This window comes from Prunus avium, chromosome 3, assembly GCF_965620075.1.
Source record: "Prunus avium chromosome 3, drPruAviu1.hap1.1, whole genome shotgun sequence".
Classification (NCBI taxonomy): Eukaryota; Viridiplantae; Streptophyta; class Magnoliopsida; order Rosales; family Rosaceae; genus Prunus; species Prunus avium.
The window spans coordinates 33,232,685-33,356,094 of NC_142286.1; the positions used below are offsets into that span (position 1 = coordinate 33,232,685).

The window sequence follows — 123,410 nt, forward strand, 5'->3', positions numbered from 1 at the left end:
ACATAGTCTTGGAAGAAAAAATCTTTTGCCCAAATTGGAAACTAAGCCAAGAGCCATTCTAGGAAATTCATGTTCTAAAGCTTAGCAGCTTAATAATTAATTACTAATTATAGGATGGTTGACCTACATTCAACATCTTAATTGGCCAAATAAATATTAACGGTGATGAGTTCCAATGGGAGTATAAATTGGGCTGAAGGCAATGGAGTTTCATCATACTCCAAAGAAAAAGGAAATAACAAAGTCTCAAGATGGGTTTGAAACTGAAAAATGTATTGCCAATGTTTGTGTTCTTGTTGTTAGCATCCACAGCTAAAGCTCAATCTGCTGCCTTAGATGTGACAAGTGCAAAATATGGTGGAAAGCCAGACTCTGATATTACCCAGGTAAAAAAAACATTTAATATTCATATTCGGTTCTGATTAGAATTTGTTTCTACAATTGTTTGCCAAACTAAATGATTAACAGTTTTAAATTTGCGTAATGTTAATTAGGCTTTAGAGAAGGCTTGGATAGATGCAGAATTTGAGGTTCCACTTCCTCACCAATTCCAAAATTTTGGACGTAACTTCAAAAGATAGCAAAAATTTCCACGTCAATCTTTTGAAGTGTGAGAAGGTTGAAATCAATGGATTTGCCATCTCAGCACCTAAGGAAAGTATTAACACTGATGGAATTCACATCGGACATTCAACTGGGATCAACATCACTACACAACCATCGGAATTGGGGATGATTGTATTTCGATCGGTGACGGTACCAAGGACATCACTGTGACCAACGTTACTTGTGGGCCAGGCCACAGCATAGCCATCAGGAGCCTTGGAAGGTACCTAGAGGAAGCACCCGTGTCCGGCATCAACATTAAGAACTGCACCTTGATTGATACAACGAATGGTGTGAGGATCAAAACATGGCCTGCTTCCCCAAAAGATGGCACTGCCTCGGATATTCACTTTGAGGATATTACCATGGTTAATATTGGTAACCCTATCCTCATTGACCAAGAGTACTGCCCATGGAACGAATGCAAAAAAGGGGTATCAATCTATAACAATTTATTAACATCATATATGTGTTCCTTGTTAATCAAGTCATCATTTACTTAATCTTTGAAAGGATTTAAATTAATCAATTAATGAATTGTTTTGTGTAGGTTCCTTCCAAAGTTAAGATCAGCAATGTTAGCTTCAAGAACATCAAGGGCACATGTACCGACCCAGTTGTTGTGTAGCTTGTATCAGAGCCGGTCCATTGATTTTGGAGGCCCTGTGCAAATATGGATGTTGAGGCCCTACATATACAAGTAGGAGAAAAAAATCCATATAGAAACAAAATTTTCCGACACGGGAAGAACACCTTCGGAAAGAGCTCAACATGCTTCCACCAAAAAAAATCAAAGGACGCACCAGAAAACAAACATAGTCTGATAAAAGCGAAGGCATCATTAAACAAGACACTGATTCTACTTTGGGCTTGGCTCTTGAGAGAAAGAACACAGAGGTTTTTGAAACTCCCAAATTCTAATATGAGAGAGAGAGAGAGAGAGAGAGAGAGAGAGAGAGAGAGAGAGAGGTGGAGACAGAGAACAGAGATGCACAGAACACAACACGACTTTGTGTTTTGTGTTTGCGCAGGGAAAAATAATAATATTTATGGAATAAAAAAATATATAATATAATGATGGGCTTTTAAAAACATTTGGGGGCCCCTAAATTTTGGGGCCCTGTGCGATCGCACAGCCCGCACATGCTATGGGCCGACTCTGGCTTGTATGCAGCCAAGGCCTGCCATGTGAGAATGTGGAATTGAGTGACATTGATCTCAAGTACACTGGAAACAAAGGCCCTATTACCTCTGTGTGTTCTAATGTCAAGCTGACAATTAATCGCGTGGCACAGCCTCTTGCTTGCGCTACCGGCGTTGCTGCTGCTTGATCTAGCAAGCACAAACCATGCTGCTGATGTTTCTTCAGAGATACATTGGTTGTATGCTCTTCAATTTTGTGCTAATTGTACTTGGTGTTTTCATCTAAGAGTGGGAAAATATCTTAGTACATTCTTAAAAGTGATGAATAAATTAGTAGGAATTAGATGAAAATAATCAGCAAGCGCCCCTTCCTTTCTTAATTGGAATGGTGGGTGGTGGACTATACATACGCATGCAACGGTATAGATGTTGTCTTATGTATATATATAGAGATAAATGTACTATTGTTTTTCGCTGTTGTTAATCATGGGAAAGAGAAAGAAGAAGGATTATTAATTCAAGTCATGTGTTGAGTTTAAATACACATTAAAAAAAACTTAAAAATTTGCTTTGAACATTTGTTATCTACTGTCATTTGCATTTTTTATGCGTGCCATATTAATCATTCTTTCTTCTTTGTAGATGTTGATTAGGACAAAACAATGTGCCAATCCCTTTGCACCCGACAAAATAATGTGTTGAGTCTAAAGTTGTTCGTTGTACTTTGTCTCTTCTCTTGTGTTGCTTCCTGTAGACTTCTCTATTTCTAGCGTCATTCGTTATTGGAGGTGGATAGAGCTGGTGTGCTTTGTGGGTTCCCTCTTTCTTTCTGGAGCTTTGGTGTGTTCTCTGTCAAATGCTCTCACTATCTTGTGGCTGTGCAAAGGACTATGATATCATAGCAGGACTCTTTTGACTGTTGGGTTGTGTTGAAGTGTTTTCGTCAGAGGTCTTGTGTCATTGTTGTTTTGCTTTGCTTTTGTATTGGTCTAACGTGACTGTATCGGACTCTCTTGTTAGTCCATGACATGTGTGATACTCTTTCCTACCCTGGGGTTTGTTCCCTAGAAAGAGTTTAACGAGGCCAATGAATCGTGTCGTTCTATGTACGCTATTTCGGTTCTATGAATAAAATCCATTTCTATAAATAATAAAAACTATAGGGCGGCATAACAAAACTTAATTATACTTTATACAACCAGACAATTTTTCAAATTTTTATCAACTTTCTCACATAAACATGTCTACAACTTTCACAAATATATCAATGAATCTCACCATACTTGGAGAAAAAAGAGATGAGTTAGGAAAAAAAACAGACAAACTAACAGCTAAATAATACAGTAGAAGTTGCACGAAAACATTGCTTGCAACTAATTGATGCCTCCTTCAAACAAAAAACAAAAAAACAAAAAAGCTTCTAGATGCCTTGGACAAAAGTAGCTATGAATTTGGTTTGATATGTTAGTGGTGGTAAGCTTTCCAACCGGACTTTATATAAATTGGGTTGATACGAAAATGGAGTACATAAAACTTAACTTAATAATCCTCAACATCACATTTACTTGATCCACCAAACAAGGCTCCTTCTATTCCATTATTCAAAATCTCAACCTTGACATAATCACAATCAACCCTCAATAGCCTTCTCTCCTAATGCAGTCCTCCACCAACCCAACAACACCCTGCATCGCCACGCCAAAAGCCACAATTCCTCCCCTCAAATCCTCAGCCTTGGCAGCCCCCACGTGATCCTTGACAAACACCGAAGATGCGACAAGGCTTGCATGAACTGACTCATTCTTGGGGCCTGCAGTTTCGTTGAAAACAACGTTTGTCATGGTGAGAAACTCCTTCTGATAGAAAACAGAGATTTGCATGGCATCGAAGTAGATGCTCTTGTCCTTGTAATGGTTTTTAGCAAGTAAAGTGATGGACCAATTTGCAGTTACAGAAGAGGAGTAGACTATGAAGGGAGAGACCGAGAGAGAGTTTATATGGAATTCAATGTCATGATGCGAGGACAAGTTTAGAACTATTACTAGAGCCAATACAAAACCCGCGATTCCGAGGGTTGCCACAAGCCATGCCATCAAGTTAAACAACTTGGTGCACCCGTGGCAAAGCTGGCGGAGGTCCGCGTGTTGGTGGCCGCCTTCATGGTTGCTATGGTTTTCTTGATGGAGGAAACAGCTTGACTTACTTGGAGGGGAAGCATGAGGAAAAGTTCAAAACCCTTCTGAAAAACAAAAAAAAACTTTATATATTGGAAACTTAGAAAATTAATTATTTGGGTATGGAGAAAGACTATTATACCCTCATTATATTGGTGAAGATCTGAGTCGAGATATGAGGATATGATAATAATCTTTTTGGGTGCAAGAATGGGTAGTTTTCTAACTTAAGAGAAAAGCAAAAGAGAAGTCATTTTTGTGATATATGAAGTTTGTAATAATCTAGTGAAAATAAGAGAAATATGATTTATGGCTCTACTAGTTAAGAAGAAAAAAATTAAATATATATATTCTTTAATCATTTTAATTTCTTCTGGATATAAAAAGATTTTTCAATAGTTTGATTAGTTGGGGAGGTAATTCTCATGTCACGACTGCTTTGTTACAAATTATGGTCAAGAATTGATTAGTGTGTTCGGAAACAATTTTTTTTTTAATCTTTGCATCAAATTGGATTATAAGTGATCCATGTGTTAAATCTTTTCTTTCTAATCTGACATATCCTTGGAAGCAAAAATCTTTTCCCCAAACTGGAAACTGAGCCAAGCGTTATTGTGTGGTGTCTTGGGGTAGACGGCAACATTAGAAAACAGCCTAAGAACCGTTCCCTGGCTCGTAGGTAATTCATGGCTGAGCTGCTTAATTAATATTACTAATTATAGGATTAAATCGTTGACGGTGTTTAGCTTCTTAATGGCCTCTCGTATAATTTGACTGTGTTTAGCTTTCCGATCAAAGTATAAATTGGCCTGAAACAAAATGTAATTTCATCAACTTCCAAAAAAAAAGAAAAAAAAAACATAAAGTGAAAAAAAGAAAAAAGAGAAAAAGAGTGAAGATGGGTTTGAAACTGAAAAATGTCTTGCCAGTATTTGTGTTCTTGTTGTTAGCATCCACAGCTAAAGCCCAAACAGTCTTTGATGTGACAAGTGCGAAATATGGTGGAAAGCCAAACTCTGATATTACCCAGGTAACAAACATTAATTTCCATATTCAGTTCTGATTAGAATTTATTTCTATAATTGTTTGCTAAACTAAATCATTTACTAGGTCTTAATTTTGGTTTAATGTTTCAAATTAGGCTTTGAGCAAGGCTTGGACAGATGCATGTGCTTCAACATCACCAAGTAAACTTGTTGTTCCAAAAGGAACATTCAAGTTTTTAGGAACAACTTTTAAAGGTCCTTGCAAGGCTCCTATTGCGTTTCAGCTCCAAGGAACATTGCAGGCTCCAGCAGATGGCAACCAACTCCCAAAGAAGGATACTTGGATTAGTTTCGACCACATTGATCGGCTCACCATATCAGGTGGTGGAACTTTTGATGGCCAAGGAGCAATTTCTTGGAAACAAAATGATTGCCACAAAAACAAAAATTGCAAATCTATTGCCATTGTAAGATAATCTGATCCTACCCTGATTCGAATCTTGGTCATTGATCAATTCTTAACTTGATGCGTGATCCAAATTCACAGTATGACAATATCAACATTTGTCTAGAGAAAAAAAAATTACTCATATGCGTTCGATTGTTTTCTCAATATATATGTGCAGAATTTGAGGTTCAACTTCATCACCAATTCCAGAATTGAGTACGTAACTACAAAAGATAGCAAAAATTTCCATGTCAATGTTTTGGGGTGCACCAATGTTGCATTCCACCATTTCACCGTCTCAGCACCTAAAGAGAGCATTAACACAGATGGAATCCACATTGGGCGTTCAACTGGGATCAGCATCATTGACTCAACCATCAAAACTGGGGATGATTGTATCTCAATTGGCGACGGTACCAAAAATCTCAACGTGACCAACGTTACTTGCGGACCAGGCCACGGAATAAGCATCGGGAGCCTTGGAAGGTACCCGAAGGAAGAACCCGTGTCCGGGATCACAATCAAGAACTGCACCTTGACTGATACACAGAATGGTGTGAGAATCAAAACATGGCCTGCTTCCCCAGCAGCTGGTACTGCCTCAGATATTCACTTCGAGGATATTATCATGGTTAATGTTGGTAACCCTATCCTCATTGACCAAGAGTACTGCCCATGGAACCAGTGCACACTAAAGGTATATATAATAATTTGTTAACATCATATGTTCCTTGTTAGTTAAGTCATCTACCTAATCTTTAATTAATACTAATGGTAATATTAATTGTTCTATGCAGGTTCCATCCAAAGTTAAGATCAGCAATGTTAGCTTCAAAAACATCAGGGGCACATCTACCACTCCACTTGCTGTCAAGCTTGTATGCAGCAAAGGCCTACCATGTGAGAAAGTAGAACTGAGTGACATTGATTTAAAGTACACTGGAAACCAAGGCCCTCTTACCTCTAAATGTACTAATGTCAAGCCCACGATTACTCGCGTGACAAAGCCTCTTTCTTGTGCAACCTCTGCTTGATCTAACAAGTACAAACCATGCTGATGTTTCTCCAAAGGTGGAAAATATCAGTACGTTTTTGTTGTGAATAAATTACCCATGAGCCTTGCTCAAGTGACATGATATAGGTGGGGTGAGGGGGTAAAGGTTTTATGTTCTAACCTCCTTGTAATTATTTTTTGTTCTGTTTTTCTTTTTTTCATAAATCCATGTTTCCCTAGTTTCGTGCCTATGTGCCTACTTAGGTTATTGGAGTAAATAACTATACATAGTAAGTTTAAACAGTTGAAAATTCATGTACTATATGGCATGTCATCTTCTTCTTCGTTTTTTCTCCAGGAAACTATGGTTGTTTAAAACTAGGGTAATGAAGATAAATTTGAGATCTATCAAATCGAAGTTCATAATCTGATTGCATTTTCATGTTCGTCCAGTGGGATTTCTAGTTTCTAAATTTTGAAATAGGCAAGCATGCGCACTTTTTACCCTCTTTTTCAAAGGAGGAATAAGTAGCAAGTTTCTAAGAAAAATAGAACACCTTTTCTTGCGAGAGAAGAAATAAAGCTTAACCTTTTTTTGTTTTCGTTTTGAGAAAATGAAAACGAAAAAAGAATTTCAGTAGTTATAGTTGGTATAACCAAACCACTGGTTATTTCTATCTGAAATCACTGGTTGTTTTGTTAGCTCCCAAAAGTCTTCCAGAAATTTCTTTCCCTCAAGTGATATTAGAAAGATAAAAAATGCAAACATGTTTTTCATCGCCAAGACTCACATCGTTGATGTCTTTACCGAACTGGGCCCTTACCCTTTGCATGTTTCCTTATTCAAAAGGGTGTTTTTTTTCCTTGTTGCTCTTACCCTTTTCATAATGTCATAGCATTCCTGATTCAAAAAAGGAAAAGAAAAGCCTCTCCCTTATAAGTATCAGGAGTTTATTTCTCTCCAATCACCACCTCACATGAACCCGATAGTCCACAGTTACAGACAATTGCTCATAGCAATTCAGATAGGCATCTACTTCGCATTCTCAAGGAACCACAATCTCCTCTCGCCATAAGCTAATGGGTATGTGTGCCTAAACTGTATTCTTTTTTCGTTTTCACCAATATGTCAATCTCAAAGTTTTATGTGAAATTTGACATGAAAGTTAATTGTTCAAGATGTTTTTTTGGGTTAAAGTTACTGTCGTAGTTTGGTTTGAATCGATGATTTCTTTTAAAAAAAAAATTTCCAACTCTGCCAATTTTCAATGAAATCTCCTGCACCTTTCTATTTGTACAGTTTAATTTTACTCTCCGTTACTAACTATTATCATGTTTCTTTTTTCTGGTTATGCAGCTGGCTGGATATTTGTGTTCTTCTTGTTAGTTTCTATAGCTAAAGTCCAATCCAGTGTCTTCGATGTGACAAGTGCAGCATATGGAGGAAAGCCAAACTCTGACATTACCCAGGCTTTGGCCAATGCTTGGAGAGATGCTTGTGCATCAACATGGCCAGCTAAAGTTGTTATTCCACAGGGCACATACTATACGAGAGGAGCAATTTTGCAAGGTCCTTGCAAGGCTCCTATTGATGTTCAAGTTCAAGGCAACCTCAAGGCCCCACTGGACAGCAAATATCTCACAAAGCAGGATAGTTGGGTTGGTTTTCAATACGTTGACAGGCTCACCTTATACGGCGGTGGAACTTTTGACGGCCAAAACAATTGCTACAAAAACAAATACTGCAAAACTACTCAAGCTGTTGTAAGTTCATTAGATCAATCCTTGCTGTTATTTATTTCTTGGATATTAAGTTATAATCTATGAATACATGTTGCTAAATTCTAATGTTGCTGTCTGTTTGGCTAATGCAGAATCTGAGGCTCGATTTTGTCTCCAATTCCATGATCCGGGACATAACTTCACTTGACAGCAAAAACTTCCACATCAATGTTTTGGGATGTCGCAATGTCACATTCCAATATGTCACCATCACAGCGCCTGAAGACAGCATCAACACGGATGGAATTCATATTGGGCGCTCATTCGGGATCACCATCGATCACACAACCATCGGCACAGGGGATGATTGCATTTCTCTAGGTGACGGAAGCCAGCAAATCATCGTGACCAACGTTACTTGTGGACCGGGCCACGGCATAAGCATCGGAAGTCTAGGAAAATACCAAAGCGAAGACCCTGTGGCCGGAGTACTAGTCAAGAACTGCACCCTGACTAACACACAAAATGGTCTGAGAATCAAAACATGGCCTGGCTCCCCTGGATTCGGCATTGCCACACACATTCACTTTCAAGATATTGCCATGGTCAATGTTGGAAACCCTATCTTCATTGACCAACAGTATTGCCCATATAGCCAGTGTGCACAGAAGGCTCCATCTACAGTCCAGATCAGTAGCGTCACCTTCGCCAACATTAAGGGCACTTCTGCCACACCAGTTGCTGTACAGCTTATGTGCAGTAGAAAATTACCATGCCAGAATGTATGGTTGGAAGATATTGATATCAATTACAATGGAGACAAAGGGCCGCTTACCTCTCAATGTGCTTATGTGAAGCCCCAGTTTACTCGGGTGGCAAATCCTCTTGCTTGTGCTACCAATCCTTTTAGTCTTAGAAGTAGAACAAGTCATCTTCTCTCTAGATAGATTGATTTTGTTTCCTTTTTTTTTTTTTTTTGGTGGAATTGTATAGTTCAAAAAGTTTGTTGGCTCTTATTATTAGGTTTGCCCTTTTAGGTTTATAAATTGTTGTTCAAATTTAAAATCTTATTTTTATGCTTTTTTTTTTTCTTCAAGTTCAGATTGAGGCTGATTTATTTTATGTATGTATGTGATAAAAATCCATGCCCTGCTAAAAACATTCATCATCAGCGCTCATCTCTCCAATCTCTAAAATTGGTTCTTATCCTCTTTTCATTTTGGTCTAAAAAGCTATCTCCATTAAGTTGAAGTCTGATTTCTTTGATTAGCTTCTCCAAATTTATTGTTTTGATAAGAAGAGAAACATTACTAGCCAAACTTAAGTCTGAATTCCATATTTCACGGTTTGAAATAGGTAGGTTTACTGGTGTTTGGTCATAGTACAAGTTATAGGAAATATTTTTGCTCACCACTTTAACCCAAGGTGTATGCTCACCCCCATTCTTAATACTTGACATGTGTCCATAGACATAATCATAGTTAATCTTTACTTTAATTTATGTAACCATGGTTATGCTCACATTTCAAGTGTTAAGAAGGATTGTGAGCATACACATTGGGTTAAAGTGGTGAGCAAAAATGCTCCCCAAGTTATATACCTAGTGTTTGATGTTTCAAGTTTACAAGCAAACAAGATCTTGAAAAGAGAAATAACACTATCTTTTATTCGCTAATGATGCTTTGCTTGCTTGGTAGAACCCAAAACATGTGTTAATAATTTTTATTTATTTTTTCATATTTCCTTGTGTCTACAATCTATGTTTTGTTTGATTTCATGATTGTTGTTGCTATTGGCTTGCATAATTAAAAAGTATCTTTCTTTCTTATTACTAGTTCATTTGTTCTCCTCTAACTTTATAAATTTGTGCTCCCATTAAGGATTTAAATTGAAATAATTTTTTTCTTTAAAACTAAAATATGTAATTCACATGTCACTCTCTAGAAGTGACATCCGAAACTCTCGTGTCATTGTCAGCCAATAACATGTATAATCTCTCTTTCTTGTTCTATTTTTCAATTTAAAGACACACAAACTTTCAATTAGTTCGAGTAATATGATTACAATTCTACATTATTTTTGTTGTTTTGTTAGCACTGTGGTTGATATGTTAATTCATAAATAAATAAATAAATTCATAGCAGGTTTTTTCGTTGTTCCGATGATTGTTAATGGATGCCCAAATCACAAGGACGGTGGAGTAGAGCTTGCATACCTTTAAAACAAAAGTTAAAACACCACAATGATCTTGTTATCAAAATAATTGAATAATTTTGTTATTAAAATAATAAGGCATTAAAAAGTGGACCGGCTTGAAACTACAAGCTTTCTCGCAAGAAATCTATTTAGTTGCGGGAACCCTAAACCTTAGCTTCCCACCAAATAGATTTCTTGCGAGAGAAGAAATAATGCTTACCCTTTTTTTGTTTTTCTGGAAGGAAAATATTCAAATTAAAGGTGGTTTTTTTGGGTTGTTGCTCTTATCTTACCCTTTTCATAATGTCATAGCATTCCTGATTCAAAAAAGGTAAGATAAGAGAAACAAACAAAAAAGAATCTCTTATAAGTAGCAGCAGTTTTTTTCTCTCAAATTACCACCTCACACGAACCCAACAGTCCACAGTTACAGAGCAATTCAGATAGGCATCTACTTGGCATTCTCAAGGAAGCACAATCTCGTCTCGCTCTAAGCTAATGGGTATGTCTGCCTAGCCTTATATTCTTTTTTCTTTTTCACCAATATGTCAATGCAAAGAATGTTGGCGAGTTCTTATTAAAGAAGAATATACATATGAGCATATCTGAATATATCTGAGAATTCCCATACACTTTGTTTGACAAAGAAATCGAAGTTTTATGTCAAAGTTTTCAACAAGATGAATGAGTAGGCACAGCACACACATGACACAGATTTTCTGAAAGGTGGTATAATGTTTTTTTTTTCTTTTCTGGTTTATGCAGCTGGAGATTGGATATTTGTGTTCTTATTGTTAGCTTCTATAGCTAAAGTCCAATCCAGTGTCTTCGATGTGACAAGTGCAGCATATGGAGGAAAGCCAAACTCTGACATTACCCAGGCTTTGGCCAATGCTTGGAGAGATGCTTGTGCATCAACATGGCCAACTAAAGTTGTTATTCCAAAGGGGACATATTATTTGAGAGGAGCAATTTTGCAAGGTCCTTGCAAGGCTCCTATTGAGGTTCAAGTCCAAGGCAACCTCAAGGCTCCACTGGACAGCAAATATCTCACAAAGCAGGATACTTGGGTTGGTTTTCAATACGTGGACAGGTTCACCTTATATGGCGGTGGAACTTTTGATGGCCAAAACAATTGCTACAAAAACAAATACTGCAAAGCTACTGATGCTGTTGTAAGTTCTTTCGATCAATCCTTGCTGTTATTTATATCTTTGATACCATTGCAGTTTATAAATACATGTTGATAAATTCTAATGCTTGTTCTGTTTGCCTAATGCAGAATCTGAGGTTTGATTTCGTCACGAATGCCATGATTCGTGACATAACTTCGCTTGACAGCAAACACTTCCACATCAATGTTTTTGGATGTCGCAATGTCACATTCCAATATGTCACCATCACAGCGCCTGAAGACAGTGCAAACACGGATGGAATTCATATCGGGCGCTCTTATGGTATCACCGTCGACCACACAACCATCGGCACAGGGGATGATTGCATCTCTCTTGGTGACGGAAGCCAGCGAATCATCGTGACCAACGTTACTTGTGGACCGGGCCATGGCATAAGCATTGGAAGTCTAGGAAAATACCAAAGCGAAGACCCTGTGGCCGGAGTCATAGTCAAGAACTGCACCCTGACTAACACACAAAATGGTTTGAGAATCAAAACATGGCCTGGTTCCCCTGCATTTGGCACTGCCACACATATTCACTTTCAAGATATTGCCATGGTCAATGTTGGAAACCCTATCTTCATTGACCAACAGTATTGCCCATATAGCCAGTGTGCACAGAAGGCTCCATCTACAGTCCAGATCAGCGGCGTCACCTTCGCCAACATTAAGGGCACTTCTGCCACACCAGTTGCTGTACAGCTTATGTGCAGTAGAAAATTACCATGCCAGAATGTAGGGTTGGAAGATATTGATATCACTTACAGTGGAGACAAAGGGCCTCTTACCTCTCAATGTGCTTATGTGAAGCCTCAGTTTACTCGAGTGGCCAATCCTCTTGCTTGTGCTACCAATCCTTTTAGTCTGAGAAGTAGAAGAAACCGTGCTAATGTTCTCTCTAGATAGATTGCTTGTGTTTTTTTGTTTTTGTTTTGGGAATTGTATTGTTCAAAAAGTTATGCTCTTAATTATTATTAGGTTTTGCCCTTTTAGGTACATAATGGAAAGTGTTCTAAGTTCAAATTGAGATTGATCTTTATTTTATGCATTGCAATAAGTTCCATCTTCTTCATGACGACCCTCGTTATTAACCCAGACTCATGCCTCAATCTAAACCATCCTAATGCCAATTAAAAATATTACATTAACAATCTCCCCTTTTAGCACAAAAACCTCATTGAAAAGAAAAACAAGTCAAGTCAACTGATAAAGCAAACTTCAGACTCAATATCCAATGAAGCTTCGTTGAAAAACTTCAAACGGAAAGCTCATAAACACTAATATAGCAACGAACCACGTGTGGTATGAAGGACAAAGTATAAGTTAAAAACATAAGGTCAAAGTACCATGAAAAAGTCAACGGGTTGTAGCCGAGTTGAAAAGGACCTTGCCTTGTAGACTAGTTGTCTTAGTTTCGAACCCTCATGATACCCTATTTGTGTGTGTGAGAAAACAGAAAAACATACACACATTATTCTCCCCCATTTTTTGTCATGAAATGCTTAAAGGATTATGTTTGAAGTTTTAAAAAGTAAATACATTTTTTAAGTTTTAAAGAAATTTTAAAAAAAATTATGTCAGATTATTTGTAATGGTTTTTCTTTAATTTTTTTATTTATTAAAAAAAACAGTATTATGGGGACTTTGGATATGTGGTGGATCAAATTTTAGGGCCTATTGAGAAGCCCTTGTACACATAGGAAAACTCTTAATTAATTGGAAGGCAAGTCTTTTGTCTTGGGTCGGTGGACTTTCTAGTTCCAATGGGCCAACGGTGAGATATGTTTTCCCAAGGGAATGAGGAGTGCCGATCTAGAACTACGTGGCAATTACCTATTGGATGTTTTGGTTGTTCTTTTGGCCTTTTTCCTTTTGTTTTGTTCATGTTTCGTTTCCAAAAAGACAGCATCGTCTCCCTCTTATAAATACGCGTGGAGGCCGTTTCTTTCTCTCAAAGTCACCACCTTATTGCATGAACAACCCAACAGTCCAAAACAAACACACAAACAGAGCACTTCATCACAAAACCACAGCGACTCTTCTTAGCATTCTCAAAGTAAGGCCTCTCTCTCTCTCTCTCTCTCTCTCTCTAAGGTTCTGTCTTTGTGTTTCTTCTTAATTTCATTTTCCCTGTTAATGTTCTTGTTTGTGTTCATATGGTTATATGAAAGCTATGTGAACTTTTACCAGAGACTTTTTTTCTTTTTTCTTTTTTAATTATAGCTGTGTGAGAAGGTGAAAAGTTTAATTCTTTGTTCTAATTTTTTCTTATAATTATTTATCTACTTTGTAGGGAATGTGCATTGTTCTTGTAAAAACCTGAAAAGGCAGAGGAATAAACAAGTACGATGTCAATTCAAGGAGGCCTGGATTAATTAGTATATATAAGTAAATTTCTGGTGCATTGAAGGCCAAGATGAATTTTTTTTTTCTGGTATATTAGTATATATAAACAAAATTCTAGACACAATTATGAGAAATTAATTTATGGGTACCTTTGTTCATCTGCATTGGTTTTTTTCTTTTCTTGCTCTATTTCAATGCACTCTAAATAAGGAATTCATTGATTTTTCTTTTTTCCCAACTCTGCCAATTTTATCGAAATCTCTCGATTAGTTTCTATTTCTAGCAAGCGCCATAGAGGTTATGTTATTCTCTGGTACTGATTGTGTATAGGCATGTAGTGGAACTTTTTAATGATTGTCTTATTTGGAATTTGTAATGCAGGTTACTGAACATTGGTGATTGACTGTGAAAGTTGAAGAACATCTTTTGCTAGGAAAGAAATTCGAATGGGCCAGTCTAAGTCTCTTCTTTTCCTGTTGATCTTCTTAACTCTGTCAAGGTCTTGTATGTCATGGTTTTGGTCTTCTTCTTCTGGCCAGGCCGGCCATAACCCTGCACAAAATCTGCAAATATCTGGTGATGTTGCTGCTGAATTCTCCATGGATGCTCTCAATGATGAAAGGGGGATTGAGCGGCTCAACAACGCTAGAAGAAAACTGGTTGGCACTAAATCTTGTTGGCATGATGCTTACCAAGGAATATTTGCAGCATGTTCTGAGATTGCCGCCGACGACAATGACAAGAGGAAGAGATTTGCTTGGGATCTTAGCAATTGCTTTCAAAAGGACTCTGGCAGACCCCCTTTTCCTAGATGCCCTGCAGGCTCTCCCATGAAAGCTTGCCTTGAAAAATTGGACAACAATGCAATTCATGCATATCGCGAATTCTATCTGGAAACCAACTCCATTTGCCATCAGTTACAGTTGAGTATAATTGTTTTCTCTTTAACCCAATAAGTGTTAAAACATGAAGAGTATTAATCTTAACTTGAATTGTGGTTGTGTGTTTTCTTTTCTTTTTGCAGGTCTGATATATTCCGGCGTCAAACAGAGAAGTTGGTGAATGAATTGGTAAAGTCATCTGATTATGCAGAGGAGAAATTAGAAACCATAGCAGAGAAATCAGAGAAATTGCTGGAGGGCTCAAAATATATACACGAGTCTCTGAATTCAATCGACGAACAAACACAACAAGTGGCTCAGACTTCCAAGAATGTGAATGATCAAATTGGTGGCATAATAAAGCAGTCAGAGGTGATGTTTGAGCAATCTGAGAAAATTGCAGCCTCTCAGTTACAATTGCAGATGGGGCAGGACAAAATGAAGGAAAAATTGGAAGAGGGGATGGCAATGGTTCATGAGTCTTATCATGTTCTAGGTAAAGGAATACACAGCTTACAGGATGAGACTGTTGAAATAGAGAAGAAGATAGGCATAGTTGGAGAAGCCATGTCTACAAAGATGAGCAAGCTGCAAAGCAAGGCTGATGATATTGGGAATGTAGCAGAGATTTCCTTGGAAAAGCAAAAGGAACTTCTTCATGGGCAATCTGAAGCTCTTGATGGCCTTGAGTCACTAACTAAGTTTCAATCCCAAGCTCTAGAAGAGAGCAGGTAAGACACATTGCAATTGCCATGTTAGTAAAAAGAATTTCAAAACATCTATCAAGCTGTATGTTATTAACATTCTGTTTTAAAAATGCAGGGTTATTTTGCAACAGTTTGCTACATTTGGCCGTGAACAACAAGAAGAGCTTCTTCAGCGACAGGACCAGATTCAAAAAGCACACGACCACCTAGTCGAAAATTCAAAATCCATATTGTCAGCTCAGGTAACTATTTCTTTATGCTGCATTCTAACTAATTCAGTCTTGTAATAACTTTATGATCCTCATAAAAACACTCCCTTTTATATGTGTACAGGAAGCTTTTGAGCAGAAGCAGGCAACCATGTTTGTTGCTTTGGACAGGCTATTCGCCTTGCACAATGCCTTGTTGCTCGAATCGCGGTCAATGAAAGCTTTCTTTGTTTATGCCATGTCAATGTTTGTCCTCTACATGTCCACCAGCACAAAGCAAACTTCCACTGTGAGATGTGAGCTATACATTGGTCTATCGATTATATTCCTGCTTGAACTTGCAGTCCTGAGATTTACAACATATGGAATAGAGCAACAGACTCAGTGGGTCAATATATTGAGAAACTTCTTTGCGCTGTATGCTGCAGTTCGAATAATAGTTGCTTATATCAGATACAAGTAAGTGAAAAAGAACTCAGTAAAGATTGAAATTACTTTTTTCTTTCTTTCTGTTTTTGCTTTTATGATTCGCATTTAACATGTATGTGTTTGAAATTTTCAGGGACTATGGAAGGCTGAACCACGATATGCTACAAGTTCTAACAGAGGAGGTTATGAGCTTACGAAAAAACGCAGAGTTGGAATGGGAATCAGATGATGAATCCGATTGGTCTACATTTGTTGACAAAGATGTACCGGATGGCATTGAGAACTTGAAGGATCCCAACCATCTGCAAGAAGAAGTTGGAGATAATTTATATGCAATCACTTCGTGTACAGGAAGATATAATCTCCGCAGTCGCTCTCCTCGATCAACTGTCTGTGTTTGATGTAATTGCTTTACCATTTACTTGCTAAGAGCTTAGAGAACATTATACTCCTAGATTTTACTTGCCAAGTTAGATCATTCAGGACTGATATATTTGTCCTAATCCTTTGTAATTGTATATGTAAATCATCATCCATCATCAATAATATCTAAAATTTCTGCAAGATTTTTAAAGTGGTTACAAAAATTATGTGATCCAACTAATCTATTGAGAAAGTTGCCAAGGATCTGAAAATCATGGAAGCACGGTATAGCCAGCCAACAATCTTTTAGCTCAGTATGCAAAACATAAGCAGAAATCTGAGTTCACACACAACTACATGTATAGTTGGGCAAAGCACTGATATTGTCCCCAACTCAACCACCTATTAAGTCTAGTAAATGTGGGTTTTGATCATAAAATGCGTGATATTAGTAGTGGTATCATTCATTATATATTGTATTTCATTTAGTCAAGTTTCCGATGTGGGACTTATGTTCTTCAACAATTGACACCAGAATCTTCCACCACTTTTAGTTATTAAAGTATTGGTTTTTAAATTTGATTTGGCTGCTCATATGGAGGATTTGAAGTGGAATTATATCACATACTGATTCTGACATACAGTAACAATGATTAAATCAGAGCCAAAACGAACTAATAGAAGTGTCGGCAGGTGCTTGTACAATTCAGAAACCTTTTGTGGACAAAAATGTCAACAAGGCAACAACATCATAATCTTTGATGCCACCGGGAAAAGCAAAATTTTGATTACAAGCAAAAGGAAAAAACTGGCTTGCCTTATTGTATTTTCCATCAAGTGCAAGTAGCTTAATTAGTCACTGTCGAGACTCAATTATTTCCATCATTCCTTGATAATCTACTTTATTCTCATGTCGTTTTCAGTGTGCATAAAAAGTGTGAACAAGCTGTGAGATGATTGGAGCTCTTAGCACCTCGAAATCGTGTTCATTAAGCAAAAGATAAGATAAATTTAAAGGGCATTGGAAAGTACTTTAGTTGCATTGCATGTTAATTTTTCTTGTTCTTTTTCTATTTGGTGATTATTAACAATCGTATCTTTCTTTGATAGTTACTTGCAGCATTAGCTTTGGTTCCTCTACATGCTTTCTCTCTTTAAACATGTGGATCGATTGACAAAACAAAAATGTCATGCCTATGTAATCGTTGTAATTGTTTTAAGCATCGAATGGTCATTGGCCGATACCAAAAGTATCACTCCAACTAGACATTGTTGTGTTCGACAAGATTTTCAAGTTAGTGATCACCTACCTAGACCTATACCAAGCATATATACTTCAACCAGATTTCACCATCACCACTACAAGATTTTCGTGATGATGTATGATGGTCCTAATGATGATCCTGCACGTATTTCGTGTGTACCGGTGGCTTTAAAAAATCTCGCGAATTGACTTGTATTATAGGTGTGTTTTGGGTGTATTGACTGCATCTTTTGGTGTAACTAGTTATTCCTTACCTCGAGACCAAATTATACTTCAACCAGATTTCACCATCAACACTACAAGATTTTCGTGATGATGTATGATGGTCCTAATGATGATCCTGCACGTATTTCGTGAGTACCGGTGGCTTTAAAAAATCTCGCGAATTGACTTGTATTACAGGTGTGTTTTGGGTGTATTGACTGCATCTTTTGGTGTAACTAGTTATTCCTTACCTTGGGACCAAATTGGTTATTGGTCAGTAAAAATTGTAACAAGCGTACCGGATGCTATTCTTGTAATAGACTTGCCCCTGGTAAAGTTATTACACGGAAGTGCTAGTGTGGGACAATCTACTTTGACTCGTTTTTATAGTTTACACACTTTTGTATAACCTCTTCTTATTGCCATATTTATGTTAATGCACTTCTCAATGATACATAAGCAAGGTATTTCTGGTCTTTATATATACCATCTGTAATCAGTACGAACAATAATATTTCATTACTACAAATATGAATACTACAAATATGGATGTCGTATTGTAATGTGATATACCAATTAACTTATATAATAATACGTGAATTAATAACGTGTGGCAGTGAGTATGTTGCCATAAATGTTAAGTAGCAAAATCTGAAACATTAGTAAAATGAATTACTGTTTAAATATGTAGTTCATATATTAAAATTTCCACAACAAATATATCTGAGAAGAAGACATCATCAGGCCATCATATATATAAATACACACATACACATTAAAATAAAATAAGAGTGGCTGCATGTTTTTGTGGCTGTGAATAAAATGGAATGATCAGAGAAAGGAAAATAAAAAAAATCTTAAAACAAATGATTTAAGTTATACTAAATTGTAGGGATGGCAGTGACCGCCAATGCACTACTAGTACACATAAGTTCCCACTTCCCATCAAGACTAGCAAATTACGTACAGAAGTTGGGAGCAGTTGACTCTATCCTTGTTTCCCACTTAATTTTATGGACAAAAACCAAGCCACATTCTTACTCTCTTTTCCGCTCATATTTGGTAACTTCAACCCAATTTTATATGCTCCCCTCATCATTTCTAAATCCTCCTCATAACCTTGTATTTATTTCATTCAACTCTTGAAAATATATACATAGTAAGCTTCAATTGAGAGAAACCCTTGTAAGGCCCAATCCGTATTGTATTTCACTAATCCAAACCGTTTATTTTGTATATATTTATTTAAAAATCATCTCTACAAAAAAATCACTTGAATCCGATATCATTTGACCACTCAATTGAATTATTGAAATTGTAGTACTTTCTTGAAGCATCACCGTATTCATTGATTTTGTAGGACACAATTGAATGTCGAAACGGTTTTTCGATTTGTCAAATTTTTTGTAAGGATGATCTATGAATATAGACTTAAAAAATAGATTGTTTGGATCGTTGAAAGAAAATTTGTAGGGATCCCTCAATAGAAAAGGAAAAAAAAAAAAAGGTTTTGTGGATAGCAGTAGGCAGGTATGGGTTCATGAAGGTAAACGATGGAATCTATTCCCATATGTTGGACCAAAAATTGATGGGTTGGCCGAAGGATCATGTTGCTTTTCCGCCTAGTTGTTTGGTTTGTCTTGTATGTAAAGCATTGATCCCTTTTTTTCTTTTTTTATAATAAGTATTCCTCCTTTTTCTTTTGTGTCCATATATGCAAAATTTTCCATAACTTATTTTGCTCTTTCTTTTTCTTGGCAATTTTCTGTTTCCTATTTCAATTTATTTTGAGAAGATGCTACACAATATACACCTTGCAAATTTACCAAATAAGTAGTGTTGAGAATTGAAGGGTTTAATTTGATCTCAAACTCCACCTCCATAACCAGAATTCTAATACCATGTGATGTTAGCCAACCACTTAACAGAAGGAGAGAGAAAAAAAAACCTTGGACTTTTACCAAAATGAGTGAACAGAATGTTTGTTTATATGCCAAAAGTTTTCCTTTCCTCCTCCACACTAAGCAATTACCAGTACAAGCGTACTGCAGACCACAAAGTGCCTTTATCTCTTTCTTTAATTTATTAAATAAAATATTCAAACAATCTTAGTTGGAATACGTATGTCAGAATTTCTTTAATCCTAAGTGATCGTTAGTGGGGAGACGCAACAAATTGTCTTAATTTTGATGTTAGATCACTTCGTTATTGTAACGGCCCTTTGTGGCTAGTGACTTTTTTTGCTGAATTATGAATGCAATTCCAGAATTTCTAGACAACAAAAAAAGATAAAATAATGGAAAGAAATTAAATCTGAATTCATACATGATATATATAACATATATAGTATTACTTCACCAACATATCATTGATAAAATTATGGGAAACATTTTTACACGGATCACCATCTAAAAGTTGGCTCTCTTTTGCCATCCATGCAAATTAGTACACTGCTGCAAAAACAAGATCTGCTACAATTGTTATAATTAACTTAAATTGATTTTCTTCTTCTTCTTTTTTATTTTTTCACATCAAGATGGCATAGCGCATGCTGTCACTTACCATGAGGTGATTCATCTCTGTTATCTGGGCAAATTCACCAGATGCCCAGACCCCATCAGCACCATGAACATGAGGTTGAGAAAAGCAAGAGAGAGCAGAAAATGGCACAAGCACAACACTGTACAACACCGAAAACCCCTTAATCCAACGTACCCGCGATGAAGATCTTCTATCCATTTGATGTTGATGACCATGTCCTGCAAAAATTGGCAGTTCTGCTAGGTTCCCACCTCCAATCACCATGCTCTCATCTGCTACTCTGGGGCTCTTCCTTATGTTCTGGAGATTTTGCCTCATTGTTGCCAGCCCACGCCACATCTTTCGAATCACCACCGGAGTTCTTGCTCTGCTAGAATCTGAGAATTAATGAATGAATGAATTTGGTTGTGAATTTGGGTGTGAAGTGAAGGAAAGGGTTCTTGGAGGCCAAACTTTTTCTATGTGGCTTTTTATAATGGCATGCTGGTGGTGGAGTTGCTAGTGGTAGTGTTTATCACAAAGGTTTATGTAGTGAGTGAGTGCCTTTTATAAGGTTCTTCATTCACATTCACATATATTTATTTATTTATTCATTTATTTACCTATATTTATAATATATATTTGTTGGGTAATGTAATATCAAGGCCAACATTCCAACAAACCTGCCTAATAAAATTTTAAATTAAAGCCTTCATGTTGGGCTGATTTAGCACACATATTTTTTAGCACATACAAAAGGAGGAATTATTTTTCATTTTTTAGTTTTTAATTTTAACCTAGCTTTACAGTTCATTTGGTACAAAATAAAAGGGTCCCATAAATGTGTAACAAGCTTGAGACACAAAAGTGAGTTACAGATCGTATCAAATCAGATCATGGGTACCAATCATTTTATGATGAGAGAATTTCAACCATTTGATAACAACTCAACTTCAACCCTATATTCCTTTGGATGCAAAACACATATTTATCACGATGAATGATGCATAATTAAGGAAGTCTCCTAGCTATCAGTTGGGTCCCCAGACTTGGACTATGTAGGAGAGAATCAAATACTATAGCATATATTTTTGGTGTTTCAAAGACTCTAATATCATGTCAATCACTCAACATGTTGTGATCTCAACTGTTCAATCAATGTACATAAAAGACTTATCCGATGCCGATAATAATTTATACGTCATCCGCCGTTAATTATAAACAAATACTTATGTTAATTATAGTAGATTATGAATCTCAACGACACATTTAGACAAGAATTAATCATCTTGCCCTTTAGATCGTGGGCATGACCATTAGTGTCAACCATGCCTCCATTTTGTCGTTTAGCTAAGCTACTGCCCACAGTTTGATTTATATACCTTCGTGAAAGAAACAAAAGCAGACGTTGTTTTTCCACATATTCTTTTTATAGTAAATTGAGTTTAAACCCATAAAATTCATTTTAAATCACATACAACTCTTTCTTTTAGTTTTCTATTTAAAATACCCAAAAATTTCAAATAATACCCGATGACTAGGATCCAACTAAGCAAGTTACCTAATATAACTTAAAATCTGATTTATTGTATTTTTCGGATTCCAAAACTATCCCTATTTATGACTTAATGTGTTATGGGGGGTGTAACTAATGACACACGTTGAATTTGGAAAGATTACCAAATGGTTGTAATGGATATAGGAATTAATTTAGAAACTTATTTGAAATTAAATATTAAATTCAACATTAACGTATTAGTAATCTATTTTTGAATTAACGTTGTTTTTTATGAATTACTACTAGTGATCTATTTAACTTATTAGTAATTTACATTCAATATTAAATTTAGGAATTAATGTTGTTTTCCTTTTATGAATTATACGACTAGTAATCTATTTTATTATACTTTTATGAATAATAGTGTAAATTTTAATTATGTTGAAAAATAATTTGATAATCTATTTATTATTTGTTTTGTGAAAAATATTTTTTTAAATGAACCTATTTTTTCTCTAAATATTGTACCTATTTTTTTCTCTAATAATGTACCTAGTATAATGAACCTATTTTTTTCTCTAAATTTTGTATCTATTTTTTTTCTCTAAATAATGTACCTATTTTTTTTTTCTCTAATAATGTATACCTAGTAAAACAATTTACCTAATATAATGAACTTATTTTTTTCTTCTAAATAAGGTACCTATTTTTAATTTATACAAAAATGTGCATAAATTTCAATTATACAATGCACCTATTTTCTATAAATTATTGTGTACCTATTTTTAATTTTTGAAAAATGTACTGAAATTTCAATTACAAAGTAACTGACCTCTTGTTTTTTTTTTTGGTAAATAATGTACCTATATATATATATATATATATTTTTTTTTCATATGTACATTATTGGATATGTAATTTACATATATATATTTTTGGTTTGTAATTTTAGGGGGTGATATGTTAGAGGGTATAGCAACCAAAAGAAATGGGATGATTGATATGCTATTAATAGGGAGTTTTAATTACAATTATGGCAGGTAATGAAATGCATGGAATAAATTATAAATTAAATATGAAGTTTGATGGCAATGATGTAAAAACATAGGAATACTATGACCTCTTATATCCTACTGGTTATTTAAGTTTGAAATTGGGTTTTACACATAGATTTATAGGATGATGGGTATATGTCTAGGAAATAGAAATTGTAGGGACCTATATTGGACAAGCCCTTCTTTTTATCTTAGGAGCTAGCATCCTCTAGGAAAAGAACAAAATTATTAATCCACTAGTGGTTGTCTGAAAAAGTGATTAATTAGGTTTCATGAACCTCCATATACTCAAATTAGTTTCACAACCAACAAATGAAAAAAGTAAATGCCTTGTTGTTTGGTAAATTTAGGCGTGGAAAATGATTGACCGGTACATAGGAAAACAAGGGAGAAAATGTAACACCGGTATTATAGTAATCTTCTCAAATAGCACTACGATAGAAAATCGACCGTATAGACATAATAATAACGATGCTTTATTTATGTCACATCCAGAATTTTTTAAGACTTTGCTATCCTTAAAACAGGACAATATAAACAGTAATAACAGCCCCATAATGGTGCTAATTCAGAACATTTCCCTACTTGTAATACTCTATGTTTTTTTCTCAAATGAATTTCCCATTGTATATATTATCTTCAATCTCTATTTAACTTGTAGGAACACACTAGAATCATTAGTGTTATCTCCAATTATTCTAAAGTATATAATTAAAAATACCTACTCGTAATGGAGTTTGGAGCTGATCAGGGATATCAGTACATGAAGGTCAAAGTCAATGCTCATCCAGTTCATGTCAAGTGCCATTAAAGAAAAGGTATGGAATATTGCCTACTAATTCCTACATACATATCTAAGAACTTGGTCTCCTAATAGATAGCTATCGATCTTTCATCAAATCCTTTTCAAGTTTTGGTGTTGGGTTAAACGCGCAAAGTAGGTCTAGAACAAGTCTTTACTCATAGTTCCACTTTTGACCTACGTTTGTCAAACTTTGGAGAAAAAATCTTCCCAATATTGTACTTTTTTTTTTTGTTTTTTGTTTTTGCATTTAAATATAATGTGGATTAATCCAATTAATTATTCTTGGTGGTCGGCAGGTACTCAAATAACGCACTTTGCATCCACATTCAACAAACTATATGTTTATGAGATTATAGTTGGTTCTTGGTAGTGAGGATTTAACCCCACAACTAAAATCAAAATTTTAACATATCCCGACCCTTTTTGCCTTCTTATTTTATCTATATATCTAAGTGATATATATATATATATATATATAGTGAGTATTCATTCAAAGATCATCTCTATAAAAAATTACTTGAATCCGATATCATTTGACCACTCAATTGAATTATTGAAATTTTAGTACTTTCTTGAAGCACCGTGTTCATTGATTTTGTAGGACACAATTAGATGTCGAAATGGTTTCCAATTTGTCTAATTTTTTGCAAGAATGATCTATGAATGTAGTCTTAAAAAATATATGGTTTGGATCGTTGAAAAAAAATACATAGGGGACCCTAAAGGGTATTTGAGAGATCCCTCAATATATATATATATATATATATAATGAAGCTTTACTTGTCTGCTTTACTTTTGTTTTTAACATGCTAGTTTGTTGCTTTTTTAGAATTAGTCCTTTAAATATGATGTTGACATCTTTAATTATAATATTGAAGTTTATCTTTGATAAATAAAAATACAAATAAAAAGTTGTCTAGAAATACATAAATATATTAGTGGGCAACCCATCTAATGGCTAATGAGTCAAGCTATGCCGTCTTTTAATTAATAATGGTTAGGACCCAAGCACATCCAGTATATACAAATTCAAACCCATGAATTGAAGAGAATCCCTTTTTTTTTTCTTTTCTTAAAAAAGAAAAAAGAAAAAAGAAGAGAATCAAGCCAGAAAAACAAAAAATTCAAACCCTTTGAAATATCTAGTCACTCTGCGGGATGTTTGATTAAGAAAAAAGTATATTGATTATGCTTTTAAGAAAATGAAGGCCACTCCTTGTTTGTTTGCGTTCAAAAGCAATTATAATTGTGGTCACTTGTTGTTTGTTTTTTAACACATGCTTTGGGCATACCATTAAGAGAGAAAAATCAAAACCATGTAGAGTATAGAACATGTCTCTTTCAACAGCTCTTGGTGTGTTTTTTTTATTAGTCTTCAAGTCAATGTTGTTCAATCACTAAGTGAAGAACCAACAAGAGAGTTTTTATGTGTATGTTCAAATGAGTATGTTCGGGATGAGTAGTTTTTATGTGTGTCAGCCACACCGTTACGTGATGTTATCACGCTACTTATAGTATAACATATGTATCTATTCATTGTTTTTATCTCTTAAATTCATGACATATATCGATCTTGTTGTTGACCTATATTATAACACGATACTTCACAAATCACTCTCTTTAGACAACATTAAAAGGCAGTTTTATGGCCCTAATAGGAAAGGGTCATTATCATTAAACAATTCAAACCATGAAACTATCTATAGACGTACTCTCGAAACTAGGGTCAAATATTACAAATTTGTTATTACAACCTCTTTTCTTCCTGGCCAAATTTTTAGTAATTGATGCTTACATCGATTTTTTACCCCTCTTAATTGTATACTTATGTTGAACGTTCAAAATCACATATGTCATAATTATAAATGCAATCTATTGTTTTTATCTCAAAAATCACATGTATCTGACGAAGATCAAAAGGGGAGATAGTAGATATGAAACAACATTTATTCTATTAATTCATGAACACATAACCGAAACAACAACAAAAAGGGACATTAGCCCATTAATCTAAAAATCTACTTTAGAGTCTTCCCTTGTTCAACCGCAGCCGATTCTTCCTCCTCTAGAGAAAAAGGCTCGTTGAGATCAGGAATGATATCAAATACAACTCGATTAGTATTGATTACATCAACATTAGCCGTCTGATGGTGACGGCGGCCATGATCATGAACCATCGACGGTTCAGCTTGGTCTTGACTCTTCCCATGCTTCATATTCTGATTGGAACATTCATAGATGAGTGTAGCCATCTCAAGCAGAATTTCAGACACTTCAATCTCAGCAGGGCTAAAGTGATGAAGCACATTGCTGCCATTGCCAAGAAGAAGAAGAGGAGATTTATTATTACTTTTATTATTGTAAGGGATGATTGGCCTGCCCAGCTTCATAATGCTTTCTTGAATTAATTTAATTAGCCAAAGCCCTGCTGCGCAAATAAAATTATGTTCATGGTTTTAATTTGATATGCTACTATATATACACCAATTTGGTGGTGATTTGTTTCTGTTTCTAATACAAAACCAAGTAGGAAATTGCCTTTGACCAGGCAAATTATTTTACTTTCCTTATTACAGTAGGAACAATAACTTTTTTTTTCTGTTTTTTTTTCTTTTCATGTTTCCTTCTTGTGTGTGATATGGGTTTGGGGTCATAACCAAAATGGGAATCTTAAAACAAGGAGTAATTGCAAAGGAAAAAAAAGAAAGATAATTAGCTAATTTGATATATTTATTTATTTTTGGGTTAAAAAAAAAGTAATTAATTTCTTTCTTTTTTGAGCACTTTACATTACACCATGTTTGACAACAAGCCTACTTTTTGGTTTTTTTTAATATACAGACAACTAGTCTACTTTTCTAATTAAAATGTTATTTATTGAAGGAAAATACTTTTTCATGTCACTAGCTAATGAGTAAGAAATAATTAATAGTTAAGCATGACATAATTTTAGGGGAAGGTGAACCAACATCAAAACTAAGAAGGTGTCCAAAACTGGCCTCTCACTAAATAATATGAGAAATATTTTTGCTCACCACTTTAACCAAGGTGTATTGTATGAAGGATGAACACAGTACACAAGGTCATTTTCAAGTTTTTTTTCTTCTTTTTTTTAAAGCTTTATTAAAAATGCTATTTAGTAGGAATTAAAACAATAAATCATGAAAATTTCAAAAAATATATAACAAAAAAATTACATACTATACGGTGGTCTCCTTAACCTAAACCTTGTCTCTCTAACATTATTCTCATAGAAAATAACAAACTTGCAAATAGAATCTAAAACAACTTTGGAAATCCAATATTATTTCTTTTTTTTGGTATCAGAAATCCAATATTAATTAGGAAGAGGATAAAAGTAGAAGTGCATTCGAAAAAAAAAAAAAGGAAATAAAATCTGAAACAACTTAGAAAATCCAATATGGATTAGGAAGAGTAGAAGCAAATCCGCATTTAAAAAGGTGTGAAAATACCATAGAAAAGCAAAGTTTCAAAATATAAACAAAAATATTGAATAGTATTGTGTAAAGTCCAAGGTCGGCAACCATGAAAACAAAGTTTAAATAAATTTTCTTGTTTTCAACTAAAAAGAAATTAAATTAACTTGTTTTTAACTATTTAAAAAAAAAAGACTAAAAAGAACATAAAGACCAAAGTAGATGAACAAGAAAGAGGCAAAAGGCTGGCAGCTTGGCCCTATTCCAACGTTCACTGTCCAAAATCCAAACTACCTTTTGACGCTTCCACATCCTTCTAGAGAATGAAAAGCACGCGTCAACCAAGTGTCTAAATTTCCTTCCCCTTCTTTCCTCTTCAACCTCAAAATTAGGGCTTCCTCAATTTAGCCCTATTTTTTCTCCAATTATACTCTCCCCGAATCAAAGCAATTTCATATTCGATTCCAGTCGTGAACTCAAATTTGAGAAACCCCCAAAGCGCAACTTCGAATTTGGGGAAAAAGCTCGAGGATTTCTTGAATTTGGGGGAAGGTTCAGAGCTTCAGGAGAGGGTTGGCTACTTGGGCTGCTTTTTCTTTTCGCAAAGATCTCATCTTTCATTCGATCATGGATACCCAATTCCCCAAATCCCTAATTTCCTTCTTTACCCTAATCCTCTTCGCGTTCTTCATCGTCATCTGCTCCTTCCCCACCGTTCGATCTGAACTCCAAACCGAATCCACCATCATCCGATTGCCCTCCGAGTCCGAACCCGCCGACGCCTGTGCCGGGTCAATCCGGTCACCATCTTTATGCCCCGTCAATTGCTTCCGACCCGACCCGGTCTGCGGCGTCGACGGCGTGACATACTGGTGTGGCTGCCAAGATGCCCAATGCGCTGGGGTCAAGGTGGCGAAATTAGGGTTTTGTGAGGTGGGTAGTGGGGGCTCTGCCCCCCATTCTGCCCAAGCGCTGCTTTTGGTTCACATAGTTTGGCTGATCGTCCTCGGCTTTTCGGTATTGTTCGGCCTTTTCTGAGAGTTTTCAATTTCTGGTTCCCATTTGGTTCATTGTTTGGTTGGTTCTTGGAGGCGAGCTTCCAAAGATTGCAGCTTTAGAAGAGCCTTTTTATGGTGGAATTTCAGCTAATATGAAGAGGGGTTTATGGCGGATACTGGGTACATTGTGGAAGATATATCAAATTCATTGCTTGCTGCACAGTTCTCATCAAATTCATCAGTTGCACACAATTTTTTTGGCGCAGCATTTTGGCTAATTGTGGTGCTTGATTTGATGAGGGTGAATTCTTTTTTTTTTTTTTTTTTTTCTTCTTTAGCTAGAAAAAAAGATACATTTGGGTTATTGGGTTTTGTTACAAATTGGTGTAGGATTGATTGTAGGTTTGTTAATTGTTTTTCTTTTTGGCTTTTGAAGTTTTTGTAGGTGCCAACATGTATCCTAGAGATTGTATTCATATTTGTTTTCTCTGTAGAATTCTTTCTGTAAACATGAAAAACATAAACAGCATTCTGATTTCAGGTATTAATTTCAATACATTTTGTTTTGTCCAGTGGATTTGATTTGAACCCCTAAATATTGTAAGACATCGCATACGGTAGGCTTTACATTCATTATAACTTCAAGCATTTCCATTGATTTTTCCAGAAAGATTTGAGCTAAGAAGCTTTGGAGGACAGAGGGGAAGCATGTTCTCTGTTTTTCCTTTTTATTTTTTCAGTTGATAAAAATGAATGAATTAACCCAATATGTGGTGGCAATGTCGTAGCTGGAGCTGTTGCACCCACCCCACCAAGGAATTGGAGTAGCTGTATTGTAGCCTTTCAGAATTTCAATGATTAGTGATCATATAATTTATGCTCACCAGCCTTATGTGAAATGCTCACCAGCCTCATCTTCACATACAAGTGAATATAAATACGTATATTTTAAGCTGGTTATGGAGTTGATTCAATTTTAAGCTGGTTGGACATCAAGTAAAAAAAAAGAGCTTAAACATGCATTGATATCTTCTAGGTGAGAAACATGCTTCGCCAAACAGTTGCGATGGAAGTTATTTTTTGGGTTTATTGGTTGGAAAAATCTGAAGATTGCTTGATTGGTCTGCTCTGTTACTTTTTGGGTTTGTTTCTTTTTTTCCTGGGCAATTAAGGTTGTAGGGCTGGTGTATTGGGCTTCTCTCTATTAAAAGTTGTGGAAGTGGACCACAAATTAAGTATGGTTCCTTTCTTTCTTCTCTTTTTTTCTTTCTTTTTTATTAATAGAGAAAGACTTTAGATGTAATGAGTTTGAATTTGTGAGCACTCTTTAAAGTAGGCCTAAAGGCCAAAACTCCACCAGATTAAACCAACTCCTGGCCAGATACATTGTTAACTTTATAACTGTATGTTTTAATAGAGAGAGAGAGAGAGAGAGAGAAAAGGCATTTGCTTGTTTTTAATTCTATACTACACCAATAGCCAAAGTAGTGGTAAACATGCTCTGTTTGGTTGTCATAGAAGACTTTCTTGTTCCTGGGTCAGCATCAGTAGGGTCATGGATCCATTGGCATGGCTCTATATTCAATAAATTTGCATTCTTTTTTGCAGTAAATCATGACTTTGCGTTTGAAATTGAATGGTGGGGATTGCCAGGACCATCACTTTTTCTTCCCAAAGATAAACCCAACTTTTCTCCAAGTGCATTATTCAATTTTGGATCCTTTATGCCACTATTTCCTTGTAGTTGCCGTCTCTTTGAATACTTAATCCATCCCATCAAATACATCTAAAAACGAAGTATAATAATCTTCTACTTTCTTTACTCTTATATGACCCTATCTCTTCCTTTAGAACACAGCTCATCTTAAACCATGGACTCAGATTCTGAACTGCAGATGAGGAGGAGGAGGAGGAGGAGGAGCAACCAAAGAGAAGATCAACCAGTACTTGGCATGGAGAATTTACCCTATGAAATCGTCGTCGACATAATTTCAAGGCTGCCCTTTTCATCTCTTGTGCAATTCAGGTATGTATGCCGAGCGTGGCGCAATTTAGCTCAAGACCAACATAATCTTGAATCTCTTGATCATTTTCGTAACTCCAACACGGCTGATGAGAACAGTTATCTATGCCTAATCTTCCACTGTGATTATCCCATCAGAAACCATCTTTGTTTTGTAGACTACCCTTTTCATCATTGTGGCAAAGAGGCAAAAATAGTGAGAAAAATCCACACCCCTTTCTCTGGTTTAATGCCTGAGTTTGATGTGGTAGGCTCATGTAATGGTTTGCTATGCTTGTCTGATTCTTTATACAATGATGCACTTTACATATACAATCCATTCACTAGGGATTATAGAGAGCTGCCCAAGTCAATTCAATTTCCCAATCAAGAAGTGATTTATGGATTTGGGTTCCATCCAGTTACTAAGGAATATAAGGTGGTTAAGATAGTTTATTATAGGAATGCACATAGAGGCTCATGGCATCGATTTCGAGTCTATCGTCCACAATCAGAAGTTCAAGTTCTCACTCTGGGAAGCTCCAATTGGAGAAGTATAGGCAAAACATCTCACTACCTTCATCACTGGCCTGCACAGGTCTTGGTCAATGGAAGGCTTCACTGGGTTACTTGGAGAAGAAGGTACCACCCAGGACGAAAGCTCATCTCTTTTGACTTGGGAGATGAGCAATTCAGGGAGGTCCCAAAACCTGAGGCTGATGGCTTAAACAGGTGGGATTATCATCTGCTGGTCGTAAGAGGCTGCCTTGCTGCAGTTTTCTATTGCAGCTTTGGGAAATTGGAGATGTGGGTTATGAAGGAGTATGGTGTGAAGGAAGCTTGGGTCAAAGAGCTGAACATAGCAAGCCATGTGCCAAAGGCATTGAAACAAGATGTCGATAGATCATGGAAGATTTCAAAGATTGCTATCAGAGGAAGATATGTGAGGGTTTTGTGTGTTTTGGGGAGTGGCCAGATCTTGTTGGAGTACAAAAGCAGAGCTCTGGTTCTCTATGACCCAAACGGTGGAAATTTTCAAGATCTTGTGTTTCAGGGGATGCCAAAATGGTTTCAAACAGTTGTTCATCTGGGCAGACTTAACCAAATTCATACCCTTGTTAATATGTGAAGGGTTCAAATCATGACTTCTAGTTTGTGCTTCTTTCCCTGTAAGTCTGCTGATTGAAACAGATCATCTTTGTTATTGTTGCAGTATTTGTATATCGATTTGATTCAGGAAATTGAAATGTTTCCTCAAGTTTATTTCTTAAAATTCTTCAAAAATGAAAACCATCTTTGATCAATCAAAACTTATCAAACAGCCTTTCTAAAAAATGAAATGAAATCAACATCAGATTCATATTGCTTACAGCTACAGCCCTGCCATACATTAATAATTGTACCATCTTTGAATTACTTTTGCACTTTTTTTCTTTGGTGAAAAAGATCACTTTGCATTTTCTTTCTGTCTTTTTTTAAGATCATTGGGCCCATACGTCTCTTTCAAGAAGTTACATACGTCTAGAGGCCTTACAATTTTATCATACCACTCCTTTTGTCATGAGGTTACAGAGGGATCCCAAATAGCAAACCTTTGGTATTGGTAGTTTGATACAGTAATGAGGAAAGGATTCTTGACCCAATTGTGGCGAGAAAATGCACATTCGTCCACTGTTCAACAAAATTAAGTATTTCCTTTATTTCTTTTTTTAATGAAACTTTGAGTACAAATTATACATGCAGATCAGAGAACATTGCTTTTGGTCAAATTGGCTAGCATGCTTGATTGAGGAGCTAATCTCTTTCAAAATCGAGGGCGGAAGCTTGCGTTGTGTGACCTACACTGAGGAGCTAATCTCGCACATTACTTCTCAAACGCTCCAGGATGTACCCTTCACCTGTTAGGTACTGGACCAAGCCTTCAAAAACAAACATATATGATCAAACATGCTGAAACAGAGCAAACGCTTATTGATTAACGAATTGTAGTGTGGCTCTGTAGCTGATTTTGCAAAAGAAACTATATATTTCAGTAGGCAGATAAATTGTTACCATTGGTATAATCTCGACAATCGTGATGGCCAACCCTCAAATTAGTGTCCCAGACTCTGTTGAATTCAAGTGCCGTATCTATGGCACTTGCTTTGGGAGACCCAACAAACCAGCATTTGCTTCTGGGGAGTTTTGACAACTTCCTCATAAGAACAACTCCTAACATTTAGAAAGAACAAATACCATATGAACACCAAGAAACAAAATAACAACTGTATATATTCAAAAATTTGTAGGGTCACCTGGTATTGCTTTTCCAGATAGAACTGCAAGGGCTGCAAATATGTTTTCAGGATCTTTTGGTTGAAAATCAAAAACCAAGGCCTGCAAAAAGAGACTCAATGGAATTGGAGTTCAAACTTTCGTATTGAAGGAAACAGAATGGCACATATGGCAAATTGAAGGAAACATATATCTGATACAATTGTTCAATTTGCAAGAAAACAGTGATCATGATTGGATTTTTTTTTTTAATTATTATTTTTTTATAGTAGTGGGCTAAGAATTTAAGAAAAACCAATGTTAGAAGATAAAATTTAAGAAACTAAGAAAACCCATGTTAGGATAAATGGATAGAAAAGCCTTAGCCCCGTTTGGTGAGTTGAATTATGTAGTTGGATAGGATTCATAATCCTAGTCAAATGTTTGGCTGCCCAAAAACAACACGGATTGAATTATATCTAATCCTACTAAAGTCAAATATAGTAGGATTATGAATCGTACCAAAATGTTGGGATTAAGTTGGATTGGAGTATGTCTAATCCGACTAAGCCATGGAATAGAACATTTCAATTAATCTAACCCCATAATCATGTGTAGTATCAAACACATCATTGAATTAGTATTATCATTTCAAATCCAATGTAATCCAATGCAATCCAATTCTACCTATAATCCAATTCAATCCAATCCCAGTCACCAACAAAGCAAAACACAAATAAATATGGTAAATTAAAGCCAACCAAGGAAAATTGGGCAAGAAAACCCAAAAGAATTAGTGAACTAGCTAGCTACCTTATCTAGAGAATTGGAGGGACAAGAAGAACCTGAGAATGAGGTGGAGGTGAGGAGGGTTTAACAATAACCATGAAATGCTGCAAATCCCAGAGATTGAGAGAGTAAGCAGAAGAGGCAAGAAGCTGGGCAGGCCCTTTTGTGGCTCTTAGAGGCACTGCTGCTACATACACCTCATCTCTTCCTTTGGTTACTGTAGGTTTCATGAGCAGTGAAGCCATGGATGCTTTGGAAAAGCACCTGAGCCAACCGTTAGTGGCTTAGAGCGGTTGGAAGACGAAGCTACAAGTGGACAACAAAAATATGGAAAAATTAAAAATAAAAATAAAATCTGTCCACTGGGGCTTGGTCTTGGTGGAAGTCTATTTTTAGATCAATAATGTCCAAGAATTTTATATAAAGGACAAATGTTGTGAAGGCCATGCCCAAGAAAAAAAAGTTGGAAGAGTCCTTCACGTTGTTTAGATTGCTTTTCCTTTTCTGGGCCATCTAGCTTTATAATATATATTGGAAGCATTTCTATAGTTAATGATATTGAAATTGAACTGTTGAACTTGATGTGTGTATAGAACGGTTGATAAAATGTGTCGTATTTTTTTTTATTTACACTGACTACTCCATTTCCATGTGCTTTGCATGATCACTTTCACATTTGAACTACATGTCACATTAGTCTTTTTGTATTTGGGCATAATTATAGGCCAGTAATTTTAACACTTGTTTTTTAACATCTGTGCAGTCCTTATGCGAGTACGAAAATATTATAAAAAAGTCACTTTTGGTCCCTGTAGTTTGGCACTTCAACCACTTTTGGCCATGTAATTTCAATTCCGTCAATTTTGACCCTGTAATTTTATATTTGTAGCAATTGAAGGACAAGTTAGTATTCCTGTCAATTTCTTTGACGATACAAGAGGCAATTTCATCAACTCAAAATCCTTGAGTATAAAAGCTCGTCTGAAACTCCCCTAATTTCAATATTAGGGCTTGAAATTGGTCATTTGGGTTTAGGGTTCTTCAAAAATTGGGATTAGTGGTTGAATTTCGAGCCCTAATATGAAATGGAGAGAATTTCAAACAAGCTTTTACACTCAAGAGTTTTGGGTTGACGAAATTGCCCATTGTATCGTTAAAGAAATTGACAAGAATACTAACATGTCCTTGAATTGCTACAAATACGAAATTACAATGGCAAAATTGACGAAATTGAAACTACAATGTCAAAAGTGGTTGAAGTGCCAAACTACAGGGACCAAAAGTGACTTTTGGCCAATATTATTTTTTTTGTTGAAAAGAGGAGGCCATGCCCAAAAGAAAACACTAAACTACTTCCCGAGGCCTACAAAGACCGCGCAGGTCATCAACAACAGAGGACCGAATACTATCGGGAGGCACTTGAAAGGTACAGAGACCCAAATCAAGGCAAGAGCCCAAGTTAGCAAGTCTATCAGCCACCATATTACATTCACGATAAACATGATAAATAGAGCAGCCCCAACATTTTTTGATGTAGTCCTGGTAGCCCCATAACAAGGTAGTAGGAGGGTGGAGGGCATCCAATATTCAATTTAGAGTGCATATAGTTAAAAGATAAGTGCTAAAATCATTATTTTAAGTTCTTTGAGAGATGAACTTGTATGCGCAATGAGACTAGTTTTTTTTCCTCGATACAAAATAAGATTGATTTAAGACTCAGATGAATGATGGATATGGATTTTTTTTTTTTTTTAGGTAGTGTACTTCATGGGCTGTCAGAAGTTATATTTTTTTAATAACTAATGTTTACATGTACACTATCTCATTCTCCATGTACCAGAATTCACAAAAAATAAAAAATTAATTCAAAAAGTTTAATCACTTCTCAGCGTGATGTGCTACCACATGATCATACACCTTTAAATTTGCTGGAAAGGAAAAGGAGATAAGGAAAAATATTAGAAAGAATATACAAAAAAATTGTTCGAGTAGAAATTGGACGTGACACAATTATCATCAACCAAGTAAAGATCTTATTACTCAAATGCAACACATTGATCCCCATGATGATCTTCTATCAAACATACATACATGCACCACAATAGAATTCTTCAGGTTCTAATTAGCTTTTAACTTGGAAACTCAACCAAACCCCAATGCATATATGAAAATCTAAGATCTAACATGCATGTCTACCATATATATGGCAAGCTAGCATGGGTACATTTGAGTGGAAACTACATCGCTGACATGGTGTATCCGTACCAATCAATAATTTCTCGTTCCATACACCTTGTTTTCCCTTATCACTCCTTATTTAAGTTCTTAGACCACTAAATTATAAAGACATCGATCACTTCACATGCAAGCAACCCCCACATACCCACTAATTAATACAACTTAAATTCACTGGGACACATTGAACTGTCATATATAAGCTTTTTACTCAGCCTACTCCACTGGCTCTTCCTTGACAACTTTCTCCTCGGCAGCATCAGCAGCTGGCTTCTCTTCCTCAACAGCTTTAGGCTTCTCTTCTTCCTTAACCACTACCTCTTCTTTAGGATCTTCAGCCGCTGGTTCCGATACCGGCTCCGGAGCAATTGGTTCTGCAGAAGGAGCCTCAACAGAGTCATCAATATTCAATTTCTCCTTAGTCTCCTCCACAAGTTCTGGCTCAGCACTCTTCTCTACTGTTGGTTCTTCCGCTTCTTCTTTGGCCACAACATCTTCCTTGGCCCCCTCCACCACCTTCACCTCCTTTGTCTCAACCTCAACTGGGGTGGTTTCATCAGCTGCAACCTCAGCCTCAGGAACTTCACCAGAAGCCACAACAGTCTCTGCCTCCTTTGGCTCCTCTGCAACAGCCTCTGCCTCAGCTGGTGCTACTTCTGTCACTACTTCTTGAACCTTAATTGGTTCCTCATGAGTTGTGTCCTCTACAGGGAGGGCTGTCTTTGCTGATACAACCTGCAAGATTATAATATATTTACAGTACTCTTTAACTTTGATTAACACTTAATTAAAGGGTCAAATCTCAATTAGTTATTACATTTGCAAGAGAGCTTGAATTGATCATAAGCACAAATCTATGTAAACTCTAAAATTGAAAGGTGAATTAATACCTGAGCAGTGGCCATGGGAATTGAAGAAGTGAATGGAAGAAATTGAAGTAAAAAAACAAGAAGACTGATCAAAGGTAGGCAAACTTAAGAGTAAGAAATGAAAAGAACAGAAGTCAATGGTTGCAATGAAAAAAAATGATCAATTGGGATTGGTTTATATAGAGGCCTAGAGGCCTTCTCTCACTGCCTTAGGTCGATGCATGAGAGAGAGGGACCCATGGGGTGGTGGAACTTGGGGAATCTTGGGATTTGACACCTCATCTCTCTCCCTCTCTCTCTCTCTCTACATTCAAGGGATTGGTAATAATGTTACACAAAAAGTTTTTGGATCGATCTTGGGTTTAAACAAAATGTCTAAATTAATTAATGGCTAGTTGAAAATTTGTAATCTTTGGATTGGAGGGGTATCAAATAATGGAGGAGGCCATATTATTTTTCCATGCAAGCCATCATTCTTCTTTTGGTTGTGTGTGCTCCTGTGCTTTGTGCAGTCCGGCTTGCAGGGTTACATTACCATTCTGTCCACTCATATGCATCTTCAAATCCTAATTAAGTAACTACTAATTACTTAATTACAACTGGTTTTGCCTCTCATCATTGCCCTTTTTCTGTTCCTATATCAATTTCTACCATGGATAGATGTTACTATTCGATCTACTTCAGAGTATAGGGGTAGGGTAAATATTATTTGGCATTTTGCTTCCTATTTCAATTAAATTCTTGCAAGAAAATGAACCCTTTTTTCCCTTCAATTATTGACTATATACACCCTTCCATTGCATGCCAAGACATTGTAGTTATTGTTAGGCATATTTACTTCTTTTTTTCATTAGTCTTAAGTCTCTTCTCTAAAATTTAAAAATGACAGTGTCGAAGATACAGCATAAGTATACACTAAGAATCAATCATCGAACTACCAAAGCAACCTCAACTTTCTTTTTATAACATGACAATATCGAGAGAAATAAAAGATTAAACAAGCATAACTATATACATCAGAGATCAATCATCGAATTACCAAAGCAACCTACCCTCTCTTCCCACATAGCAATTAGAGGGAACCTAGCTCCCGATTGAATGCCTCCCTCCCTCCCAAAACGTAAAATTTAACAAGCAGACAAATTGTGAAGAATCGTGCTTATTGCTTAACATCAACGTCCAAGTCACTAAAAGGTAAACGTTAGGCCGGCGTTAGATTATGGACCCTAACAACCAATGGCCACAATTTGCTTCTCAGAAATGAGTAAAATTCTGACGTGGATCACATCCTGGTATGTTCCATCACCTTGTGCCTCCTCTTTACCAAGCGTGACCCGAAGCTAGCTAGTGGACCCCAATTATTAGGCGACAAATTTTGAACTCTCAAGACCAATTGTGACCCAACTTTCCCTAGCCTCCTTGGCTGAATTGGAACACAGTCATACATGATGCTCCTATACGTAATCAGCTCAATTTATCTTGCAACATTTAGGTGCCTCCACTATTTAACGAACTAACATTCAATTTAGTATTAATTATCCTAATCTTAACATGCTAAGATCCCTAATAAGATACATCGAGAGTTTTACACACACGTGAATAACTAACGTTAACATTCACGTGTACAAGTGAAGTTTTCATTCATTGTATATGGAGGTTATAAATGTGATTTCTATTCATCCATGTTTTTCACTAATATTCATGACATTCTTATTGTCATTTGACTCAAAAACCAAGTTGGACACTAAAAATATTCTTTCGAGTTAAAAATCCAAGAACAAATCTACCCCGTGATCCATGCAATTTAAACTCCGTACGCTGGCAGGCGATCATGGCTTTGGGATTTGCTTTGTAAACATTTGCAACCATGATTGAAAATCCTACCGTTTAACAAAGTTCTACGTGCCGTTTCATTCAGACTTTCATGAGTTTAAGATCCTTGTTAGGGGCAAAGAGCCCTACAGAAAAAAGGGTACCCTCCTCCCTCCTCCCTCCTCCCTTCTCCAACTCTTCCAAGCTGTCATATATGGACGGATGACTTTTTAACCTTTAGGTAGGTTTTTCAGTTTGGGCGGTGGGGTGGCCCACCAAAGTGGAGCCCGCAGAAAATTCCACGTACCTCTACTGTATCCTTGTGCCAATGAGGTCACAACACGTGGCAAAAACTTTGCCGACCACGTGGTGGGATGTAGCTCTCTGTCAGCATTGGACATGATTTGGTAATACTTTAGGGTTCAAACCCAATTGGGGGGTCCATGTGATAAATCATGAATAATGAATATGTGACAGGTTGAGGGTCATGAAAAGCTTTCGATTTGGATCTGAATGCTTACTTTTGTTCATTTATAAATAACAGCAGTGATTTTGAAGTAGGCAATTTTATTCTTTGCACTGCACTGCAATCCAAATTGCTTTGGATCCACCAGCCTCTGCAACTTGTGGACAAATCTAGAGAAAAATGGGGTGTTTTTTTAATGAAGGAAAAAGAAATTACACGAACATAGACTCATGGGGTACACAGGCCCGAAGAGTTCAAGGTAAAAGGAGAAAAATGGGGTTGTTCTACATGTTTCTGTCACTTGGTATTTATATATATATATATATATATATATATATATATATATATATATATATATTATGTTCTCATCATCAAAAGAAATAAAAAATAGAGTTGGTCTTGTGCACTGGTGTCAAGAATTTAAGCCAATTCTCATGTCAGCGAAATATGATCGTAGAAAAGGAACAGGAAAACCAACAAGTCAAGATAATTAATCCCACAAGAAAGTTAGGTTTGTTTGGTTCATTCTCAACTAGGATATGTTCATGGAGTTACCATGGAGATGGAGCTACCCCGAATTTTTACTGTAAAGGAGATGAGGAATATTACCATCACTTTTGGATTGATGCATAGTCTATTTTTTATTTATAATGTTTTATATAGTAAGACTTTATATAATTAAGATCATCTTATTTCTACACAATACACTATTGATTGAAATCATTCAGATTCTAGGTTCTCTTTTAAGGATTATTCATACCCAAAAAAAAGAAAAATTATTTAGTTATTTGATTATCCACAATTTCGTTTTAATTTTGTTTAATGAACTGTGTTCTTTTTCACTGTTTATATGACCAAATGACTTCGGATCACATATAACTTTTTTTTACAATAAGGACATACTTAAAATATAAAATTGAATCTGTTATTCATATTCTTAGGGACTGTCCAGGACTATGATGATATGGAATTCTCTTTTAAATTTACACGCTTCTCCTCATTTCTTCCTCTTTGAGCTAAAACCTTGGCTCTTAGGCAATCTGCTCTCTAAGGTTAAAGATCTTGATGGTATTGGATGGAATGTTATTTTTGCCATTACATGTTGGCATATCTGGAATTGGCGTAACAAGAAGATTTTTAATGTTGAAGTGGATATGCCTTTTAATCCCGGGAAAACCATTTTTACTGTGGTTGTTGAGTGGGTTAAAGCCGCTACTGGCTTTTGCTAGAAACCTGACATAATACATGTTTTTTTGGCTTTGGGAACCTTCTACAATTGGCTAACTTAAGCTGAATGTGGATGGTTCTAGAAGGGTTGCCACTAATATTATTGGAGCAGGAGGTGTTATTGGGGACTCCTCGGGTGACTGGATTGCCGGTTTTGCAGTGAATTTGGGCCAAGGTCATATCCTGGAGGCTGAGGTTTGGGGTCTATATTTTGGTCTAAAGCTTGCTATTGAGAAAGGGAAAAGAATTGTGTTGCGGATTGTTTGGCAAATTGGAGTTATAATCTGGACCTGGAAATTTGCTTCTTTTATGAGACTCCTATCTGGGTTAGCTCTCTGTTGGTGGATGACTTGCTTGGTCTTGCTAGGCCTCAACTCATACGTGGTGTTTAATTATTGTTTTTCCGGTTTCCCCCTTATTTCACCAATATATATATATATATATACAGAAATTCTCTTATGCGGACATCCGGATGTTATTATCGTGCGGACGTAGTGTATTTTGTACTACCCCTCTCTGTTTTCCTGCCTGTTTACAATAGAATCCGCACGATAATAACGTGCGGACATCCGGATAAGAGAATAACTGTATATATATAACTTTTTTCATATATCACATAAAAACAAAAGTTACAAAAATTTGTTCTATTTATAGGTCAGTGTGTGTGCCAACTAAGAAGTATGAAGTCAGATTGCTCAATTTTGATCATTATGGTTATTACAAAACTTTGCTAAATTCCTTTTTTTGTCACCAAAATAAAAAAGAAGAAGAAGAGGAAAGAAAAGATTCAAATACCGTTGTGCATTTTTCAGGGTAGAGCAAGGGCCTCACTTTGGGGGCTATAGCTCCAGGAAAGAGACTACGAGGCCCATAAACAGAAAGATTGGGTTTACTACAAGCAGGAGCTCTATGTCAGCCACAATTACTTGGAGGAAGTCAGGTGGGTCTGCTTCCAACTTTCCAAGAAGTCTTGGCCCAGTGGACCCCTTGAAGAGCGCCTTTATTTTCTTCTTTGTTTTTGTTTCTTCTGGAAAATGCCTTTTTTTTTTTTTTTTGGGGTCAAATTCTTCTGGAAAATGCTAGGAAGGTCCTTTTGGGCGGAATTAGTTGCTTGAATGCAATTCTTATGTTCATTCCCGTAGATGAGGATGACAAACTCTCTCACTCTCATGTTTGGAAATGTTGGGAAATAGTAACCAGGAAATTAACTTTATTTCCATTTCAAAATATTTTTGGCTTTGCAATAATACCTTTACAAGAAATTGAAATATTAAGAATTTTTATGAACAAAAATAGTATTGTTAATTTATAATGGAGTTTATTTGGTACTAACTGTGTAAAAAATGTTTTCCCCATCCATAGGAAAAGCAAACTCAAGTAGTTGTAGACTTACAGAGGCATAAGGAGGTGCACCTCCTCTCGTCGAAGAAAGCTTTGGAGGTGTCGAAAATTTGTCCCTCTGCTCAATCTGCTAGTGCTCTCCAACAGTTCGACAAAAAGCCTCAACAAACCTCTTCTTTTGCTGGCTTGGAGGAGGCACAAAAAAAAAAACAAGGAAACCTAAGATGTTGCAATAAAAGATCATCACCGCATATAATGTAATTTTGAAGTCTTTATAAAAACTGAATATTGTATTGATAAAGCTTCCAAAGTAAGTTCAAAAACCAAAACTAAAACAGAAATTTATTTGAAATTGTTTTCACTTTTGTTACTCCCATCTTCCCCTCTCAGTCTCTCTCTCTCAATCTCATCCTCATTCTCATTTCCTCTATACTCTAGCATAAAAATGAAAACTAAAAACTAAAACTGAAATGATTATCAAACGGACCCTAAGGGTATTTGGTTGTCTAATTTTGTTGTTGTTGAGCTTTTAGCCTTTTAAATATTGCCCCTCCCCTTAAAAAATTCATGGATCTACCACTGTAGCCAAGTGGTTACATTGTCAAGAATGTGCTTGCCAAATATGGAGGTAGCATTTTGTACTCATTCTTGAACTTCTAAATCTTGAATCAAACGAGCTCCCGTATCCCTCATCCTTATCTAGATTGCTCAATACCTTAACTTGTTATCCTAACTTTTGCTTTCCAACACAAGTGGCAATCAAGATGCTCTCTATATCATTGCATCAAAGAAGTGACACCTTTACAAAATCCAATGTGAGATTTCCATCACATAAATTGGAAATAGAAGTTAAAAGAACCTTCTTAGTACAAATAAAGTTAATCCCTAAGCAATTACATGAAATCAAGTTAATCCCTCTTCATACATAACTTATTTGTGTACAAATAAGTTATGTTCAACTCTACCCAACACCTTGCAAACCTTTACTAATATTTCTCTTAGAAAGAACCCTTTTAGCAATATTATTTTATTAACACACGGATTAACAACCTTTTTTTGACCTAAAAGAGAAAATTAAAAGAGGAGACAGATTCATGGGTGGGGCCTACATATCTTTGAGTGGTATGTGGGACCACAATCATTCTAACCTCTCATGCAATGCAAGGAAGGGGATAATGTGCAGGAATATACATAGGCCATTCAGTTATTAACATTCCCCAAAAATCTCTCTAAACTTCTGACAGTCTCTCGATGACTCATAAAAGCCTCAAAGTCCCCTTCTTCCCCCCTCCTTGAATCGTGTAATGCGTGAATGTGTGAGCGCCTTAGTGACCTACACGTTCTCTCTCAGACGTCTCTCTCTCTTAGTCTTTCTTAACCATCTCTCTCCCACTAATATTTCGGATCACCACAGGACCTTTTCTCACTCAGTTTGACAAATCATTCTCAAATCCACCTCATCCCTCTCTTCCTTTTGAGAAATTCAACATTCAACAACAACCCACCACAAAAAGCTAGGAGACAAAAAATTCCAGTTTTTCCCTTTTGCCTTTTTCTCTCTGCTCTTTTTTGCTTTCAGGGCCTTGTTTGTTTCTGCCTCTTATTTTCTTGTGTTATCTGAAACACAGACGATTATTGCCTTTCTTGGGTTTGTTTCATTCCACAAATTCTTTCACTTTCTATCATTTTGTGTCAATTCTTTCACTGGGTTTCTTTTATTTTCTCTCCAAATTCATAAAGGAAGAGGCTTTCGTTCTGTTTTGGCTACAATGGGTTTGTCCAGTTCTTGTGCAATTGGTCGTAGCTAGTTGGGTTTCCTTGTAACTGTGGATGAGTTGATGTTCTTTTGGCTGCTGGAGCTATCTCAAGTTCCAAGGACATGGGGGGAGGAAACAAGAGTGATCAAGAAACAGAGAAAGAAAATCAAGATGATACTGATAACGAGGCAGTAGAGGGAATTGGCAGACAGATGAGTGAGGCTTCTGTCTCTGCAGCTGAAGAGGAGGAAGATGAAGAGGGAAGCAACAAGATTCAGTTGGGTCCTCAATGCACTCTTAAAGAACAGATTGAGAAGGATAAGGTGTGTTTCTGCTCAAACTCAGGGTGTAAAAGATTGTATCTTTTTCTCTTATTTAATTTCTTTTTGGCTGTTGACTTTTTTGTTGTTTCCACTCTGGTGGTTGACTTTTGTTGCATCAGGATGATGAGAGTTTGAGGAGGTGGAAGGAACAGCTTCTTGGGGCTGTGGATTTTGAGAGTGTTGGAGGTATCAGATTTCATTTCATCATCTCAGCTTTGCAATTTTACTGGAATTGCATTTCAGAATCTTTATTTATGTCAGCAGCTCTCTTTGACTTAAATCTTTCACTGTTGATGATTGCCAATGATCAAAGTGGTTAAATAATTGAAAATAATTAAAGTGTGTAACTTCCCTCTAACCCCATTCCCTTGCACTTTTATTTGATGCCCTGTCCTTTTCTTTCTTAATAATGATTCCTTTGACCCTTATCTTAAGAATCTTTGCATCCTAATATTTATCATTAGTTGAGTACAATTTCCTTGTTATGTCTGTTTTCACGTGAGAATTGGCACATGTTTTATTTATTTATTTTGATTTACAATTCCACCACTTATATATGTATAAAATGGCTAAGGACCAGCTTGGAGACGTTGCTCTTTTGGGCTATATGCCTATATGTGCTTATCTCTTAGTTCTATGAATCTCTTTGATGTAGGGTCCATAAATTTGTATCATTTCCCTTTTAATGAAAACTGTTATCGTGAACCATGATCATAACATGAATCCAACTTTCTCAAAAACCTGTCATTCGTATTGCTGTCTGTGAACACTTAAGAGATGATCTCTTCCACTTTTTCTTCTGCAGAGGGCTTGCTTGCAGCATAAGACCTATATTTATGACTTCATACTAAAACAACCATACTTGTTCAACTTTGACAACTAGTGATTCTTCACCTATCTGTCATTTTACTACAACATTTTCAGAACTCGTTGCCTCCAATCTTGTAGACTTGTGCAATTTAGAGATGAAGTTGTCGATTATCAGTTTTCTTTTTATCTTTTTTTTTTTTCTTCCCTCTCATTTCGCAACCAACCTCACGGGTATAGTTGGCCATTTTAATGAGGTTATTTTGATCAGAGAATCCTACAAAAGCTGCATTCTTTACTAGTTCGATGGTAAGGGTGTATGTTTAGAAATAAGAATTTGGCTTTCTGCATTCCAACTCTCTGTTTCTAATGTTTTACACTCCATGCAGACTATAAATTTCTTAAAACTATGCTTATCCATCTCTTTCCTTTTTTGTTTTAAATGGTTTCTTTTTATTTCTTGCACATAGTAATTCTTTCCCTTCTTTTACAACAGAAACTCTTGAACCTGAAGTGAAGTTCATTCAACTGTCAATCCTCTCTCCTGATAGACCTGACATTGTTCTTGATATTCCGGAAGATGGGAAACCCAAGGGCTTATGGTTTACGCTGAAAGAAGGCAGTCCACACAACCTGAAATTCTCCTTCCAAGTTACCAATAACATCGTATCCGGCCTCAAGTACACCAACACTGTGTGGAAAACTGGTGTCAAGGGTAAGTAAGCTATTTCCATCCTAATTGTCCTTGAAAAATGAATCATGATGCACTCGAATTGTTCCGTTCACAAGGATTTTAATTTCAGTTGACAGCACAAAAGAGATGATTGGAACTTTCAGTCCTCAGCCAGAGCCTTACACACATTTGATGCCAGAAGAGACCACGCCTTCTGGCATATTTGCCAGAGGATCATATTCTGCAAGATCAAAGGTAAGCCCAGTTGAAGTAAATACATAATCTTACGAAGATTTCAGTGTTTAAGATTTCCTAATTTACATAATCTTTCTATAATTAACTGAATGAAGTAATACAGTTACCACTATAGAATCTCATTCTGTTCTATCTCCATCTCTGTCTCTGCAGTTTCTGGACGATGATAACAAGTGCTACTTGGAAATCAATTACACCTTCGACATTCGAAAGGAATGGGCTAAATAAACAGACAATTTCTCAATGAGCGCCAGCATATCTTTTTCATTCGGCTTATGTTCTTGCACCACGATTAGCTTAAGATTTTTCCAGTTAATGAGTATCCAAACATTACTTACTTCCCTGGTTATGCTAAGTTTGTTAGTTAATTTTCATAACATTGGATTGCAAAGAAAGAGAGTCTGTTGAGGGGATTTTTTGTTTACTGCCTGTAATAAAAGGTGAGCTTAGATTTTGTTCTTGATTCACTGCATTTGTCTGAAGGAGTCTTCATTTCTTTGATTTCTTTAGCTGCTAAAGCCAAAGAAATATGATAGGCTATTTGAAAATTATTAAACAGTTTAGTCAATTATGCTAATCATAATTGACAGCTTGAAGACAGCATAGTTTGCAATATTGGGTTGGTGACAAGTGCTTCAAATTCACACTCAAACGTGAGTTGTTGAATTCAAGGAACCCTGATGCAAGATGCCCCACTTTCAAGTTTCATATAGAGCTGAGCATTGATTTTTCTAGTATGAACACAGAAGGGTACAAACACATGCCCTTTTCAAATTGAAGGTGCATGAGATTTCAAAGATATACCCACAACTGAAAGGAACAAATAGAATCATTAACTCAGCTTGATTTGGCCATCCTAGCTGCTTTCTGCACCTGACAACAACCCACCATCCTCCCACCTCTTCTCCACTCATCTCTTGTTATGAATGCTTGTCCACATTCATATTTTTGGACTTGGCCTTTGTATGCCTACTAGAATGGACATGGGTTAACTTTTGTTAAGAACAAAGGCAAAGAGAGCTTGATGCTTAATTTAGTTGAAATATGCAAATGGATCTAGGTTACTTAATTCAATTTGGCCAAATATTTAGCATGTTATGTGGGCAGTCTATTAACGCCAGACAATACATATTTACAGTGAGTTTGACGTAGTTAGCCCATTATAAGGTCGTAGTTTTATTACGGGCCTATGTATTAGTAACCAGCTTAGGGAGAGAGACTTAATGGGTGTATAATGCTTGATTAGCTACTTAACACAACACTAATGTGGGATTAGGATCCAACAACAAAATCATTCATACAAAACTGCATGACATAGACTTATGCTAATGGATGGATCCACTTGTAACCTTTGTTAAGTTTAATTTATATAACAGTGGTTAATTAATTAAACGAGGATCATGTGCCAAAACACTAGCCAACTAATTGGTTAGATGAATCAGAAAAATTGGCATCACACCTTCCCCACGTAGATGACAAATCCCACCTCTCTTGATTATGTGATTAATCAAAACACTAAACTTGATTTGACCGCAAATACCAATGACTTTCACATGCCATTTTTTTCAAAGTCTTCAGAATTAATTTACCAAAGTTTATAGAGGTCTACATCTAGAAAATAAAAAATATCCGTCTAGCTGTGAATGAAATATAAAAAATTAATTATTTAGTTAAGAGTTGATTAGTGCTCTACCCCAATGTTAGAAAAATTATTATAAGAATAGAGTAACGTTTAGTTTTCTCTTGTTCAATGATGCTGTCCTTAATTTACAGCATAATTAGTAATAATTTTGAATAATTATTCATAATAATTATAATTATGGGATAATTAAAATAAATAACAATTATTTTTTGAATGGTTTTAGTTGGCATGTGATCCCCAAAATAAATGGGCATATAAAATTTCATAGTGTGGTGGGGTGTCTGTCTGTATGTCGGTGTGAGTAAAACACGAAGAAACGGTGTCGTATGTCTCGAACGACGGGTCGCTAACATTAACGGCGGGCGTATTTTCTCGTGAGCGACTACGCATGTTTGCCGAATCATTGGGTACAGTTGGCACGGGGACAACCAGACAGCCAATGCCCGTTGGCCCAAATCTCATGGTGGGCCCCACTATGCCGTTCTCAATTGTGCAATTCTCCCCACGAGATTTTGATTTTCCAATTTTCCATATATTTTTATTTCATTTTTCTTTCCTTTTGTGTAATGGAAAATCTGAACTTGTTTTTTTTTTTTTGTCATAAAATAATTACCGGTGGAGCTAACGGGGTCTAACAAAGTGATAAATGACATTGACTTGCAAATCGATGATTTCAAATTCGAACTCTCATAACACATTGATAGTGTGTGTAAGAAAATTCATTTTCCTTTATAATGTAGACTATCACTTATATGTAAATATAATAATAATAATAATAATAACTACGGGTGGAAGTTTCCGAGAATTGTTTTCTCAATCATCAAACATAGCCCATTATTTAGTTTCTCCCAAAAAAAAAAAAAAAAAAAAAAAAAAAAAAGAACACCTAGCCCAACTTCCCATGAAAAGGTGAAGAAGTTACAATCTCTTTTTCACTTTGACCAAGTATCCTATCAACAACAAACCAAAAGTTTGAATCAAGTTCATTCAATGCACAAAAAGAGGCATATCATAACCATTAATCTAAGAAGATGGCCAAAAGGAATGAAAAAGGCATAACCAATCTTCCCAAGAGAAGAGAGGGAAAATGTATGCATTACCAAATACTTGGATGTCAATGGAAGTATAGGCAGTCCTTCTAGATGTTTAACCGTTTACTTTCCTTGGAGTTTGTTGATACAGTAAAAGTTAGTTCATACAGTAAAGTTAGCCACAAGAAGTGAACTTCAACTCCCAGCAAGCAAAATAGAAAAAAAAAACTCAATTACAGAATAATTTTTTTGAGAGACAATTACAGAATATAAAGCAACAGTTTCAAACTAGCATGAGAAGATAATTTGATGAGAAAATGAGGGACAAAATCTTAATGATGAGGTAGAGTGAAAGTTAGAGTCTCCAACCCAATGCATTAAAAAACTGAATTGATGGAGGTGATTTAGAAAGCACACCACCCTCCTACATGATGATGCATACACTCTTTTCTTTTGTAACTGAAAAGTCATTCCAATAAAAGGATTTGTTTATTTCAAGAAGCATCCTCAGTTTGCAAACAGCCTTCTAGTACACCCACTTCCTTCTTTATATCTCTTCACCACCAGGCACCAGCTGGTTCCATCCCCACTGCCATTCTTTTGTTTTTATCTTACCAACAAGAACCCATCTTTACTTTATAAAGTCTCACCACATTTCAGACTTTATTGCATTCTCAATCTCAACCTCAACCTCCTATTCTCTCTCTGAGTTCCTCTTTTGGTGAGAGGTCAGTGTTTTTAGTTTTAGTAGTCTCTCTCTGCTCAGCCTGCACCTTATTTTCATAAGGATTTTGTGTACAACTTTTGACTGCTTCTTTGAGCTTGGGAAAGTTTTTTGCTTTACTTCATATTCCATGATATTAAGTGTAATTTTATGCTATGTGAGACATTACTTAGCTGATCTAGATCTGATTTGTTGATGTAAATTGTTTGACTGTGGACTCTTTCTCTTGTTCTTCTAGAGATTTGTTGACTTGGGCTTACTCAGAAACCTCTAGTGAGGGTGAAAAGCTCAAGGTACACAAACATGTTCTAGTGGAAAAGATGAAGTGCTCACAGAAACTGCAATTTTGATCTGGTTTTTTGCCATTTGTAATTTTATATTCTGAGTTCAGAAACAGGGAATTGGGTCAAATTCTAAGTTATATATCAACCTGCATTTCTTACTTTTCGTGTTTCCTGTATTGCAGTGCCATGTACTGTTGCCCCTGTTCTTTTAGTGCAGTCCATTAGATCTTTTATTAAACAGCCCCTACCACTATAAAGGGTATTTTTCCATTTTTTTTAATTTGTTGATCAAGATCTGGGTTTTCTTAACGGAGAGGCTCATTGTGTTTTTGAGATTTTCTTGATCTTACAAAGATTTTGCCAACTGGGTTTTGTGGGAACATAGTTCTAGTGCACTGGGAAAGGTGAAAAGTGGGATCTTGGAATTAATTGGAAAAACTTATACTCTGTACTCACTGACTCTGTGATTAACTGGCAATTTCTTTTGGTATTAGTGTTTAATTGGCATTTTACCATTGTGCATGTCTTGTCAAACTGAGATTTAGTTCATACTTAAAAAAAATTTCTTGCAGGAATTTGGAGAGTCTGTCACCATACAAAAATTACTATTAAGTTTTTGGACAAAATGGAACTTCCTGTGGTTTTCATGCTACTGCTTCTGTGTTCTTCAGCAGCATATGCGAAAACTTCTAAATCTCCCATCTTAAGCCCTACTCCAGCCCCAGCACCAGCACCGGAATACGTGAACCTCACAGCTTTACTCACTGTGGCTGGCCCATTCCACACCTTCCTTAACTACCTTGAGTCCACCAAAGTGCTTGAGACCTTTCAAGACCAAGCCAACAAGACTGAGGAAGGCATAACTATCTTTGTACCAACAGATAGTGCCTTCTCATCTCTTAAGAAGCCTTCTCTTTCCAATCTCACAGCTGACCAGCTCAAGTCACTCATCCTATTCCACGCCTTGCCGCATTACTATTCTTTATCTGACTTCAAAAACCTCAGCCAATCAAGCCCCATACCTACATTTGCTGGTGGACAATACACTTTGAACTTCACTGATGTTTCAGGCACCGTGCACCTTAGCTCAGGATGGACAGACACAAAAGTGAGCAGCAGTGTGCTTTCCACTGATCCTGTTGCAATTTACCAAGTTAACAAGGTTCTTCTTCCTGAGGCAATCTTTGGCACTGACATACCTCCAACCCCAGCTCCTGCACCGGCTCCCGAAACTGCACCAGCTGCAGATGCTCCAACAGCTGATGGACTTAATGGCTTATCATCTCCAGGATCTTCACCAGGAAAATCCTCTTCTTACAGGATTATCAGCTGGGGTATTTGGGGTCACTTTGTTTTGGCAGTCTCAGCTGTGCTGGTCTTGTTCTTGTGAGACAGACTTCACCATTGAAATCCCTTTAAGTTATGTTAAAAGGGCTTATATTCGCTTATTTTGTTCAATTGCTTTGATTTTGAAACCATTTTTTGTGGACATATGTGGGTACTGAATCTTTACGTGTATGAGAATTTGAGTTCTGTTGTCTAAATGAGTAAATGGCAATTTGTTTGACCTATTGTTTATACAGCAAAATGTTTTTACTGTAATGTTAACTTAATTCTTGTGTTGCCTTCCCCTATACAATATATGTGAAAATAAACTCGACTCATACTAAGAAATTGCCTCCAAGTCTTTTGCTTATCAGTTGGATCCCATATGGTGAGGAGCTCCTGGAAATTTAAAACCTTGCTGAAACTGCATATATGAAGATTGTGAATTCTACTAAGCAACTCACTTCTAATTGCTTTAACAATTGCTTTAGTCAACTGTCTACATCAGCTAATATGTGTAAATTAAGTTGTTTACAAGCTACCATTTCGTAATTTTATTTTTCTTTTTTGATAGGAAACTTGCACAAAGTTCCTACCTTTTCTTTTTATAGGTCCAACTTTCATATCTCCTCTTATTTGTTTGGAAATGTTAAATAATTATTGTAAACAATTGTTAAGCTCAAGTCAGACTGAAAATCAATGGGCCTATAATGTTCAGTCATCCTCTCAATCATATTGCCCTAGCTAGATAATTATTGGAATATGTCATGATCATAGAAAACTAACATTACAATAAATATAGAAAACTAGTTGTTTTCGACTATATCAAAACCGTACCATCATTGAGATCGAGCCTGAAGGTGAATTAAGATGGAGATCCGAGATCTCAATCTCACATGCGAGCTACATTAAGTTCATAAGTAACTTTTTTCTTTCTTGGGATTAAGTGTCCAAACAAGTAAGATTTACTTTTTTTTACAAGTGATAGTCTAAACTATCATGTTTACTAAAAAAAAAGGTCTAAACTATTCTGAAGTACTTCATGAGAGAGAGGGGGATCATGCTCAGGTGTAAGCAAGGGCGGAACCACAATATTAGCCTAGTCAGTGGCGGTGTACAGATGATCTTATTTATTTATTTTTATATTACTCTATTTACTTAAGTTTACAATGTAAATAAGGAAGTACCCCCCATTTGGATTCAAATAAAAATACTAGAAAATCAAATTCCAACCAAATCAAATTATGAAGAATCGATTTTAGTGCAAAATACAATTTAGGCTAAAAATGATGGCTCATTAAGTCAATATATACTTCATACTAAAATCCATTAAAATCAAGTTTTCTTATTTGATGTGTGAGGAATAAAAGACACCAAAAATTATCTTGAGAAAAATGATTAATCCGAAAACCCATTTTTTATACTTGTCAATATTTTTACATAAAACAATTTTTCATGTATGATATGAATGCATGAAGGAACCTAAGGTTAATCTAGGTAAAAAGTCTTAAATGTTCAATCCACTATGGTGTTAAACCCTATTTGGTTTATGTTAAAACTTATTGAAAATTAGTCTATGGAGCTATGAACTAGCATGGTTTATATGTTAAAGTTTACTATTATTTCTAAAAAGACTATAGAAATTGTAAGTACAAAAAAAAAATGATAATTAAATTTTAAGCTAATAACTTTAGCTAGCCCACCCGTTGAAAAATTCATGGTTCCGCCCTTGGGTGTAAGGATTTGGATACATTATCCTAGCCAACTAATCTAACCTTTATATGCAAACAAAACAAAAAAGAAAAAAAAAGGATAGTTTCCTTAACATGGTTATTTTTTATTTATAAAAAGTAGAAACACAAAAAAAAGTTTATTAGGAAAGAAAAAGTGGGCAACCTTTTTCTCTTTCTCCTGTTTAAGATTGACATTTTCCATTTTGTAGTTTCCCCATTTTGGAATTGATGCCAAACAGACGTTCCCACGGGAATTGAATGGAGGAGGGTGTGTCTGTGTTCAATATTATTAGACATTCACATTCATAGACATATATTATGGACAAGCCATAGGCCACCTTGGACTCTCCTCCTCTGCTTTTGCATTTGCCTGATTGCCTTCCCTGGCTCTTCGCGCGTCCTATCGCCTACACGTTTTTCTCTCCTTCTCTCACTCTTTTCTTCTTTCTTTCATCCAACACAAACATAACTGTCTCTCTCTCTCTCTCTCTCTCTCTCCTTTCTCTTGCTGAAGAAAATCCAAGCTTGCACAAAAAGAATGAGAAAGTCCTTCAATTTCAGCTTTGTTTTCTGAGATTCCATAAGGTACTCTCGTACATTTCTCTACCTGAATACTCATTTCTCGACGTGGGTTTTGATTATTTTATGTGTTTATCAACATTACCATTTGATTCGATCACTGGGTCAATCCTGAAAGAAAAAAAAACGCGTTTTTTGATTAACATGCACGTTGGTTTGCATCTATGATATGGTTCCTCAATTGGGTTTCTTTTTATTTTGACATATATGGATCTAGTTTGTGCTTCTGTTGTTGCAAGATTGTTAATTCCATGCTAACTTGTCGAACGTTATGGCTATTTGAAAATTGAGGTATGTGATTTTGTTTCTGGGAAATCGGTGTTAAGTTTTTTGCACTGGGACTTCGGCACAAACAAAAAAAGGGAAGATGTCTGGCTTTGAGGGAGTTATTGTTTCTGATACATGGCTGCAGAGCCAATTCACTCAAGTCGAGCTTCGGACCCTGAAATCAAGAGTAAGCTTTCTGATTTCCTATCAAGTGGCAATTTGTATTCTAGATTGCTAGGCTATGTATGTTCTTTGGAGAAATTATGTGATCAAGTGGCAATTTTGTGGTGACATGTGGAATTGGTTGCATTGTTTTAGTATCTTTCAATAAGGAATCAGTCCGGTCGCGTCATTGTGGGAGATTTGCCGCCTGTTTTTGCAAAACTGAAGGCTTTCACCGAAATGTTCACCGAAGATGAGGTTAAAGGTGTCTTATTGGAGTCGAACAAGGACAGTGGAGAAGAAATTGATTTTGAGTCCTATCTTCGGGTGAGTCTTTGAAGCATGAGGTTATGTCTTCCATTTCTCCTGTATTTCAATTATATTGTTCATAGTCGGTGGATGGAATATGCTTTAGCTAAAATTGAACAGAAATCAATCAGTGAGATCTTGTGAATGAGCAGACCTGACTGGCAGTTCAGTTTCCTTTTAACTATAGATCATGTTCTCATATTTGTTGGACTGGTACAAGAAATTAATGGGATTTGCTAAATGGCAGACATATTTGAATTTGCAAGCCCTTGCAACAGCAAAATCTGGTGGTTCGAAATCTTCATTTCTCAAGGCAACCACAACAACTGTTCACCACGCGATTAATGAATCTGAGAAGTCTTCTTATGTTGCCCACATTAACAGCTACCTGGCAGAAGATTCATTCTTGAAGAAGTTTCTTCCATTAGATCCATCTACAAATTCTTTATTTGATCTTGCAAAAGGTGGAGTACTACTTTGGTAGGGTAACTGGACCCGCTCAACAATTTCCTACTAAATAGTGTACACAGGCATTTTCAAGTTTGTTAATTATTTTAGTTGCTTCATGTAGTAAGCTTATCAATGTAGCTGTTCCTGGGACTATAGATGAGCGAGCTATCAATACTAAAACTTCCCTTAATCCATGGGAGAGGAATGAGAACCATACCCTTTGTCTTAATTCTGCAAAGGCTATTGGCTGCACTGTAGTTAACATTGGCACACAGGATTTGGTTGAAGCAAGAGTAAGTTGAGCACTGCCAGCTACCCATTGGAAATTTTCCAGTTTCCTAAACTTTTTCTTAACATTTCACCATTTGCTTAATTTGCAGCCCCATCTAGTACTTGGCTTGATTTCTCAAATAATTAAGGTATGCAGTATGAGTTTTTTTATCGTTTTTGTTTTTGGTATATTTTTTATCATAGAGTCCACAATAATTTGATATTTGGGTTATAAAGGCTTGAACTTATAACTTGTCTTTTCATGTGGTGGCATTATCAGATTCAACTGTTAGCTGATCTCAATCTGAAGAAAACTCCACAACTTGTGGAGTTGGTGGATGACAGCAAGGTCACAAAGTTTTATTTATATTCATTTATCCTTGATTTAACAAGGGTGGATAATCTGTATGTACACTTCGTTATGTTGGTAGATGAACATGTAAGCTAACTTCAGCTATTATGTTAGTGGACAGGATGTGGAGGAGCTCTTGGGTCTACCACCTGAGAAGGTTCTACTGAAATGGATGAATTTTCATTTGAAGAAAGCTGGCTACGAAAAACAAGTTACAAACTTCTCTTCTGATGTGAAGGTAAGAGCGAGCTGACCAGTTTAGTACTGATAAGCATTTTATGCATAAACCTAATAGCAATGGTGTCAAAATTGTATTTCCAGTCTCCTCTAAACTGACCACTAAATTATCAATTAGGAAGGAAAAGCTTTTATATGTATTATACATCATACTTATTTGAGTCACTGTGCAGCTAGAATTTGTTGCTGGCTTACAAATAAGTTATATTCTGCATAAGACTTGTATCCAACGTGATTTTTTTATTTTTGTTTTGAAGTACGCTGTTGATTTTTTTGTTATCCTCGTGATTATGTAATAAGATTAACACATTTTCAGGATGGAGAGGCTTATGCTTACCTGCTTAATGCTCTTGCACCAGAGCACTCAGGCCCTGCCGCCTTGGATAAGAAGGATCCTACAGAAAGAGCAAACCTTGTTCTTGAGCAAGCAGAGAAATTGGATTGCAAAAGATACCTCACTCCTAAAGACATTGTTGAGGGCTCACCAAATCTTAATCTTGCGTTTGTTGCACAAATTTTCCATCACAGGCAAGAAACAGGACTTCTCAAGTGCTTTAGGCTTGCAGATTTCGAAATTCATTCATATTTTTTTTTTCGCATCACCAATTTACCATATTGCATGTTTATATTCGTTTTGAATACAGTGCCTGTTGCTTTCTAGCGCAGATCAATTATATTGTGTTCTATTGTTTTTGCTTATTGATTCTCCTTCACTATTAGTTGTTGGTTCTGATGTTTCAGTTTGCAATGCTGCAGTAGTTCTAAACAGTGTGTAGTGCCTTTTTGTTCAGATTAATATACTGTGTTAATGGTGTGTGAATTTGTCTTGCAGAAATGGCTTGACTACTGACAGTAAAAAAATGTCCTTTGCTGAGATGATGACAGATGATGCCGAGACTTCTCGGGAAGAGAGATGCTTCCGACTGTGGATTAACAGTCTTGGAACTGCTACCTATGTCAATAATCTTTTTGAAGATGTCAGAAATGGGTGAGATTTTTAATTTCTCTTCCCTCTAACCCCTTAGAAGCACATACATGTTGTGACTGGTTGAGCCATGATTGATATATATCCCTTGTGGATGCAGATGGGTTCTTTTAGAAGTTCTTGACAAAATTTCTTCAGGAGCAGTCAACTGGAAAAAGGCAACAAAGCCTCCGATAAAAATGCCATTTAGAAAAGTTGAGAATTGCAACCAAGTTATTGAGATTGGGAAGGAATTAAATTTCTCCCTTGTGAATGTAGCAGGGAATGATATTGTACAAGGAAATAAGAAGCTCATACTGGGTAAGTTTGAAGAGTTTTCCTTTAAAATCTTGTGTTGGTAGTACTGCAATATTAATTTTTTTCATCCAAGAAAACCTTGAAAGTTATGGTACCTTCTTAGAACTATATGATTTCTAATTGACTTGGAAAAAATATAAGACAAATAGATTTGGATTTCTGACTGTTAAGTTTTATTAGTTGGAGTTTTTTTGTTTTTGTTTTTGTTTGATTTTGTTTTTGGTTGTGCTAAGACAAATTGAGGTCTCCACCCTTTTCCTCAATTCAAACTTCTATAATTTAAATACACAACCTCAGATATATATATCTAGGGTGGACAAGTGAATTTAAAGCTCTTTGTTTATATGACTCCATTTTAATGTAGATAACTCTTTAACTTCCCCTGTATCCCCAGCATATTTATGGCAGTTGATGAGGTTTAGTATGCTTCAACTCTTGAAAAACTTGAGATTACACTCCCAAGGTAAAGCGGGAAAAGAGATTACTGATGCTAACATTCTAAATTGGGCAAACAAAAAAGTTAAGAAGGCTGGTAGAACCTCCCAAATGGACAGTTTCAAGGTAATTCAATAAACAATGGCCTTTCTTACTGACAGCTTCAATCCGATGATTGGCAATTTAGTTTTTAAGGTTTTATTTATTTATTTATTGAACTTTCAAATTTTAGGATAGAAACCTTTCAAGTGGAGTTTTCTTCCTCGAGCTTCTTAGTGCTGTGGAGCCAAGGGTGGTTAATTGGAGTCTTGCCACAAAGGGGGAAACTGGTATGGCACTTTTTGTAGTTCATGAACAAGGTTGTTTTCTCTTATGTAATTACTTGGAGACTTGGAAATTCTTGTACATGCTAAAAACATCAATATATCAAGCTCGTAGGTTTTTGGCTTTCTTAGGGATCAACTGTTTGAGAAGGACATGTATCCTGTATAGAAAGTGGGAAACATTTCTCACTTTTTTCTTCATTCTTGTTACCATTTTTTTTATTTTTTTTAATTATAACTTCATTATCTTCAATATTGCAGAGGAAGATAAGAAGTTGAATGCAACATATATAATCAGTGTCGCCCGAAAGCTTGGTTGCTCCATTTTCTTGTTACCAGAGGACATTATTGAGGTATGGGATATTGTAGTGGACCAAAATATTTATAGCTTACTCATCTGTGTCTTCTTGACTGAAATATATGGAATCATCAAGTACTCTCTGTCCCTTTTGGCATCTGATGAGGTCACTAATTATTTGTCACTAAAAGAAGTATCTGGTTCTGAGGAATAGTCTAACTCCAAAATTATGGATATAGAGTATTGCAGCCTTCTGTTTCTAAATTAACATTTTCAAAGAGCGGGATCGAAGCCTTCACTATATTTCTACTCTCAGAAATCCATAATTTTTTTTGTGTTGTTCAAATGCTTGATATCTTTCTCATTTGTTTGTCTGTTTATGGTCAAACTATTTTAACGCAAAGAAGAACGCTAACTAATGTTATGAGTGGAGCAGATTATTCAGTTGAACTGGATTGATCCAAATTGTACTGCCATGTGCTTTGGTATGGCAGGTAAACCAGAAGATGATGCTTACTTTGACTGCAAGCATCATGTACTGGAGTCTGCAGCAACCAGAAGGTGAACCAGAATCAAGCCTTAACAGTCCTGATGGCTCCCCTACAGCTTCCGCTGATGGTGAAACCGGTTTGGCTAGTGCAGTGTCCAAGTTGTCTATGGATGGAGCTGCTTCAGATAATGCTACCTCTCCACAGATAGAGAATGAGAATCCCTCAAAGGTCGAAAATGAGCAATCTTCTCTAGAAAATGAAAAAAATGACACTTCTGATGGAAAATGACAGGATACACTTATTGGATTTTTTTTTCTTTTTCTAGAGAACTGGAATAAGAGGAACTTGATTTCTGTTATCAGTTCTCTTGCTTATGCAAAGGGAAAGTGCTCAATTTTAATTGGCTTGTAAACCACAGGAAGTAAAATTAAAAAAGGAAAGGGTCTGTAAATTTTTGTTAGACATTATTGTACCTAGGTATATTCTTTTAATGGGCATTGCATTATTTTTGCTGAATAATGCGAAGGGAGAAAAAGCATTGTTTCTTCATCTTTTTATACTGGTTTTGTCTATTTTCAACTTAAAGCTTAAATCTTGGTCCTGTTTTGTTTTTGCTTTTCTTTTTGGGGACTGAGTTGGTCTCTTTACGTTACAAGACAATGCATTTTCCCTTTTTGGCCTTAGATTTTAGCTGTGGGGTATAAGGCACATTGTTGTTTCATTATTTTCTACACTATCAATAGCACCAGCAGGCAAAAGTGTATGGAATTATATGCTATGAGGACAAAATGTTACAAAAAAGAAAAACACCCAACAAAGGCACTCTGAAGCATTCACTTCGGCACAAATCTATAAGTTTTTATTTTATAATGTGGAAAAGAAACAAAATTGGCTAACCTACATTCTCTTCTTGTTCACTTGCTATGGGGGCGGTAGGACAAGGGAATAAAGATGTTCTAGGACCATTGGGAGTATCATTAGTAAGACCATCAGATTTTTCTCGTTCTGCAACAACCATGAGCATCTCAAGGCGCTTGTCAAAAATTAGCGCACTCTCATCTCTCTTGTCAAGCTCAGCAGCTTCAGCTTCAAGCCATTTTTCTCGTAAGTCATCCAGAAGATTGCGCTGGTCTGTATTAACCTCAGCTCCCGGTGCACTTGGAACGGTGGTGCGAAATGATGAATCCCCAGATGGTGGAGGCAGTGTCAACAGCATTGCTCGGAATTCACAAGTTTCAGCAAATGTCTCAAAATTACAAGCTATTGCATCTAGACAGAATTCCCTTATCTTCAGAACTCCATACCTACACACACATGTCATCATCAAAACATTGTAAAATTCCAGAGTTCAAGGATAACAATAACTATAGCTATTGACCAGAATTTCAGAGAAAGCGAAATTGGGGGTAGGGTTTAAAGGAGCACTATACATGTCTGACAATATCAACCAATGGCACATTTCTGCAGGTGAGGCACTTTCCAGCTGTGGCAGTAGTACATCAGCTACAGCACGCTTAAGAGGAAATAATAGATATCTAGATGCGGCATCAAATATTTCCCCAGCCTGTTCAGTTAATGACAAGTATTACACCCACAAAAAAAAAAACAGAATCTTCTTTTTCCAGAAATAGAAATAACATTACAAGCTATTTGATTTCTTTGTCGGAAATGCTAGAAGCTACTAATAAATATATAAGCTACCTGATCAGGTTCTATATCCTTCAATCTGTCAGTGTACCTGAACCAACCAAAGAGTTGAAAAAAGTTTAATAACACAAATAATCAGAAGACCTAAAACATAGTTGATCACACAAAAGTGCAAGAAAAATGCAGACTAGGCACAAAATCTCTGGTTATTGTACTGACCAAACGAATACCATAAATGTTTATAAACAACCAAAATACCAAATTAAGGAAGTGAAAACATATCTTCTTCATAACAGTATTTCATCTTTCCCATTCTAATTTCTCTTTTTTATTAAAAAAATAGGAACACTTACATATACTCTATCATTTTCTCAAATGCTTCGGAGCTCAAATCATGTTCCTCAAGAATTGGAAGAGTATCAATGGGTAGATCATTTTTCCCTTCATGAAAGTCCTTCATACGGGATAATCTTGCTTTAAAATATTCTGACCTTGATGCTAAAACCACTTGATGGCATCGGAAATTCTTTTTATCAACTCTTACGCAAACATCCGCAAGATCATTTTCAAAATCACTGATTTGCATCATACCAACACAAGATGTTAAGTCGCTCACCCCATTGTCTAGGTCGGGTTCCAGGGTGGAATTGGCAAGGGAAATCTGAAGGATATTGTGCAAGCCAGCATGAAGCTGATCTTCTTCAGGAAGAGACAGGCCTTGTAAGATGAACCGCTTTTTAGAGCTGTCTATGTCTCTCAATGCTTTGTACTCGGCATATTTTTGGTGAATCAGTTCTTTCTCAAGAATACTTTGTAAAGATTCACATTTACATACTTTGCAGATCCTCACAATATCCTCCATATCATCTACAGCAACCTCTAGTCTGTCAGAATAAAAGAAGTGGATGAGACTGTATAGGGCAGGATATGACAACTTTTCCCTTGCAAATCTTACTTCTTTGCGTTGTTTCCAATCAGTCACAAACTTTGTTTTGAAAAATGGTGACCGAGCACTTAGGATGACTCTGTGAGCTTCGATGGGTCTACCTTGAACAAAAAATACCACATCTGGAGTGAAGTAGTTGGAATTGGTTCCGTCATTGGATTGAAGACCTACTCAGGAAAATCAAATGTTGAGTGTCACTTAACATACATATTGTTCTTGAAAGAAAACTATCCAGATGTTCTGAACGACAACGGCCCACAATAGGCACAAATTTTAGCTAAATCTACTACTAGCACGGGACTGACTTGAATTTTCTAGTGAAACAGCTAAACATAAGTATCGAACTTGATAGCATTAATCAACACATTTCAGAAAAGTTAGACCCAACGTCATCTTCATCCCTATATTTCCGAAAACAGACACAAACGGAAATTGTATTCTTGTGACTTCACTACCAAATCAGAACACATAGGACGTCATCACTCAGTATCTCTTGTTCAACTAGTTCGACCATATCAAGCTATATGCTAACTAGGTTTTACATAAGCCAATCCTCGCACTACATTGTTCAAGAAATGAACTAAGAAATATTCTTCTTCCTTATCCCTACACTAGAATTCTCATACCCATTAACATTCCAAAATCAACAACTCCCTCAGCTATAAAAACTTTTATCTTGAAAACTAACACCAATCGGTTACTTATTGCTAAATTTGAAACCGACCCATTTAGCCTCACACCCCAAAAACACCAACACACACCACCACTTCAAGCCATCCAATTCCAAAACCCAGAACAACAGAAACAAGTAAATACCTGAAATTTGGAACTGGGTATTATCAGCCTGCTCCAAATAGGCACTATTAGCCCCACATCCCAAGAAGGTCTCTCTCATGGCGGCCTGCAAGGGGCTCAAAGGCGGCGGCCTGGCCTCGAACGCCTTCAAGAGCTTCCTCACCTTCAAATTAAGCGCGGCGTAGTGGCAGCGATCGCCGTCGAAGGTGTGCTCCGAGCATATCGCGCCATTCTCGAGCAGCATGCGAGCCGCCTCGAGGTGCCCGGCGAGGCACGCGTAGTAGAGAGCCACCGAGTCCCACTGGTCACGTGCGTTCACGTTGACTCCGGACTCTAACAGGTAGCTGAGGCGGTCAACGTCGCCGGCACGTGAGGCCTCGAATACGTCGCCGTTTGGGACCTTTTTGAGGGGCAAGGAGGCGGCGAAGTCGGACGCATCGAGGTCGATCCCGTCCAGCTCCGGATCGATGGTCCAAGGTTGCCGCTTTCGGGTCATCGGGTCGGGTTTCGTGTCTGCGTCTTGTGGGTTTAGTGGGTTGGGGTTTTGGGTGCATAGTGAGAATTGTGACGATGAATGGGTTTCGAGAAAGTGGGCATTTTTCTCAGTGTAACGGTTTGGATTGAAAGTGAAGGGAAGGAGGGAGATTTGGGTTGTGCTTAATTTATAGTACAGTACAGCATAGTGGATATGGAAAATCAATAATATCCATGTTTTTTTTTTTTTCTTGCTGGTGAACTTTTAATTATCCAAAATGTAATAACCTTCATTCTCTATCACAAATTACCATTTCTGCATTTCCTTCAGAAGAAGGGCATAGTTTCTCTTTAGAGGCACCAAGGGCCTAAAAAACAGATTTTCAGTTTCTTTTTGCGAGTAGAACAGATTTCTAGAACAAATTGAATTTCATTGAGTGAAAGTTATAGACACAACATTTGAAGCAAAAATTACAGGGCACCAAAACGCAACAATGCCCGAATTTGCAGTGTATCTAACCACGTATATGAATAACAGTTAGAAATTTACATTGATCACCTACTACAACATCCTAATAGACAACAGACACTCTCTTTGCTTGGTTGTTTCTTTTACAGAAATACAGAGGAGAGAAGAGACACAACAAATTCAGTTTCTTCCCTAGGGGAGGAATGAAAAGCTCCCCCACTAGATCGTCCGGCATTTTTGCAGTTTCATCAGCTTGCAATGCTGCAAATGTTATTTGTCATCCAACTTTAGGGAATTTAGCCGTCTAAATCTCTGATCGAGTTCCTTCATCACTGCTGGTTCTTGCTTTTTCCTTTGCTTTGATATATTGTTGGTTGTCATTGAACCTATCTTATCAAATGCCACCTGCAAGAGTGTGACACCATATTAGAAGCAAAATCATTTCAACACCTCATCAATCCTTTTTTACATCAATTATAAATTTCCGATTCATCCATGCCGAAAGACTTCTCTGCTAATTTTACATACATGTTAGTCAAGTTTCCCTTTAATGCATGATTGATGGAGGACAAGGTTGAGACAAGAAAATAATAACTTTCTTTTTTTCCAAAAAAAAAAGCAAACTGCAAAGAAATGTGTTACCGTCAATAGCTCTTCAGGATCAAACAGGTGATGAGTAGTTCTCTGCAGAATACTAATTACATCACCGACATGGTGGGTTATAAGCAACTGCTCTTCCTTCATCTGCAATTGCAAACCACAAAATCAAACAAACTTCTCTGATATTACCATATAATATTTCAGCTGAACTTTAGATGATCGACAGTCAAGAGCAAGTAAATCTGCATGACTGATACAAACAATGCAAACGGCCAAAAATTTAAAGTTGTACCTTAAAGATTGCCAAAGCCACATGAAAAATAACTTTAGCCCCCTCGTAGAAAAGGATATCCCATACCCTTAGAGCAGTCTTTCAAGATAAAAAAAACAGGCAAAGAAAAAAAGGGAGAGCCCCATGAAAGTGTTAGTCACAAAAACAACCTCAACTTATTTCAGCATGTTTCTATTTTTGCGAGAGAGAGTATTGCTTTAACCTCTGAAGGCAAGCTTTTAGAAAAGAGGCAGAGAAACCACTCAGTGGCAACAAGGGAGACATCAAACTCCATTGCTTCCAAATGCATTGCTATCCTGCATTTTTCTTCCAATGTTAGAAGATACAAAAGAGGAAAGTAAAACATGAGACACTTCAGGCCAAGTATAAAGAAGGTACCTTGGGCACTTTTTATCAAGGAAATCCTTGAAAACTCTTTGTTCAACATGGCATCCTGATAAATTATTTGTATAGCAGTCATTAACCAACACATTTTCCAACAGGACTGCTAGCATCCAAAATGCATCTTCCTCTGTTTTCATCACAAGCAGTAGCAATGCTGCAACATAATTTAACCCCTGCAACAAGAAGGTCCAACCATTCCAGATAAGTAAGTAAACATCAGCATAAAGACAAAGGAAACCAACTTTGGCTCTTCAAAACATTTATTTCAGAAAAGTACACGAAATAAGATATTCTCTCTCAAGCAACAAAGATAGGTGGAGATCAACCCTCAAGCATTTTGTGATCGATAAATTTTTCCAGTCAATCCTACTGAAATTTTTTACCGGACAGCAGCAAAACTCATACTTGAGTGGGTCATAGAATAAGAGTTGGTGAGATAAGCTGTTTTGGTGGCTGAGGAAACAACAGAAATGCACTGTTGTAATTTGCAACAATAGCATTTGGGAAACCATTTGAATAGATTCAATTTTTGTTATTCACTCTGCTTAGAAAATTCTCTTTAGAAGAGAGGTGCGGCTACTAAATAGATTAAATGTAAACAACATAAAATATTACTAATTAACAATTGGATGTGAAAAGGAAAAGTAAACACAAAAAGGGTGCCATAAAGAGGAAGAAAACCGGAGGATTGAACTTAACCTGAATAAAATCATTTGTAAAACTCACAATTCTACTATGATAAAAATGCTTGAACAAGACATTTCTTTTGCATCAAACTATGATTACAAAAAGTAAAATTTTGAACATGCTGCAATTTCAAACAAGATTCATGTAAGGACCATGAAACAAACAACAGAAATATTTTTAATAATATCAGCTTGTAACATATAGAATGGTTTGCACTTTTATGCTCATGATAGTCAGATAACTTTAAGAATGGCTCATGTGTATTATGGCAGGTGCAGGAGAGCTACCTGACAGTAGCCAACATCAGAATCACGGAAAGAATACCCAACAAGGACACGTCGAAGAGCAGCATGACCCTCTGGGGTGTCCAACCATGGGTGACCCGGGAAGGTACGGGGCAGGTCCTGCACATACAATCAAGGAGTGAATTGCAGAAGTGGAGGGAATTTAATGGCAATACAGATACAACTTATAAGCTATAGCCCTTGGAAATGCTGAACATTAGAGAAAAAAGTAATGGAAGATTTTCCCAATGGAATTCTATAAGCAGACAGCCATATTATGCAAACTAGAAATTTCCAAATTATCATCATGAATCACAAGATCAGCCACAAATGATACCTAATCTTCAAGAATAGCTAATGTTTTCCTACATCCATCCAGCAAATTACTAAATCTCTCAAAAGGAAGTTGATGCTAAGAAAGATCATGCATATACAAAGTCAAATTCTTTGATTGAAAAAGGCAAGATCCAACATTTGCTACAACCACCAGTGCAATCTAAAAAGAGAGGCAAAGGAACTCACATGATCAATCTGCCTAGTGGCAGGGGTGACCTTGCCCTCAGTGGCCTTTATCAAATCGTTGTAATAGCTCTCAGGTACCGTGGACTTCTTCTTGGCCGCCCCAGATAACGAAAACCACACCTTGGGCCGAAGAACAGGTGGAATTCCCTTCCTAATCAGCCTCTTCAAAGTAATGGCATTGGCCAAAGCTGAAAACTTTAGCGAAGATTTAAGGGCAATTCCTTCAGATATGGAAGGCTGCAAGTACCAATTTGCACCTTTGTTAGCCTCCAATGACCACCACACCCGTCCTTGTTGCCTCACCTTCTCTCTCACCTCATTCAACACATTAACATCATCTACATTCCCTTCTACTGTGAACCCATAAAGGTCTTGGAACTTTACAGTAAGATTAGCCCTCCTGGTATGGATGCTAGGCCTCAAAATTGGTATTTGGGATTGGAATTCTAAGGGGAGGTCTCTTTGGCTTTGAGTTCCAAACATTTCTTGGGGTTATTGTGGTAGATCAAGAAAAGAAAGGGAAAGATAAGATATTTTGGTGAGAGGCCCTTGTCAAACAAGAAAAGCCCACCTGCTACAAAACCATGAAGTGGTCTTATATTGTAGCCTGAGAAAAAGCTTTGGGATTTTGAACAAGGACTGAAGGAGAGAGAGAGGCTGCGAAGTGTTTATTTTCTTCAGCTGTGTCCCTAAAGATTTGATGAAAGACGAGTCAGGCACAAAAACATATCACCAAAATCTAGCATTTGTGATGGCCATGAAAGTCTCTTTTGTGCCATTAATATACTCTACCCTAAATAATAACCCCCAAAAAAATAAAAGTCCCTTTCCCTCTCCGGTGGGCTTTTTTTTGTCGAAAATATATATTTTCAAACAAAAAAAACCCAGAAAAAAGGAAAGTGGGAAATGAAAAAGAAAACCCAGAAGAGATTTGTCCTGCAATATCAATACAAAAGAGAAAATGAGGAAAGAAAGTGGGTACCTGAGATTGGGTTTGATTCAAATCAAGAGCACAAGAATGTTCTAATTTAGGAATAAAAATATTAGGGGATAGATGATTAAGAAGTGGCTTATCATTAAAGTCCGGATTTTTTGGGGGTAATTTAAGCTTGGAGTTAAAGGACACAACAGAAAAAAAATGGATGGTCTTAAGTCGTGCTTCCTGGCGTGGAAGAGAAAATAGTGAAGTAAGGAAGGGGTCCAATTTGTAAAAGAAATTAGTTTTGTGGGTCTTTTCCTTTCAAATTTCTCTCTATAAATATATTTTTGGAACGTAATTGGGGCGCCAGCTGACACTGAGAAGAGAGACATTCACACTGTGTACTGAGTTTTGTCTTTCTTTTTTCTTTTTTTCTTCTTCTTTTGTTATTTTGTTACCCTTTTTATATTTTTGGGGTTTTAAGGGAGTTTTAGTTAAAATGGAAATCAAAATAAAAGGAGAAACATAGAGAGGGAATTACAACTGAGAGGAAGTTGGTGATTTTTATTTTTGGTTGGAGATGAATTTGCTTTCTATGCCATTGACATGTGTGAAGTTTTCTTTTTTTTTCTTTGCCCATTTAATTTATTACTTTCATTAAACTTTGTTTTTAATCCAAAGCGCCTTCATTAATTTGAAATTGACACTTGGTTCTATAATTACTTTGTGGTAGAATATCAATATATTGTCTTTTTTTAATATAAGTGATAGTTTAAATTACAACTCACAAACATACTATCAAGATGTCATGACAGTTCAATCTTCAAACCATCGATTTGCAAGTCAAGACCTTGTTCCATTGCGCTAGATCCCTGTTGGCATCAATATATTAACTTTTGACAAAAAGTGAAAAAAAAAAAAACGATATTAAGATAAATAAGAGCTAAAAAATTTCAAAGTTGAGGAGTCGACAAGAAAAGCGCGTTTTTAGTTTGACATAGTTGGGAAGAAGGAGCATATCCGTAATTAATTGAGAGAGACAGGGCATTTCTGTTCAACTGTTTATGCCCCGCAAAATAATTGCCCGAAGTGCAAGTGAGCTGGAAGTCGCGGGGCCTACCTTGTGGGGCCACTCCCTCTAAGCGCGCCAAAAAGGAAGGTTGATATCACGTGCGAGCGTCTGACATCTGATCCTGATCGTCTGAGCGTGTCCGAAGATAGACAACGCCACGTAAGCTGACGTTGTGGTCGTGGTATGAAGGCTTCACACGTGTGCTGATGATGCGGCTGTACGGGATATGAAATACGACCGAAGCACTAGATGTTTGCTCTTCGGAGCGCAACTAGTTTCAGCATATTCGTAGCAGGACATGTGTACGTGTTTTGGGACCTTTGGGTGCTGGGCCGGCCTCCATTGTTACGAATACAAGAAGTTGGGCCGGTTCTTTTGTGGGTCCCACAAGGGAAAAAACCGATGGCCATCTCTTGTTTTTTTTTTTTTTAAATTTTGAAATAATAAAGCACATTAGCATTCTCAGACAAAGGCATAAGGACCAACTAGAAGAAACCATGGAGGAATTACCAAACATAATATCTCTACTCTAATGATGTTTTTAATAAGGCTTCAAGGCACCTGCATTAATCCTCCTACATTAGTTATTGTAATTAGGTTTCAAATGTCTACTCAAAGCCGTCACTAATGGTACAAAAGTGAGAGCATAGGCCGGTTAGGTCAGGTCAGTTGACCTAGAGAGTGTGTCCGCCTCTTTTCAAGCTGATATAATACAAAATTTAACTACAAGATTAGCATCTAAAACAATTCCAAAATAATTACCACTAAAAAAGGGCAATCAATGATATGGGAGGGGGGGGTGGTCCCTTTGTGTTCAACCAATCAATGATGTTGGATTATTGCATGTATTACACGTGTTATCACCTACTTCCTTCCTCTACAACAAAGACAAGACCATATGCAAAAACATGAGAACTTGTATGGCCTAAGCAAAGTCACCATCTCAAATGCCAAAATAACTCTTACTCAATTGCATATAGATTTCAATAATGATGTAGGGCATACACACCAAGCCGTGATTATTGCTACCACATTTGTACACCGGTGCCCCAATGCATTTATTTGCTCAACAAATCTACTGGTTTTGCTTTTCTTGTGGACAAAGATTGCATACGAGTTTTTACTTTTAGATGATTCATGTAGACTTTACCATCTCCGTATCGTATCGTTGTAATCCCGTGCAAAGAAAATTGTAGAAAAGTTTCTCTTCTCTGTCTAAAATAATTCCAATATCTATTCTTGATGATAAGTAAATATGTCAATAATTCTTCTGTATACTTTTTGACATTTTTGGTTTGCTTTCTTCTGGACAAAGATTGCAAGCAATCAACCTCCTGTCATTCATTGTTACAGTTCTAAAATTGTTCTAATTTATTTATTTATTTATTTTACATATGACATGATTTGCACTTTGCAATCCATCCACCACTTTTTCTGTAAAGGAGATTGTGAAATTTTCAAATGCTAAATTGTCCAACTCTGCATCACCTTTATTTTTTTTTCTTCAAATAATCTTAGGCCAAGTAGCACTGATCCAATCCTCTTGACAACGTATTATTTTAGTAATTTTAATTAGGAACATCAGTTCGTGACCGAGTGTATGAAAGCCCCACAACAAAATATCAAGCTGATCCATTTTTAAAGCCTACGTGAGCCCACGACCCTACCATATAATATATATAATTTTATTATATTGAGAGATACTTTAAATAATTTTATTTGAAAGACGTTCTTTAAGGTATTTTATAAATTTTTTTTTCCAATGATCCAAACTATCTATTTTTTAGGTCTATCATTCATAGATCATCCTTACAAAAAATTCGACAAATCGAAAACCGTTTAGATATTTAATTGTGTCCTACAAAATCAATAAACACAGTGCTTTAAGAAAGTACTAAAATTTCAATAATTTAATTGAGTAGTTAAATGATATCAGATTCAAGTGATTTTTTGCAGAGATGATTTTCGAATGAATATCTAAAAAAATAGACATTTTGGATTGATGAAATACAATGCAAAGTAGCCCATACAAGGGTGTCACTCAAATAAGCTTATTTGAAGAATCCCTCAACTGAGCTTACTCTATATATATAACTAGTGAAGTTTCCCTTTTTATCAACTTTTAGATTTTTAACCTCTCAAGGAGTTTTAGTGTTGTTCGGAGGGCCTTCGAGTGACTATATCTCTAAATCGTGAAAAAAAAAAAATTTGAGAAAAAAAAATCTTAAATGTGTTCAAAAGGAAGATTCTTTTTCCAAATTTCCCTACAGCTATGTATTAGTTAGCAGAACTTTGTGGGGGATTGTGTTCAAGCCAATTCAAACAAATTGAAGTTGTTGAACCGCTCGTGATCTCCCTTGTAAGCTAGTTAGGCTTTTCACTGGATACGAATAGAACCCTTCCTATACTTCCAAAATTTGGTGTCACGACACTCACTGCTAGAGGGTCAGTAATTCATGGCATAAAAGCTGAACTAGTGGTTGACTATGGCTACTAGATCTCTTGACCATTACAAACAAATACTGAATATTTTTTTATTATTATTATTATCACTGTCATCTTCTTCAACCACCAATCTGTCTTCTCGGCTCCACTTGGGGACAAGCCCATGCAACTGCTCTTGAGCATGCGTTTCGGAAGAAGCCCATGCAACTGTAGGCACAGGTGTTATGGGACATGAATTAGGCCATTTGTAATGAGTATATATTTTAATTTTTTTTAAAATATATCATCCGTGTCTTTGACCACATAACTTATCACATAACGAGAGAGATAAACACATAATTATAAGCAATATGTTCTAATTCATTTGTTTTTTTATAAGGAAAGAAGAAAAACTTACTTTCTTTCTTAGAGTCCAAATAAGTGTGGAGTTTGAACTTAGGAGTTCATACGGAACTTAACCGGAGTTTAGAGTGGGTGAGGTATCGAGCTAGTGTTTGAGGTTGTAGGAATTGGCATTTATCACCACCAATTTGAGTAAGTACCTTTCATTATTTGGCCTTGGTAGTATGTCGTATTTTGGGGTATTCGTGTCATGTTATGTGAGATAATTTTAAACGTCAACTTGATCCGTTAACTTATTACATTCAAATATATAAACTAAAATACATTCGTAAATTTCAAGCACTATATTGTGTTTACCCATGAAAATGAAAATTTTCTTTATTGAATTCCTAGCTCTCTCATGTCATCTTTTTCTTTGACGAAGTTTAATTTAGAAAGCCTCGTGCATATATATATCTCCTTGTAGAGCAAATCACGTGCATATAAATTTTTAGTAATGTCAAAGATGAAAAAAGTGGGAGTTAGTTTAAGTTAACCAATCTTAATCAAGTACAAACTTCCAAGGCATTCTTGTCGTTGACGATTCAAGGTCTCCCAATTCCACTAACTCACTTCCCCATAAACCACAATCAAATTAAGCGACTCCATTGAAACCCTCTTACAGCCATTAAAATATTGCACAGATGGAACCTTAATTACGCACACTAAAAGTATATAGTAATAAACGGCCAGTAAAAATTGACATTGATTTACAAATTAATGATCTCAAGTTCGAATCCGCATAGTACCTTAGAAGTGTGTGTGATAAATTTCCATCCCCTTATATTAAAAATATATATATACATATCAATGATAATAGACTATCGCTTGTATTAAAAAAAAACTTATAGTATAATATAATGATTAATCACTGTCCTAAACCACAGAAATAATTGAGTCTAATTAAATCACAACGTTTTGTTCACAGCTAAATTAGATAGAATACATAATTAACCAAGAAATGAAGGGGGAGAAGTCAAATTATATCAACAACGTCGAGCCTTGGGCGCAATGCAAGCCGTGTAATATTGAAAGAGCTTTTCCTTCCGACACGGTTTATCAAAACAATTACCAAGTTTTATTTTAGTATGATTATTTATTTATTTTCTATATCCCATTCAAAAAAGATGTCTCAAAATTAACAGGTGTCCATTTATCAACCTACAAGAAGAAGCATTGATGCACCTGAAACGCCTCAAAATTTTCAAGTCAAAATAGTTTTTCACTCCCCCGTGGCCTTCCCAAATTTGCAATGATATTACTTTCCGTCTAGATGATGGAAAATAATTCGAAATTTAGTTAAAAGTCGAGAATTTAAGATGAGAAATTGACAATTCTCTTATTTGACAACTTAATGCGCAGAATTTATTAAATGACGCAAGCGGAAAAAATCATGTAAATTGAGACATCAAATTCTTGAGTTTAATTTTCACCAAAATAAGTATCATTTCACAATTTCCATAGTGCCATTTACAAAATTCTGTCATTTACAAAATTCGACATATATAAATTCAAACACTGAAACTTTCAATTGTCAGAAATTGTAATGATGGAAATCTAAATTTCATCATTTTAGAATTCTATGTAATTTTCAATTCATTTATCCAAACAGAGGGTAAGTTTTCAGTTTCAGCATTTAGAAGTAATATGAAAAACCATAAACCAAAACATACATGTTGCATATAACATGTTATTATTTAGAAGATAAATATATAATTGTTCTCTCTTTTCGGACTGTGAATATAAACTATTAATTGTGCGATTCTTAAATGAATATCTAGTTCTGGCACATAATTCGAATATGCATCTACATATTTGACAAGATCACGTTATCTATTAATATAACATGTTCTTTTTATAACAAACGATAAAATATTTACAAAATACTTTTACGACGTGCCAATACATCAACAACAAAATTACATTATACACGTATGCTGCCGGAAGTGCTTTTTTATAATTAATTTGCCCACTGATTTGCCCCTCTACCAACCATTGGTTTAAGAAAAATATGGAGTAAATTAGGTTGAAAAGGACGAAATAATTACTTGTTTTAAACGGTTGTTGGCCTTCAAATAATAATTATGTCACGTAATTACCCAAGCCTCAATAATTTCATGAAAAGCAACAAAACCATTTGAATATGATTATAATATTGCTCAACAACAATATGCCTCACCAACAAAACCAGCTAATTATCTAAGAAACTAATTAAACAAAACTGAAGAAAATTCCACGAAGGTTCAGTTTTGCTTGTTCATGATCATAATATTAATCAGATCTCCGAAGAATATTAGACTTTTAAGCATAAGACTCAAGGGCAATGTATCTATACCTAGCTAGATATATAAAAATTAATATAAGCTAAAAGAATATATTAATTCATAATTGAAGACACTTGAGAGAGAGAGAGAGAAAGAAAGACCTGGGAAATTAAACCAGCCAAATCTTATTTCATTTCTATCAAGAATCACCATTGGTGCACTTGTAAGACAGAGAAAAAGAAAAATAAAAAGTGCATGCATATATAAATATAACAAGAAAAAAATAATTAAAACAAGATGAAAGCGGAAGAACAAGAAGAAGAAGAAGAACAAATGCCTGGCTTTCCCATGTACGCCGCTAAATCTTTTGCCCGGTGAATTCTCCACCGGAAACACTCACACCAAAAAGCTAGACATACATAAATGTCACCCCAAAAGAAACTAAGTAATTTCTTCTTGCAATTGAGAGCACTCATTTCTCAGAGACCATGACAATTTCTTCTTCTTGATCTTCATAGCTTCTGGTCCTCAATTGCTGCTCAGGGAAAACCCAAAAACATGGAGGAAACAGAGAGTGAAAGACAGATATAAAAAGGCCAAATGGGAAGGAGAGGGCGTGGAGAAGTTGTTCCCAAGAAGATGACGAGCGTTTCCCGTTGATGTTGTTTTCAAAGGAGCTCGTGGGTTTTAACTTTTAATTTTTTTTCTCAAAGGTGGGCCAGGACCAGGAGGTTGGATTGGAAGGCCCTTTTTGTTTCACACGTTGGGGCTCTTCTTTTTGTCTTCCAGCTGCTGCTGCTTCTGCTGCTGCAACAGTTGAAGATTTAAGGGCTCTTCTTTTTGGTTTCCATCTTGTCAACGAAACGAGCTTGATTTAGGGAACAATGTAAATACAAGATTGTCAAGCAATAATTAAAAGCTTTGAGGGAATAGGTATATGTGCTATATTATATATGTATAATTCGTTGGATGTTACAAGTTTGGAGGAATTGTTTATTGGACAAAGGGTGACATCTGTCCACCGTTTTCATTGTCTTGGTCTAATCTTCCTCCCTTTCAATATCCATATATTTGGTCAAAATTTGGTAACAATTAACCTATCTATTGTTGGTATGCACTATCATGCTTGATGAATAGCGCAGTTCGAATTTGAGATTACTGATATGCAAATTAATGTCGGCATGATGAATAGTGCAGTTCGAACTTGAGATTACTAATATGCAAATCAATATCATTTTTCCACTGAATTAATACTTGTCGGCATAATAACACATCTTGAATAGTAGACAAACCCCTTTAATTATGTTTGTCTATCAACCCCTTTAAAGTGGGAAAAGACTACAGGGTCAAATTGGCACCCACCCCTTTAAAAATTGGAGATGGATAAGAGAGTTGGTGACCGCAATTCAAACTTGAACTAAAGAAAAAGAAGGGAGAGGAGGCATCCGTATTACTCTCATCACATGGCACACAGTGCCTCTAACTGCACCGTTGAAAAAAAAATATTAGAAAATGAACTGTTAGTAGTTTGTCCTTGATTTCTACCAAGCTAGCCCATAAATCTTGCGTCTTTGGCACAATCTCATGGTGTTGCTCTCAAGTGTTGCATGTTACATGGTTGCACACCAAACTCAGACTCATCATAATTTTTACCAAACACATGGGATAAAAGTTCACAAGTTTTAATCTTAATTAACATGCATCACAATCCATCGATAAGGAAAAAAAAAACACGAACGGATTTATAAAATATGCATTATATATATAATATATTATAAAAGGGGTTCCATATATTGCGTCCACTGAGGATATTTTTGGTTATGGAACATAGATATATTGATATAACACCCACAAACCCAGTTCTCACTCATGTTTTCCTCTCTACACTTGATCATACACTTGGCCCTCGTTTAAGTAGGTACATAGTTTTTATTCTTGGTTCATTAAGCTAGCCTTATTTGGCCCGTCACATCGGTTTCCTTTCTATTGCTAGCATTAATTACTGCCACCCCCGCTACTTCCACCTCCACCGTATCCACCACCTCCACCGTATCCTCCGCCACCTCCACCTCCACCGTATCCTCCACCCCCTCCACCGTATCCACCTCCACTGCCTTGTCCGCCACCTTTACCACCGCCTTGTCCGCCACCACCACCTCCTTTACCACCCCCGTGTCCGCCACTACCACCACCTCCTTGTCCGCCACCTCCGCCTTTACCACCTCCACCGCCTTGTCCTCCACCTTTACCACCGCCTCCTTTACCACCCCCTTGTCCGCCACTACCACCACCTCCTTGTCCGCCACCTCCGCCTTTACCACCTCCACCGCCTTGTCCTCCACCTTTACCACCGCCTCCTTTACCACCCCCTTGTCCGCCACTACCACCACCTCCTTGTCCGCCACCTCCGCCTTTACCACCTCCACTGCCTTGTCCTCCACCTTTACCACCGCCTCCTTGTCCTCCACCACCACCTCCTTTACCACCCCCGTGTCCGCCACTACCACCACCTCCTTGTCCACCGCCTTTACCGCCGCCGCCTTGTCCTCCACCACCACCCCCATATCCGCCACTACCACCACCTCCTTGTCCACCACCTCCTTGTCCGCCACCTCCGCCTTTACCACCTCCACTGCCTTGTCCTCCACCTTTACCGCCGCCTCCTTGTCCGCCACCACCACCTCCTTTACCACCCCCGTGTCCGCCACTACCACCACCTCCTTGTCCGCCACCTTTACCACCGCCTTTTCCACCTCCTTGTCCGCCGCCACCTTGTCCGCCACCTTGTCCCCCGCCGCCTTGACCACCTCCCTGTCCGCTGCCGCCGCCTTGACCACCTCCTTGTCCACCGCCACCGCCTTGACCACCTCCTTGTCCTCCACCACCACCACCTTGACCACCACCACCGCCATGATGACCACCACCACCGCCATGATAACCTCCACCACCGCCATGATGACCACCAAAATGGTGATTGTCAAAGCTGTAAATCTCATGATTTCCCGCTTCTGATTCTTTTGCTACGCTGTCTGCACAAATGAACTTTCTAAAAGTCATAAGTTTATGATAATCTTGTTTTATAGGAAAAACAAAATTACTTTGTAAAGCTTATTGAGTATATGTGGATTAGGGATAAAAATGATCCGAATTAATGGGACTATCTCAGAAGATGTTTCATTTATCAAAAGAAAATATCGGGAAAAAGATACACATATGTATGGCATGCCCATTTAAACTTACGTGTTTCTGGCATGGCTTCTTCACGAGCGTAGGCGGCGGAGCTTCCACACCGTCCGCGCCGACCAAGGCCGTCGTACTGAATGCAATCATCTACCGTCTTCTCTGCCCCATCCACTGCCACACATCACAAGTAGGTACTCAAAATTTTCAACTCATCTGTGAGCTCAGCTAGCTAGTATTAATTCAAACATGTGAAGGTGAAGCCTAAAATTGTAGTTGTAATTTGAAAATAAATAAAACAAATAAATTGAGATTTATGAGATGTGGACTTCACACCATGCAATAAAAATCAATTTCAGGATTTGTTAAACTTGAATTTAGTGATTTTCTCATGTTCACACTTCAATTTTGTAAGAAATCACAAGAAATAATGAAACAAAAAAAAGGGAAACCTTTGCTCTCATGATCTTGGGGTACTATCTCAGCTGCCACTGAGGAAAAGATGAGAACAAGTGCAAACACGAAACCATAGCCTTTCATTTTCATCTTCTTCTTCACCAACATACTGCTCTCTCTCTCTCTCACAAAGCCGCACAACACAAGCAGAAGCTACACAGATAGATATAGAAATATTTATCTGAGACCTAACTCCAATGCAATGCTACGCTCTGTCTGCTTGGCCTTATTTATAATGCAGGAGGGCCCAGTAAATCACAAAACGCCATTAAATTAGGCTGATGAGAACAAGACGCAGCTGTGAGGTCTCAAGTACTTACTTGGCTACTGAACAAGAAGGCACATAGGCTAGAGTGCATGTGCAGTGCACTGTCTCAGTTATCACTTCAGTTAGCCTTTACCGAAACAGAGTAAACAGAGACGTGTGTTTAGGTTGAGCTCAGCAAAGAGGGTTTGGTGCTGCCATGTGGCCTCTGAACCAATTTATTTATAGAATATTTTCGAGAGAGCACAGCGGCTTTGTAAACGGTTTTTGTTTCAAGTGCCTACCTCAGCATGAATTTTCCTTGGATTTCATGCTTCAGAGGAAAAATCGTCATTTTACATGAATGCTCGTGAACTTATCCCTCATAATTCTACCAATTTTTAATGCACCGACACTACAAATGAGAATACTCGTTAATTTAAGTTACTCAACTCCATTCTTGTGAGAAGCTTCTTTTTGGGACCAAGTTTTTTTTTTCTTGGGTATCCATTTCAGGATTTGATCTTAGCATTGGATCCATTAAAACACAAGTTTATTTATTTCAAGGGAATTAGGGAAATATGTTTTACTCATCAACTTTTTATAGATAGTCCTCATTCTTCTTTTAAATTAGGCAACATATCCATACTATACATTCAATGCACATGAAATGTTGACATTTTTCTAGTCTCGTCTAGTCCTCCCTACCAAACAAGCCCTCAGTGTTAAAATTTAATTTTCGACTGCTGCATGCATGCATGCCCAAGTACAAGTAAAATATGAAATTACTATTTGGTGTAAAGAGACGGTGAGCAAGATGATCAGTAAATATATAGTAATTACTGATTTTAAGTTAACTTCAAGTGTGTGCCTATGGATAAATGGTAATTTTTGAAATATTACCACAAGGAGTCGGCATGATTCTTCCAGGGTATTCCATCCTTATTTAGAAAATTGAACTTGTTTTATTCACAATTATTAAATGAAAGTTGATGACGCCATATATATATATATATAGTCCCCTTCTATTGAGGGATCCCTCAAATAATTTTATTTGAGGGACGCCATTTAGGGTACCCTACAATTTTTTTCTCAATGATCCAAACCATCTATTTTTTAGGTCTTTATTCATAGATCATCCTTACAAAAAATTAGACAAATTGGAAACCGTTTCGATATCCAATTGTGTACTACAAAATCAACGAACAACGGTGCATCAAGAAAGTACTCAAATTTCAATAACACAATTGAGTGGTCAAATGATATCGGATTCAAGTGATTTTTTGTAGAGATGATCTTTGAATGAGTATCTACAAAATAGACGGTTTGGATTAGTGAAATACAATCCGGAGTGGGGCCTACAAGGGGTGTCCCTCAAATAAGCTTATTTGAGGGATCCCTCAATGGAAGCTCTCTGTATATATATATATATGTGTGTGTTGTCTTTCTAGGCACTCTCGAAGAGGTGGTCAACCACATCATCCACTACATAGTTCCAATTGGCAGTAGCAATGGAGAAATTGTTTGGTGCGACCGTGTTACTATTAATATACTACTTTTTAAGTTTAACACAAATATATATTAATGCACTAAGAAAAGATTCTCTGTGACCATTTGATATTATGTGATATTATAAATCCACACAAGTGTTCATTTGTCAATATCATATACCTTAGGTCTTTGATATATCAATCTTCATCGATATTATAATATGTAAACTAGAAATAACACGTAACAGTTGTTTGAGCAAAATTCCGCACTGGAATATTCACGGGTTGATTCCTCGACTTTCGATCTTCTTTCTCTCTCTTTCTCGATCCATGCGAAATAAATAGGAGTAAATAGACCAAACCCGGGAGGTGTTGGCCAAATGCCCTCCGATGTCCAAGTTAGTTCAATTAGATCTTGATAAAGATGTGACAATAGCTAAAATATGGAGTTTTCTCTCACGGGGAGAGCCGGGTGGCCTTAGCTATGTGTGGTGGTGCTTAGCCGTGTGAGAGAGAAAGTGAGGGAGGGGGCGACAACAAGAGAGAGAGAGAGAGTTTTTTCGGGTGAGAAAGCGTTGAGAGAGGAATTTAGAATTAACTTGAATGTCTTGTGTAGCTATGTATTTATAATCTCCTTGTGTGCTAGGGTTGAATGTCTTGTGTACCCATAAATCTTTGTTTGAAATTGTTGTTCTGGTTGGCAAAGAGATAGCAAAATCACCATCTTGCATTTTTGTTACAATAAGTAATAAGTAATCTTACCCTTTCACATTCTTTCATACATACGTGTTTTATTCGGCAAAATTTTGGCAAATTACAACTGAAAAGTTCGGCCACTATATAATATTTTTATTTAATTTATTTAATATATATTATTTTTATTCAATAATATGTGAAAATTTTGTGTATATTATTTAAAATTTTGTAAAAAACACGTGTATTAAACATGAAAAATACGTACACCTGTACAATACAAGTATTGTACGTTTGCTTTTTTAAAAAACGTGTATTTTACTGAGTTTTTAAGACATGTACAGAAAACGGATGTATTATTGAAAAATGTGTACATACGTGTATAATATGAGTATTAAATGTGAAAATGCTAAATTCTTTATACGAGTAATAACTCTAGAAAAGTAAAAAATCAAAAGGGAACAATAGAGACTCGGGTAATGGCCTAATAGTAATGGATAATGCTCTAAACTACCCTTATCGATAAAAGAAAATCGGGGAAAAGAATTTTAAAAAAAGAAAAAAGGATCCCAGTATAAATATAAATAGGGCTATACTATACTTATAAATAAATAAAATAAAAAAAATCCCAGTATAGCCGCGCTATACTATTTTATTTTTTTTTTAAAAAAGAAAAAAAAAAGGACTCGCCTAGTGCTTAGGCAGCCTCATGTCAAAAACATTTATAGCTGTGCGGCTATACTAATTTTTTTAAAAAGACCATAGTATAGCCGCCCGGCTATACTATTTAAATATATTAAATTAAAAAGGTATGGCCGATTAAATTTAAAAGGTATGGCCGGTTTTTTGAAAAAAAAAAAAAAAGCACCCTCCTATAGTTTATACTTTATGGATATTAATTTGCTAGTTTCAACATATCAAAAGCAAATATTGAAGAGAGAGAAATTTCACATTAAATCAATCTGAGAGTTCAATTTTTTTTTTTTTTTTTGGTGGGAATGTTTGCCTTTGATCTAACTTGTTCTCTCGAGTGCTACTAAATTCTGTTACTGCACACATTATTTGTCATAGAGAATTGCATGCTGAATTGGAGTGTTCTTGGTAATTGCTTCACTTTTCAAACAACACTTTACATGAAGAATACTACCACCTCTCTTACTACTATACCCATAAATCTTTGTTTGAAATTGTTGTTTTGGTTAGCAAAGAATTGCAAAATCACCATCTTGCATTTTTGTTACAACAAATAAGAAGTAATCTTAGCCTATCATATTCTTTCATAGTTAGTAAAATACGGAATGGAAAAAATAAGAATAAAATACGTACATGTTTTATTCGGAAAATTTTGGCAAATTACAATTGAAAAGTTCGGTCACTATATAATTTTTTAATATATATATATTTTTAACTTTTTAATATATATTATTTTTATTCAATAATATGTGAAAATTATGTGTATAATAAGTTAATTTTGTGTGTATTATTGAAAATTTTGTAAAAAACACATGTATTAAACATGAACATACGTATATACGTGTATAATACAAGTATTGTACATTTTCTTGTTAAAAAATTTGTATTTGAACGAGTCTTTAAAATGTGTACAGAAAATGGATTTATTATTAAAAAATACATACATGCGTGTATGATACAAATATTACACTTGAAAATGCTAAAATTTTTATACGAGTAATAACTCTGGAAAAGTAAAAAATCAAAAGGGGACAATAAAAACTCAAGTAATGACCTAATAGTAATAGATATTATATTTTCACTCTATAAGTTACCGATAGGATATAGGTTTTTCACTCCATAACAAACACTCTTAAGTTGTTCCTGAATATATGCTATTGAGTTTTTGGGTTGTAAAGAATCGAATGTTAACTTCTTCGTGCTTGGCAGTATCGCAATTAATAATCTAATAAATTATCTTCTTTTCTGTGCTATAAGACACACACACATTGAGAAGCCACCATCCATTCACCAACAAAGTTGAGAGAGAAAGGCGATTCCGAAGAGAAGTTGACGACTACACCTAGTTCAGTGTTCTTAGTTTGTTTCATGTTTTCTTTTAAGAATATTATGATGCATATCCAATGACCATGACTAGCGAGAACACTCGGCAAAGCTAGGAGGATGCCTTAGTTTAATTATTCATGTGTTAGATGTTTAAGTTTTCAATTTTATAAGTTTAATTGACAAATTCTAAATCTCTGGTTAATTTGGATTTATTTGTTTAATTATATTGATTGATCACCTCTAGGGTTTGCCTCAAGGTTATGGTTATGTGCTAGAGTTAATAGGTTGCATGTTTTGTTTGCTCCTTGGGATTTTGAGTTGCAAATTTATTACTTGATCGTAATGCATTTCTAGTGCTTAACTTATGCCTTAATTCGGATAAATTACATTTAGGAAGACCTATGCCATAATACGGATAGTAATCATAATTTAGGAAAACTTGACTTAAGTGCGCTAAGTACGACTTAGGTAGGGAATCTTTGTCAGTTAACTTGTGAAATCGATTGCTTGCATCTAATTACATGAAAAAGATAACTAATGGCTGAATCCGATGCTTTGGTGTTTTTGTTCATTGTTAAATCCTTTTTCTAAAAGCTCCTAAGTTTCGTTATTTTTAGTTGTTTTCAATTAATTGTTTTCAAAACCAAAATCAAACTTGAGTGGAATCCTAATTCGTTTCTTTTCATATTCTTTTTCTATTCTTCTTTCTTCTTTCTTTTGTCGTATTTTGTTTTTTTATTTTTATTTCTTTTATTGTTTTGTTCCTTAATAGACAAGCTGTGCTTGGTTAATTAATTGGAATTTAATTCAATCTTTGTGGAACAAATTTGTACTTGCATATCTATACTAATCATTAATCTGTGCGCTTGGAAGATAAATTTGTTGAATTTAATATATTAATTTAGGTTGATTTTAGGCATAATATATAACAATTTAAGTAATTTTGGGATAAATGGCCAGTGTTTTAACCAAACTTTATTCAGAGTGAAGAAGAAGGAGAAGAAGGAAGAAATGAAACAATAGAGACGATTATAATAGGCTCAAGTATTGATCTCACACTACAAAAAAAAGTGACAACAGTCACCATTATTTGGTTTCATCTGGTAAAAAGTAAAAAATGTGACTAAATGCCTTCTTAGTCACCAAAAAAATCAAAAAAGGTGACTAATGCCTTTTGTCACGGCCACAAATATCACCAAATAATGGTGATTGTTGCCACATTTTTTTACTAGTGTTAGTGTCGGTACAAAGATTAGGCTAGCTATTATAGTATCTTGTTCTCTTACATAACCTTACATAAACAGTACAACTGACCAAACAAAGTTAATCTTGTCACACATGGCATCATCCTAATGTAGATCACACTACCATCGCATCAAGGTCGTGTTCGAAGAAACCAAGCATGAGATTCGGATTAAAGGCTGCGGTAGTGGAAAGACAAACCCATAAGCATGCATAATATATTGACACATTATTTTTTAATTCTGGTTTTTTACTTTTTATAGAACATTGGAGAAGAGTGCTCATGGTTCTAAAAGCAACATTAAAAACGAGTAGAAAGTAGTGAAGATACTACTCTTATATATATATAATACATAAACCAGCTACAATGACTTATGGTCAGTCCTTGGAGCAAGCTAGCTGGGGTCAAAATAGCCAGGTGATATTTGACCCTTTTATCTTGCACTCATGCTCGTGCATGGAAAAACATACATACATGGAGAGCTTATTCATCTATTCTTCTCTACCATACTTTAAGAACGAACGATTTCTATATGTACATAGTTCTCTCATACAGTGGGTTTAGCTCGGGGCCTTTCAGTTTCCTCCACCACCGCCACCGCCTCTGCCATAGCCGCCTCCTCCACCACCTCTCCCGTGGCCACCTCCTCCATAGCCGCCGCCTCCATGGCCTCCTCCTCCATAGCCCCCACCACGGCCCCCGCCTCCATAGCCGCCGCCTCCACGGCCTCCTCCTCCATAGCCGCCATGGCCTCCTCCTCCATAGCCGCCGCCACGGCCTCCTCCATAGCCGCCGCCGCCATATCCATACCCATCAGGCTGGTTCGTTTCAAGGCTGTCGCCTACTTCTTGAGGCTGATCATCAGCTTCAGGTTGCCGACAACATTGTGGGCCGCATCTATAGTAGCCATAACGAGTGCAACACCCGCAATATCGTTTTGCGTCATCTACAGGGTTCGCTTCCTGTGCCTCATCCACTGCACCAGCCACCAGCCATATATATGTGACGTTAGTGAGTATATATATTCGAAAAATATTAATACAAAACCAAATCAAATCAAATTCTTGGTACATATTTTGACTTCTTTTCTGGGTTGGTCGATTGTGTGATAAAAGGATCATGAATTCTAAGATTAACTGTCACATATGCATGCATGATGCACATATATATATTTGGCATAAAATCATATATTTGGTAAACCTTTCTTCTCATCTTTGGATGTCTCAGCCGCAACAGTGGAAGAGATGAGAACAACAGAGCCAAGCACAAGAAGGCCCAGCAAAATGAAAGCCTTGAAAGTCATGACTTGTCGAAATCTTATGCTACTAAAAAATCTCACAAGAAAGATTGCTAGTTTAAGGCAGAAGATGCGAATGAATGTTATGCTTTGCCGATCACCACTGTTTATAGTGCTGGGAGATCCCACTAGACGACACCAGCCATTACGGTGGCATGCATCGTTTACGAGTAAAAGACGCAGATTTTAGTCAGCAAAGTTTGACTTCCCTTGATATATAAATAATAATATTATGCAATATCTTCCAATTCTTATCATGATGACTTCTCCTAGGCTTGATATATCAAAACACTCTTGTTATTCAAGCGAAGACACGTGTCTAGGTTGAGCTCAGCTCAGCATGCATGTCTCAGAGTACTTGCTAGCAATCTGGGTAGCCATGCCATGAAGACTGTATCCAGCTAGGGGCCGTGTAGCTGGTTGTTGGGCATCAAGTTGACTATCATCAATTTATTCAATCTTATCTAAATTTTTTAAAATAGTACTTGGTCAAAATCCAATCCAATTTCTCTCTTCTTTTTTTTTTGTCCTTCGAGTTCGGATATAGTGTATTTTGTTTTGTGAGAGATTGATAGATGATGAGATTGAGACTCATGCATGCTCTATAGATATATAAGAGATTGGGGCATGCATGTGAATTTGGACACCTACACACACTCACACATGTAGATACATTTACATATGTAGACATGTATCTTCAATGAGAGAGTTTCGAAACACCTAAATGTAGATATAGCGTCAAACATGTACATGTGGATAAATTTTAGCAGAGCGATGAGATTGTTGGACTTGCTACGTGGATAATCTTGGAATCTTGTTATCATTTTAGAATGTGAGCATCCAACTAAAAATGAATTGAACCAACCGAAAAATGAATTGGCAATGAATGAAGAGACCTAAGCTCTTTTAACCACTTGATGTTATGCTTTCACCTCAAATCACATATATTTTAACCCCAAACAATACAATTATTATTAGATTGAGTTGGTAATACAAGAAGATCTACTATAGATTTTGTTGTTTTCGTAAGTCCTACTCTAGTTTCGTGGCAATACAAGAAGCAGAACTCTATTTCTCGAAGTTCAACAGAAGTTGAGTATCGATGTTGTTATAAATGCTAAACTTATCATCTTTTTATATCACATTAGAGAAGTGATACACAATATTATATATATGTGTGCGCCCACAAGGAGTCACTAGAATAATGAATAACTTAATTAACCTTTCTTCTCATCTTTGGATGTCTCATCTGCGACAGTGGAAGAGATGAGAACAACAGAGCCAAACAGAAGGCCCAACAAAATGAAAGCTTTGAAAGTCACGACTTGTCGAAATCTTATGCTTACTAAAAAATCTCACAAGAAAGATTGCTAGTTTTAAGGTAGAAGAAGGGAGTGAGCGTTAGGCCTCGCCGATCGCCACTGTTTATTTATATTGCTGGATGTCCCACTAGCCGATCGCCACTGTTTTATACCACATTGTTACGACACCAGGCAATGTACGTTTGACTTAACTGACATATATTGATATAATATTAAGCAATATCTTCCAGTCTCAAAACACTCTAGTAATTCAAGCAAAGACACGGGTCTAGGTTCAGCTCAGCTTGCATGTGAATTTGGACACATACATATAAAATATTTATCGATAATATTTCGATATTATTATCGTCAACGAAACGTAGATATATTGACAGAGAATGTATTATCTTTTATACCTAATTGAAATTTGTATTGAGTTTTTGTTTGGATCTAAATATAGGTTCAGATGATTGGTTATTCCGTGTGGCTATTGTAATTGAGCATTTCGACTTTCGACAATAATATTTGTATTGTTTGGAAAAAAAAAACGTGTGTATTATTTGTATACACGTAACATGAAACGAGCGCTATTGTTTTCTTGGACTGATTATTTTTATTTTGGGTCCTTAATTGGCATATCTATACAAGTTTTTTTTCCCACTAATAAATTTTTCTTACGTGGCAAAAAAAAATAAAAAAAATCCACGTTTCACATATGCCATAAAGACTGTGTAGCCAGATGGGTGCAGGGTTGTTGGTTGTTGGGCATCAAGTTGACCATCAATTTATTCATTCTTATCTAAATGATTAATAGTCTCTACTTGGTCAAAATAAAATAAAATCCAATCCAATTTTTGTTTTTCTTTTTTGTCCTTTCAGTTCAGATGTTGTGTATTTCTGAGAGATATTGATAGATGATGAGATTGAGACTTATATATGTAAGAGATTGGGGGCCACGGGAGAACAAGTTGTGCTTCTTTGCTTTAAATGACCAAAGCAAGAACCAAACTGCCGAAAATATCTCAACCCCGGAGTTGAATATGCCCAAAACACTCTTCTTCTCTCGGTTCTGTCGGATCTAGAAGAGTGAAAAAAAAAAAATGACTTGCAAACTAGATATTTCATGTTCAAGTGATCAAATGATATCAGATTCAATTGATTTTTTGTAGATATGATCTTTGAATGAATATCTACAAAATAAACGGTTTGAATTAGTAAAATATAATACATAATGGGTTACAAGGGTGTTCATCAAATAAACTTATTTGAGGAATCCCTCAATGGAAGCTATATATATATATATATATATATATATTACATTTTATCAGTGAATTTGATTGCGATGTGTGAGTTCAGAGATATCTGACATCCCATACATAAGAGCAAAATTTGGAAGAAAAAAAAAAGTTGAACAAATTGCATATAATTATAAACATTAATATGTCATTGATTTCTTAAATCATCGATCGATGACATGCATTACACAAGTACGTGAATACGACCACCAAAATTAAAGAGCATATCATCAGCTAAGCACTCATGATAATTAATTTAATTTAATTTTTTGCATGCCTCGCTTATGAAGTTTTATTCATATAAATACTGCGAGGAATCAAGTACTTCAAGCATTGAGCGCATGCATCTTCAGATCTACACTAATTATACATAATTATCCAAGTAATTAAACACACACTGCATGCACATATGCACATATGCAGACTATTTGGACGATCACAAAGACATCTTATCATCTAAGTAAAATAGAGTTCATAATATAACCTTGAGAAGTATGCCCATTCTTTATCCTTTACTAGTGAACAACTTGTTAACTTAACTGTTTAAACCTACTCAAGGACAAAAAAACCAATCATTGCTACTGACAATGACTTTGGTTTTTATCAGTTATTACTACTCGATTATATTTCACTCAAGCAAAAAGCAAAAGAAGAAACAGAAAAGAAAGAAATGCCAAGACAAGCAACTAATGCTCACTTTGCTCACTTTGGTCTGCATAAATAGACAAAAAGATAAAGAGAGAGAGAGTTCATTGAATTGAATGATACCATTGGAAAATATTAGTATTACTACAACTACATGCCTAGAACTACTACTAGAAGATACAAACATGAATGCAATTATGCAATGTAGGGTAAGCTGCAAGAAGGGAATGAAATAACAGTAAAAATACTATCTAGTAGCTTAGGGCAAGGCATAGAAGAGTTCAAGAATGAGATGCTGTTGATCTCCAAACTCCAACATAAAAATCTTGTTAGGATCATGGGCTACTCTGTCTAAGAAAAGAAAATTCAAATCTCCCAAAACCAGAGATCCCACAGTACCTACTACAGAGCTCTAATCATACTAATCATATAACTGTAACTAATCCTACGTTGAAGTCCAATTCTATACTACATAAAACTCAACAAACCCTAACCTAGGCTGATTTCGATTGAATTCAATCAAAATCAAATTAGAAATACACATAAAATCTAGATTCAATCAAATCAAATCAGAATGCAAATGGAAACCAAATTCAATCAAATATAATCAAACATTCACATAGAATCTACAAAAATAACCCCAATAAAATCAAGATAAGGAAATCTAGAATCCAAATCAACTCTAAAGCTATAAGAAAACTCATAATCAAGAATTGGGGGTTAGGGCTTTAGAGCACTTTTGGAATGTCACTGAGAATTCAGCTTTGAAGCAATAGGGCTCTAGCAATAGTCTTCTCGGGAACGAGAAACTGAAGCTCTTGATTAACGAGTATGACACGCAGAGAGAGAATTCAGAAATTGTGAGAGAGAATCCAGAACTTTTGAGAGAGAGATGGAGAGAGAAGCGAAGAGAATGTTCACGTCTGAATGACAAATAAAACGAGGGAAATTAAAAAATTCTTATGTTTTTAGCGGATTGCAAATATATTATTGGGGGTTTTCCGAAAAAAAAAAATGAATTGCAAATTACGACATACTCAGTCGCACGCCATAATATATATAAGAAAAACAAAATTTGCATTCACGGCGTATATACAATCATGCCGTTAAAAAACACAAAAATTACCTTTTTTAAGGCGTGTTTTCATATGCCGTAAATATCAGTTATTAAATGGTTGTTTGGGTCTGAATATGGGTTTCGATGATTAGTTATCCCGTGTGACTATTGTAATTGAGCATTTCGACCTTCGTCAATAATATTTGTAACGTTTGAAAAAAAAAAACAAAAAAACCCGTATATATTATTTGTATACAGGTAACATGAAACGAGCGCTACATATACAATAAGCAGAAGATCATATATGTACAAACCGAATGTGAACTCAGCTATTGTTTTCTTGGACTGATTATTTTTATTTTGGGTCCTTAATTGGCATATGTATACAAGTTTTTTTTTTCTCACTAATAAATTTTTCTTACGTGGCAAAAAAAAAAAAAAAATCCACGTTTCACATATGCCATTAAGACTGTGTAGCCAGATGGGTGCAGTGTAGCTGGTTGTTGGGCATCAAGTTGACCATCAATTTATTCATTTTTATCTAAATGATTAATAGTCTCTACTTGGTCAAAATAAAATAAAATCCGATCCAATTTCTGTTTTTCTTTTTTGTCCTTTCAGTTCAGATGTAGTGTATTTCTGAGAGATATTGATAGATGATGAGATTGAGACTCATATATGTAAGAGATTGGGGGCCAGGAGAACAAGTTGTGCTTCTTTGGTTTAAATGACCAAAGCAAGAACAAAATTGCAGAATATATCTCAACCCCAGAGTTGAATATGCCCAAAACACTCTTCTTCTGTCGGTTCTAGAAAAAGACATTGACTTGCAAACTAGATATTTCATGTTCAAGTGATCAAATGATATCGGATTCAAGTGATTTTTTATAGAGATGATCTTTGAATGAATATCTACAAAATAAACAGTTTGAATTAGTAAAATACAATACGGAGTGGGCTACAAGGATGTTCTAACTTATTTGAGGAATCCCTCACTGGAAACTATATATATATATTTTTACATTTTGTCAGTGAATTTGATTGCGATGTGTGAGTTCAGAGATATCTGACATCTCATACATAAGAGCAAAATTTGGAAGAAAAAAAAAAGTTGAACAAATTGCATATAATTATAAACGTTAATATGTCATTGATTTCTTAAATCATGATGACATGCATTACACAAGTACGTGAATATGACCACCAAAATTAAAGAGCATATCATCAGCTAAGCACTCATGATAATTAATTTAATTTAATTTTTTGCATGCCTCGCTTCTGAAGTTTTATTCATATAAATACTGCGAGGAATCAAGTACTTCAAGCATTGAGGGCATGCATCTTCAGATCTACTAATACATATAATTATCCAACTAATTAAACACACACTGCATGCACATATGCAGACAAGTGGCCTTAATCAGTTAGTTAACTTAGTTTTGAGGTTGTGCATCAACGGCCTCATTAGCATGGTTGCAGCACCTTACGCACTCTCTTCCATTGTAACTGCGCCTGCAGCAACCATAGTAGCAACGCCCTCCTCCTCCTCCTCCTCCATATCCACCGCGTCCCGGGTTACCACCGTAACCTCCATGACCCGGGTTGCCACCGTATCCCCCACGACCCGGATCTCCCTGGTACCCTCCACCATATTTAGCATCACCTACATTGGGATTTGTAGCTTCCTCCGCAGCTGCAGGTCATGTAATATAACGTGCATTTAACAAAAGATCATGGTGATTAAATGCCTCAAATATTTGTAGTAAGTAAACTACTTTGCTTTATTGTTAAGGAAAAGCGAAGCAAATTAAGCTCACCATTTGCGGCCACTTCGGAGGAGATGAGAAGGACAATGGCAAGTAAAAGACCACAGTAAATGAAAGCCTTGGAACCCATTTTACTTCAATTATTCAAAGAGAGAGAGACTAGAATGCTTTGGAAAGGAGGAACCATGCCTCTATTTATAGGGAGAGATTGAGAGAGAGATAAAGGGAAGGGAAGTGCATGTATATCTGTATGTCTATAAGATAACCTCACACCGGCACAGTCTAGTTGGGGGGTTGAAGAATTGCCTTCCAATTGATTAAATTTAAAAGTATATATATCATTACTTAGTTCTCATTGCTTCTGTATCCATTTTCATCATATTATACTTACAATGAAAAAAAGAAATCGAAGTTTGGTTATCAAATAAACAAGAAAAGAAATCAAAGTTTTAACTTAGCCTAATTCTAACTCATTGCCTTACTCGATCATCTCTCACAACTTGGATTTAACTCTATAAACCAAAGGTGGCGGCAAATTAAGCTTAGAAATGAGGGATGCATAATATTAAAGCTAATTACTATAAATCAAGATATACAGAAACAAATATGATCAGACGGGTTTATTGCAGAATTGGTATATCTAATTGCATTACATTGATGAACCAAATTATTCTTGTGAGCGTCATGAGTGACGTAAATTGAATCGGATTCCTATCAAATGTCATTTACTCTTGTGAGGGCTCAGGGATCCATGCAAAATTATACACATGGAGTTTTGCAGTGAGTCAGAAAGAAGATCATGGAAGCATGGGGCTCATTTTCACCCATACAAGCCAGTTATGTATAGGCAGCTTGCATTAATTGCTCTAGAGTGTTCTAGTCAAATATATACGCAGTGTTATTAATTCATGCTTTAAAATATATAGAAAGCAGATTTCACTCTAAAATAAAGGGAGATTCACTATTATACCCAATATAGGAGCCTAAATGATAAAAAACCCCTATATGAAATGGACTTTAGAAACACATCCAAAGTCCATTTACAACTTAACATAAAGGTTTTTAATTTCTTTTAAATTACAAAACTGTCATAGATTTCTTAAAACAAACTCAACCCCAAAACCTCATAAAAAGGCCCAAAACACTCAACAGGGCATCAAAGTAATTTAATAATCAAAATTAAATTCAATAGGGCCAGTTGTCATTTTTTGGGTGTTTTTTGGGTTTGTTTATAGAAATTAAATGGTGTAGGATTTATTTATACTTTTAGTGTTAAGAATGGGTATATAACTAAATCTATATATATAAAGTAAAAGGTAGAGAATGGTGAAACATTCAAAATACCAGAAAATGCCCTTGGTTAATTCAAACAAGAAGAATTGCAATTATTTATTAAATGAGGATAATATGGTAAATTCACTTTTTTTCATACTAAAAAAATTAAAATTAAAAAAAAAATCAGATAATGGATCCAACTATTATGGAAAATAAATACACATTTTTTCTTTTCTTAATTCTAAAAACTAAAAAAAGAAGAGATTTTCTATTTAAACCCCACACTTCTCTTAGTTCACCCCATGTTCTAAGTTCACCCCAACTTTTAATTTAAAATTTCACAATTTCTAAGTAAACCCCACTATCTTCCCAAACTACCCTTAAATACACCCAAAAAAAAAAAAACACAGCTGCATCGATATCAAATATAATGTACTGTACCAAAAAAACACAACTGCATCAATATCATAACACAGCTAAAACAAGGAAAGATACCAAATTTCTGGTTGGAAAACTTATATGATATGACAAAGCAATCCATTGCTCATAGCCAAAGTAGAAGTACTTGTCTTTTGATATACGACACACCCAGCAAATTGTAGGACCATTATCAAAGCTTGGGCTTCTCTCCCTCTTCTCAGCAGGATAATAAAAACCCAACTTAACAATATTCCATGAATCTCTTGGTTTCGTGCCTTTTGAATGTGTATGTCAATTAATATAATATGAAGAAAAATTCAAGTTACCCCATACTTTCTAGAGAAAGAGAGAACAGTTTTACCAAAACATCAGGTATAAATTTTAAATCAAAAATTAAAACAATCAAGCAATCAACAGCAAAGAGTACAAAAAAAAAAAGCAATACAAAGGGAAGAGAATAAGATCATTACAGCGAAACAATCAACAAGTCTTTCCATCAGCTTCAGCGCATATTTCAAAGAGGTAGGCTCGTCAATGTTCTACGTCTTTAAAAGAGAAAAGTAATCTGGCATAGGATGTAGAAGAGTTTGTATTTTTTTTTAAACTTAATTTGAAGAGTTGTGGGGTGTATGTATAGATGTACTATGGTTAAGTATTAAGTTAGATGACCTTTTTTGTCTTTTTACACAATAATAAAACTTACAGCTTAATGATTTAAGTATTGGGGTGAACTAAGAGAAGTGGGGTTTAAATAGAAAATCTCAAAAAGAAAACCAATTGGCACACGAGTGAGCGTGTGGCAAGGGGCTAGTATCTCTAAAATAAATGGGCAATGAAGAGTAATCCAACAAGATCCTTGGAGTCAGAAGGATCTACATATCTCCAAAAGAATGCCAGACTGCTTCCCATTATATTCACAATCACAGCAGCATGTAATGCAACCATCGACAAGGTGAAATGAGAGGTGGCCAAAACCACACCCAAAGAAGAATTTTGCATACCAACCTGCGAGTGTCAAACATGTAAATGAAGGATTAGTGTTGCATGCCAACCAACATTTATGAAAGTTTTGACATTTCAATCTGAGCATAAAACAATGAAGATCTTCTATGAACTTACAATAAAGTTGAAGAAGAGAATTTTTATATCTTTATTACCAATTTGACCAAAGCCGAAACAAAACTGGAACACAAGGATTCACAGAAAGCCAGATCATGTCTTAAGGTTTACATTCTATTTGATTAATACATCAACTGATATTGCTCGTCTTTGTGCTTCTCTAAACCCGCAAACAGCTGCTGATATATACCTGCAAATTAAGACTCTCCTTGATCAAAAAAGACTCCTCAAGTTGCACATTTGCACCGAAAAAACTCCAAAACAAACTAAACAAACAGGCCCAGCACCACAACCTCAAAGAATATTTGTATGAGTGCAAACTCTGCCAACAATGCTTGTATACAAAACTAGCTTCTATCGCCATATGTCAAATTAAAATCCACATAGACAAAGAAGATTGAATATATACTTTCTTACTGCAAAAGCTTTTATGGCTATGAAGTCATTATGACAGCAAACTACAGTTTCTCAACTGTTGCTTACAAATTATGAATACTTTGTTTTTTTTTTTGTGGTGAAAACCAAGGTATCCCCCGCGCGATTGCGGGGACTAACCCTCGAGGTACTGTCGGGCGCAAAGCGGGGACCTCTCCCAACAAAGTCTGCTCTATTCGCAAGCGCCTGGGATCGAACCCAGGACCTCTTGTTTAAAGGATCCAAGCCCCTTCCACTTGGACCAACTCCTGTTGGTAATACTTTGTTTTTTCAAAGTATAGTTAACTTCACTCAATAATTCATATATCAAACTTGACAGAAGCTAAATCAAAGAGCAATAATACACTAATACAAGGCTACAACGCTATTTTTTTATAATTTTTGAGCTAAAATTAGAGTGAATCTTTACATACTGAAAACAATGTATACATTACCTTGAGCTTTTTCCACAACAACACACTTAACAATTAAAGTCACCAACAGTTAAAGGCAACTTATCACACAAAGAAACCAGCAATATGTACTAACAGCACAGAAACAATAACCACCCCAACTTCTCCGGATAACACTGTCTCAGCATGAGCCACTAGAGACAGACAAGCCGGCAATGTTACAACAACCACTGACGCTTTGAGACGGACAACATTCTCAGAGAATACATTGGCCCACAAAACAAAATCTAGTATGTTTGAGAACAGCAAAAAGTGGTGCAAAAGGTATCACAATTTTAACCACTGCAGGAAATGCACTCTGCATATAAGAACCAAACAAAATTGGAGCAACAACGACCTACAGATGACAGAATAGAGACCATAAGCCCCATCTGATGGATAATATAATATTACTGAAGTTTATTATATTTAACTTAACCTGCATGGTGGTGGTGATTGACAGTTTGGCAGCATCCACAGGAACGTAAGTCCCTGCCAATATCTTTGTTAGTAGAGGAGTCAGGGCTATTGCCCCAAGAGTTGTGCATACCGTCATTACAATAGACAAATAAAGGAACATCCCCTTGAGCAATTAAGGTCACCTGAAAGGCTATTTCATAAAAAGCATTGAATGGAGTTGAATAAACGGCCTAGGTGGGGGCTAGGCGATGGCTGGGCGGGCACTAGGCGGGTTAGGCGGGGGCTAGGTGGGCAAGGCGGGGGATAGGCGGGCGAGGCGGGGGCTAGGTGCCAAGTGGGCTAGGCGGGCGCTAGGCAGGGTAGGCGGTCTAACTACTACAAAAAGGGCAAAAGACGACCAGTAAACAACGACGGTAGATCAAAAAACCGTCGTTGTTTTTTAAAAGACGACGGTAATAGAAACCCGTCGTAGAAACATACTTTAAACACCTAAAAAACGGCACACGTATAGATATTTTGAAACCACGACGCACCAAATTAAAAAAGCGTCGTCTTATTACAAAGGTATTTTCAGAGTTAAAATCTGAACCTAAAAACAACGACTGCATCTATGAAATCACCGCCGTAGAAAGTAAAGACGACGATATAAAAATAAGACGCCGTGTTAATTAATTAATAAACACGACCCAATTTTCTTAGTCAGCGACGCATAAATTCAAAGGAATCTACGACGGTTAATTACAAAAAAAATCGCCGCTTTAAATTAAGTTACCACGACTGTAAATATAAATTTATCGACTTTTTAATTATAATATACTACGACGGTATCCATAACTCTACTGTCGCATAATTGTACTAACCACGACGGTTTGTTAAATTAACGACGTACAAATTTTATGCAATTATTCGTCTATCATTACCAGAATGAACTCTGTTCCTCATCATAATCGAACCAGAATGAACAAAGGCAATGTTTTAGAAGTGGATGATGTGCCAATTACTCTCACAAGGAGTTTGAGGGCAAGAAGCTTGTCTCAGCCGCCAAGGAAGGTCTCAAGCTTGATGAGAGTGAAGACGAGGCAAAGAAGAAGGAAGAGTTGAAGGAGAAGTTTGAGGGACTCTGCAAGGTTGTGAAGGATGTTTTGGGTGACAGAGTGGAGAAGGTTGTGGTGTCTGACCGTCTGACCGTCTGACCGTGCTGGACTGCCAACATGGAAAGAATCATGAAGGCTCAGGCCTTGAGGGATAACAGAGCGGCTGGGTACATGTCGAGCAAGAAGACCATGGAGATCAACCCAGAGAACCCCATCATGGAGGAGCTGAGAAAGAGGGCTGATGCAGACCTTGTTCTCCTTTTGTGCAGAAAGACAATATTTAGATGATGTGTGCGTGTTTGTGTCTTTCAGATACACAAACGCGCCCACACATCAACATCCAAACTGAAAAATGAAAGCGAGATAAGACAGAGAGGTGATGTGCCTCCAGAGAATTGAGAAAAAGTTGAAACCCTAATTGAAAAATGAAGACGACAGAAAGACAGAAAACCCATTATTTATAAACAAATCTTATATACCACGTCGGTGTTTTAAAATATAGACGTTTATATATAACATACACGTCCTTTAAATTTAAAATAAGGTCGTATAAATTATTTAACAACGACGCTATATAAAAACGACGTTGTAATTTTTTGGAAAATTAATTTATTGTGTAATTAAAAAAATTACACGTCGGTATGAGTAATTAAAACGACGTGGTATTAATTTGTAACGTCGTTATTATTGAATATAAGGTCGTTTGGTAAATTGGAAAATGACGATTCATCTTTTTTGAAGAAACATGCGTCGTGTAATTCGATTTCAAAACGTCGTTTCATTAAAACATACCGTCGTTGAAAGTAATATTATAGGGCAGTGTTAACAATAGCGCCGTATAATGTATCATACTAGGGCGCATACTATTAATAGCGTCGTTGTTATGAAAAGGTTTTTTTTTATTATTTTAAACTTTTCGCCTTCTTGACCCATACTTGCATTGGTTCCAAACCCGAGAAAAACTTTCAAGCTTTTCTCATTTTTCATTCTCCAAGAACTGTTTCAAACTTTCAAGCTTATCTCCTCTTCGTCTTCATCTCTGAACTGAAACACCAAACTCCAGAAGAAAGCTTTCATCGCAAGCAAAGGGTAAGCATTTCTGGAAGGATTTTTGTTCCTGTTTTGCATGCGCATATCATTTTCTTTTTTTTTAAATCTTTTTACATTTTTTCTTTCCAAGTTTGATAAAATTTGCAGACAAAGACGAAAAGTTTCCAAGTTTGAACACTACTCTGGTTCTTTTACTTCAACTAAATAAGACGACGGTGGCTTATTATTTACGTGGTTAGATTTATAGACCACGACGGTTCGTCAGTCACCCTAGCGTCGTGTGAAAGTGTTCGTCGTTGTTTTTTAAAATGATATCCTTTTTTTGTTTTTGATTTTTAAGGATATCATTTTAAGTTTCCAAGCTTTCATCGCATGTTCGATTTCTCTGAACAATGGTTTTTGTTTCGAAAATCTTTTTAATTATTTTTCTGCTGAAAATATTTTACGTTGTTCCTAATTTGTTTTTGTGGTATAGACGACGGTATATTAATATTTACGTCGTTTTATTTTCAATACCACGGCGAATGTTTATTATTAACGTCGTTGTAATATTTAATACTCTGTTTTTATTATATCATAAGACGTCGGTTGTTTATTATTGACGTCGTTGTAATATTTTATCACGTCGGTGATTAATTACCGTCGTGTAAAATTATTATTACGTCGTTTGTTTTGTTCTTACGTCGTTCGAAATATTATAATACGTCATAGTTTATAAATAATCGTCGTGGTTTTTCTTAATTTCACTGATATATTTTCACTTGCAGGTTTAATTTGTCTGTAACCATGGTTTCTCAATCCCAAAGTAAGGAGTCTGGTTTGAAAAAAAATGAATTCTCGAAGAAGGAGCTTAGAGTTGTAAATCCTCAAACCAAGGCCTCGAAGAAGATGAAGCTTGTTTCATCTTCTGAGACAGAACCAGCCAGCACGGCAACTATTTCTGAGGAGGCAAAGTCAGGTCGGGGTATGAGCACAATGCCCCGTGTTGTGCAGAGAAAAATTCAGAAAATCAAGCCTGTTGTTGAGTACAATGAAGAAGGGAAACCTTATGGCCGTGCACATAATGAGATGCAGTCCTACATTGGTGTGTTGGCACGCTCCAGAGTCCCACTTGTGGACAAGAAATGGGTTCAAATATCCAAGGATATAAAAGAGCAAATTTGGGAAGCCGTTGACATGGCTTTTGTGGTTGGTAAAGGGGGCAAGCAAATGGTGCTATCTTCTGCCGCCAAGAAATGGAAAGATTTCAAGTCCACACTAACGAGGTTTCATATCCTTCCATTCATCAAGGAGCAGGATAGATTAAGGCAGCCCCCTGAAACATACAAATTCATAGAGAAAGCTCAATGGGATGCCTTTGTAGCTTCAAGGTTATCTAAAGAATTTGAGGCTGTGCATGAAGAACAATCACAGAGGAGGGAGAAACTCGAGTACAATCATCGATTGTCTCGAAAAGGATATGTTGGTTTTAAGGAGGACTTGAAGGAAATCATGCCTGGGGTAGATATTGATCGATCTACCTTATGGAAAAAAGCAAGAGAAGACAAACATGGTAACATCCCGGATCCAAAGACTGCAGAGAAAGCAAAATTAATTGTAAGCCTACTCACTCTGTTTTAAAAATTTTATTACGTCTGCTGTTATATTTTTCCGTCGTGTGAAAAGTTTTACTACGTCGAAATATTTTAAAAGCCGACGTTAAAGGTCTGAATCTGGAATCCATGCTCTGTTTTTTGTAATTATAACATAAGACGTCGGTGTATTATTATTGACGTCGTGTTAATATATTAATAACGTCGGTATTTAGTTAGCGTCGTCTTAAATATTATATTACGTCGATTGTTATGTTATTGAGTCGTGTGAAATATTATATTACGTCTATTTTTTATAAATAACCGTCGTTTGTTTCCTTATTCTGACTTTTTATTATGTCTTTTTGTTAGGATGATTTGCAAAAGCAAGTCTCTGAAGGCACAATTTCTCTGTCAGGATCCAATGATGTTTTGACAATGGCTTTGGGTCCCGAGCATCCAGGAAGAGTTAGAGGTGTAGGGGCTGGGGTTTCCCCTAAGCAATACTTCAACTTACCTAGACAACAGAAGGTTAGGTTTGTTGATCAATTGAAGGAAAGTGTAAGACTTGTCCTTCAAGAAGAGACTTTGAAAATGGAGGCTAGATCAAGGGAAGAGAGTTTAAAGATGGAGGCTAGGACGAAGCAATTGGTAGAAGCTGAGAGGGAAAATTTGCTGAGTCAGCTTTCAAAAATCATCCCCAATTTTGATCCAAGCCTGCTGAAACTGAATACATTGTCCCAAATCCAAGGGCAAAGTCCTAAAAATCCAATGTCTGACAAAGCAAGCTGTTCTGGGGCACTTGATGTTAGAGCCCTACAATATGAGGAGGATACTGCCAAGAATGGGGAACAGCAGGAGGAAATGGTAACGTCTTTGAACTTTGAATTTTCTGTTTCTCTGTTTATATTTACCGTCGTCTGTTAATGTTTACCACGACGGTTTATTTATTTGTTTTAATTTTTCTACAATGTCATTTATATATTTCTTTATTTCTTATAACAGAAATCAGGGGAAGTTGAAAAGAGAGTAGAAGGAAAGATACTTGAGATAGTTGAACAGGTAAATTCTCATAACTTTGCTTTTTTCAATTTTTTTTTTTCAATAAAGGAATTACCACGACGTTTAATGAATGTTACACGTCTGCAATTATTTAATTGAATGTTTAAATTGTTGTACAAGCTTAGATACCGTCGTAGTATATGAAATACCACGACGTTTATTATTTACCGTCGTGTGATTAAATATACACGTCTGTAATTATTAAATACCGTCGTTTGTTATTATTACCACGACGGTTTAATTTAATTGTTTTACTTTTTTTTTTTGCCCTTTTTGTACTATGTCTTATATATATTGAGTTTATTTCTTATAACAGAAATCTGGGGATCGTGAAAAGATTGAAGAAAAGAAAGATGAAAAGGTAAATTCTCTTAACTTTGCCTTTTTCATTTCTTTTTCAAGTTTCAGACGTCTATATTTTCTTTCAACCGTCGTTTGTTTTAATTGAATGTTTAAATTATTGTACAATCTTTCTTATATATATATCTCTTTATTTATTAAAACAGCAATCCAGTGTTGGAGAAAAGAAAATTGAAAAGGTAAATTCATTAATTATGAATTTTGCATTTGAATTAGACGTCGGTTTTATTTAAACGACGTAATAAAGTATTCATTACGACGGTATTTTGTTACCGTCGTGTAACTCATTTTAAGACGACGTTTTGTTATTTAAACCGTCGTTGTTATTTATTTACCACGTCACTTATGTTGCTTTATTTGTTCAAACAGAGTACTGAAGTACCAGATTATACAAAGCTGGAGTTGCCATCTTCTTTACAATCCCTTTGTAGTTATGTTGAATCGACACTAAAGCCTCAGGAGAAGGCTATGAGCTTTATGATTGAGAAGGAGGTGTTTGGCATAGATCGTAACACCTTCGTCTTGCATGAAGATATTACCCAATTTGCTGGCATGGAAGAAATTGGGGCTACTGTCGTTGCAATATATATGAGGTTTGTCCTTATCAAATATTCATTTGACACTCTCCTTTTGTTTAAAAAAAAAAACACTCATGGTTTCAATTCATATATTTAGGTGCCTGTTTGATCATCTGAAAGCTGCAAATATGGTGAATATGGTTGGCTTTATAGACCCTGCTCTAGTTAGTGCTGACGCTGGTTCATTAACTGAAAGATCACGTCTCGTAGCCAATCGTCTTCAAAAAACAGATGGTGAACAGATATTCCTGATGCCTTACAATCCAGGGTTAGTCTCCAAAACAAAAAACAGGATTTTGTTTGTATGATGCTCTGCATATAACACTATTTAACCTTTATATTTATTTTGTGCAGCCGTCATTGGGTCTTGATCATTGTAAGAGCAAAGAAGGAAACCGTATATTTTCTGGATCCACTGCCTGGAAATCGGTTTGTGGATGAGGACGGGAAAAACATTGTGAACTCTGCTCTAAAAATGTATAATACACACATAGGCAGAGTAGGCCGTAAAACACCTCTCTGGAAAACTCTGCCCGGCACTCCAAAGCAACCAAGCAGTGTAGAATGCGGGTATTATGTCATGCGCTTTATGAGAGACATCATAAAGGATACTTCCCTGGAATTTGAGAAGATGGTAAGAAGACAATTTTCAGATTTATTTTTATGTGGGTTTTTATATTATCAACGACGGTAAATTAAAAATACCGTCGTTGAATATATATACTATGTCAGTGAATGAATAATAGCGTCGTCTGTGAGATTAATCTTTGTTTATGGACTGCAGTTTGCCAAAGGAAAGGATCAAGCGCCATACCCCCAAGCTGCCATTGAAGAAGTTAGGAAAGAATGGGCAGAGTTTGTGTGTGTTCATATGGAGTAGAGGAATTTTAGCATACTTAAACATTTTTATAAAATGTACAAATTTTGTTAGAATTAGACAAGTTTTTGTACAAAATTGGTTAGAATTCCCAAGTTTTTGTTGAAATCAACGTCCCTGTAAATTTGTTGAGGTTTTCATGTTGTGAAAAACCGTAGTTTGTTCTAAAAGACATTGTATACACATAACAACGTCACAGTTTTTAAAAAAGCGACGTAAGAGGTTTTTCAAACGACGCTCTTGGTTCTATAGACGACGTTGTTTTTTTGATATTAGACGGCGAGAAGTTAAGAGTTGTGGTCGTGGAAAATATTTTGTACGTCGTTTTATGTGCAAAAATGGTCATGGTTTAGAATTTAAACGACGTTTTGTTTTAAAATTAAGTCGTTTATAATAATTTAAAACGTCGTTAATTTATTAACGCCGACGTGGTTTGTGGGTTTTATTCATAATATTTTATTCCATTTCATTCAAATATTCATAATAAATTGAAAATAAATCCAAAAAATGCAACGTCAACTCCTATGAAGTCATTGAGATATTTTCTTCCCCCTTAAGCTTTAAAAAATTAAGTTTGAGTTATACAAATTTAAAATTACCACCAAAAAGAAAAATGTTTTCACGAGTCACAACATCACTTATACTTTCATGGTTTAGGGTTTAGGGTTTAGGGTCTAGGGTTTAGGGTTTAGGGGGATGAAGGTTTATTTTTGGGGTTTAGGGTTTATGGTTAATATATATTAGGCCCTAAAACCATAAATCTTTTTCTATAATTATTTAAAAATATATATATAATTTATGGTTTATATTTTATGGTTTAGGGTTTAGGGTTTAGGGTTTAGGGTTTAGGGTATAGATGTCATATTTAACGACGGTTTTATTGTTTTCCGTCGATGATTTACGAAGAGCGCATTTCTAAACCTTGGTTTCTTTAAAATGACGTTGTACACACATAACAACGTCATAGTTTTTACCAAGCGACGTAAAAGGGTTTACAAACCGTCGTATTATAAATTTATAACGATGGTAAATAATTCATAACTGACGTAGTTATCACAACTGCCGAACGACTGTATTTTAATAAACCGACGTGGTTACTTTGGGGTTCTGAAAACGACGTCGTTCTCTTTTTAATACTCGCCAAGTGACTTTTGGATTTCCGATGTAGTTATGACGGCGCTTGTTTATCTAAACGGACGTTGATTATTAAAATATGACGTCGCTATGTATATTAGAACCGACGTTGTACTTATATAATTTGTTTAAATATGATTTTTTCACGCGTTTTTTAACTCTCAGTTTTCAATTAGGGTTGCAGAATGATTCCTCACAAGAAATTGTCTTTCTGAAAGCAAATGGGTTTGCAGAATGATTCCTCACAAGACCAAGCATGGGTTTGCTACATCCTCCTGTGTAGCAAGGGTGGAACCAGCTTTAGAACCTGCATGGGTTTGCAGACGCACAACCCACAACAGGATCTAAGGCTGGTTCCTCCCTGCTACACAGGAGGATTGAAGTTGATCACTGTGGAAAAGGGGACTACAATGTAACCAGGAATCGAGGAGTGAGCTTTTCACACTTTGTTGATTTTGATTTTCTGAAATTATTAGATATTCATCTGTGGCTGTGCAGGAGCTTGAGAACAAGAGGAAGGAGAGGGCCCAGCTTGCATATGAGAGGAAGAAACAGTTGAACAAGCTGAGGGTGAAGGCAGAAAAGAAACCACGATGTATTTGCCAAATTTGTGTACATATATTGTGTAAATATTGATCAATATTTAACACGAAGAGATTTGCCTTTTAAGATGAAAATGTTGTTGAGGATTGAGAATTAAATTTTGTTTTGTGTTAAGAAAGATATTACCAAAAGAAAAGAAAAATTAATTAATTTTAAAAAGCTATAAAAATAAGACGGCGTTTTACAGAGAAGGCAGACGTATAAATTGAAAAAATACGACGGTAATTTGAACTTAGGACGTGGTAAATAAACACGACAGTAGTGTTGTAGGTACCGTCGTAGTATGCTCCAAAATAATAAGTCGATAAATTAATCTCTCGCGTCATGGTATATTATTTAACACGTCGTTTTTTGTAATATACCGACGTGTATTAATTACATATACACGTTTAGGTTGTGGAAAATGGTTTGTACGTCGTTTTCTGTGTAAAAATGGCCATGGTTTTAACTTTAAACGACGTTTGTTTAAAAATTACGTCGTTTATTATAATTTAAAACGTCGTTAATTTATTAACGCCGACGTGGTTTGTGGGTTTTATTAATAATATTTTATTCTATTTAATTCAAAATAATTATAATAAATTGAAAATAAATCCAAAAAATGCAACGTCAACTCCTATGAAGTCATTGAGATATTTTCTTCCCCCTTAAGCTTTAAAAAATTAAGTTTGAGTTATACAAATTTAAAATTAAAACCAAAAAGAGAAATGTTTTCATGAGTCACAACATCACTTATACTTTCATGGTTTAGGGTTTATATAAATTTAGAAAAGGGATTAGGGTTTAGGGTTTTATGGACGAGATATTTTAGGACGTAAAACCCTAATCCCTTTGGAGAAATTATTTTTTTTAAAATATATATATATATATAATTGTTGTTTTATTTATTAGGGTTTAGGGTTTAGGTTATATTTGTCTATTAGGGTTTAACGACGGTATTTTGGTTTTGCGTCGTAAGTATATTTACAACGACGTCATTTTTAAAATAAGCGTCATGTTTAGGTTGAACTTTTAACGACGACTGTGTTTTTGTTTCCGTCGATGTTTTTAAAAAAGCGCGCTTTCTAAAAATTTCACCTCGACCTAAAATTTTCAGATTTCGCTCTAACTCTTATACAAGTTGCCAAAATTTCTGTGTCCTAAAACATTTCGCTCCGCTCTCTCACTTCAACTCTAATTCAAAGTTGGTCTCTCCGTCGAATCCAAGTTGGCCAAGTTTACAACTCCGTCGAATCCAAGTTGGTCATAAGCTGTGAGCTCTGCCTACCTGTAAGTGCAAACCCTAATCTCATGCTTGTAAATTCATTGAATGATATTCAGTTCTGTGGTAAAGGGTTTTGTGATGTTTTAATGTTGTCGACGGTATGGGTTAATGGATTTAATGTTTATTGTTTTCATGAATCGGGTTTAGGGTTTAATGTTGTCGGATCTTTTAATACTCTCTGTTATTATGAATCGGGAATGGACTTAATGTTTTCATGCTTAGTATATGTTGGTTTCGTGCCTAGTATTAATGTATATGTTGTGTTCTGAATATATTCTGGGTTCTTGAAAATAAACTGGGATTTCGAAATCTTTTTTATGCATACGACGACGCTTGTTTTAACAAACCGTCGTCTATAAAAATATACCACGACGCTTGTTTTAACTACCGTCGTGGTTCAAGTTCGTGGGCGTCTGTTTCTTGCTAGCATTAGACGACGTTTTTTTAAAACCCGTCGTCTATATATGTGTAAAACGTCTGTTGTTGTTAAAAAACCGTCGTCTGTTTACTATATTATTTGCTATTAAAACCTTATATAATATGCTATAGTGATAGTCATTGCTTGTCTTTTCACCTTATATATGTTGTGTTTTGAATATATTTTGGGTTCTTGAAAATAAACTGGGATTTCGATATCTTTTTATGCATACGACGACGGTTTTTTTTAACAAACCGTCGTTTGTAAATATATACCACGACGCAGTTTTTAACTACCGTCGTGGTTCAAGTTCGCTGTCGTCGTTTCTTGCTAGCATTAGACGACGTTTCTTTTCAAAACCGTCGTCTATATATGTGTAATACGTCTGTTGTTGTTTAAAAACCGTCGTCTGTTTACTCTATTATTTGCTATTAAAACCTTATATAATCTGCTATAAGTGATAGTCATTGCTTGTCTTTTCACCTTATTATAGATAATAGGATATAGTGTCGGAGATGGATAAGTCATGGATGCACTCGGATAGAAGATCGAAGGCATATGAGTTAGGGGTGGAAGCATTTTTGCAATTTTCTGTAGAAAATCTTCTAACTACAACGCATATCCGTTGTCCATGTGTTAAATGTGCGAATTTGAAATTGTTTGGGGTTGGAATTATAAGGGATCACTTATACTTTAATGGAGTTGACCAAAGCTATAAGAATTGGACATTTCATGGAGAACCTTGGGAACCAATTGCAACTAGTAATGCTAGTAGAAATGTTGAAGAAGATGATGACCATAGTAGGTACAGTTTTGTGTCTGAAGAAATAGAGATGGATGATAATGATTTTGGTGATTTTGGATCCGATCCGTATGAGTTTGCTAATGTGATTGGGGATGGAGATCAACCATTGTACCCTGGTTGTAGAAAGTACACCAAGTTATCGGCATTAGTGAAGTTGTATAATTTGAAGGCAAAACATGGGATGAGTGATGTATGTTTTACAGAATTATTGATACTTCAGGGCGAGTTGCTTCCAGAAGGAAATACAATACCGGCCTATTTGTATGAGGCAAAAAAGACTTTGTGTGCATTGGGGCTGAGTTATGAGAAAATCCACGCATGCCCCAATGATTGCATCTTGTATAGGAAGGAGTATGAAGATTCAACTAATTGTCCTACTTGTGGTATCTCAAGGTGGAAGGAAACCAAAGATGGATTCTTGAAAGAGGGTGTGGCAGCGAAGGTGTTGTGGTATTTTCCTCCAATTCCAAGGTTTAAAAGGATGTTTCAATCACATGAGACAGCTAAGAATTTGACTTGGCATGCTGCTAGAAAATCAATTGACGGTCAGATGTCTCATCCGGCGGATTCCCCGTCTTGGAAACTTGTTGATGATAAATGGCCCGAGTTTGGTAATGAGCCGAGAAACTTGAGATTGGCTCTTTCATCTGATGGATTCAATCCCCACAGTTCTCTAAGTAGCAGATATAGTTGCTGGCCAGTTATCTTAGTTACATATAATCTCCCACCATGGCTGTGCATGAAACGAAAGTTCATGATGTTGACTTTATTGATTTCCGGTCCTAAACAACCCGGAAATGATATAGACGTCTACTTGGAGCCTTTGATTGATGATTTAAAATCTTTGTGGGATGGGATTAGAGGAGTGTATGATGCACACATAGGAGAATATTTTACACTCAGAGCTGCATTACTGTGGACCATTAATGATTTTCCCGCCTATGGAAACTTATCTGGTTGTGTTGTTAAAGGATATAAAGCTTGTCCAATATGCGGCGATGATACACCTAGTCATAGGTTGAAAAATGGCCACAAAATTTGTTACATTGGGCATAGAAAATGGTTACCAATTAATCATCCATATAGAAGGCAACGTGCAGCTTTTAATGGGAAACCTGAATATGGCACGCCTTTGGAGCCATTAAGGGGAGAAGAAGTGCTGCATATGGTTGAAGATATTAATTACATATGGGGATCGAAAAAAGGGGGAGGTGGAGGTGAAAATGATGGTGACAGAGTTTGTTGGAAGAAGAAGTCAAAATTCTTTGATCTTGAGTATTGGAAATACCTTCCAGTGAGGCATGTCCTCGATGTTATGCACATTGAGAAGAATGTTTGTGATAGTATCATTGGTACATTGCTGGAGATCCCTGGAAAAAATAAAGATGGGATTGCTGCTCGGTTAGATTTATTGAACATGGGGGTCAAAACTGATTTGCAACCCGAGTATGGAGAAAGAAGTACTCGTTTGCCTCCAGGGCCTTGGAATTTGTCAAGAGCAGAGAAGAGAGCGGTTTGCAATTCTTTCTATGGTATGAAGGTCCCTGAAGGTTATTCTTCAAATATAAAAAATCTTGTATCTTTACAAGATTCAAGACTTCTTGGCCTTAAATCACATGATTGTCATACCTTAATGCAGCAATTGCTCCCTGTGGCAATTCGTTCTGTTTTGGAGAAGCCTGCAAGGTATGCAATAACTCGTTTGTGCTTCTTCTTCAATGCTATATGTGCAAAGATGGTTGATGTTTCCAAGCTAGATAAGTTGGAAGAAGATGTAGTAGTTACTTTGTGTTTGCTTGAAAAATACTTTCCACCTTCATTCTTCGATATCATGGTTCATCTAGTAGTACATCTTGTTAGAGAAGTTCGTCTATGTGGGCCAGTTTATTTTAGATGGATGTATCCGTTCGAAAGATATATGAAAGTTCTAAAGGGGTATGTTCAGAACCGTACTCATCCCGAAGGTTGCATTGCGGAGCGTTATATAGCTGAAGAAGCTGTAGAATATTGCACTGAACATTTATCTGATATTAGTACAATTGGAGTGCCATCAAGTCAGAAGATAGGAGTTTCAAAGCCATTATCAGGTTGCACAGTGAGCTTAGTTGATCGGGACCTGTTGAACCAAGCACATCTATATGTCTTGGAGAATACGGAGGAAGTTCTACCTTATATCGAGTATGAGTTTTATTCCTTAAGTTTCCATTTTAAATTATTCCTTATGTTTATCTTATATGTTTGGGACCGTAATGCTTGAATTTTTCGTGTCATGTAGGGAACATATGATCCACATCAAGGCCGCTTATCCAAAATTTAGAAAGAGAACAAAGTGGCTGCAAGATAAGCACAATAGCACTTTCATTCAATGGCTACACTTCAAGGTATATGTTATTCAATAACATATTGGACTTTTAATTTTCTTCTTTCTATGTTAGATTGAATTAAGATATGATTAATTTGCAGGTTCAAAGTGAACTTGATGAGGGAGGCAATCATGGGGTATCAGAAAATTTAAGGTGGCTAGCAGCTGGTCCAAACATGGCAGTGCCATTATATAGGAGCTATCTTATTAAAGGTGTTAAATTTAACATCAAGGCACAAGATGATGTGCGGACAGTTCAAAATAGTGGAGTTTATTTACTTGCACATACCATGCAAGTTGCTAGTGCCAAGGATAAAAACCCAATTCTCTCAAATATGGGTTTTTATGATGTCATTCAAGAAATTTGGGACCTTGACTACCAAAAGTTTACAATCCCAGTCTTTAGGTGCGATTGGATAGATAGTACTTCCGGCCTTGTAGTCGACGAACTTGGATTTACCCTTGTAGATTTGAGTAAAATTGGACATAGGAATGACCAATTTGTTTTGGCTTCTCAAGTCAAACAAGTATTTTTTGTTGACGACCCGATGCATCATGGTTGGTCAGTAGTGTTATCAGCGCCTAATAGAGAATATAATGATGATGTTATTGGTGATGATGTCTTAGGTGATGTGAGAATTGAGTGTGAGCCATTTACTAGAGGGATGCCAAATGTTGACACATTTGATGAACTAGTGGGTGAGTTTGGGAGTCAAAATATTCGAGATGGGTGTGAAGATATATGGATTGAATGATGCTCTTGTAATTTATGAAATTATTTATGCCCTAAACAGCACTACTGTATGACATTAATTTTGCAATAAATTGTAATGTGTTTTCTTCACTTTCATTATGCAGGTTTTGGACATAAAACAATCAGTACATAAAATACTGGTTCAGTATTATAAAACGACGGTCCTTATAAAACTGTGAAAAACAGACGTCTGTTGCCATAAAATTGTCAATCAAAAATGACGTTTTGGAGCATTCAACGACGGCATTGAATTAACCGACGTCTAAAAGCGAACTAAAAGTGAAAAAAGACGACGTTATTGTGAAACAGTTATTAACGATATCACGTCGGAGAAGGATAAAGAGCCGACATGTAATTACAAATAACATGACTTCAGTACAATAATACCGACGTCTTGGATGGATTAGACGACTATTATTTTACTAAAGACGACGTATAAATAGAGAAACACGGCTGTCTTTTACATGATCACGACGTTGTATATCACATACTACGTCGTTTATAGAAATAAATATGTCGTAAGTCATGAGCCTAACATATTTTCCACGTCGGTTATGTAAATATATAAGACGTAGTAAATATTAATAACGTCGTATTTTATTTATTTAAAGACGTAGTATGTACATACACACGACTGCGTTTGTATAAAATAGGTCGTCTATTCTTCTAAATGAAAATTTTTTGGTTCATTTTTCAGTATACAGACGTCGGTTGTTTTTGTAAATGACGTTGTTTATTATAACAACGACGGTGATTTACCTTAACCGCTATTTCCACGTCAATATTAATGGAAAAAGTGAAGTAACAATACTATTTCACGACGGTTATATAAATATATTCGACGTCGTATGATTTAATAACGTCATATTTTATTTATTTAAAGACGTAGTGTTTTCTTTTACACGACGAATGTTGTATAAAATAAGTCGTCTATTCTTCTCCATGACAATTTTTTGGTTCATTTTTCAGTGTACAGACGTCGGTTTTTTTTTGTAAATGACGTTATTTGTTATAACAACGACGGTGATTTACCCTAACCGATATTTCCACGTCAATAAAAAGTGAAGTAACAATACTATTTCACGACGGTTATATAAATATATTCGACGTTGTATGATTTAATAACGTCATATTTTATTTATTTAAAGACGTAGTGTTTTCTTTTACACGACGAATGTTGTATAAAATAAGTCGTCTATTCTTCTCCATGACAATTTTTTGGTTCATTTTTCAGTGTACAGACGTCGGTTTTTTTTTGTAAATGACGTTATTTGTTATAACAACGACGGTGATTTACCCTAACCGCTATTTCCACGTCAATATTAATGTAAAAAACGAAGTGGCATTACTATTGCACGACGGTTATATAAATACATTGGACGTCGTATGATTTAATAACGTCATATTTTATTTATTTAAAGACGTATTGTATTCTTTTACACGACGGAGGTTGTATAAAATAGGTCGTCTATTCTTCTCCCGGACAATTTTTTGGTTCATTTTTCAGTATACAGACGTCGGTTTTTTGGTTGTTAATGACGTTGTTTGTTATAACAACGACGGTGATTTCGCGTCGTGGTTTTACTTTGCAAAAGACGTCGATCGATTTTACGACGGTTTGAAAACCAAATTCACGACGGTGAATTCCCGTCGTCTTTTGCCTTTTTTGTAGTAGCGCGGACGCTGGAGAGAGAGAGAGAGAGAGAGAGAGAGAGAGAGAGAGAGAGAGAGAGAGAGAGAGAGAGAGAGAGAGAGAGAGAGAGAGAGAAAGAGAGAAACGAGGATGATGATGGAGTTATGTTTAGGGTTTAGAAATGGGCTTCGGCTTCATAAAATACAACATTAAATGTATTTTGCATTATGAAATCACTAAAGTAACCACTAATAAGTAACAAATAACAAATAAATATTTTAATATTTTCAACCAAAAAAATATTATACTGTTTGTTTAATATATAATTTATATATCCTTTTATTTGTCATGATTTTGGTATAAATTTATAATTTATAATACTAAATAATTTATTAACAAAAGCATAGGCACTTGCATAGGCCCCGATTACTCCTCTAGGCGCTAGGCCCTTGCTTGCCACCCCCTTACTGTATAGTGATTTTTCGAACATTGGGATTAACATGTTGGTAAATCGAGGTGTACTAGCACTTCAATTTACAACCCTGCCCTTTTAATTGACTCCAATTCCCTTCTGTTTGTGTTCATAATTAACTAAAAATTAGTTGCATTGCATGGCGTTTAGATTTAACTTTTCTGATATAATTTTTCCCAAGACTATAAACAAAGAAGCAATTTCGTCATTTCTCAATTGATTGTGCAGTGGCTATATGTCTCCGGAGTATGCTATGGGCGGGGTGTTTTCTGAAAAATTTGATGGCTACAGCTTCGGGGTCTTGCAATTGGAGATTATTAGTGGCAAAAAGGAATACCAACTTCTATTCCAGTGACCAACATATAGGCTTCCTAGCTTATGTAAGCTCACACTCTAAATCTTAATGCAAAATCGTATCTCTCATACTGCTTAAGCAACCTATATGAAGCTAAATGCAACATAGTTTAACAATTAGGGCCAACATACACTACTACAAAAAACACTTTGCGCGACGAAATAATTTTGTTGCGCAAAGTACAATTTCGTCGCGCAAAGTTTGCGCGACGAAATTTTGGTCGCGCAAGTTCTGTCGCCCAAAGATCGTAAAGAAAGGTTTTGCGCGACGAAATTTTTTTTTTGTCTCGCAAAGATACTTTGCGCGACGAACGATAACAACTTAGCGCGACGAATACTAACGTCGCTCAAAGATACTTTGCGCGACGAATTATAACTACTTTGCGCGACGAATACTATCAACTTTGCGCGACGAATATTAATTACTTTGCGCGACGAATAATATTATTTTGCGCGACGAAAGTTAATGTCGCGCAAATCTTTGCGCGACGAAATATTCAATTTTTAAAAATTTTTGTATTTAAAAAAAAAAAATTTAATTTTTGTTTTTCAAAAATTTTTAATTAAAATAAACTAGTTTAATAGTTTGCTCGACGAAATATTTTGTCACCCAAGGTTTTTGACATTTTTTTATTATTATTTCTCTTATATCAATTTTATTATATTAATTTTTCAAATTTTTACTTTTTAAATTTAATTTAATTGTATGATTTTATTTTTTTTAATTACTTTAATTTAAATTGAAATATTCAAAATAAAATTACATATGAAAAATAGTGGTCAAATTATCCAATATATATAATATTCAAAATGTATACATAAATTAACAAAGTACAATAATAAAATCTACAAGCCTATTGTGGTGATAGTGGCGGAGGATATGTTTCGATAGCGTCCAAATCCTCAACTTTAGCCGTCAAAGTCTCGACGATTCCCTACAAAAAAAAAAACAAATATTGTCAAATAACAAGAAAATAACAAAAAATTAGAATAAACTCAAAACTAACTCCAAAAACACATATTAATGAAAAAAAAATTAAAGTTTGGAGAGAATATACCTTTTGGCAAGATTTTGAGTGAGTGAGAATGAGAGGGAGAAGTGAGTGTGAGAGAATAGAGAAGATAGTGAGAGAGAGATGAAAGAGTGAGTGAGAGTGAGAGATGATGAAAAGAGAGATAAGAGAGTGATAGATAGTGAAGAGAGAGATGAGAGATTAAGTGAGAGGAGTGAGTGTGAGAGAAAGGGTAGGATTTGGGGAGAAGGAAAGAGAGAGGAGAGGTAAGAGTAGAAGACATTGAGAAAATGGTGGAGGTGTTATTTTGGTTTTAAAAACCGTATCACTTTGCGCGACGAAACAATATATTGGTCGCGCCCAAATTTTTAGGGTTTTGCGCGACGAAATTTTGGTCGCTCAAAGTTTTGCGCGACCACAATATTCCCGCTTCCCATTTTTGGTATCCGCCCAAATTTTTCGGGTATACTTTGCGCGACGAACTATATATTGGTCCCGCAAAGTCGTAATTTTTTTTTTTTAATTCCCATTTTTGGTACCCGCAAAATTTTTAGAGTATACTTTGCGCGACGAACTACTATATATTGGTCGCGCAAAGTTGGAAAAAAAAAATTTTAAAAATTTGCATTTTTGGTACCCGCCCAAATTTTTCGGGTATACTTTGCGCGACGAACGACTATATATTGGTCCCGCAAAACTTTGCGCGACGAACGACTATATATTTGTCCCACAAAACTTTGCGCGACGAACTATATATTCGTCCCGCAAAGTCGTCATTTTTTTTTTTTAAAATTCCCATTTTTGGTACCCGCCGAAATTTTTAGAGTATACTTTGCGCGACGAATTATTATATTGGTCGCGCAAAGTCTTAAAAACATTTAAAGCTACTAATAAATATATATACTATTCAATTTCTTAAGTGTTATACGTACAAAATAAACAATTTTAAAACTACTCAACGATCCAACCCTCAAACTTGTTTGTTTATAATTCGAGATCATATACGCCAAAATTCAGAAAAAATAAACATTAAGAGATCAAGTAATGGGACAAAACATTTCGACGGTTATAAAAGAAAAATCAAGATTTAACGGTTATTTCAACTCTGATTTTGATGATTTTTTACAGCTACACTCCTTGACCCTATATGAATACAATGACTGCATTCGATCATCAATTGAAAATATTTACACTAGTGGATACCACAAAATCTTATGTTATATTTAATGAAAGTATAAATAAACTCTTAATTGTTAGTGAATATATTGTTTTGATGGCATACACATTCTACGGAACTAGTTTCAACGATCCAACCATCAAACTTGTTTGTTTACACATCGAGATCATATACGCCAAAAATCAGGAAAAAAAAAATTTCAGAGATCAAGTAATGGGACAAAACATTTTGACGGTTATAAACGAAAAATCAAGATTTAACGGTTATTTCAACTCTGATTTTGATGATTTTTTTACAGCTACACTCCTTGACCCTATATGAATACAATGACTGCATTTGATCGTCAATTTAAAATATTTACACTAGTGGATACCACAAAATCTTATGTTATATTTAATAAAAGTATAAATAAACTCTTAATTGTTAGTGAATATATTGTTTTGATGGCATATGCATTCTACGAAACTAGTTTCAATGATCCAACCGTCAAACTTGTTTGTTTACACTTCGAGATCATATACGCCAAAAATCGGAAAAAATAAACATTTAGAGATTAAGTAATATGACAAAACTTTTCGACGGTTATAAATGAAAAATCACGATTTAACGGTTATTTCAACTCTGATTTTGATGATTTTTTACAGCTACACTCCTTGACCCTATATGAATACAATGACTCCATTTGATCGTCAATTTAAAATATTTACACTAGTGGATACCACAAAATCTTATGTTGTATTTAATGAAAGTATAAATAAACTCTTAATTGTTAGTGAATATATTGTTTTGATGGCATACGCATTCTACGAAACTAGTTTCAAGGATCCAACCATCAAACTTGTTTGTTTATACTTCGAGATCATATACGCCAAAAATCGGAAAAAATAAACATTCAGATATCAAGTAATAGGACAAAACTTTTCGACGGTTATAAACGAAAAATCACGATTTAACGGTTATTTCAATTTCGATTTTGATGATTTTTTACAGCTACACTCCTTGACCCTATATGAATACAATGAACCAATTTGATCGTCAATTTAAAATATAATACATTTAAAATATTATATTTTTCTAACAAAATAAATTTTTTATTTTATTTATTTTTATTTTTGTAAAGACTTTGCGAGACGAAGTTTAGAAATTCGTCGCGCAAAGTCATGCAAAGATTTTTATAAAAAAAAATTATTTTATTTATTTTTGTAAAGACTTTGCGAGACGAAACACACTTCGTCGCGCAAGATTTTGTGCACCGAATTTTATTTTTTCGTCGCGCAAAGTCATGAAAGATTTTTACAAATAATTTTTTATTTTCTTTATTTTTGTAAAGACTTTACGAGACGAACCACACTTCGTCGCGCAAGACTTTGTGCACCGAATTTTATTGTTTCGTCGCGCAAAGTCATCCAAAGATTTTTAAAAATAATTTTTTATTTTGTTTATTTTTGTATAGACTTTACGAGACGAACCACACTTCGTCGCGCAAAGTGACTTTGTGCGCGACGATTTGTGTTTCGTTGCGCAAAATTTAGTCGCTTAAGACTTTGAGCGACGAAGTTTAATTTTCGTCGCGCAAAGTCACTTTGAGCGACGAATTGTGTTTCGTCGCGCAAAATTTGGTCGCGCAAGGGGTTTTTTTTACTAGTGATACATGAAATTTTGTCAGGCATGGCACTCATGGAATGAAGGCAGGGGTTTGGAGTTGGTTGATGAAGTATTGGCAGATTCATATTCACCTTCAGAATCTCATGTATTTTCTATTTTTGAAACCCAAAGGCATTGCATATGCATGGGTCAAGTTTTAGATGGGCAAGCACTTGGAATTGCATGCAATTATATTGGATTTTTGCCTCAGTTTAGGTGCACATTGATGTGCCCATTTTTTTCACAAACATGATCCAATTGGTATTTGGTATAACAAACACAAGCAACATATACAAGTTTTGGCATGCAGCTACCATACCAAATTCACAAAACGTAAGTGGGGATACAGGGAACCAAGGTCCCAAGAAGGAGTTGTCCAAAAGATGCAACTACCCACACAAAACTCTCGTTTGGGGACTTGGGGGATTTCTATTTGTGTGGTAAAATACCTCTTGGTCGAGCTGGGCTAAAGTACAAATGACCGAGCTGAGCTTGGGTCCAGGTGGTCGGGTTGAGCTCGATATCAATGGACAAGCTGGGCTTGAGCCTTGGGCGGGATGTCTCCGGAGTATGAGTGCATGATAACTTTTTAGAGTTCCAACAGTTCACTTTTTTTTAAATAAAAATAAAAAAATTTTAGAGAAATATTTATCACAATGAGTCTAGCATAAGGAACAGGCCAGGAGATTGTATAAATTTCAGTTTGTGTTTAGGTTTAAAGTATTAATAGAACAACATGTCGAGGCAATATGGAGAATTGGAGAAAATTTCAAACCACACCATTTATAATATGATTCATATTCCCCCTCAAATAAAAATATAGTCTATCATAAAACATATAATTTTTTCTTTTATTAAAAAAAACATTAACTACATCTGACTGTATATATAGCCAGTCAATGAATTGGTAATTGCATAGGCAAGAACCTAAGGTATATAAACCCTAATATCCCCTCAACAAGAGCCTTGATTAACTGACCTATGAGAAAAGTATCCTAAATGTGGAGGGAATGGTAAAAGTGAAAGTTTATCGCTTTCATTCGACTCGTTGTTTACAATTGCCTCATAATTGTCTTCTTGTTTTTTAGAATGAAGGGCATAAGGAGGATTGTTGATGATCCTGCAAAAACATAAGTCATGTGTAAAGTGCTATGTAAATTGATCAATTATAATTAAATATCTTATGTGTTTTGAAAAAAATCAAATATTTTGTGCCTTAAGAATAAAGAAATAGAAACCATGTTAATCTTAAATTTTTCCTAGGGCTACAATGAAAGGGCAAACTCTAGCTATTGATGCCAATCAATTTGCTCATTATACGGTTTAAAAAAAAACTGCATCTCCTTTCATATTTTTTTCCTTTCTTTTCTTCTATTATTTTTTCTTTTTTCAAACAGTAAAAAAAAATTGTTGACCATCAATTATTTAGGCAGGTATAGTGAGCAAATTTATGGGTACCAACATGGTTTTCTCTATGAAAATAGATATGATCTTCTTGGCATGTATGGACTTTGTTTATAAAGTATGATTTTGGCACTGTAGTTTGGATGAAGTTTCAATTTGGTAAAAGTTTCCGTTCTCGCGATATAACACTGTAGTTTATTACAGTCTACGTACAAACAAAGACATCTTTACGTGCCACGGCGCTTTTCAAGAAAACACTGCAAGGAATATCTTCTTGCCATTGGAAGTCCTGAAATAGGTAAAGGAAAAAACTAGTTAGGGAAGATCTGTTAAAGAAAAACTAGAGCAAATGTGATTAACATTATTCCTTTTGTGAAGACTAAAGATCAACTAGTAGTCGTTTCAAAAAAAATAAAAATAAATCAACTAGTAGACTAAGGACAAGGATGATTTTTGCAGGGGCGGGTAAAGTTAGGAAACTGGGGTATTCATTGTAAACTGTTCTCCTGTAACCTTTTTTTATGGCAAACCAAAAATCACCTGATATATGAGCAATGCTGAATATTTCAATACACAAAAATTTGGGTATATGGTGAATGCTCTTAACTAATTGAGGTACATGTCGAAATGAGCTACTCATACCTGCTCTTATTTTGGAATCTGATAGTGACTTGGGTTTGAGAGGTGGTTTTTGCCTATCTGTTTTTAACCTTTCTGCAACAAGAGGTTTGGCCGATGAGTTTTCACTGGCAAGACGCATAATCGCTTGAGCCTACAATGACAATATATATGGGAATCAATATAGCAGATAATTTTACATAGTTATTCGCAGTTTGGAAAGATATAACATTATAATAAATTGTTTGAGAAAATTATTCTCAGGAAAAAGAAGTTGAACAGTCAAATATGGCAGTCACACATAGACATCATGGATTTCAAGCTTTGGGCACATTATTATTTCCTGAAAATTAAAAATTTGTGTGCATTTGATATAATTGGAGTGCTACAAGCCATGATATATATATATATATATATATATATATATTGCTCTCTCCCAACTTATTCCCAAGAAGTGAACAGAAGTCTTCAAACATATGTATATATACACACTTGAGAAAGAAAAACAAAATTGTTGAACATTGAACCCATATAAAGGAAATGAAAATTTTATATATATATATATATATATATAGCCAAATTCCCATCAGCCCATGACTAGCACAAAACTGAAATGGTATACAAGAAACCCCTCAAATATTACTCTGTGTCGAGGACAAAGATTGGTTGTTTGAAGCAGAACAAGTTCAAGGTGACTTAAACTGCATGGTGCTCATTGACAGTTTGGCAGCATCCACAGGACGGAAGTCCCTGCCAATATCTTTGTTAGTAGAGGAGTCAGGGCTACTGCCCCAAGAGTTGTGCATACCATCATTACAATAGACAGAGGAACATCCCCTTGAGCAATTAAGGTCACCTGAAAGGCTATTTCATAAAAAGCATTGAATGGAGTTGAATAAATGGCCTAGGCGGCGGTAGGCGGGGGCTAGGCGGTCTAGGCTGTCTAGGCGGGCGCTGGAGAGAGAGAGAGAGAGAGAGAAGCGAGGATGACGATGGAGTTATGTTTAGGGTTTAGAAAAGGGCCGCGCGGCTATACTGTTTATAAAAAATAAAAATAAAAAAAAACTCTAGGAAAGCCGGTCGGCTATACTGTTTTTTAAAAATCCTGGGTATAGCCGCCCGGCTATAATATTTGTTTTTAAAAAAAGGGAACGCATAGCGCAAAATCAAAAGGGTATAGCCGACCGGCTATACTAGTTTTTTATAATAAAAAACCGTAGTATAGCCGTACGGCTATACGATTAATTAAAAAACAAAACCATTCTATTTGCATTTGTTTATACTTTATAGATATTAATTTGCTAGTTTCAATATATATACTTTATAGATTTAAATTTTTTAATATATATTATTTTTATTCAATAGTATGTGAAAATTGTGTGTATAATATGTGAATTTTATGTGTATTATTGAAAATTAAATCAAGTGTATTAAACATGAAAAATACATAAGTACGTGTAAAATACGAGTATTAAACATGGAAATGCAAAATTTTTTATACGGCTAATGACTTTGAAAAAGTAAAAACTCAAAAGGGTACAATAGAGAATCGTGTAAAGGAATAATAGTTATGGAAAATGCTCTAAGCTATCGATAAACAAAAATTGGGGAAAAAAGATAATAGTATCCATGTAAAGAGTATAGCTGCGCAGCTATACTATTTATAAAATACTTATATATAAAAAAAGGCTATGCTCTTTATTTTTATATATAAAAAATCCCGAGTATAGCCGCACGGCTATACTATTTTCAGTAGAAGAGCTCAAAGCTGGCTCAAAACTAAGTACCACAAGATATGCTAGAGTAAAATAGGATGTGTGACCTCAAACGACATTGTTTTAGACTATTAGTTAACAATATCTTCACGTAAAAAATAAAACAGAGAATCTGAACTCCAAGAAACTTAGAAAAGGCTTTTACTGTCACTTAACATCAACTGTAAGAGACTTAATGGAGACAAAAGGATACATATCTCCAAGGACACCCAGACTGCTGTTGCCCATTGTATGCATACTCACAGCAGATATTGTCGGGTTAGGGAAAACTTCGAAACGGTGCTATAGTTGTCACTTAACCTCAACTGTAGGAGTCTCTTTGGAGTTAGAAGGATCTACATATATCTCCGAAAGAATGCCAGACTGCTTTCCATTATATTCATAATCACAACAAACAATGCTGCGGGCAATGCAACCACCGGTGAGGTGAAGTGAGAAGTGACCAAAACCACACCCGAAGAAGAATTTTGCATACCAACCTTCGAGTGTCAAATATGTAAATGAAGGATTAGTGTTGCATGCCCACCAAAATTTATGAAAGTTTCAACATTTCAATATGAGCATAAAACAATGAAGATCTTCTATGGACTTACAAGAAAGTTTAAGAAGAGAATTTTTATATCTTTATTACCAATTTGACCAAAGCCGAAACAAAACAGGAACACAAGGATTCACAGAAAGCCAGATCATGTCTTAAGGTTTACATTCTATTTGATTAATACCTCAATTGATATTGCTCGTCTTTGTGCTTCTCTAAACCCGCAAACAACTGCTGATATATACTTGCAAATTAAGACTCTCCTTGATAAAAAAAAAAAAAAAAAAGACTCCTCAAGTTGCACATTTGCACTCCAAAAGTTCCAAAACAAACTAAACAAATAGGCCCAGCAACACAACCTCAAAAAATATTTGTATGAGTGCAAACTCTGCCAACAATGCTCGTGTACAAAACTAGCTTCTATCTTCATATGTCAAATTAAAATCCACATAGACAAAGAAGATTGAATATATACTTTCTTACTGCAATAGCTTTTATGGCTATGAAGTCATAATGGCAGCAAACTATAGTTTCTCAACTGTTGCTTACAAGTTATGAATACTTTGTTTTTTCAAAGTATAGTTAACTTCACTCTATAATTTATATATCAAACTTGACATAAGCTAAATCAAACAGCAATAATACACTAATACAAGGCTGCAACGTAATTTTTTTTATAATTTTTGAGCTAAAATTAGAGTGAATCTTTACATACTGAAAAAAAAAATGTATACATTACCTTGAGCTTTTTCCACAACAACACACTTAATAATTAAAGTCACCAACAGTTAAAGGCAACTTACCCCACATTGATAATCCCATCATAAAATATTGTAAGTTGTTCTGAAGTCCTGTTGGATTGATCATCACATCTGTGTATGTAAACACACAACAAAAATTGAAGAGGACTAATAACTACAAAAGGGAAACTAATGTTATAACACAAGAACTAATTAGGGTAACGATTTTGGCACTCCTAGTTTAGCTTATTGAAATTCAATTTAATTCCTTTTAAAGACTCTCAGTGGACGTTCCAGAAGCATAAAAGGAGAGTGCCAACATCGCTACCCAAACATAATAAGCATATATATATATAATGACGAATGTAAGGAAAACATACCGCAATCAAGGAAGCAATTGTTGCTCTAGCAAAGATAGCTGGTGTCCTGAGAAATTATTACTACCAAGAAATTTAGGTGGTAATAAAGGGTGGGGTGATGAATGCCTTTTGATAATTTCTGATTCAAATTCAGCTTCCATGCGGGTTTTAGCCACGTTATTATGACTTCTTGTAAGAAGATACTTTCTGAAGAACCAAACACTTTGAGACATATTATTCTCTTCATCCATTGATCTTAAGCTGATGTCTCTTTGCTGGTCATTTGGGGTCCTTGTAACTTTTTCAAAACCAGAACTATTTTTATTTTCGTCTTCTCCATACAGTTCTTGGTCTGTTTTCATGAAGAAGTCCTTTGGTATAATTGGAGTGCTACAAGCCATGATATATATATGTTGCTCTGTCCCAAACTTATTCCCAAGAAGTGAACAGAAGTCTTCAAACATATGTATATATACACACTTGAGAAAGAAAAACAAAATTGCTGAACATCGAACCCATATAAAGGAAATGAAAATTATATATATATATATATATATATATACACATATAGCCAAATTCCCATCATTCCATGACTAGCACAAAAACTGAAATGGTATACAAGAAACCCCTCAAATATTACTCTGTGTCGAGGACAAAGATTGGTTGTTTGAAGCAGAACAGGTTCAAGGTGACTTAACCTGCATGTTGCTCATTGACAGTTCGGCAGCATCCACAGGACGTAAGTCCCTGCCAATATCTTTGTTAGTAGAGGAGTCAGGGCTACTGCCCCAAGAGTTGTGCATACCATCATTACAATAGACAGAGGAACATCCCCATGAGCAATTAAGGTCACCTGAAAGGCTATTTCATAAAAAACATTGAATGGAGTTGAATAAATGGCCTAGGCGGGGGCTAGGCGGTGGCTAGGCGGGGGAAAGGCGGGCTAGGCGGTCTAGGCGGCCTAGGCGGGCGCTGGAGAGAGAGAGAGAGAGAGAAACGAGGATGACGATGGTGCTATGAGGCGAGACAGAGAGAAGTGAGGATGACGATGGAGTTATGTTTAGGGTTTAGAAACGGGCCGCGCGGCTATACTATTTATAAAAAATATAAATTAAAAAACTCTGGTAAAGCCGGTCGGCTATACTTTTTTTTAAAAATCCTGAGTATAGCCGACCGGCTATATTGTTTGTTTAAAAAAAGAAAGGGAACGCATAGCGCCCAATCAGAAGGGTCTAGCCGCCCGGCTATACTAGTTTTTTATAATAAAAAACCGTAGTATAGCCGTACGGCTATACGATTAATTAAAAAAAAAACCATTCTATTTGCATTTGTTTATACTTTATAGATATTAATTTGCTAGTTTCGATATATATACTTTATAGATTTAAATTTTTTAATGTATATTATTTTTATTCAATAGTATGTGAAAATTGTGTGTATAATATGTGAATTTTATGTGTATTATTGAAAATTAAATGAAGTGTATTAAACATGAAAAATACATAAGTACGCGTAAAATACAAGTATTAAACATGGAAATGCAAAATTTTTTATACGGCTAATAACTTTGAAAAAGTAAAAACTCAAAAGGGTACAATAGAGAATCTGTAAAGGCCTAATGGTAATGGAAAATGCTCTAAGCTATCGATAAACAAAAATTGGGGAAAAAAGATAATAGTATCCATGTAAAGAGTATAGCTGCGCAGCTATACTATTTATAAAATACTTTCTCAACTGTTACAATTTGGCAGCATCCACAAGAACGTAAGTCCCTGCCAATATCTTTGTTAGTAGAGGAGTCAAGGGTACTGCCCCCAAAGTTGTGCATACCGTCATTACAATAGACAGAGGAACATCCCCTTGAGCAATTAAGGTCACCCGAAATGCTATTTCATAAAAAGCATTGAATGGAATTGAATAAATGGCCTAGGCGGTCGCTAGGGGGGCTAGGGGAGCTAGGCGTGGGCTAGGTGGGCTAGGCGCGGTCTAGGCGGGCTAGGTGGGCTAGGCGGTCTAGGCGGGCATTGGCAGATGATTTTTGTGGGGACTAGGGATGCGAGGAAGGGTGCCTTGCGGTGGTGGTCATGGGGGAATGAGGGAGAAGAAAACGGGTGGTTGCGAGGGGTTATGGGTTCATGGGGGGTGGGTCTGTGATGGGGGATGGGATGGGTCTGTGCAGAGCCGGCCCTTGGGGAGGGCAACTGGGGCCTGGGCCCGGGGCCCATAATTGAAAGGGGCACCAAAAAAAAAATCAAGTTAAGCCATATATTATATACGTATAGAACAAAACAAATAAAAAAACAAAAAGTCCTCAGAAAAAAAAAACAATAAATAACCAGGCGTGCATTTTTGTTTAATCCTCCCTTCTCAAAAGCGCGTGCTAACCCATATATGCTAGCAAATATATTGTTTTTTTATCCTATCCCAAAAAATAAAAACAAAACAAAATCAAACCATACTAGGGTTTAGATTCTTGTTGTCTCAATTTTCTTATATATGTACCTATCATCCCTCACTCATAGTCACACTGCAGCCTCTCTCCTCTCCGTCGCCTCTCTCTTTCCCTATCCTTTCCTCTCCATGACAAAAGAGAAAAGCCAACAGAGTTGTAAGTCCTTTCTCTTTGTCTATTTATTCTCTATGTTGCTGCTATTTTCCAAATAATCACTTTATATAGGCACTCTTGCAGATTCAACGTCGCCAATTGAGAACTTATTTATTGAAAATTGAGATGGGTTTCAGGTGCAAACCCAGAAAAGCAACAAAGATGATTTTTCTTGGGTCTTAATCAGTTTTGCAGGGAGAACGTGAGTTTTGTAATGGATTACCTCGTTTAAACATGAAAATTTATCTGAAGATTTACCAAATGAATTGTTCATATTCATTTGGAAGAATAAGCAGAAAATGAAAATGAATTGAAAGTTTATGATGCAAAAATGGCAGATTTACTTTTAGAAAAGTTTCATGTGGGAGAAACTAACTGCAAATTCCCTATGGATGAACACGATGACATTTTTCCTCAAATTATTATCATCAAACAATAGCAAATGGGAAGGCTCATGTTGTAAAACAATGAACGCTATAATTTTAATAAAATTAATTAGTTGATAAAAAATTTATAATTTTAATGTATACATTATTTAGGGCACACTTTAGATTTTTGCCCTGGGCCTCAGATTACCCAGGGCCGACTTTGGGTCTGTGGGTTCTGGGTTCATTGAGGGGTGGTAGTCATGAGGGAATCGGGTTAGGATGGGAAGGGGTGAGAGGTGGGGGGATTGGTCTGGAGTGAAGGGTTGGTTGTTGTGGGGGAATGGGGTGGAGAAGAAGACCGCAAGAGGGGGGGGGGGGGGGGGGGGGGTGGGGGTGGTGGTGTGGTGGTTGGGAGGTGTCCCTTAGCTTTCAGGCTGAGCAATTTGCATAATTACATATACATGAAACCCATCAAATATTACGAGGACAAAGATTGGTTGTATGAAGCAGAACAGGTTCAAGGTGAGGGCTTATTGGGAGAGGTGGTCTTCCTTGGAAGGGGGTAGTGTTAAAGATGAGAACAGGTTCAAGCAGAACAGGATTTATTTTTTTCATTTTGTTTTTTTCTTTAATTTTTTCAAAAAATAAATTTTTTAATGATTTAACAAATTATTAGATAACATGTTGTTAGGTTCAAGGTGCGGGCTTATTGTTTTTTTTTTCTTCTTCTATTTGCATTAGTTTATACTTTATAGATATTAATTTGCTAGTTTCGATATATATAGTTTATAGTTTATAGATTTAAATTTTTAATATATATTATTTTTATTCAATAGTATGCAAAAATTATATGTATACTACGTGAATTTTATGTGTATTATTGAAAATTTTGTAAACAATCAAGTGTATTAAACATGAAACATACATATGTACGTGTACGATATGAGTATTAAACGTGAAAATACTAAATTCTTTATACGAGTAATAACCCTGGAAAAGTAAAAACTCAGGGTACAATAGAGACTCGGGTATTGGCCTAATAGTAATGGATAATGCTCTAAACTATCGATAAACAAAAATCGGGGAAAGACAATTTAAAAAAAAATAATAATCACGGTATTTATGAAACGAGTATGGCCACGTAGGCTACAACGCCTAGCGCCCTAGGCGGCCGATTATTATTATTTATTTTAAAACGGTGTAGCCATGCGGCTATACCTGTAAAATATATTAATATTTAAAGAGGATTAAACCGACATGTCCGCTACAGTACTCACACGCTACAGTGCTATGTGCTACAGTGCTGCTAAAGTCCACGTGTCGCTCTCTGGGCTCTCCGATCAGATTTTTTTTCTCCAATCCAACGGCAGCCAATTTTTGTGCAATAAAAAAAAAAGAAAAAAAATTGAATTTTTTTTAAAAAAATTGAATTTTTTTTAAAAAAATTAATGATTTTTTTTCTTCTATAAATGCCAAAATTTTATCCGATTGAGATATGAATTTTATAATAAATATTGACACATACGAACCCAAAAATCTTATTCGAAAATATTATCCAAATTAATTGTTTAGGTAAACAAATTTGTGAAAAAAACAAAAAAATGAATAGTAATTGCCCTTTGCCATGGCAACGGGTGGAAACACACAATACTATTTGCAAGGGCAACCACTATTCACATGAATAGTGGCTGCCCTAGCTCCCCCCTTGCCATGGCAAGGGGCAAATGGGTGGAATTGCTCTAATGTTACCTCGGAAGGGGGGCTGAAAATCCCAAAGCACATTTTAAACCAACTTTTTGACTATCAAAAGGTAGGTGTCTAGTGGCTATGGGAATTGCATTGCCAAAAAGCAGCTCGAATTATTGGAGATGAGATGGGTCATAAGCCTTTGTTAGGTTTTTTAAATTTCCAATATGGGACTTTTTCATCTTAGTATTCTCGCAGCATATGTCAGTGTGATTATTAGACCAAGAATTTACTCGTCATACTATTTCAAGGATACAATATTAATTATCATCGTCTTTTAGAAAATATCCTCTTCAAAATATTCTACTTCTTCGATCTTTTTCTAGAACTCTTGTTCTTGTTGGCCTCATATGATTGAAGTTGCAAATATAGCTATAATTAGCTAGCTCTCTATCTCTCTCTCTCAGCTTTGTTTCCATTCTTTTCTTGTCCCATAAGAATAACACACAGTAAATGCAAAATCTGTGGGTTTCTCACCGAAAGTCTACTTTGTTCTTACTTTGCCCAATGCGTCAGTTCGCCTGCTTTTGACTTGGTGTAGTCAATGTCTTCTGAGTTGACTTTTCTTTCCACACTGAATTGGGTAGGCCAATTGGATTTGAAATGTACGGGCGGCACCCACCATTTCCATACCCACTGGATTTACCGCAACAGTTTCAAACTGGACAAGTGAGGGACATGTATGATGAAGCAAATTTGACATATAAGGCGATGAATTAGCTTTTGTATGGCAACATAAAAATAATATTTGTACTTGGTTCTCTAATTTTACTTTCAGTGTTCCGTTAGAAATTCTTAGGGGATCTTGTAATCTTTTTATTAGAAAAATAAAAATAAAAACAGTACTTGCTAGCGGCCACAACACCTAGGACTGTTTTTTTTTTAATTGGGTCATGGAA

The 123,410-nt window shown here is 35.9% G+C and overlaps 15 protein-coding genes and 4 pseudogenes across 21 annotated transcripts; 10 read left to right on the plus strand and 9 right to left on the minus strand.

Annotated features, from left to right (window-relative positions):
• The first annotated feature begins 516 nt into the window (after positions 1-516).
• LOC110770201 (exopolygalacturonase pseudogene) lies at positions 517-1,937 on the plus strand (annotated as a pseudogene). Its single transcript, XR_015834554.1, has 3 exons — positions 517-1,040; positions 1,157-1,226; positions 1,762-1,937. The product of XR_015834554.1 is annotated as an exopolygalacturonase pseudogene (transcript).
• Positions 1,938-4,768: 2,831 nt separating this feature from the next.
• On the plus strand, positions 4,769-6,662 carry LOC110770212 (exopolygalacturonase-like). The gene is made up of 4 exons (XM_021974297.2): positions 4,769-4,953; positions 5,065-5,376; positions 5,536-6,054; positions 6,155-6,662. Exons 1-4 carry the CDS (start codon positions 4,822-4,824, stop codon positions 6,389-6,391), a joined length of 1,200 nt encoding a protein of 399 aa, XP_021829989.1. The 5' UTR covers positions 4,769-4,821; the 3' UTR covers positions 6,392-6,662.
• Positions 6,663-6,753: 91 nt separating this feature from the next.
• LOC110770213 (exopolygalacturonase pseudogene) lies at positions 6,754-9,020 on the plus strand (annotated as a pseudogene). Its single transcript, XR_015834555.1, has 3 exons — positions 6,754-7,435; positions 7,709-8,115; positions 8,226-9,020. The product of XR_015834555.1 is annotated as an exopolygalacturonase pseudogene (transcript).
• A 1,747-nt stretch (positions 9,021-10,767) lies between these two features.
• Positions 10,768-12,352, plus strand: LOC110770209 (exopolygalacturonase pseudogene; annotated as a pseudogene).
• A 1,057-nt stretch (positions 12,353-13,409) lies between these two features.
• LOC110770206 (protein GAMETE EXPRESSED 1-like) lies at positions 13,410-16,559 on the plus strand. Of its 2 annotated transcripts, XM_021974289.2 has the most exons (7): positions 13,410-13,502; positions 13,740-13,834; positions 14,174-14,714; positions 14,817-15,404; positions 15,496-15,622; positions 15,714-16,048; positions 16,152-16,559. In XM_021974289.2, the coding sequence occupies exons 3-7, from the start codon at positions 14,239-14,241 to the stop codon at positions 16,417-16,419; spliced, it is 1,794 nt and encodes a 597-aa protein (XP_021829981.1). In that variant the 5' UTR covers positions 13,410-13,502; positions 13,740-13,834; positions 14,174-14,238; the 3' UTR covers positions 16,420-16,559. The 2 variants fall into 2 exon arrangements, with proteins under 2 accessions (XP_021829981.1, XP_088107151.1); XM_088251025.1 differs by lacking the exon at positions 13,740-13,834.
• Positions 16,560-20,146: 3,587 nt separating this feature from the next.
• On the minus strand, positions 20,147-20,913 carry LOC110748277 (uncharacterized). The gene has a single exon (XM_021948277.2). The coding sequence runs from the start codon at positions 20,727-20,729 to the stop codon at positions 20,376-20,378; it is 354 nt and encodes a 117-aa protein (XP_021803969.1). The 5' UTR covers positions 20,730-20,913; the 3' UTR covers positions 20,147-20,375.
• A 6,520-nt stretch (positions 20,914-27,433) lies between these two features.
• Positions 27,434-28,734, plus strand: LOC110770217 (uncharacterized). Its single transcript, XM_021974303.2, has one exon. The coding sequence runs from the start codon at positions 27,792-27,794 to the stop codon at positions 28,200-28,202; it is 411 nt and encodes a 136-aa protein (XP_021829995.1). The 5' UTR covers positions 27,434-27,791; the 3' UTR covers positions 28,203-28,734.
• A 1,082-nt stretch (positions 28,735-29,816) lies between these two features.
• LOC110770207 (F-box and associated interaction domains-containing protein) lies at positions 29,817-32,163 on the plus strand. Of its 2 annotated transcripts, none has more exons than XM_021974291.2 (2): positions 29,817-30,188; positions 30,513-31,437. In XM_021974291.2, exons 1-2 carry the CDS (start codon positions 30,034-30,036, stop codon positions 31,291-31,293), a joined length of 936 nt encoding a protein of 311 aa, XP_021829983.2. In that variant the 5' UTR covers positions 29,817-30,033; the 3' UTR covers positions 31,294-31,437. The 2 variants fall into 2 exon arrangements, with proteins under 2 accessions (XP_021829983.2, XP_088106569.1); XM_088250443.1 differs by adding an exon at positions 31,908-32,163 and having other exon boundaries at positions 29,823-31,333.
• Positions 31,839-33,588, minus strand: LOC110770216 (PTB domain engulfment adapter). The gene is made up of 4 exons (XM_021974302.2): positions 33,263-33,588; positions 32,459-32,540; positions 32,217-32,375; positions 31,839-32,083 (listed from the first exon to the last, which is right to left on the minus strand). Exons 1-4 carry the CDS (start codon positions 33,449-33,451, stop codon positions 32,016-32,018), a joined length of 498 nt encoding a protein of 165 aa, XP_021829994.1. The 5' UTR covers positions 33,452-33,588; the 3' UTR covers positions 31,839-32,015.
• Positions 33,589-35,216: 1,628 nt separating this feature from the next.
• On the minus strand, positions 35,217-36,488 carry LOC110770215 (uncharacterized). Its single transcript, XM_021974301.2, has 2 exons — positions 36,332-36,488; positions 35,217-36,176 (listed from the first exon to the last, which is right to left on the minus strand). The coding sequence occupies exons 1-2, from the start codon at positions 36,344-36,346 to the stop codon at positions 35,658-35,660; spliced, it is 534 nt and encodes a 177-aa protein (XP_021829993.2). The 5' UTR covers positions 36,347-36,488; the 3' UTR covers positions 35,217-35,657.
• A 5,904-nt stretch (positions 36,489-42,392) lies between these two features.
• On the plus strand, positions 42,393-45,438 carry SCN1 (Immunoglobulin E-set superfamily protein). The gene is made up of 5 exons (XM_021974300.2): positions 42,393-43,236; positions 43,356-43,422; positions 44,540-44,758; positions 44,847-44,971; positions 45,125-45,438. Exons 1-5 carry the CDS (start codon positions 43,036-43,038, stop codon positions 45,197-45,199), a joined length of 687 nt encoding a protein of 228 aa, XP_021829992.1. The 5' UTR covers positions 42,393-43,035; the 3' UTR covers positions 45,200-45,438.
• Positions 45,439-48,107: 2,669 nt separating this feature from the next.
• FLA7 (FASCICLIN-like arabinoogalactan 7) lies at positions 48,108-50,230 on the plus strand. The gene is made up of 2 exons (XM_021974308.2): positions 48,108-48,372; positions 49,225-50,230. The coding sequence occupies exon 2, from the start codon at positions 49,278-49,280 to the stop codon at positions 50,040-50,042; it is 765 nt and encodes a 254-aa protein (XP_021830000.1). The 5' UTR covers positions 48,108-48,372; positions 49,225-49,277; the 3' UTR covers positions 50,043-50,230.
• A 1,695-nt stretch (positions 50,231-51,925) lies between these two features.
• LOC110770229 (fimbrin-5) lies at positions 51,926-57,723 on the plus strand. 3 transcript variants are annotated; one of them, XM_021974317.2, is made up of 15 exons: positions 51,926-52,296; positions 52,582-52,744; positions 52,876-53,046; positions 53,276-53,508; positions 53,600-53,771; positions 53,859-53,897; positions 54,029-54,097; positions 54,222-54,338; positions 54,654-54,865; positions 55,170-55,325; positions 55,423-55,622; positions 55,984-56,180; positions 56,287-56,383; positions 56,639-56,730; positions 57,170-57,723. In XM_021974317.2, the coding sequence occupies exons 2-15, from the start codon at positions 52,658-52,660 to the stop codon at positions 57,452-57,454; spliced, it is 2,127 nt and encodes a 708-aa protein (XP_021830009.1). In that variant the 5' UTR covers positions 51,926-52,296; positions 52,582-52,657; the 3' UTR covers positions 57,455-57,723. The 3 variants fall into 3 exon arrangements, with proteins under 3 accessions (XP_021830009.1, XP_021830010.1, XP_021830011.1); XM_021974318.2 differs by having other exon boundaries at positions 52,617-52,744; XM_021974319.2 differs by having other exon boundaries at positions 51,927-52,296; positions 56,014-56,180.
• A 280-nt stretch (positions 57,724-58,003) lies between these two features.
• On the minus strand, positions 58,004-61,244 carry LOC110770224 (ankyrin repeat family protein). Its single transcript, XM_021974311.2, has 5 exons — positions 60,576-61,244; positions 59,167-59,926; positions 58,868-58,904; positions 58,597-58,730; positions 58,004-58,470 (listed from the first exon to the last, which is right to left on the minus strand). Exons 1-5 carry the CDS (start codon positions 61,048-61,050, stop codon positions 58,059-58,061), a joined length of 1,818 nt encoding a protein of 605 aa, XP_021830003.1. The 5' UTR covers positions 61,051-61,244; the 3' UTR covers positions 58,004-58,058.
• A 194-nt stretch (positions 61,245-61,438) lies between these two features.
• LOC110770225 (Ypt/Rab-GAP domain of gyp1p superfamily protein) lies at positions 61,439-65,485 on the minus strand. The gene is made up of 8 exons (XM_021974313.2): positions 65,249-65,485; positions 64,267-64,955; positions 63,748-63,864; positions 62,768-62,946; positions 62,592-62,685; positions 62,390-62,467; positions 62,140-62,241; positions 61,439-61,902 (listed from the first exon to the last, which is right to left on the minus strand). The coding sequence occupies exons 2-8, from the start codon at positions 64,747-64,749 to the stop codon at positions 61,768-61,770; spliced, it is 1,188 nt and encodes a 395-aa protein (XP_021830005.1). The 5' UTR covers positions 64,750-64,955; positions 65,249-65,485; the 3' UTR covers positions 61,439-61,767.
• Positions 65,486-73,088: 7,603 nt separating this feature from the next.
• On the minus strand, positions 73,089-75,206 carry LOC110770203 (uncharacterized). Its single transcript, XM_088251232.1, has 3 exons — positions 74,980-75,206; positions 74,588-74,701; positions 73,089-74,376 (listed from the first exon to the last, which is right to left on the minus strand). The coding sequence occupies exons 1-3, from the start codon at positions 75,089-75,091 to the stop codon at positions 73,343-73,345; spliced, it is 1,260 nt and encodes a 419-aa protein (XP_088107358.1). The 5' UTR covers positions 75,092-75,206; the 3' UTR covers positions 73,089-73,342.
• Positions 75,207-80,958: 5,752 nt separating this feature from the next.
• On the minus strand, positions 80,959-82,057 carry LOC110770231 (uncharacterized). The gene is made up of 2 exons (XM_021974323.2): positions 81,873-82,057; positions 80,959-81,648 (listed from the first exon to the last, which is right to left on the minus strand). Exons 1-2 carry the CDS (start codon positions 81,973-81,975, stop codon positions 81,248-81,250), a joined length of 504 nt encoding a protein of 167 aa, XP_021830015.2. The 5' UTR covers positions 81,976-82,057; the 3' UTR covers positions 80,959-81,247.
• A 5,370-nt stretch (positions 82,058-87,427) lies between these two features.
• Positions 87,428-88,288, minus strand: LOC110770232 (glycine-rich protein-like). The gene is made up of 2 exons (XM_021974324.2): positions 88,085-88,288; positions 87,428-87,960 (listed from the first exon to the last, which is right to left on the minus strand). Exons 1-2 carry the CDS (start codon positions 88,161-88,163, stop codon positions 87,701-87,703), a joined length of 339 nt encoding a protein of 112 aa, XP_021830016.1. The 5' UTR covers positions 88,164-88,288; the 3' UTR covers positions 87,428-87,700.
• A 25,024-nt stretch (positions 88,289-113,312) lies between these two features.
• LOC148295983 (uncharacterized) lies at positions 113,313-118,193 on the minus strand (annotated as a pseudogene).
• Positions 118,194-123,410: the final 5,217 nt, after the last annotated feature.

What these genes read in the sequence shown, in the direction of transcription:
- LOC110770212 (XM_021974297.2), top strand. Translation starts at nt 4,822, where the DNA reads ATGGGTTTGAAACTGAAAAATGTCTTGCCAGTATTTGTGTTCTTGTTG. An exon ending in ATTGCAAATCTATTGCCATT is followed by an intron (nt 5,377 to 5,535) that starts GTAAGATAATCT and finishes ATATATGTGCAG; the next exon opens with AATTTGAGGTTCAACTTCAT. An exon ending in GGAACCAGTGCACACTAAAG is followed by an intron (nt 6,055 to 6,154) that starts GTATATATAATA and finishes TGTTCTATGCAG; the next exon opens with GTTCCATCCAAAGTTAAGAT.
- LOC110770206 (XM_021974289.2), top strand. Translation starts at nt 14,239, where the DNA reads ATGGGCCAGTCTAAGTCTCTTCTTTTCCTGTTGATCTTCTTAACTCTG. An exon ending in CAAGCTCTAGAAGAGAGCAG is followed by an intron (nt 15,405 to 15,495) that starts GTAAGACACATT and finishes TTAAAAATGCAG; the next exon opens with GGTTATTTTGCAACAGTTTG. An exon ending in GTTGCTTATATCAGATACAA is followed by an intron (nt 16,049 to 16,151) that starts GTAAGTGAAAAA and finishes TGAAATTTTCAG; the next exon opens with GGACTATGGAAGGCTGAACC.
- LOC110748277 (XM_021948277.2), bottom strand. Translation starts at nt 20,729, where the DNA reads ATGTGGCGTGGGCTGGCAACAATGAGGCAAAATCTCCAGAACATAAGG.
- LOC110770217 (XM_021974303.2), top strand. Translation starts at nt 27,792, where the DNA reads ATGGATACCCAATTCCCCAAATCCCTAATTTCCTTCTTTACCCTAATC.
- LOC110770207 (XM_088250443.1), top strand. Translation starts at nt 30,034, where the DNA reads ATGGACTCAGATTCTGAACTGCAGATGAGGAGGAGGAGGAGGAGGAGG.
- LOC110770216 (XM_021974302.2), bottom strand. Translation starts at nt 33,451, where the DNA reads ATGGCTTCACTGCTCATGAAACCTACAGTAACCAAAGGAAGAGATGAG. An exon ending in CACCTCCACCTCATTCTCAG is followed by an intron (nt 32,541 to 33,262) that starts GTTCTTCTTGTC and finishes CTCTTTTTGCAG; the next exon opens with GCCTTGGTTTTTGATTTTCA. An exon ending in TTGTCGAGATTATACCAATG is followed by an intron (nt 32,084 to 32,216) that starts GTAACAATTTAT and finishes TTGTTTTTGAAG; the next exon opens with GCTTGGTCCAGTACCTAACA.
- SCN1 (XM_021974300.2), top strand. Translation starts at nt 43,036, where the DNA reads ATGGGGGGAGGAAACAAGAGTGATCAAGAAACAGAGAAAGAAAATCAA. An exon ending in GTGGAAAACTGGTGTCAAGG is followed by an intron (nt 44,759 to 44,846) that starts GTAAGTAAGCTA and finishes TTTTAATTTCAG; the next exon opens with TTGACAGCACAAAAGAGATG. An exon ending in CATATTCTGCAAGATCAAAG is followed by an intron (nt 44,972 to 45,124) that starts GTAAGCCCAGTT and finishes CTGTCTCTGCAG; the next exon opens with TTTCTGGACGATGATAACAA.
- FLA7 (XM_021974308.2), top strand. Translation starts at nt 49,278, where the DNA reads ATGGAACTTCCTGTGGTTTTCATGCTACTGCTTCTGTGTTCTTCAGCA.
- LOC110770229 (XM_021974317.2), top strand. Translation starts at nt 52,658, where the DNA reads ATGTCTGGCTTTGAGGGAGTTATTGTTTCTGATACATGGCTGCAGAGC. An exon ending in ATTTTGAGTCCTATCTTCGG is followed by an intron (nt 53,047 to 53,275) that starts GTGAGTCTTTGA and finishes GCTAAATGGCAG; the next exon opens with ACATATTTGAATTTGCAAGC. An exon ending in AAAGGTGGAGTACTACTTTG is followed by an intron (nt 53,509 to 53,599) that starts GTAGGGTAACTG and finishes TGCTTCATGTAG; the next exon opens with TAAGCTTATCAATGTAGCTG.
- LOC110770224 (XM_021974311.2), bottom strand. Translation starts at nt 61,050, where the DNA reads ATGACCCGAAAGCGGCAACCTTGGACCATCGATCCGGAGCTGGACGGG. An exon ending in GAGAAAATGATAGAGTATAT is followed by an intron (nt 58,905 to 59,166) that starts GTAAGTGTTCCT and finishes TGGTTGGTTCAG; the next exon opens with GTACACTGACAGATTGAAGG. An exon ending in TGGTTGATATTGTCAGACAT is followed by an intron (nt 58,471 to 58,596) that starts GTATAGTGCTCC and finishes ATGTGTGTGTAG; the next exon opens with GTATGGAGTTCTGAAGATAA.
- LOC110770225 (XM_021974313.2), bottom strand. Translation starts at nt 64,749, where the DNA reads ATGTTTGGAACTCAAAGCCAAAGAGACCTCCCCTTAGAATTCCAATCC. An exon ending in CCACTAGGCAGATTGATCAT is followed by an intron (nt 63,865 to 64,266) that starts GTGAGTTCCTTT and finishes TTGTATGTGCAG; the next exon opens with GACCTGCCCCGTACCTTCCC. An exon ending in TGGCTTTGGCAATCTTTAAG is followed by an intron (nt 62,242 to 62,389) that starts GTACAACTTTAA and finishes TTGCAATTGCAG; the next exon opens with ATGAAGGAAGAGCAGTTGCT.
- LOC110770203 (XM_088251232.1), bottom strand. Translation starts at nt 75,091, where the DNA reads ATGTTGGTGAAGAAGAAGATGAAAATGAAAGGCTATGGTTTCGTGTTT. An exon ending in CCAAGATCATGAGAGCAAAG is followed by an intron (nt 74,702 to 74,979) that starts GTTTCCCTTTTT and finishes GATGTGTGGCAG; the next exon opens with TGGATGGGGCAGAGAAGACG. An exon ending in AGAAGCCATGCCAGAAACAC is followed by an intron (nt 74,377 to 74,587) that starts GTAAGTTTAAAT and finishes TCATTTGTGCAG; the next exon opens with ACAGCGTAGCAAAAGAATCA.
- LOC110770231 (XM_021974323.2), bottom strand. Translation starts at nt 81,975, where the DNA reads ATGACTTTCAAGGCTTTCATTTTGCTGGGCCTTCTTGTGCTTGGCTCT. An exon ending in ATCCAAAGATGAGAAGAAAG is followed by an intron (nt 81,649 to 81,872) that starts GTTTACCAAATA and finishes TGGCTGGTGCAG; the next exon opens with TGGATGAGGCACAGGAAGCG.
- LOC110770232 (XM_021974324.2), bottom strand. Translation starts at nt 88,163, where the DNA reads ATGGGTTCCAAGGCTTTCATTTACTGTGGTCTTTTACTTGCCATTGTC. An exon ending in CTCCGAAGTGGCCGCAAATG is followed by an intron (nt 87,961 to 88,084) that starts GTGAGCTTAATT and finishes CATGACCTGCAG; the next exon opens with CTGCGGAGGAAGCTACAAAT.